The sequence below is a fragment of the Thamnophis elegans genome, chromosome Z (genome assembly GCF_009769535.1).
Source record: "Thamnophis elegans isolate rThaEle1 chromosome Z, rThaEle1.pri, whole genome shotgun sequence".
In the NCBI taxonomy this organism is placed as follows: Eukaryota; Metazoa; Chordata; class Lepidosauria; order Squamata; family Colubridae; genus Thamnophis; species Thamnophis elegans.
In genome coordinates, this window is record NC_045558.1 from 107,699,118 (window position 1) to 107,843,296 (window position 144,179).

The window sequence follows — 144,179 nt, forward strand, 5'->3', positions numbered from 1 at the left end:
AGAGGCTGGATTTCCCAGCAGCACCTGCTTGTTCAGGACAGGTCCCTCTACTCATGCTCATAGTAGAATTGAAAAGCACATAGATGCAGTTGTGGCCATGGGGTGGAGGAAAGGACAGAGTAAACTCCTACACAATGCCAGCAGGCAAATAATGGAGGAGACAGATAAGGAAATGAACAACTCAAAAAGTTCATCATTTAGAATCAACAGAAGAGAAAGTTGTTGTTTTTTTAAGCAAAGAGACTATATTTATTTTTCAAACAACCAGAAACGTTTAAAATAGAAGATGCTTTAAGATCTCCCAGGGCTCATTCAAAGAGCTCCTTTAATGTGTTTTCCTCCAATTGATGAATAGCAGAAAAATTCAATAATACAATTTGCTCTGCTTTGACAGTCAAACTCTAATCTGCCTCAATAACAAGGCAGTGAAACGGCTTTGATGTGGGACCCCTTCCAGCCGCAGTTGAAAGGAGATGTGGATGGGCCCTTGTGGATATTTCTGCTCAGTGAAGGGATCATAGGCTCCATCTCTGAGAGTTAACCAGCCAACCTCCGCTAACTATTTCTAAAGAAGGAAAAGCCACCGCTGAACAGAAATTTCTATTAAATTGCTGTTCCAAAGCAAGCTGACAAAGCGTTAAGATTATTGGCTACATGGATTTTGCTTCTACTGTGCAGATGGGGTATTATGAAAGTGGGGACATGCTGGTAGCACCCCAGTTATCATGCTGAGAATTGCTACCCCTTCTTCCCTCATAATATATTGACAGATGCTCTTCTCTACCTACCATATGCTGGATCCCCTTACAGTGCTGAAGCCTCTCTCTGCTTAAAAAAATAAAATAAAATAAAGTCTAATTGCCCCACAAGTTGTCATCAACAGCTGAAAAATGAATTCCAACTGTTCTGAAGCATGAAATGGTCACTATGCTCTGCATGAGGCTTTGTGCAACCATTTATATGCATGCATTGTGTAGAGAGAGGGGCAGTTTGGTACAGTGGTAAAGGCATCAGGTGAGAAAATGGGAGGCTATGAGGCTTAGGCATAAAGTCATCTGGGTGACCATGGGCCAGTCATTCTGTCAGCCCTAGGAAGGAGATAATGGCAAACCATTTTAAAAAATCCCTTCTCAAGAAAACCTTAGGGACTAGTTGAGGCAGTCATCAGCAGACAAAACAAAACAAAACATCTAATTTCTCCTCCCCAACTACCATAAATTTTCTGAATGATGCTAAATCCTATTGCAGGACATAAAGATTATTCTGACATTTTTCTCCCCTGCAGATAACATTGTGACCAGCTGTAAGCTGTAGGTGTATATCAGTCCAATATCTGATTGTTTTTTATATAAACAATGCTGCACTTCAGTAATTAGATGGACTAGATATTGATATTTGAACAAAGATCTTTTTAACATTCATATTTTATTGTGTTTTACTAATCTAGGTCAAATATATATATATATGGAATTCTCACGGGCGTTTCTTTCTCTTGTTTAATAAGATGGCAAAGAGTCTGTGTGTAAATGAATACTCTGTCTTTGTGCAGTCTTTCTCCAGCAGTCAGTTTCCAACATTTCAATTAAATCCCAAAGGAAGACATAGTGAGGGAACTCCTTTGTGGCATCTTCACTCAAATAAATGTTGACTGCCCCGGACTCTTCAGAATGATAGATGCATTTGAGAAAGCATCAGTGCTACCATCCACCATAACGTCCTATAAAAAAAGAAAACAAGTTTGAAAACACAACCATTAGCACAACGAAACAAAATACATCCTCAACTACCATGAGTAAATATAGAGTAGGGGTGAAGGAAAAGGGGAAAGCTCTGAGGCATGCAATACTATCAAATCATACAACACACATTTAAGAAAAAAAATCTTAATCAAACTAAGGGGATAGAAAAATACAGCAAGTTGGATCCAGCAACATGCTTTCAAATGATAGGAAAATAAAGTTGCAAGTTGTCATCTTGGCATATAAAATGTGGGTTTTAGTTTTACAAATAGTGCTGTCAGTAGGCAGGCTGTGTGAACAAGTGAAGGGGAAATTCGATCCTTCTTTTCCCCAATGTGATCTCTAGGGAGATTCCTTTGAAGCTGATTTTTATTAGAAAAGGAAAAGGAAAAAAGTGGATGCTGTTTATGTTTCAAAAGCCAGTAAATGCAGATATACTGTAGTTCTCAAATTATGCAGAATATCCATTGAGGTAAAAGAAAAATATTTGCTGCTTTTTTGAGTTTTTCTTTTGGCTTAGCCTTTGGTTCATCCTTCACCCAACCAGTATCATTCCCTACATTTAGCATAACTTTTTATTTATTTTCCTGATATTCCTTCAGACAGAAGCTTAATCCATCCACTTCCCAATCACCTCTCAAGTTCTGCTCCTATTGGGAAGCATAATTTTTTGGAAAGGTGCATTCAATTTATTGCTTGTTTATGACTTCACCAGTACAATTGTGCAAATTCAGCTTTTATTAAAGAAGAGGGAGATTGGGAAGAAGTAAGAATTACTCAAGCTTGCCATTGCAGAGAGAAAAAGGTTAGATGAAATGAAAACATGCCAAAATCTATTTAAAAATAGAGAGGAGCTATAATAAACTGGAATTAAAAGTGACAACATGACTTATTAGGATAGTTGCTTACCAAGTGACTGCAGAATGTTATGCTAAAAAGAAGATTCTAACTCCAAGAATAATTACATAAATCAGAAACAAAATATTTGTTACAGAATTTGCAGATATATTTCATACTATTGGAAGGATAAGAAAATATAAATTGGTAGTGATAATGGTGGTGGTAGTAGTGGTGATACTGAATTCAGAACAAATGATGTTAGATCCAGCTAGTTAATTACACTTTAATACCCCTTTCTAACCCTAAGATCCTCAACCTGATATGCATAGTGCCAATGTCCTCATGAACTTATCCTTGATTTCACCTTAATCCGCTCATCCCATTCTAACTTCTACAATTCTGAAAACTGGAACATAAGAAGGAAGCTACACTGTGGAAAATTTTTAAAAGTACCAGCATCCAGTACAATATTTTCCCTTAGACCCTTGAATCTTCATCACACATCCCAAAGATGCTACCCACAAATGCTCAATAAAAGTGGCCACATGCCACATAACCGGACTTTGATAATGGTGGGAAGAGAACGAAAAGCTTGCTAAAGAGGTTGGCTAGTAGCAGTCCTATCAATTTAACCTCTGGAAGCTTTGCAATTGCCCCCACATACATCTGGCCACCATTTATGGAAGGGGCAAGCCCTCCGTAGGACAGCCATTTTCATTGAGTGCCTACAACATGTTTTCAAAATGTCAGATGTGCCTACTGGCCCTCAAAGGTTGAAAAGCTCTAAGAAAATAATAGAATTTTATAGCATTAATAGAAAAAATCTGAACAAGGTGAACAGGTATGAACAGTCACAAGTAAATTATTGCCTTTTTTGAAACTGATTCTGTCATACCACAGTTTCATTGACCTGAGAAATTGAGGCTGCAACTGTAAACATGCTTACTAAGAAATAGGTTCTACTAAGCTTAATAGAATTTATCCCTGAGTAAACACATTTTAGGTGGATTCATAATTTTTTCACATGCATAGTTGATTATTTGGGGACCAGTGGATACTTTTGGAATTTTAAATATAGGTTGTGGACTATGGTGTTTTTCCATTCTTTAAAAAAGGGCATTCATGGACACAGGCATCTGGAGATGATGATGATGATGATGATGATGATGATGATGATGATGATGATGATGATGATGATATGATTGTGATATCATAATGCACACTCACTCATTCATTATTATTTTTTTGTTAATTTGTATTTTGCCTTATTATTTTTGCAAATAACTCAAGGTTACAAGTATATCTAATATACTCTCCTCCTCCTATTTTCCCCACAATAACAACCCTGTTGGGATAAGAGAGAATGGCTGACCCAAAGTCACCCAGCTAACTTTGATTGTTAAGTGTTAAGGACTTGAACTCATGGTCTCCCACTTTCTAGCTTGTTAACCACTAACCACACTTATGTCCTGACATTGGGCGCAACCACGTAAGACAGAGAGGTTGTGTTGTGATATCATGGCATGATTTATCAGTTGTTGCCTCCTGACCACACTCTGCAGATATCTATGACTTTTGGATAACCAGTTATAAAACACCAATTTATCAAAATATTACCTGCTAACCCTCTATCCTTATTCTTTTTCTGTATAGCTAGATCATATCCAAAGCACTGAGCTGTAAGTTGCCTATCATTTTTATTTTCTAAGAAAGCTTATGGGATCAACCTGAGGCTCAGAGGCATTCTTAGAATTAAAGATGATGTTGAAGAGTGCCCCATTTTAATTAAAAGAATGTTTTCACGATGTACAAAATTAGATGGGTCAGGAGATCTGACAGATACCGAGGGAAATACCTAGAAGCACATTGATATTTCTATGCAGTGGGCACATTACAAATTAAAACCTGATTTTCAATCAAGTGTGCGAATTACGTCCATTATAAAACCTTAGTTAATAGGAGTTAAGACTTTGATGCTCAGGAGGAACATGTGATGTGGATAGTTACAGTTAGAGTTGTTGGAATGAATGTGTGATATTGTGTCCATATTTCCAAGTCAGCCAAAGAGGTAGCTTTATTTCTGAGAAAATCTGCAAGCAACCATTTCCACAAGGGGTTACAGGCCAACCTGGGTTAATAATTAATGCCCTTCCAGAAATAATTAGCCAAAGGAACTCAGAAGCACTCCTCTCTCCCCCCCTCCGCCATTATCCTGTAGCTATCTGGACAATGCTTAAACCAGGTGAGTCACCTCAACATATAAGCTGGGGCTATTAAGCAGGAAGAGGAATAAAAGCTCTATTAAGATGGAGTATTTAACAAAGAAAATCTATGAGTAAGAGTCAAAATAATGTATTGCAGGATGAAATGTTCCCTTTCAGTTTTTAGGCCACTTCATTCCATTCTGTTCCATTTGAACAGACATCATTTCTTACAGACCAATATGTTCAGACTACATTAAATTATTTGGGGTATTCTTCCAGCTTCTAGTCCCAAAGATATTTTTTTCGGTTTCTTCAGACCTTGGGGCTTTCCCAAGCTTTCCTTTCATGCAGTCTGAGCATGGATTTAGAAGGAATAATAGATTTGATTAGAGCATATAGAAGCAGCACCTGGTGCCAGCATGCGTATATATGAATGAAGATGGAAATTGGAGACTCAGAGGATGAGTAGAGAATGGGAAACTGAGATATTTTCCCAGAACTTTCTTATCCATCATTTATTAATGGCAACATCAAGTGATGACTTGCATGTCTGAATGAGCAATAAGATTAGAAATTCTGACTCATCTCTGTTGCTTCACAGTGAATCCATTTGCACAAGCAGCCATGAATGACTGAGTAGCTAAACTAATAAGAAATATTTTTGAAGTGGCAAATGTGTACAGCCTCTCTTTATTTCTGAGTGCAGCTTTCTCACACCAGTGCCACTTAAGATACATTGCACTATTGTTTCCATCATACTCAGCCATTAACAGAGGGGCCTTGCAGATCATCTAGTCCAACGCCCTGCCCAAGCAGGAGTCCCTACATCTGCCTTTACCTAGGATCGAACTTACAACCTCCTAATTATGAGACAAGAGCTTTCCATGTTATATGCATGTTAAGATGTTTGCCTCATTTCACAGTTATAGAATTGCAAATACTTGTTTAATACCTGACACTCTCGTCCACAATCCGGTGGAGTCCTTAGTCGCTGCCTGGAATACAGCGGCAGCGGGGGCTCTAAACCGGATTGCGCCTTTGCGACCTCTCCGAGGCAGCAGATCCAGGAGGGCCCCTTGGTTCACTGAGGAACTCCGGGAGATGAAGCCCCAAAAGAGACGCCTAGAGCACCGCTGGAGGGCCAGTAAATCTAAGTCAGACCGAGCACTGATGAGAGCCTTTATCAGAGCCTATCTCGTGGCAATACGGGCGGCGAAATGTTCACATTTTGCCACCCTGATTGCATCCGCTGAATCGCGCCCAGCCGCCTTGTTTAGAATAACCCGCTCCCTCTTGAAAGGGAGGGGTGCGGATGACCCTTTACAAGGTAGAGCTGGGGAATTTGTTCAGTATTTAACGGATAAAGTCCCTCGGATTCAGACAGAGCTGGACTCCAATTGCACGGTACCAGCCGAGGTACCGGGGGAAGGTCTTGAGCATACTTTATGGATTGAGTTTCAACTTGTTTCTCCTGAGGAAGTGGACAAGGCCATAGGAGTGGTGAGTGCCTCCATTTGTATACTGGACCCGTGCCCCTCCTGGCTGGTCTCGACCAGCAGGGAGGTGACACGCGGCTGGATCCGGACGATAGTTAACATCTCTCTCCGGGAGGGAATTTTCCCGCTCCTCCTAAAGGATGTGGTGGTGAGACCCCTCCTGAAGAAACCATCTCTGGACCCAGCCATTTTGAGCAACTATCGTCCAGTCCCCAACCTGCCCTTTGTTGGGAAGGTTGTTGAGAAAGTGGTAGCCTCTCAACTCCGACGGTCCTTGGATGAAACCGATTATCTGGATTCCTTTCAGTCGGGTTTCAGGCCTGGTTACATCATGGAAACTGCTTTGGTCGTGCTGATCGATGATCTCTGGCGAGCCAGGGATAGGGGTCACCCCTCTATCCTTGTGCTCCTTGACCTCTCAGCGGCCTTCGATACCATCGACCATGGTATCCTTCTGCGACGGTTGCGAGAGGTGGGAGTGGGAGGCACCGTCCTTCGGTGGTTCTCCTCCTACCTCTCGGACAGGTCACAATCGGTGTTGGTCGGAGGGCAGAAGTCGACCCCAAGGCCCCTCAATTACGGGGTGCCACAGGGTTTGGTCCTGTCCCCCCTCCTATTTAACATCTACATGAAGCCGCTGGGTGAGATCATACACCGGCACGGGATTAAGTACCACCAATATGCGGACGATATGCAGTTGTACCTGTCCGCCCCGTGCCAACTCAGCGAAGCAGTAGAAGTGATGTGCCAGGCTGTTAGGGTCTGGATGGGAGTAAACAAGTTGGCACTCAATCCAGACAAGACCGAGTGGCTACTGATGTTCCCTCCCAAAGATTGGCCAAATATTCCATCTCTCAGGCTGGGGGTGAAATTATACGCCCCTCAGAGAGGGTTCGCATTTTGGGAGTCCTCCTGGATCCCCAGCTGACTTTAGAACACCATTTGTCAGCTGTGACCAGGGGGACCTTTGCCCAGGTTCGCCTGGTGCACCAATTGCGACCCTACCTGGATCGGGAGGCCCTTCAGACAGTCACTCATGCCCTTGTGACCTCAAGACTGGATTACTGTAACACGCTCTAGATGGGGCTGCCCTTGAAGAGTGTTCGAAGACTTCAGCTAGTCCAGAAGGCAGCCGCGCTAGCGATTGTGGGTGCACCCAGGTACACCCACGTCACACCTATCCTCCGCGAGCTGCACTGGCTACCCATTAGTCTCCGGACCCGCTTCAAGGTGGTATAAAGCCCTACATGGCATCGGACCTGGGTACCTGAGAGACCGCCTCCTGCCGATTACCTCCCATAGACCGATTACATCTCACAGGTTAGGTCTTCTCCGGATTCCATCTGCCAGCCAATGTCGGCTGGCGACTCCCGGAGGAGAGCCTTCTCTGTTGCAGCTCCAGCCCTTTGGAACGACCTCCCTGTGGAGATCCGGACCCTTACTACCCTCCCGGCCTTCCACAAAACCGTTAAGTCCTGGCTGCTCCAGCAGGCCGGGGGGCTTTCGAAATATCCAGCCCCACGGTAACTGTGAATGTTGTGTATTTTTAAAGTGTTGTTTTGTTTATTTATCCCCTTCCCTTGTTTATTGTAAGCTGCCTGGAGTCCTTCGGTAGTGGGCGGCATACAAGACCAATAAACATCAACATCAACATCAACACACATTGTATACGTTAACTGCAATATCTTTTCCTCTTTCCCAAGTGCAGAGAAGATGGTTTTACTAGATAGCCAAGCTTGCATATTAAAGTCAGAGCCTTGAACTAGAAAGATATCTAGGTTCAAATCCCCATTCAGCCATGAAAATCCCTGGATAGATTTGTGGCACTCCCTTGACTTATAACCTACTTTACAAGGGAAAACAATTGTATGCAGGAACACAGGTAGCCTGAGCTTCACAAGAAAAGGCTAGATAAACATGAAATACACTAAATATGGGATCCAGTGCAATATCTCAGTCTCTGCTCTATCTTTGTCAGGCAAACTATAACACTTTCTGTGACTATTTGTTTCACAGCAGGCCCAATGTTTGGAGACAAAAGGAAGAGGCGGGTTGGAATTGTGGGCTATGGACATCTAGGTAAGTAGCATTTCTTAATCATATTTGTCTTATCAGTCTCTCCATTCACTGAGTCTCCTAGTAGACAAGCAACGTGTAGTTTTTTTATGAGCACCTACTTACAGAAAGATTGGCCAATATTTGTGAAAACATGGGTGTCTTTTTACTTCAAAACAGATTTTAACAAATCAATGTGTTTTCTAAAACATTTGAATTGGGATTTGGGAAAGATACCTTGATTTTTACAAGCATTTTGAATGGAGCCTGGTTGGCCAATTTCTGCCAATCCTGTGCATACCATCTTTCCAGGAAAGGCAGCAGGCAACTGCCCTTAATAGGGGCAGAGGAGACATTGGGTGGATGATAGGGGAAGACAAGACTCCCTTAGGATGTGTCACATTTCTCACAGCTTGATAACCTACTGGCAGCAAGTGTCACTATCTGCCATTCCCCAGAGCACTGCTATAATTGGCCAAATGCTTTGGTTCTTCAGGGAAGAAAAGAGGGTGGGGGGACAACCTCCTGAGGACTTTGCAGAACCTTCATATATCTATGCTAACCCTTAAAAACTTGCAGTGGTCTGAGGGAGATTAAGGGGTATAATATGTGCCTTAAATCTCTGCAAACATTGGCCCCACCCTGTGTTATCACATCACCTGCCATATATAAAAACAGCTCAGCTTTTAGCTACTACAAAATTTCCCACTCCTGCACTAGAGGCGGTCAAATGGTTTTCTCCAAAGACTCATATTCTCATATTTTTCAAACCCAGGCTTTTTCTTAGGTCTTGATTTTGACCTGGAGCAAATGCCAAACTGTTCTTTCAGTTTTGATTAGTTTACTGTAACTGTCAGGATCTACTAACCCCTCCTCCCACCCGCTTCTGATTTTTTTCATTGATTTTTGCTTTGGGCTAATAAAACAAGCCTCTATCTTCTTGTACATGTGCTTTTTCCCCTAAGTACATAAGGTTTATTTTGCTGGATCAGAAAAAAGATTAATGTATTGCTCAGCATTCTGTTTCCAATGGTGGTCAAACAAATCTTTCCTGAAGCTCATAAAACACATCCATTGTACTAAGCTATAATGTGATTTGCTTGGTTTTGGCTTAGTACTATATAAACCATGATTTATGTTTGGGCATATTATAGTTTGCTCCATAAATCATGATTAGGCAAGTTATATCTTAACCTGACATGCATGAACTTAACCAGCGCATAAGAGCCCCCCAAATCATTGGAGATTCTAATCTAAACAAAGGAAATTATTAACACAGAGTCACTCCCCAATATGCCAGAATTTTATGAGTGTATTTTTCTCCCATATCTGGAGCATAACAGGTGCATGAGAGAGTTAAGTCCACAGTGGTGATAATTACTATTTCATTTTCAATCTTCAGGCCAGTATCTGACAGAACGAATTCAAGATGAAGGCTTCCAACATGGTTTGGAATTGGCTTTTGTTTGGAATCGGGATGCCAGTAAGATGGAGGGCACTGTACCAGTGGGGCTGAGGTTGGAGAAGTTGACAGATTTTTCACAATGGTGAGCAGACAAGCCCTTTCACAGTGAAGACAGAAAAAAAATTATTTATGATCTGTCAACATACTTCAGATCATTGCAACATCCCTATGGTCAAATGATTGCAATCTATCTGGGTGCTTGGAAAGTGGCTTACATTAATAATGGTTGCAAAAATTTAGGATCATGTGATCACCATTTTCAATCTTCCCAGCTGATTTTCAATATGCAAAGTTTGTAAGTTAAGGACTACTTATATTGAGTTGAGAGCCACATTCAACCTTTGAGTACTCTGCTTGGGCTACTGCAGTACAAAAATCAAATTCAGTACAAAAAATTAATGTAGTTAGTCGGAATGCTTCCCACCTGTTTAGCAGTCAGTAAAATACTGTTATTAAGATGTTAGGGCCAAATTCAAGTCGTCTCTCATGTCATTGAGTGATTTGGGAACAATCTTCATCTCTCAGCCTATCTCACAGGATTTTTGTTATTGAAAAAAATTGAGGAGGCAATTCTATGAATGGAGAAAAGGTGCCATATTATTTAATGAATTATAATCATCAGATACCAAACTATACACTGTATGATTATCTCTATAAAAACTGATTTTTTTTTAAATTAAACATGACTTCAATGGACGATTCACAATGTTGCCAGGGTTTATTCTCAAAATCATTACGTTTTTCTCATTGAGAAGACATGTTCTTTATTGGCATTCTTGCCAGGGGAAGTTGATGACCTTCTACTGGCATTCAAAGGTATTTTTATTCAAACAGATACTTGGTTTTGTAAATTGACTGTTAGAGCTACTGCAAACCTAGGCAGAATTGCCTCACATTTATTTGTTCTGACTGACTGGGTTGATGTTTGACCCACCTACCTTTAGGTTTTGATTGTTATATTTTGCTTTTTTTTCTACTTTTCTTAGTTGCCTTGAAAGATGAAATACAAATCTAATAAAGATGTATTCAGTAAAAAATCCCACATTCCAACATTAGCATTTCTACGCAGGGCCAGGGAGGATACTTGACAACAGCCCTGGAGTGCTACTGTTGATCAAAATAATTCAGCATTCCCCAGGGTGAGGAAGATTCTGTGATTAAACCAATCTTCTCTGACTAAATGTGATGCCCTCAAGATGTCTAGACTTCCGTTATCATCACCACTACCCTACTGGATGGGGAATAATGGGGAGTTGTAACTGAATACCTGTATTGTATTGTATTGTATTGTATTATTTGTATGCCGCCCTTCTCCGGGAGGACTCAGGGCGGCGAACAATTCAAGGGGGGGGAAAAGGGGAACATAAAAGACAAAATACAAATAATAAAAGTAGACAACAGTCGCACAACCATACATGTCGAGAGGGGAGGGAACTCATCACCCCCAGGCCTGCCGGCAAAGCCAGGTTTTGACGGCTTTTCAGAAGGCCTGGAGAGAGGTGAGGGTCCGAATCCCTGCGGGGAGTTCATTCCAGAGGGCCGGAGCTGCCACAGAGAAGGCCCTCCCCCGGGTAATAGCCAGGTGGCATTGGCTGGTAGATGGCACCCGGAGGAGGCCAACCCTGTGAGATCTAATGGGTCTGTAGGAGGTAATTGGCAGCAGGCGGTCTCTCAAGTACCCAGATCCAATACCATGAAGGGCTTTATAAGTTACGACTAGCACCTTGAAGCGTATCCAGAGACTGATCGGTAACCAGTGCAGCTCGCGGAGGATAGGTGTAACGTGGGTGTACCGAGGTGCACCCACAATCGCTCGCGCGGCTGCGTTCTGGACAAGTTGAAGTCTCCGAATACTCTTCAAGGGCTGCCCCATGTAGAGCGCATTGCAGTAGTCCTGTGGGTCAATCAAGCTGAGAAAGGCTGAACTTCAAGGCATGTAAGAATCTCATGGGATCTTATGGAAGAATGCCATTATTTTTTGAGATTTAGTGCAAGGGTTGGTCCATTAAAAATACTTTTCAGTGCTTAAAATAAAGGAGAAATGGATTGTTATCTAGGTACTGCACTGGTTTAATCAAGCTAGCCTTTAGTTGTTATGTTTGTTGCTTATTTCCAAAGCCATCCAGATGTCATTGTTGAAGTGGCACATCCCTGCATTGTCCAGGATTACGGGGACTTCTTCCTTAAAGCTGCAGATTTTATGGTAAGGACTACAGCTGCCTACAGATAGAGGCAGGCAGCATCAGCATTTTTTTTTTCCAAATATATTTAAAAGTGGACAGGCGAAATGCATCTTTTTGTTTGATTGAATGAAAAAATGTATCCATCTATACGATTGCTGTAAACATATCTGATGAAATATTATCTCTAGCCTTCGACCAGGATTCCTTGCCTGTCTGCCTTTTTAATCCTTTAGATTAGAATATCTTCCACCAATGAATGCACTCCAGATATATTGGTCTTGGAATTCCAGCCAGCCTAGCCAACAGTCTTCCCTATGTGTTGGGTTTATAGCCCCTATAATTTGAAACTAGCACAGAAGGTGCTGATTTGGATATTTGCAATTGCATCACATCTGGAGAGACCAGTTTAAGGGTTTCCTTAAAAACAATGGTATTGAATGGTGTCAAATTTCTTTCTGACTAGTCAAAGCTAAATCTTGCTGGAGACATTCTTCACTTCAGTGTATATTCCTCTAAGGCATTTTGAAGGAATCAATTTATTAAATGAATATTTAGCTAGCAGTGAAAAGACTATGTTCACACTTTAGCCTATCTTCACCCTGCCTCAACCAATGGAGCATCTTTCTCCAAATGTGATATGCAAAACACTCTAAAACATGGCTTCTAGCAGGAATAGGGAATCTTTGGGTGATCAGAGACCATTCAATGTTTTGGAAGGGATCAATGATCATAGAGAGTGAAACAATAATGCAAATTGTGCATGGCTATGTCATGTACATAGGCAGGGACAGGATTTGCTATTTGTTCTGGTGTTTTGGGAGAAAGTTTGATGTTTTATCTGTTCTTATTTTATGTTAAGTTTATTTTTAAAGACTTGTGGTAATGTTTTCTATGGTAGAAAATTATGCCATTAAATTTTGACAAATGTTTGAGACAACCCTTGGAGTCTCAGTAAGGGTGGATATTAATTTGGATTACAAAATGTGGTAAATCTAAATTAACATTTCCAAACATGGCGTTTTCTAGATACATAGTCTGACTCCCAGAATTCCTTGTAAGGATGGCCATTAATGAGAAATCTTGAAGTTAAAATATGCATATTTAGAATGTCAGCGTGTGAAAGGCTAGTCTAAATGAAATAAATCACATTATTACTTAGTATGCTATATGTACTCAGTCTCTGTATCCTTCTCCTTTGTATTACTAAATTAAATTATTCTGTACTCAATAATAATTGGAGAAAGCTAGTAAAAATATTGTCCTGAAGCACTCCTTTCCCAGACTCTGCACCATCAACAGTGCAAATGTCTCCATGTCCTCTAGGTCGGGTCACCAACAGCCCTAGCAGATGTGAACACTGATCTTAGATTACGTGAATTGGCGAAAAGGACGGGTCACACTCTCTACATCCCCAGTGGGGCTCTATGGGGTGGTCAAGACATTCAAAAGTTGGATGATGCAGGGATGCTCCAGGTAATGCCTATAGAAATGGAGTAAGGTAGCCTTCCTTAAGCTACTGATATCTATAAAAAGTGGGGCTGCATACTCCAGAATTGCCAATCTGGAAAGGAACTGCAGTTATTGCAACTGAAATCTTGGAGTTGTACTCTAGTCCAGATAGAAAACCTTAGCCTAAGAGAAAATGTTGATAAAAGAAAATTTGGACATAAATATTTGAAAAATTACTGACATCATCAAATCCAACTGTGGAAAACTCCAGTTTGAAATACTGGAAAACTTTCAGCCAAGAAATTGGGGGGGGGGGGGGTTAATACTCTGACTTAATGTAAGGCACATTCTTATTCAGAAGTGGAAATCTTTGCATTAGGGTTCTACTATTAAAAGGCTAAAGAAATGGATATTTAAGGATTTGTGATTTCTCCCAGACTCCATTTTGTCTTTTCTAGGCATTAACAGTCACCATGACTAAACACCCGGAGAGCTTCCGGTTGGGTGGGTCTCTTGGGGAGCTTGCAAAGGGAGCCCATGAGGAAAGAAAGGTGCTGTACAATGGCCCTGTGCGGAGTCTATGTCCTCTGGCCCCTAACAATGTCAACACAATGGCAGCAGCTTGCATTGCTGCTCCAAGTCTGGGCTTTGATGGTGTGAAAGGTTGCCTTGTAGCAGATCCCAAGTAAGTCTTGAGCTAAAGGGTAAGCAGCTTGGTACCCATGAATCCCTCTCTTAGTCTCTAATGCACATCTTGCACCCCTGGTTTTTATTTGGGTTTCTTTTGTTATAAAAAAGTTTATTTCAGCCTTTTAAAATTTAAATGAAAAGCCTACATGCCTTATCTTTATTTACAAAACTTCTCCTGTTCCCCAAATAGGGCCTGCAGGCATTCTCAGAAAAAAAGAAATGAATGGAGGGGAAAAGCCCAGAGATTTGTTTGGGAAAATACCAAGCAGAACTGGCAGCCCTATGTGTCAGAAAAGTCAAGATGATTTCCATGATAGTCATAAAAAGGAGTAGCTTTGCTCACCATGTAGAAATAACGACCGTGTCCTTTTTTAACCATACACTGTAGACACTCCTGGTATTATTATTATTTTTAAAGAAAACTCATATATCTAGGGAATATTCTGAGGACTACAATTGGTGTTATATTTTTGATAAATTGATATTTTGTAACTGGACACAAATATCATGGTATCCATTTTCTGAAAGTGCTCAAGACATGATCTCCAATGTGGTAGGTCTCTCCCGCCCAAAGATGTAAAAGATGTAATGTCTCTCAATCTTGGCAATTTTAAGATGAGTGGACCTTAATTTCCAAAATTCCCCAGGCACTATGTTGGTGCAGCAGTCACCAACTGGTGGTCCACGAGAAAATGTTGGTGGTCCGTAGAAAAATTATTTTGCATTTTTATATTGAACTAAATACTATTTATTATTTTAAAAAATTCATATTAGTGGTCTGCGGAATTTAAAATTATGAATTTAGTGGTCCCTGAGGTCTGAAAGTTTGGTGATCCCCTGGGCTACTGAATTCTGGAAGTTGACATCCACACATCTTTGTTGTCAAATTGAAGACACATTGGTATGAAGCATGTGCCAGCAAACTCATGGCTTTGTGTCATTTTTCTTCTAAATTTCTGGTCTAATTGAACACAATTTTATCTTGCAGCCTTCCCAACTATCATATGGTGATGATTGAAGCAACAGGCCCAGGGGGCTTTTCAGTCAGCACCAGTCGCAAGAACCCAGCTGCTTGTGGGGCTGTCACGGGGTCAGCCACCTTTGCTACTTTCTGGAGCAGCCTATTGGGTAAGGATTAAAACCTTCCCTTATCCAGAATCTATGAATCCATTATCTAGATTGTAGGTCAGTTTGTTCCAGTTCTGACTTTGATTAAAACAGTATCTGTAATTCTTGGTTGGAACTTAGCTTTCCCCAATCTTTCATGCCAACTGTGCTGGATAGTCATTTCCTAAATCTCACCTAGCATCACTCATCTCACTTCAGACGGGATTGGGTGAATCTAAGTCCAGTGCTTCTAAAAGGCAACAAGTTGGGGAAGTCCAGTTGAATATTACCCTGAACGTGTAACTTTGATAGATGTGCAGATGTGGCAATTTCAACATTAGATTTGCAATTACAAACTACTGTATATCATCAGCTAAATATGCTTTTCTACACAAATCCTTAAGGATACAACATCCCTATCTATGTTTATATCAGACTACCTTGCTAGGTACTCTAAACTAATTTTGTTACAGCAATGTGGTCACTGATGCAGTTGGAATAGATCACTTGAGATCTTGAATAAAATAGGGGTCTCCTTTTACGGAACTATTTATTTTACCAAGAAATAAACATCCTTGTATTTTTAGAAAAAATTATAAAGGGGTTATTGGAACACCATTGGCTGGTCCCTGATTTTAAATAATTCCTGATCACCATTAAGGATAGTTTTAAATGCTTTTAAAAATCAAGGTGAAAGAATAATGTAGAAAGTAAGTCTTGGCATTCCCATGCCAACTTAAGTTTTTATACCATATCTAAATTGTTTTGGTTTTCTTTCTTTCTTTCTTTCTTTCTTTCTTTCTTTCTTTCTTTCTTTCTTTCTCTTTCTGGAAAGAGCGATGTGATTCCTGGGCTTTTGACTTGGGCACCAAGGCATACAGTAATCCTATCTGCACCACTGGAGGAATTATATAATTATATAATAAAATAATTGCTATAAGGAAGCAATGAGAAAATTGTTCCTATTATGAATATTACTCTGAGTAGAATGCCACATCTCTTGGTTATGCCTTTATTTAAGTTGTATATTATTTGTTTCTTACTTTGCGTGATCTTTGAACCTTACTTAATAGTGATCAGGAGTCAGTTTAAGAAAACATAGATGGAGAGAAAGTGTGGTATAGTGGTTAAATTTATTTATCATATGGCATATCATACATGGACTAGCAATATTTATTAACATTTCACCTAGATTAATAAATCACCATAAAATATAAATGTTAAAAAGATCTATGTTCAAATATTAACATCTACAACATTTAACCATTGAAGCACAGCATTTATATATTTTTTAAATTAAATACTGGACTGGTTCATACCCTTAGTTTACAGCCAGACACAATATGAACTACAGTATGAATTGGGAACGTACATATATACTAAGGGGAGGATACTATGCCCCATTTATACACAGAGTCCTGGCAGATTCTATGTGAGGTATGAATCCTATTCAGGATTATCCACCGTTGACATGATAGTTCAAAGCTTGGCACTTTTTTTTGTATATCTATATATATCTTGGTTAAATTATTAGCTTTAAACTGGGGATTTCAGATATTATGAATGGAACATCATTGGATTCAATTCATCTACTTCAAGGTCATTGCGGTGGGGATAAATAAAGGGAGATTCTCATGTAATCCACTTTGAGACAGGATATTAATCTTAAAATAAAATAATAAAAACTGAAAAGTGTTGCAACCCTACTTGGGCAAAGGTCCTCCTGAATTCAGTCATCTTTCCTCAAATATTTGGGACAGAATCAAGCAGCAAGATTTAACCTCTGTGACAAAAGGATGGGAGCTTTAAAATCCCCGCCCCCAAAGCCATGATATTCTTCCCCAAATCTCAGTAGGTGAAATAGTTAGGTGCACCTAGTAGAAATGTCTCTATAAAACTGAGATTTGTGGCTAAGAAATAAGGCTTCCTTTGCAACCTGCTACATGGAGAGAGGAATCAGTTTTAAAAGAGATAAATAGAATCAAACTTTACTTTAAAAAAATAGAGACAATGGCAAAGGGGATTAAAGACACAAAGCTGTTTAAATACAGCATTTTAGGAAAATAAGCAAGAAAAGGTAAGGTTGTAAGTAGTTCACAAATTGCTTATTCTTAATATAGAAGCAACTCTACTGTGAAAAGGAGCCATTTGCATAAAACATACAAGGATTGAAACAATTGTAGAGAAGCAATAATCACCAGAGATAATAGACTTAACTTCCCACATTGTTAAAATAAAAATTAATCTTAAAGAATATTTCTACCTAAATGTTTTAGTTTTCACTATTCCTTAGGATAACTTGATCAGTGAAGTTAAAGAACTTGTTAGCTTCTGTGAAGTTCTTTTTAAAATCAGAAACCAAAAAATTCTTCCCTTTTTGCTGTTGAATTCTGGTCAACTAATGGAAGAGACACTCTGAGGTAACCTTAAAACAATACTTTATTGATTCAACAGCAACACAACACCTGTAGAACAACTTCAGCACCACACTCTGCTTGACAGCTACTTGTACTCGAGCTGTCAAGCAGAACAACCAATAGGTATGCAGTAAAAGTCCTGCTTCAGCCAGCGGCGTCTCAGCTAATGAGAGCTGTCCTTTTGTTACTGGGCTGACAGGTCATAGGTCGAGAACTTTCGGCTAGTCATAGGTTAAGGACTTTTGGCCTGTTGCAAGTCAAGGACTTTACACTTGCCATATAACTTTTTACTCAATTTCTCAAAAGTTCAGTTTTGTTTTTGAAAAGGGCCCAATTTAAATATTTTTAGAAAAGAGGAACTGGCTGAGGAAATTGATTTGTTTAGATACTGAACCAAACTTTTGCTTTAGACAATTATAAGGGATTTGGCTAAGAATCAGGTTTGGGAAATCCCGTAAAACCAGTAACCTTTTTCTTCCTATAGCATGCCAAGGGCATGGAGGCCGAGTCTACCTATGCTGAGTTTATGAGATTTCTTCCTAAGAGGATTTACAGAAGATATCTGGAAGTAATTACAATGGAATGGGAAGACCAAGAAAGGTAGCAGCATCTCATTAAAGGAAGCAGAAGAAATCTACTCATACATCTTGGATGGTTTCAGTTTGTCAGTCAAATAAATCAACTTTCTCCAGTCTGAACACCTTGCAAGTGTGCAGACCCCTTTAACCAGCAGAATGATTGCTGAGAATTTTGAGAGTAGAGGTCCACAGAACTGAAGCAGTGCTGAAAATGAGGGAAGTTGCGATGGTGGGATTTATTTACCTTCCCTACCGGTTTGCAAATGTGAGTGCACACGCCACCTTCTGCACATGTATAGAAGGTTGTGCATTATGTTGGGGCAGGTGGGCAGAGTCTCTCACAGCTGTGGCTACCGGTTCACCCGAAGCAGAGCAGACCAGTGAATACCACCTCTGAGAAGCTAATAAAATAACTCATAAGCTTTTGTCTTTTTCCTCAAAATCAGTATTTCCCAATATGGCATCTTCCAGATGTGTTGGGAGTACATCTCTTATCATTCCTGCTCAACATAGTAGCTGATTGGGTGCATTGTTGGGGACTGTAGTCCAATATCTCTAGTGAACTTGGATAAGTTCACTAGAGAATACTCTCCTAAATATGGCTTTTGCTTTCCAAGCTGACAATGGTTTTGATTCTATCATCCTTCTGGGTTCCTTACATTGTCTACAAAAATAAAGCCAGTTTGGTTGAGTGGGTAAGCCACTAGGCAAGAAACCGGAAGACCCTCAGTTCGAGAGAGGTTTTATGCATGACAGTGACTTTGGGTTAGTCACTTTCTCTCAGCCCAACCCACCTCACAGGTTTGTTGTTGCAGGGATAATAGGAGGAGAAAGTAGTATTGTGTGTGCCAGCTGCCTTGAGTGATTTATAAAAAATAATAAATGTGACATGGGGATAAACTGATTCAAATGAGACAAAGTTCAGTTGCTGGAATTCTTGCCATCCTATCTCATTCTTTGCAATAAATCTTGTTAAAGAGGCACGGTGACAATTGTGCTTAGGAATATCATTTTTGCTTTTAGCTGGATGCTTAAAGATCTGACAGTATGTTATTTGAGAGCAGGTTGCATTATTCTTATCAGAGGGATGTCTCAAGGGAGCTGCTCCTGAAATTCTGAGCGTTTTAGAACAGAGCAGAACTACAAGTCCTGAAATCCAAGGGCCCCCATGTGGCCTTACAAAGCTATGAATGCCTCCCAAAGTTGTTACCAAATTGTCATATTTAATATAATAGGTGGAAGAAATATAAAACTCACGAGTAACAGATAATCTAATCTATTATATTTGAGTTTAGTTTATAATAAAATTTTATTCATTACTATACTTCCAGGGTGAAAAGATCACCCAGTAACTCGCTGTTGCCTGAGGAGACACCCAGCAGGGAGCACTTTTCATGTCCCTTTAATGAGCTTTAATGGTACCTATTTATACTCATGTTTTTATGCTTTTGAACTGCTAGGTGGGTAGGAGCTGGAGCAAATGACGGGAGTTTATCCAGTCACACAATAGCACTTGGGTTTCAAATGTGAGTTGCAAATTTTCAACCCAGCATCGTAATCACATGAGACACCACTCTCCTTATTCATTAGTATAGAAAGTTAATTCAAATGTAATTCTTATCCTGATCCTATTCACTACTTCAAGATGCATACCAATGATAGGCCCAAATGCAGCTCTCAGATTTAGGAAAGGACATCCTGGTTAGAGAGGTGGGGAATGACACTTGGTGATACTTAACTGCAACACGAGAAGGTCAGCCAGTCTCATAGTGAATGCATGATGCCAGTTAAGAGAAGCACAAACAACAAAAATTACTTATTGGCTAAGGCTACAAAAACCAGGTTTAGGCCTGAAAGCTGGCTGAGTGACTTTGTACCAGTCCCTTTCTCTCAGCCCAACACACTTTACAGGGGGACAATAGGAGATTACTAGACATGTTCACCATCTTAAGTCATTTATAAAAATAATAATGGCGGAAAACTGTTTTTTTTAAATCTATTTTCCCAAATATTTATATCCTTACACAGAAAAACTCCTTTGTATTCTTTTCTTAACTTATACATTTAAATGGAATAGAGTCATTATTTATTAAATTCCATTTGATTCTATTTTTTTAATTTAACATAATTAGTATTTAACTTGAAGCTGTCATTCAGCTGAATAATTTTTATAAGGAAATCTGCCATTATGAGCTTCTTTGTTCCATCAATCCTAGGTGTGACTTGAAATATACAGGACATAATTAGTACCCAACTTAAGCAATTTCACAGTCTTTAGGGCAGCAACTTTATTAAGTCAACCTGAAGGTCCTAATAGCTAAAATTTGGAGAGCTTTAGATCTCCTAAATTAGCTATTACATAGTGATAATGGTCATTTAATGTTATTATAGGACTCAGAATAACACTGCTTGATGAAGAAATTAAAACACTTTGCTGTCTATTAAGTTATGAGACATCCCACTTATTTCAAACATCAAAGGAGAAAAATAGCTAGAGGATGTCTGAAAAGATTGTTCCGTGCTACCCAATATCCTTAAGAGAGTGTGTATATGTATGTGTCTGTCTGTCTGTGTGTCTGTCTGTCTGTCTGTCTGTCTATCTATTGCAACATTACTTCATGTTTCAAAGCAGGTCCCACCAATTTAGCATCCTTCATCTATGCTGTGGTTGCAAATTCCAAAATTCAAAATGTGAAAATTTAAGCAGGTGCTACTGCTCAGCTGACCTTGACTAAGCTCAGAAATTTTAGACTGGACTGAGATGCTGAAAAGCACCCTAGAAAGCAGTGGGAATAAAATACTACTACGGTGTTGCCAAAAATGCACTGGCCATATCCAGATCTTTCTCGGTTTCAAAAGGGATATTTATGTACAGAATTTGTGGAAACTGTTGTAAAGAATGAGTGCCTTTTCAGCATTTTAGCTTCAGAGGAGATTTTTTATCTATTTAACGAAACTTTTAAAGAATGAATGCCTTTTCAGCATTTTACAGCATTGTATGAAATTAAGACAAAGGTAGCAACTCTTTTGGATAGATAGGTGTAGTTAGAATTTTGTCAGCATGTCATAAATACAGACAAAATGGCTGATGGAAGCTCATTTATTCATAAAATGGCTGCCACAATGGCATAAAAGCTATTAGTAGTATTTGTAGAAACTTTATCTTGTTTAGCTGGATGTTCTCTGCCTCAATAGTAAGTAGACACATTTCCAAGCAAAGTGCTGGACTGAAATTATATCCACATTTTTTATTTTATGAGAATGTTTGCCGATGCCAGGGGCATTCTTGTAAATAAAGGTGATTGTAAAACCTGGCATTTAAAAGCATTTTCCTTTTCTATGTATTTGTTTTTCTTTTTTAAATTAAAAGATTAAATGATAAGATCAGGTTGAGCTAGAAGCTATGCAGACCTCGAGAAATGTGTCCTTGAACATATCTGTACTCATAGCACGCTGCTTATACGTAGATTAAGAGCTATTGCCTTTTTTTTTCTTACCAGAGCCTGTCATTTATAGACAGAAATCCAACAATGTAATATACCATTTAAAAAGTTACAATGGTGGGTTGCTATACATCTAGAACATCTCCCACACTTTTGGACTATTGTAACAAACTCTATATGAGTTGCCTTTGAAGATTAATCAGATGTTTCAAATGTCCAAAATGTTGCAGCTGAATGAAGCTAAATCGATGTTCCTATATAAATATCTCCAGGATCTACATTGGTTAAAAGTTAACTTCAAGATACAATTCAACATGCTGGTTGCCACCTTTAAAGCCTACACACTTTAGGACTTGTGTACTGCATTTACAAAACCATCTATTTTCATTGGTTTCTACCTGTCCAATAAAGATCTAGAAGAATGACAAAATTCTCATAGTTCCCCTTCTTTGGAATTATATTATCGCTAAAATTAAACCCCACTCCCCGAGTGTGTGTGTGTGTGTGTGTGTGTGTGTTGAAAGTTGAGCATATTCCTATTAATAATAATCGTGTTCTGTCCTTGGAGATACAACCAATGGCTGTCAAGAAATACTACACCCCAACGCCATCTCATTTTGTTCGCAGGCAATTGTTCAGCAAATGTACCCAAGCTGAGGGAGATACATTGCCTCACTGAGGGCTGCTGCCATCCATTGTGAATTTGGGGACCTGGATGAGGCACTGCTAGAACAATTCTTTTACGGCTTCAGAGATATGCGCCTGCAGTGAAGGCTTCTAGCTAGGTCTGAGCTCACGTTAAAAATTGCCATGGATGAGGCGCGAGCAACAGAGATGGTCAAAAAAATCTACATCTGAAATACATCATTATCAAATACATCATCATTTGAAATCTACATCTGAAATCCATCATCATTATCAAATGGCTGCTAATCTTCCCTCAATGGCTTCCTCCATCCACCACCAGGATGAAACTGAAGATGTTGATTCTGAGGTGGATCTCGACATCAGCCGCCTCAATCCACCTCTGATTAGAGGGGAGTTGGCAATAAAAAGGACTGGAAAGGGTGTTTAAGCTGCGGTGGTAAACACCTTAGGTCTAACTGTAGATTTAAATCTGCCATTTGCTGCCATTGTGGGAGAAACGGCCATATAGTGAGTGTATGCCATGCTGGGCCCCCTGATAACCAGGGTTTTGTTGTTTCTAACCGCCATGGTAATGTCAAAACTGGTGTCAGGAGTCAGAACTGTTTTGCTATTGGGAACCATGACGACGACCGCTCTAAATGGGCTATTGACTCTGCCTCTTCGGTGTTGGGTGGTCGCGGTAAGATTCACCTCAAGATTTCTTCAGAGGGCAAACCCTGTACCATGGAACTTGATACAGGATCGGCTAAATCTATAATATCCTGGGACACTTGCACCACTTTTTGCAAAGTCTACAGCGCCATCAATTGTTGTCTACCCAATGCCATTTGAGGGACTACCAGGGCAACTCTATTCCCATCATAGGCTGTGGCCAGTTCCTTGTGTAGTATGGCCATTTCCAAGGGCACCTGTCCCTCGTTATAGTAGCAAAGACTTTGGCTTTGTTACTTCGTCTTGATTGGTTCCAAACATTAGGGTTTTCCATTTCTGGCATTCATTCGACCCTACTGGGGAATGAATTTGACTCTTTGACTCAGGAGTTTGCCGATGTTTTTGATTCCTCCCTCAGGAAATATAAGGGCACTCCTATTTCCCTCAATCTTGATCCACAGATGGTGCCCATTTGCCTTAAAGCATGTAGAGTTCCACTAGCATTAAAGGAGAAAGTGGATGCAGAAATAGACAAACTATTAGTGCAGGGGTTTTTAGAACCTGCAGACCACGCAAAGTGGGAAACCCCTATTATAATTCCCCTAAAAGCCAAAGGCATGATAAGAATCTGCGCGGACTATAAATCAACTTTAAATAAGGCATTGCAGTAACATCCATACCCTGTTCCAGTGGTGCAGCAAATATTGCATTCACTGGGCCAAGGTAAGGTGTTCGCCAAACTGGATTTGGCACAAGCCTACCAACAATTGCCAATAGACGAGGAAGCTGCGGCTGCGCAGACAATGGTAACTCACCGCGGTACTTTTAAATGTCGCTGGCTTCAGTTTGGGGTTAGCATGTCCCCAGGTTTGTTTCTAAGCCTAATGGAGTGAGTGCTCCATAGCACTACCAGGGTCATTCCTTATTTTGACGATGTCCTGATTGCTGCGGATGGTCACTCAGGTGTCACCGAAAAGCTGCTGGTAGTTTTCAGCTGTTTCCATGAGCGGGACTCAGGCTGAAATATTCCAAGTGCAAGCTAGGGGTGCCTCTGTGGAGTTCCTTGGGTATTTGATAGACCAGCATGGGATTCACCCTACTCCAGCTAAAGTGGAGGCTATTATCTCAGCTCCTGTGCCATCCAACAGAACTAAATTGCAGGCTTTCTTGGGCCTCTTAAATTTTTACCCCAGCTTCATTCCTCACAAAGCATTGATGACAGAACCTCTCCATCAATTGCTGGACAGCTCCGCTGAGTGGGTCTGGACTAGCCGCGAAGCACATGCGCTCGCGGCTGTCAAAAAGCTGTTAACTTTGGCCCCTATGCTAGTACAATATAATGAACATTTCCCCCTGATTCTTGCTTGTTATGCCTCCCCTTTTGAAGTTGGGGCTGTTTTAAGCCATGTCTATCCTGACGGTACGGACGCTCCTACAGCCATTTACTCCCGCACTTTATCAAAGGCTGAATATAATTATAGTCAGCTTGATAAAGAGGCCCTAGCAGCCATTGAGGGAGTAAAACGTTTCCACCATTCCCTTTATGGCCGTCCATTCCATTTAGTGACTGACCATAAACCGCTTCTGGGAATCTTAGCAGGGGATCGGGCCATGCCGCTGGTCATCTCCCCATGCATTTCATGTTGGGCCAAATTTCTGGCCGTTTATTCTTATCAAAAAATTCATAGACCAGGAAAACATATGGGGCATGTGATGCTCTGAGGCGCTGCCCATTACTCGTTTTAGTAATAGGCCCGGCCCCTCAAATACTATCTTTTTAGTTGACGTTCTTAACATGCCCCTATCAGGTATCGATATTGCTCAATATTCATTGAGGGACACCGTCCTCTCCGAGTATTTGATTCGGTATGCAGAGGATGGCCACCATATTAAAGAGACCTTCAGTTCCTTCCATACTACCGATGTAGGGAGGAGTTGTCGGTAATGCAAGGGTGTTTGTTATGGGGCTCTTGCCTCCTGCTTCTGACAGTGTTGTGACAGCACATATTACTCCATCTCCATGAGGGTCATCCAGGTATAGTGCGGATGAAGTCTCTAGGCCACAGCTATATCTCTATGGCCGCAGCCCTCTATGGACAGCGACATCACGAGCTGTGTGCAACGTTGCCCCTCTTGCCAGCAAGTCCGCCTGGTACCTGGCACCGTTCCTGCCAGGGAATAGGACATGCCCATTGCACCATGGAGTCAACTCCACATTGATTTCATGGGTCCAATTGCTGGCTAAACAATTTTTGTCATAGTGGATGCCCTGTCAAAATGGGTGGAACTCTTTCCCATGCGCTGCACCACATCCGAAGCAACCATTGCAGTGATAGACAGGCTTTTTACAACACATGGTCTACCAGACACTTTAGTGTCTGATAATGGACCACAATTCACTTCAGTTAATTTCCAAATGTATTTAGCTGGATTGGGTATCTGGCATGCTTTGGTAGTACCTGGCAGGGAATGGGTTAGCTGAACGTGCTGTGCGCTCGGCTAAGGAGGCAATAAGCTGAATGGGAATAATACTCTGGTCCATCAGGATTGCAACGTACCTTATGACCCAACATATCACACATTGCCCTACTTCTGGTAAAAGTCCTGCTGAAATTCTCATGGGCCGCCAGCTACGTACCACACTAGACAGGCTCCACCCCTCTTACTCCCCTTATATCTCCTTTACATTAGACCTACCCAGAGCGTTTGCTGTGGGGGAGGGGGTATTTGCTCAGAATTTTGCGGGAGAACCAAATGGTTACCAGGCTGGATTACCCAGATAACCGGGCCCTGTTCCTACAGGGTCCAACTCACTGATGGGAGACATTGGTGGCGCCATGTGAACCAGCTGTACTGCCACAACACGGAGGAGGCCCCAAGTCTGCAGACCAGACTGGCCTCCGTCGACAACCCTGATGCCACCTGCTGCAAGATGTACCATTAATTGTTGAAGCCGAGAGAGCGGTTCCCACTGCGATCTCGGCGGATGACTCACCTGTTGACGCAGGCTTAGCATTGGGGGAACGGGCCTCCTGTCAATGTAGCTCTTCCTATCCACTCTCCTAATAGAGATCGCACTCCTCCTCCGTCACTGGACACACCCATATTAAGACGATCTCAGCCCATACGCCGGACACCTGCCTATCTGCAAGATTACGCATGTGCAGTCTGGGGGAAAGGAGTGTTGTGTCCTTGGAGATACAACAGGCGGCTGTCAAGAAATACAGAAAAGATCTTGATTGGCTGAGATGTGCCTGCTGGCTGGTGGGACAAGCACAACCTTCCTATTGGCTCCCCGTCTGACAGCTACCATATAAATAGCTGTCACACAGGAGTTGTTTATTGTTCTGTTACTGATTGTGTTCTGGTTAATAAATAGTTCTGTTGTAATCGTCACCTCCTCAGTCATTTAATACTCTACCAGGAGACATAAAAAAGTTATGATTGATAGATTAGTTTTAAGGAATTCAAGGAGGGGGGAGAACATTGTTTATGGCCTGGATCAGACCTGGGAATTTAAACAGTGCCCTGGCCACATCCAGGCCTTTGTCTGACCCTGCTCTGGTTAGAGTACAAAAAGATATTTGATTATTTGATTTTTTTTTGAATCAGCAGAAAAAATTGGCAATTTATGAAAACTTCAATGATGCTTTGACAAACAAAGCTGGTGGCTAATATGGAAGAGTTAGGAGAGGTTGAAATGAAACATGGAATTTTTCAAGTTGATTCATTATCATCTTTACTCTTTGTACTATCAATGGCTCCACTGACAATTTGGAACAAAACAAACTGTGGTTTATGACTTGGCCAAAGAATGAGTAAGCAGTTTGCATTTACTGTATTTGGATGCTTTAAATTTATTTGAAAAACCAAAGGTTGAACTAGATTCCTTATTAAAAAGCATAGAAGGGTTCAATAAAGATACTGGAATGTGATTTAGTATCAACAAGTGTGCAACTATAGCTATAAAGGCAGGCAAAATTGTTGAAGATAAGGGAATATACCGGTAGCTTAATAATGAAGATTTGATAAAAATGAGAGCACCAAAAAGATATAAATATTTCATAATTTTGGAAGAATTTATTCTTTTATTACAGAATCAAATCAAACAAAGTACTTCAACCAAATATATTGCATGAGTTTGTAAAATATTAAAATCAAAGCTAAATGATGGAAACATTATTAAAATAATATCTGGGCAAGTTCCTGTTATTCGCTATACAGCAATATAATTGATTGGACTGAGGTGGAACTTGATAACTTGATTCAGAACACTAAAACAACATCAACAACCAACCTTTATGACAATATAGCATGCTTTGCGCCAGGATGAAATTCAACAGGTTCTGACAGGTTCCGGAGAACTGGTAGTGGAAATTTTGAGTAGTTCAGATAACTGGCTAATATCACCTCTGGCTGGCCCCAGAGTGGGGTGGGAATGGAGATTTTGCAATATCCTTCCCCCAGGAATGTCTGATGTAAGTCTACTAGTTGAACATTTATTCAGAAATATGATTGGAGCTCTGTTCAGTGAGAAGTGTTTAAAATAGCTTCTGTATATCCCAGAATCATTTTAGGAAAGTGGAGAAGGATGGAGTTTGAAATATTGATTTAATTTAATTTAAATATTTTGTCTATATTCAGTCTTAGAATTCCATCTTTTCCTTAGGAAGAAGAATGGTGATTGTTGATTTTAGTTTCTGTGAAACAATCTTAACTGACAAGAGAGGTGGAGAGAAACTGTTTCATGGCCTTTTTTCATTTGAGAATCATGAGAGCTATAGACTCCCAAGTTCCATGTGGAATTGTGCTTGAAATGAATTATACATAAGCTTTATCTTAGGGAACCCCCATAAAGTACTCCTATTGCTGGAGCCAACTCTCCTTATGCCCTTCCAGGTCTCCTTGCTTATTTAATGCAAACTCTGCAGGTCTCCTGATAGTAGTGGGTGGATATTGAGCTTGTCAAATCTCCTTCAGTAATATAAAGTGGCTTCTCTCTTTTTTAAAAAAAAGAAAAAGAAAAAGCTATTTAGAAATACTAAAAAAGGCTCCATCTCTTTTTGCTTTTGTTTGCGTTTGCAAGTGCCTGAAAGGGACACTGCCTTCTTTTGTTTCTCTGGAAACTGACTAATTGTGCTCAGGGCAAAGCAGGTCTGATGGACAACGAAGATTTTACCCTGGTTAAATAAACTAGACTATTCCAGCATGTGTGGCTGGGGATTTTTTGTGTATTCATTTAAAACTATTGGTAATTATGACACATTGTTTAGTACAATTAAGATAATATCTTAGATTCAGCAATATTTCAGTGGAAGCAGGTGTAAGCTACAAGTGGGCCTCTTAAATACTGAATCTGCTGCAGTCTGGGTTGGTTGATTTATTGTTCATTTATACAATCTTATTCTGGGGCAAGTAGGAGTCTCTGAGGCTTCCCTAGAGTATCATAAGTCTCTGGAAAAGCCAAGGCACCAGCTGTATATAAAGAAGTGTACATCCTTTATTCTCAATATATTTCCAGGAGTAGCTCCCTGGAGTATAAGATTTTGCCAGCTTGAAATAAACAAAAAGTTAATACATGAAATGCATGCTTTAAAAACCCACACATCTTATTTTGGACAAGCTGGAGATAAGAAAAATAATAGCACAATACTGCCAATGGGCATGGCACATTATAACTTCAGGGGAAATAAGTCTTTCCCCTCAAGGAGGCTACAGTCTGACTGCTCAGGCAGGCAAGAAAAGAAGATGGAAGTGAAGCATAGTGGCCTGTCCTTTGTCTTATTTTTGGGGTCTCCAGTGTGTTGTTCATGGCAACTCAGGAACATTCCCTACTATTCCAAGTAATATGCTGTGTATCAGCTCCAGCATCAATTGTGTTTCCAAAATGGCTCTTGGAGTCTCATGTATGCATCTGATAAAATAAAGATGACAGGTCATTGCAATTCAGTACTTTTTTTTATAGAAAAGCCTGCCTCTTCAGAAAACAAAAAAGACTGAAGTAATTTAAGGAATGTAATAGGGATCACACTGGTAGCTTCCATGGGGTATAAAGAAAGATACTTCCTAAATAACTTTTTAGCAATTGGATCAGCCATGATTACAGTGCAACCATTTGTGAGAGTGTCTGTATCATACTCTTAAGTATTCCAAATGTGCCCCTGATACTTAGGGGAGGCCCTTCCTCTTTTTCCAAACCTTCTTTGGTGATATCTTTCCTCTTCCCCCCCACAGGCTGGCTCCTGATGCCAGGTGGAATCCACACCGTAGCTTTTTGGGGACAGGGAACTATGATCTCAATGTCATCATGGCAGCTCTTCAGAGTGTGGGGTTTGAAGCCATTTGGTGGGATAAACAAAGGTAAGGACTTCCTATCTGTTACGTCCTCCCATGCCAGCTGACGTGAGGGGCTGGAGAAGCTGGCAACCGATTGGCTGCAACGCACCCACCAGCTGGAGGGAGACGCGCCGGCCGCCTATTGGCTGGCCAACTGACAGCTCGAGTATATAAAGAGCTGTCAGTTGGTCAGGAGCTGTCCGCATTCTGAATCCTCCAAGTTACAAGACCTGTTGTTAAATAAACGGGAAAAACCGTTACTGTTGCAAAGACGACTCTCGCCTCATTATTTAAAACTGGCGACGAGGATGTCGGAAACGGACCCCGTCGTAGTGCCAGCTCTGGCACCATCTTCAGTATTTACTGCCTTCCGCCCAGAAGCAGAATCGTGGGATGCATTCCTGGAAAGGTTCGAAGTCTTCCTTATGGCCCATGACTTGTCTGAACTCCCCGAGGGGAGAAGACGCAGCACATTCTTGCATTACTGCGGGGCAGAAATGTTTGCCACAGCCCGTGCGTTAGCCGCCCCGGCACCTGTGCACTCATTACCCCTCGACATCCTGATGGAGTGCCTTAAACTGCACTACGAGCCAGGTCCATCGAAGTACACTCGCAGGCAAACCTTCCGGCGATGCATCCAGCGACAGGGCCAGTCAATCGCCCAATACGTCACAGAACTGCAGGCAACCGCTATAAACTGCGAGTTCCCCGACTTAGAGGATGCCTTGCTGGAGCAATTTATCTATGGACTCGCAGACATAAACCTACATAGGAAGATCCTAGAGAAGTCCGACCTCTCAATGAAAATTGCTGTTGACATGGCCCGAGCGTACGAAATGGCTGGCCATTCAACACCAGACACCCGTCGACTGCCCCCATCTGCACTGCAAGGGCTGCCCAACTCAGGCGTCCACAGCCAAATGCTGTCCAACGATCCCTGTGCCGATGCCACCGCTATAGTGGATCGCATGAGGGCACAGCCCCTGCACGACGGAGGCAGTTGTCTGAGTTGCGGCGGCCGCCACCCAAGGGCATCTTGCCATTTCCGCATGGCGGTTTGCCGCCATTGCGGTAAAAATGGCCACATCTCCAATGTGTGCAAATCATCCGCCGGAGAACCTCGGAACCTGAGACCTCCTTCTTCTTCTATGTCATCTACCCTGCCCATGACGAATCAACCTCCTGCTGGCCGCCGACAGACCCCAGGATCCTCCTCAGGCCGGATGACCTGCTACGCCGTGTCCACTCCGGAGCCGACAATGCCCGATTGGCAAACCGAACCGGCTGCTGCTTCATCGTATGGCGGCCAGGGTAAAATGCACCTCCACATATTACTCACAGGCCGCCCCTGCACGATGGAGCTTGATACAGGCTAAGCCCGCACAATAATTTCCTGGGACACCTTGAGGGCACTTATACCAACCCTCCGGCTTTCACAATTGAGTCCCGCAGACTGTTTCCTACGGGACTATCAGGGACATGCCATCCCTATTTGAGGATGCGGCACATTCCCCGTCTCCTTTCACAAATTCAACGGTCATTTACCGATTGTAGTTGTCAAACCCCCATTAGCCTCACTATTAGGCATGGATTGGTTTAGAGCCCTGGGGCTGGGAATCTCTGGCATTAATTCCCTAAGTTAGCCCTCTCCCTGGAGTCCTTGCTAGTGGAATACGATGACGTCTTCTCAGACGCCTTAGGGTGCTACAATGGCACCCCCATTACCCTCAACCTGGACCCCTTGGTGGCGCCCATCCGTTTGAAGGCCAGACGGGTTCAGTTAGCACTGAGGGCTCACGTGGACGCCAAGCTCGCCAAGCTCGTCGCGCAAGGCGTCCTAGAGCCCATTGACCACGCCCCCTGGAAGACACCCATCGTTCTACCCCTCAAAGCCGATGGCTCACTGAGGGTGTGCGCGGACTATAAGGCCATGCTCAACAAGGCCTTGCAAGCCCACCCTTACCCCGTGCCGGTAGTGCAGCATGTCCTTCACTCCTTGGGCCAGGGCCAGACTTTTGCAAAACTGGACCTGGCCCAAGCTTACCAACAGCTACCTGTGGACGAGGCGTTCGCCATGGCACAAACCATCATCACGCACAGAGGCGCGTTCAAATGCCGCCGCCTCCAGTTTGGGTTAGCGTCGCACCAGGAATTTTTCAGGGCCTTATGGAGTGAGTGCTCCACGGCATCCCTGGGGTCGTCCCTTATTTTGACGATGTCCTGATCGCCACTAAGGACCGATCAGGACTCGTCAAAACACTAAGGGACGTCCTCTCGAGGTTTCGCACAGCCGGACTGCATTTAAAACGATCTAAGTGCAAGTTCGGTGTGCCTTCAGTTGAATTTTTAGGATTTTTAGTGGATTCCAACGGAATTCATCCCACCTCCAAGGAGGAAGCTATCGCTTCCGCCCCTACTCCCACTACTAAACAAGAGCTCCAAGCTTTTCTGGGCCTTCTTAATTTCTACTCCCCATTCATCCCCCACAAAGCCACAGTTGCAGAACCTCTGCACCGCCTCCTTGACACATCTGCCCCCTGGGTCTGGACAGACCGTGAAGCGCAAGCGCTCGCGGCTGTCAAAGCACTGTTAACCAATGCCCCGGTGCTAGTACAATATGATGAGCACCTACCCCTGCTACTGGCCTGCGACGCATCCCCCTACGGGATTGGAGCGGTCCTTAGTCATTCCTACCCTGATGGAACTTTTTACTCCCGCACCTTGTCCAAACCAGAGTGTAATTATAGCCAGTTGGACAAGGAGGCCCTCGCGGCCGTAGCGGGAGTAAAAAGGTTCCATCATTACCTATACGGCCGCCATTTCACACTTGTAACTGACCACAAGCCGTTACTGGGCATAATCGTAGGGGACCGCTCCACCCCACCCATCTTGTCCCCTAGGATGGGCCGTTGGTCAGAGTTTCTCTCCGCATACTTCTACAGCCTTGTATACAGACCTGGCAAGCAGCTAGGGCATGCAGATGCCCTCAGCCGCTGCCCCCTACCCACACCAGTCACTGACCCAGCTCCATCTGCATCAGTATTTCCACTGACCGATGATGTCGCCTGCCCACTGTCGGCTATGGATACGCTCAGGCGAGTTTCTTCCGTTCTACCGCCGCTGAGACGAGCTATCAGCATCACAAGACTGCCTATTGTGGGGTACCAGACTCGTGATGCCAGCCACCCTCCGCTCGCAAGTGCTTACCAGCCTCCACGAAGGGCACCCAGGCATAGTGAGAATGAAGGCCCTCGGCCGTAGCTATGCCTGGTGGCCCTCCATGGACTCAGACATTGCGGCTTGGGTACAGCGGTGCCCTCCCTGTCAGGCAGTCTGACCAGCTCCTCACCCATGCAAACCTGGGAGAAACCCCCATCCCCCTGGAGCCGAATACACATTGATTTCTTCGGCCCAGTAGAAGGCCGCACCTTCTTGGTTATAGTGGATGCCCTGTCAAAATGGGTAGAAATTTTTCAAATGGCCTCAACCACAGCGGGCACCACCGTCCAAATTCTGCAGTCCCTATTCACTACGCATGGGTTGCCAGACGTCATCGTTTCCGATAACGGGCCCCAGTTCCAATCCTAATGTTCCTAGCTTCACTAGGCATTCGCCACGCACCTACGTCTCCTTACCATCCCGCAGCCAACGGGTTGGCTGAAAGAGCCATAAGGTCAGCCAAGGAAGCCCTAGCTAGGTTACACCATCTCCCATGGCCACAACGTCTCCGCACTTACTTATTGGCGCAACACTCCACACCATGCCAAACCACGGGAAAAAGCCCAGCAGAAGTTCTAATGGATCGCAGACTAAGAACCACACTTGACAGAATGCACCCTGCATTCTCACCTACATCACCGAACATAACAGACCCCCCCTAGGAACTTTCTGGTGGGTGAGGGGGGGTACGCACAAAATTACGCAGGGGAACCCAAATGGCTAGCTGGGGTTGTGACAGAGATAACAGGGCCCTGCTCTTACAGAGTCCTGCTGGCAGATGGACGAGTATGGAGGCGCCATGTGAATCAGCTGCGGTGCCGGGCACCGGCAGATCCGGCCGCGGCCACCGCCGGGCCCAACCAACGACAGCAGCAAGGGTCTGCATACCCCAGGGCCGCTACACCTATCCAGGCACTTCCAGCCGGCGCCTCTTCAGCTCCGCCCGAACGAGAAGTCCCGCGCACAACTCAGCCGGGGCCTGCATGCCCAAGGGTCGACCAGCCTGCCCAGCCACAACCATCCACAGCTCCGCCAACTAGGCCCGACAACACTGACGGGTGTCTCCGCCCCTTAAGCTACGCTGTCCTACCTCGGCCAATTCAGCTTGGCTCCGGGCCTGGTTCAGCCCCTCCGATACGTCACCGCAGCAGGACACATCCTCCTCTTTCGGTAGACACCCCAGCACTGAGGAGATCGCAGCGCGTGCACAGACAACCAGCGTATCTTTGGGACTACGCATGCGCTATCTGGGGGGAAGGGGTGTTACGTCCTCCCATGCCAGCTGACGGGAGGGGCTGGAGCAGCCAGCAACCGATTGGCTGCGACGCACCCGCCAGCTGGAGGGAGACATGCTGGCCGCCTATTGGCTGGCCAACTGACAGCTCAAGTATATAAAGAGCTGTCAGTTGGTCAGGAGCTGTCCGCATTCTGAATCCTCCAAGTTACAAGACCTGTTGTTAAATAAATGGGAAAAACTGTTACTGTTGCAAAGACGACTCTCGCCTCGTTATTTAAAACTATCCCTTTACTTTTTCTAGCTCTAAATTAATCATTCTATTTTTTTTCTTAAGAACAAGCTTCTGTCATTCTCTACTTTTGTGTTCTCCTTCTCTTCCTATCTTTACTGATTCCTCCCTCACCTTCATGCCTCATTGCTTAAGGCATCTTATAATTTAAAAATGACATTGTGCTATAGCATTTTGAGGCATGATTGCTAATCTTTTCTCTGTGGCTGTCTTTGGCGCTTCTTCACTGATAGATTGACTAAGCTGGGAGCTGCTTACTATGATGTGAGACCATCCTGTTCTCCTGGCCATTTCAGAATTGTTTTTTTTTCCACCTTCTTGCCAGCTTAATCTGCTTGCTCTGCCAAGCTCCTTTCTCCCTTTGTCTCATAGACCCATCGAGCAGTTGTCCCTGACAGGGCTGGGTTTTCTGTCTCTTCCTGTGAGGCGTCACCACTGGATTGCTGTGTCTCAGCTTGATGGCATCTATTATAATCTTGACTCCAAACTGACGGCACCGGCACCAACTGGTGGTGAAGCCGACCTTAGGTACCAATGGGGTGGTAGTCAATGATGTGATTGCCTCCTTCTTCTTGTTTTACTTCCATATTATGAATTCAAAGTGATTTGCCTAAAGTATAACATATGATACATAAGCAATACCAAATACTATGTAATGAAAACCCAAGTTAATATAAAAGTTAAAGTTGCTAAAAGGAGAAAAACTGACTGACTGCTCTAAGTAGCCACATCTCTGCCTACTTTTGAACAGCATTCCACAATGCATTTTAGGATGAAGCTTGGAGAAAGCTAAACACCTTGGAGAATAGTGCTGGGATGGTGAGAATGATGGTTAGAGGCTCACTCACAGGAGACCCTGCTGGATCCCTGATATTATGTTCTTTTTTTTTTTGTCCCCATAGGGTATTTCTTCAGGAGGTGCTTTCCCTTGTGAGTTGCTGTTGGTTGTGCCCCATGAGGCAGGCGAAGCCAGGCCTTGGCTGAACACTGTGAGGTGATCCCAGACCTCCCATAAAAAACTGCCTGGTCTAAAGATATTTTTTCTCCCTGCTGCACTCCCTTGCACCACCTGCTGCATGTGATGGGGGGAAGAAGGGAGCACTCCATTCCTGTTTATACTGCAACTCTGGGTGCCAATAATAGAATCCATCTTACCTTCTCTAAGAACTGATCCTGACTTCCCTCTGTTTCTGCTTGCTTTTTAAAAGCTTGGCTTCTTCTGATATTATGTGAAATAAAGGAAATAACGGAAATGGTGAAGAATAATATTTTGCTAGAATCATGATTTAGGAGAAGAGAGTAATACTTCTGTTACTATATTGTAGCCTCTAAGGTACTTCTGTGTCTTTTAATTTCTGGCTAACAGAAATTCAATAGGAAGATTTTCAACAAAATTGATGTCTTAAAATAGTGGCCTTCCTGAGCTTCTGTTTCCAGCATCCTTCCTCATTGGATGGTGCTGCTGGGAATTGTAGTTCAATGCTGTCAGGAAGGTACTAGGAGTACTTGTGCCTATTGAATTTTTGGATGCCACATAATGAGTAAAGGACAACAATCTGGCACAGTGGATAAAGAAGTGATGATCCTCGCCCAACAAGCGAAAATATTTGCTTCTTTTTCTTTATTTCTTTTATTTCTAAAGGGGAAAAAATCGTACTTGGCCAGAGAACAAAGAGTATATAGTGAAAAGTTCAAATACTACAATGGGATAAAACAGTGGTCAGGACATGGCAGACTAATGCACTACTCAGTTCATTATCCAGTTTTATGTGTTTTTATCCTTTTCTAGGCTGCATTGCCTATTTTGTGAAGTAGAATAGATATATGCTTTCCAAGTTTTATGGTTTTACCAAAACAAAAAAGCCAACAGCAACCCTAAAAGGGTAGAAACAAAATGGTGCAATACAAATAAATGTGTGTTTCAGGGTTGTTTTCTTCTTCTTCTTCTGGTAGAATGTGATTTGGGAATGGAGGAGAAGATTATATCCCATTTATGTAGAAAGTTGCACTAATCACTAGAAGGCCACTGTTGTCACTTTCTACAGAATGTTGACAATTAAGTGAGCTAAGTGAGCAAAAAGTCCAGTAAAATGCTTTGTTTCAGACATATCAAAATAATTGAGGGCAACTGGGTTGATTTGAAAGTTGGGGCAAAAGGATGGGAAACGTTTTCCTCATTCACCATTTCACAAATGAATGAAGTATGTATTTGCATAAATGTCCCATATGACCATCAAGAACTGCTGCTGAATAAACTGTCAATCACAATTTTCTCTTTTTTAAAAAAAAAAATCACACTGCAGTGCTTCATATTTGGAAAAGATTTATTAATAATTTCTGGGCATCCTTAATATTCAAAAATTATTTATTTATTAAATTTATATACCACTGATCTTACCTAAATAATGCTAGGTGATTTACCCAGCATAAGAAACCATATAAATACATGAATAAAAACATAAATTAAAAAGAATTAAAAACAAGTTAAAATTCCTAGTAAAAATAAAAATCAGTGTATAACATTCAAAAGGCTAGGAGGTTAACAAGACAGCAGGAGTGTCCTCAAGCCTCCACCACCAGGGCTGTACCGTACTTTGAGAAATGCCCCGACCCCCAATGCTAATTGACAAAGCCAGGTCCTAACACTTGGGAAACTAGAAGAATGGGGAGGGACCTCATCTCTGAGGATAAGATGTTCCATAGGTTGGGGAAGCAGCTGAGAAGGGCCTCCTAGAGCACACCAGTCAAAACTCTTTGATGGGAAATGTATCCTCCCTGCTTGACCGGGTGGGACAGGTTGATGTATTTGGGACAAGACAGTTCCTCATGTATCCTTATAGGTCTCAAACTAACTGTCACATATCCCCCTCCCCCCCTCCAAAAAAAGATGGTTTGGGATAAAGCTGCCAAGAATTCATTTGTTGCTACTGTTCTGTAATCAAACATCCTTGCTGTTTTGTTTTTGATCACCTTTGACTCATCGCAACTGAAGAAATAGGTGAAGTAATAAATATGTTGACAAGATGTGGCTTTCAACTTTCAGCAAGAACGTTGAATAAATATTTGTACAAATCTCTTCAAAGGCTGAAAGAAAAAAATCAGAAAAAATGATTTTTTTTTTCTTAAGGGAAGATTATTTTTCTGATTTTCTCCAGGAGTTGCACAGAGCCAGTCTGTCATATTTTCCATCCTGAGGGTTTGAACTACTAAATGACAAGAGCCACTTTACAGGGTAAAGCTAGTCGTCACTTATAAAGCCCTTCATGGTATTGGACCTGGGTACTTGAGAGACCGCCTGCTGCCAATTACCTCCAATAGACCGATTAGATCCCACAGATTAGGCCTCCTCCGAATTCCATCCACTGGCCAATGCCGATTGGCGACCACCTGGAGGAGGGCCTTCTCTGTGGCTGCACCGGCCCTCTGGAACGAGCTCCCCGTGGAAATTCGGACCCTCACCACCTTCCAGGCTTTCCACAAAGCCCTCAAGACCTGGCTGTTCCGACAGGCCTGGGGCTGATGAGTTCCTTTCCCCGCTCGAATGGTGTATCTGTTGAGTTGCTTTTAAATTGTGGTATTGTCGATCCATGTCTTTTTTGCCCTATTTGTATCCCCTACCTCCCCCCCCTGACTTGAGTTGTGAGCCGCCCTGAGTCCCCTCGGAGAAAAGGGCGGCATAGAAATATAATAAATTCAATTCAATTCAATTAAAGCCTGGCTTACAAGTTGGCAGTGATTTCTGAGAACAAAAGTACTTGCTCAGCGTTTAAGAAAGGAAAATAAATTAACCAGGGAACCCTAGTGGGGCAGGATAAGCAGGTAGCATGTGGATATACACTTTTTGTATTAAAGCTGCTGAATTTTTTGCTTTGTTATGTGAAGTTACAGCACCTTTTGCTTAAAGGAATAAACTTTTGAACTATTTTTGATTATTTTTGATTACTTACAAGAAACAGTATTTCTCAGCCTGTTTTTTCAAAACATGGAACCCACGAAATCTGTCCCTTCCCATGAAATTAGGAAAAAGAATGAGACAGTGGCACAGAAATGGAGTGGGAGAGATTATGAAAATTATTTTCATAATTTTATATTCAAATGCTATACTCAAATGCTAAATCCTAATAATGCCAGGGTGATTCCCACATCCAGTGCAGCTATAAGATAATCATGCCAGTTTCCTTATCGATTCTCAATATATTCCCAATCTTCTTTGAAAAATACCATTCTTCTTGCTCTAAATAATGTATTCCTAATTGCTTAGCTATGAGACCATAGCTAATTCAGCATTGGGACCCATGCTAGGTATGAAGATCTGGGTTTATCCTCTAGATTATGTGGTCTTAAATTAAGGAGCCCTCCTGTGCTGCTGCGAAATTTCAGAAAGCCTTAGGCCCTCAATCACTTGAGCTCTCCTTACCTAAGTATTGCTGACAATTCTTTTGCCAATGATTTGATTTCTAAAGCTTTATATTTTCCTTGTGCCACAAGGTGATTGCCAGCCTTATAAAATGAAATCTTTAGATCCTGCTGCGACTCACCGTACAAGGACCCTAGTAAAATAAAAACTCTTAAAGATATAATCTAATAACAGAAAAAAGTATAATGGTGAGTGTTGTATTTGCTAATTCTAATTCACATGCACTTGTGGTATATTAAAATTTGTATTCTGATCTTTTTGATTGGCTAATGATAACCCTGTTAGCTTGCTAGTTTATAATTAGGTATCAGCCATTGCAATTTTTCTGGGATATCCCTAATTTTACATGATTTGCAACTTAAATTCACAGAGCCTTTGGCTTAATTTTATGATCATAATAGAGCCTTTCTATAACAGCCATAACTCATGACAGTTATAAATTGGGTCACCCACATAATCAACCTGATTTTATGACTTTTTTTGTGGCAAATCAATGGTTCGCAGTAGGCCAGTTTTGCTGAAAACTGGACTTAAATGCCAATTTGGGGTGAACCATTATAAAACAGTTGTGTAACCATGGAGTGTTGCAAATGGCTATGAATGCAGACTGATTACTGAACACCCAAAGTGCAGTTACAAGACTTTAGGATACAGCCATCAGAACTTCGAATCTGGGTCATAAATGGCTCTAGGAAAGTCCATTGTACCTTTGATTGATCATTAAACAACCGTTCATAAGGAAAATAAGAAAACCACTAAAGAAAAAAGGGGGGGGCAGAGAAGCAGCTCCCAACCCAATGGCTAGGTCTCAGCCACTCTCCCAGTTCTGCCTATAATGTGGGTCTTACTTATGCTCAAGGTATTTGACCTTCAGAACAAAGGCTTCTCTTGCTGTTGCTGTTAACAATTACTTGGTAAAGTTTATCATACATAGGCACTTTTATTAAATTTAATCCAAAGGTCACATTTTTTTTTTCTTTTTACTTCTCTAAAATTCTTCTTTAGATGGATGAATTGAATGTTCACATATTTGCTTCAAAACAGTTTTGACCATATAAGGAATCTGCACCTCTAGCATGGAGCCATTTTTCATTGTTTCTACATTCATCTCCTAATTTTTTTTTAAAGATAATGCAAAATGTAAAGCTTCACTCCCCATTTATTTATTTCTTAGATTTGTATCTAAATTTTTTAATTTTATATTTCTTTTTCTTGTTTGCTTTTTCTTTGAAATGTGTAGTGCTTATATTAGACTTGAGGAGGGAGAAGGAAGCCTTTATTTATATCTTTCAACTAAATCAAATATACCAAGCATAGAAAATAGAAATGGTTAGACAGCCCCTTCATTAAAAAAAATAATGGAGGACAAAAATTTTCTGTGGTAGTGTTAGCCATTTTATAAAAAAACACAAAAACAAAATGGCTCAGTTTCTTTTCAACGAGCAGGTTTGCAATATGAGAGCCAGAAAAAAATAATCAATGAGACAAATAGTACCCAAACAATAATTTCAATGTTGAACCGAAAACCTGAATGCCAGCAGTAAGAAAGAACAAATTTCATCACTGAATCTTAAAGTGTGGAAAGATGTATATTTATTAAGGAATGGGCTTTAAATAATTTAAAAAGCAGGCAATAAGTTAGGCACATTCAGAAACCATACACATTAGGCAGGATGCTTTATATGGGAAATACATTTGACCTCTTTTTAAGTTGGGAAGTATAATCCATGTGTAAATTGAAATTCAGTTATCCTAGTGGGTTAATCAAATCTTTTAAAATACAGTTTTCCAATTAAACTAAATGGGCAAGAAATCATATATACGTATTTTTGTAGAATTAATATATAAACCTAACATTTCTTTTCAAATGCATGCATCTTAAGCATACAATTCAACATAATAGTATATGATATTACTAGGATGGTCTAAGTAAAATTAGGAACATCTTAAGCTGCAGTCTTAGAGACATTTATTTTGGACTCTGATCTTTTGAATTCAATGGCTTTTGCACCTGAGTAAATCTGCACAGGTTTATGGTGCAGGTCCCCCAGTTTCCAGTATACAGGGTTTCTGCTAAAAAAAATGGTAGAATTTCAATGTTCTGACTTTGGCTGAATCATAACATTATTTATCCTTGCTGAGATTCTATCATAGTGCAGATGCTTTTACCCAGCCTGTTTGCAACAGACGCTTCTGTTTTTGACAGCTGTTGGCGTCCTTCAATGGCACTGTCCCATCTGTCACTCAACACTCCCTCAGCTGGTGCCAAAGCTGCTTGAACAGAGGCACTTTTGACTCCTTTTGGGACTTAGAAGTAGGGCCCTTCCTTTATTATGTGCCATGTTGTCCCCTCCAGCTGTGGTTCTGCACCCCTACAGCCTGCCTGTCTATCCTCCGGCACCCCAATGCTACTCTGGGCTTGTTCAGGTATGATCATTTGTAATTATGTATACATTTATACATGTGTTTGTGTCTGTTTGTGTGAGATAGAAGAAATATTTCAGTGTCATTGACAAAGCCCAGCTGTGCCTGTCTTGGTGGTCTTGGGACAGCTGATAAAGCTTCCCCCATTGATAAATCTCTCCATTCCTGAGTTATTTTTACAGAATTGCTCAGACAGGGAAAGTCTTCTCCTTGTATGGAAAGGGATATTTACAGCTTCTTCAGGAACTAGGAGATTGATCCATTCTGTCCTTTGTCCTATGGATTTCCTTTAGTTTGTATACCAGATGGAACATGTCCACTGAAAGACCTTAAGAATATAATGGATGGAACCTCTGTTGTACATTTTTTTGCTCTCTGCCAGTCTTAAAGTTTAAAAAGCAAAATTGACTTTGGTGGACAGCATAATATATTTGATGAGAGGAAAAGGTTATATCTCTCAGATTCTACTCTATTAGGAGTTGGCTTTCTTCTAATTTTTCAGTGATGCCACATCATTTGTAATCTTTTAATCACCCAAAACTGTTAGTGGTTTTGAAATAAAATATAAACAAATACCACCCTATGCTTCAATACATGGAGGGCCATTCTTGATATTATAAGCATTTTATAATTAATAAGAGCACAAGCTGTCTTCAGTTATGTTACAAGTTTAAATTATGCTCAATGTAGAAGAAAAAATGGTAGAATGCATGAATAACATGGGTTAGCAAAATGAATGTTGGTGCCCTATACCTATTTACAGTATAAGTAAAGTATTCTAAAATTCCTTGCAAGTGTAAAATGATGAAGCTGGAAAATGTGCTCCTTTGATGGCATCCTGAGAAATATAGGCATCCAAGCAGTCTTGTTTACTTTTGGATCAACATTAAATACTTGCACAATGATTGAATTGACATAATTAGCTTTCAGATTGCCTAAGTATTTTCCTCCATTTATTCATTTTCTAGCTTGGGTTATGCAATAATCTGGACTAGGCTAGGCTAAAATTGGATTGGATCCAACATGTTTTAGGAGAGCCAGTTTGGTATAGTGGTTAAGCCACCAAGCTAGAAACTGGGAAACCAGTTAGACACAAAACCAGCTGGTGAGCTTGGATCAGTCATTCTGTTTCTAGGAAGGAGGCCAATTCTGAAATCTTACCAAGAAAGCAGCAGAGTCCAGAAAGTTGCCATGAGTCAACACTGATTTGAAGGCATTAAAAATGTTTAAGGAACTAGCCATTGTCATGGTGTTATATGAACCAAGCCATCACATAAAACTCATAATATGATTTATGTTTTTGGATGCAATATGTCTTGTAAACACAGCAATTGTATTTTGTTAATGTGGACTATATTATCTAAACTCAGATCCTGTGGATTCGTTTTTGTGAGCCAAGTATATACCAAAAGATGATAACCAAGAGCATATTGAGTGAGATGCTTTTGAAATAATTTACAATTCTGACGTTTTTTTGTCAAAAATGTGTATTTGACTATCCAGGTTTAATTATGCATTAAGGCAGCCTTAATTTTAAAGGGGGGGGGTTCTATGCATTTTGTTCTACCTTTATCATGTTTATCACAGGGGAAACAATTGTGTCTCACAGAATAAGAGGAATCTAAAACATTGCAAAGCCACTGATTAAAATGCAACAAAAAAACATAAGCAGCATAATAACCAAAGCAGAACAAACCATGCCCATAACAAACCAAGGTAGACCCCAGAGATAATAAAATGTTTTGTGACCTCAGGCAGAAATTTGAATCTAATAATATAATTGAAATCTATAAATGATTTGTTGCTTGAGAGGATTGCATTGTATAGTTCAATTGTGCCTGAACAATTGTGCAATGCAGAAATAGATAATCTTATGCTCTTCAGTATCCAATTGGCATCAACCAGCTTGTCAAATGGCAAGACACTGTGGATATTATAGTCCAGATATTTTTTAAGCATCAACTTGCTTATTCCTACTTTAAATGATTGTGAACTATCAACTTTGTTCTTTTATTCAAAAGAGAAGCACCACAGATATTTTATTTCTGCTTCTTTCATCACAGTATTATTAATAGTATTAAATTAATGAAAACATCTGACAAAGCAGAATATTTCTGAAATGACCTGCCCTACTTTAGACAGAATAAGACAGGTATTACCCATTATTCTCTTAAACTCCTAAATTTTCCTCTCTGTTGGAAGACACTTCTTTGTGCCATTGTTCTGCAATTTCTAAAAATGGTAGAGGTCTATCTTGTAATGCTATCCTAAAAGACACTCCCTCTGCTGAGACATTGCTAATTGTTACATTTAGCATTAGCAATAAGTAGCCCAGCTTATTCATTTGAAAATGTAGGCTCACTCCTGGGCAAGACTGTGTTCTTACAATTACATCTAATGAGCTAGCTATGACCATTCCTCAGTTAATTGAATTTGGCAGTTCTCCACACCTTAGAAATACCATAATTTAATTAATGCAATGTGCTATATATGGAGCCATACTTGAAAATTGTCCAGAAATCTCAAATGATGCAATATGAAGAAGCTGAAATGAGGACATTGGTTACTAATCAGTGCAATTAAACCTGAGTCATATAATGTCCATATTTAATTCCAGGCACAATTCAAGATAATCTTTCAGCCCTCAAAGGTTAGGGCCTGATTGTTTGAACAACTGTCTATCCTTTTATAATCTTACTTGAACATTAAGATCTGCAGAAGAATCCATTGCAGAGATGCTCTGTGCTTCTGAATCTTAGCAATCATGAAGAACAGCCTTCTTTCACATGGCTTCTAAACTATGGAATGCCTTCTCCTCTAGACTTTCTTGCTAATGCCATAAAAATGTCTACCCATTTTGAAGGATGTGGCCTCATGAGATTATCTTCATCTTACCCTTGATCTAGACCTACCTTAGTTTCAAGTTGTGTTCCTTTCTCTCCCAATACAAAGCTTCATGTACAGACAATTTATTACGTTTTGGGGATAAGCTGGGATATGATGGTCCCAGAATGGAATCTGTTCTAGAAACTTTCTCTCCTCATTTGATTGCTGGATACTGCTGGCCTTTGTGATTTTACTTTCTGTACAAGAAGATTGAATATGTCTTTTTTTTTACAAAGGAATATTAAATTGCCAGGAGATTAATAGGCTTGAAAGGACTCCATCTATTTGAGATATGTGTATGTATAAGCTGAGAGGTCATATAAGAAAGAAGTCTATGCATACGCACACAAATGTGGAATGGAAAAGGCTCTTTCCTTGACCAAAACATTTTGAGAGGGAAATTGGTTTCCTGAAGGAGAAAGAAAATCCAGAGGCACAATTGCATCGAGAGTTTTCTGGGTTGAGCTTCACATTTTTGTATTTTAAATCAATTCTTCCAATTACTCAGACAAACCTTGGAAGCGATGGGCTGTTTGACGTGGGTGTATTGATTTTCTGTTTTTCTGAGAAGACTATCAATCTCCTGAGAGAAGCAGCACACTATAAATAATTAAAAATAAAGCCAAATAATAAAAAAGAATGGTTGAACCCCCAAGTGTGTTTGGTGGTTGATTTTTCAATCTGTGGGTGACACTGGGTGCAAGGGGACTCTGTGAAAGGGCAACAAAACCATCCCTTCTTTTTGTTGGGATGCAAGAAAGTTTTTTTTGGGGGGGGGGGGACTCAATTTCAATTTATGTTGATATACTTTTCTCCTGAGTCAAGGATGAGAGAAAAACACATTTTTGCCTTCCTTGAGGACAGCAGTTTAAGATCCAACCTAAGCTTGAATAGAATGATTTTTAGGATAATTTATATAATATTCACATATTTTAATATGCATTAATCATCTTGCTTTTATATTTTGTTGTTGAATATTTGTTGTGATTCCTGGAGTTATTTTTATAACAACAACAAAATACCCCACAATGTTGTTAGCCTCCTTGAGCATTCTATTAATGAAAAAAGCAGGATGTGCAATAAATCAAAAAGCAAATCCACTTGAAATTTGACATAGACTTTGCTGTCAAGATGGACCTGTTGCTGCCACCATCCTGGTTAAAAACTTTAAAAAGTTATAAGTTTATTTCCAAAACCTCTCAAAAGAAAGATAGAGGCAAAGGTAGTTTAAGAGATTGTAAATAGTGTTTGTCCTTGAAACAATGGAAAATATGCAATGGATATATAGTAGATGCTGATCATGGCCTAAAACATGCTTCCCCTGTTTGGTGCCCTCCAAATGTATTGGACTTCATTATCACAGTCAGCTTGCTGGTCTACATCTTCTTGTGCTAATGTCTCAATCAAAGGAAACATAAAGCTTCTTGAAAAGATCTTCATCTTGAATAGATTCTTGCCAATAACTGGCCAGTTGCTTAGAATTGGCAACCATATCAAAATCATATATGAAAAGTCACAGATTTATCAACTGTGTGCCTGAAAGCTTGACTCTTAGTGTTCAAAACAAAGCAAACACTCTAAGCATTAACAATAAACTTATTTCTTTTTAACTTTTGCAAGTTATAGGAAAATATCTTCCTAAGGGGAAAAAATTAACTAAATTAGTCCCATATAAAGCATCCTGCTATGCAGGGAAAAGGTATCAAAACAGTATTTTCCCAGTCCATAATGGTGCAACAATCATTTTTATGATACACTATTATTCCAGTCATTAGAGCTTTGTGAAATACGATTGCATACTATTTATGACTGGTATTCCACAAAAGATTTCAAGAGAAGTCCACTTAACAACTCTTACTACAGTTTCCTGCCAAAGACCCCTCATCAATCCTTCCCCCAAACCTCCGGAAGATTCCTTGATATAGGTTCTATTTACAAATACGTTTGCCTTCCCAACCCCCCCCCCCTGCCCTTTTGAGCAATGAGTGACAAGAAAGTGCTGTAGTCAAATAGAGCTATTTATAAGTGCTGAAAGTGGAGCCAACTATGATAAGAAAGAGTGTTGGGGACTGGTTTTCAAACTACTTGGTGATACTGTTTGCAAGACAGATACTTTTTTTTGATGGGGTAAGAGAAAGTACATCAATCTCTGAGCAAGTGATGGCTGGCAAATGTCATCCATATCTATATTCTCCCTTTGTTTCCCCATGGGATGGAGAAAGACCTTTTTAGAAAACAGATGTCATAAAGTACCCCTCCTATTAGACTAAGCTTCTCTTCAGCTGCTGTTTGTGTGAGAGTTTCTTGATTATACATAAACACATACACATTTAAGCAGATCAATTGCTAACTCCAAAATGAAGGTGGATTTATACAGTGAAACTATTTTTGTGGGTCAGATACTTGGTAGGTGGGCAGTAGTCTTCTAAAATAGAATTCCTGCTCAAATAAGTACACAGCAATCAGTATGGCATGCTATCTGCTTTGTTTATAATATGGTGCAGTTTGTAACTCTGACAAAGAAGGAAACACTTGTTTTGACAACAGTTGGTAACTTCAGCTGCTAAGCATTTGCCTTTAATCCAATAGACTAAAAGTCTGTAGAGATTCTCAGTGATCCAGGTCATGGCTGTCCCAAAGGTGCTTTTTCAGAAGGCAACTGGACATTCTTGTTTTTTTCTCTGAAATTTCGCTTTTCATCCAAGAAGCTTCTTCAGCTTTGATAGGATAGGGGGGGATAGAAGGATTTATATTCCTTGCATTTATAAATACTTCCATTCCCCACTATCCTGTCAGAGCTGAAGAAGCTTCTTGGATGAGAAGTGAAATGTCTTCAAAGAAAAAAGAAGTCTCCTGAAAAAGCACCTTTGGGAGTTCAATAGACTGTCAGTCATTATGATTTCAAACCATCTTTTGTTTATTCCGGAGCAGACAAGATAATTTTTCTCTTTTAAGAATCAAGTCCTCTTTAATCACCATTTTTTAAAAGAAAGCAGAGATGTCTATGACCCTGCTGTCCCCACTTGACGTTTTGTCCACTCTGTAGTCAATTTCACAACTAGACCTTATAAAACCAGCTTATAAAACAAAGAATTCTCTCAAATCTTGAAGTCATTATTTTCTCTGCCAATTTAAGTAGAAGAATCTTCCCCTAGCAGTGATCCGCTTCTAATGCTGCACAATATGTAGAAGGCTTAATTACATAAAAATCCCATCGTGAAAGCAACTAGGGAATACAGTTTTGAGGGATAATAGCATGCAGACAGGTTGGGATGTGTACCGTGTGTTCAATGCTTGAAACAGTTGTCACACTGACAGAGTAAAACACTCAAGTAGATCACTCAACACAGCTGTTTCTAGAGTTTATGGACTGAGTTTCCATATGCTCATTCAGACACTAGAGAAATTCAAATTAAAAGTGCTTATCTTGGTTTTCCATTTTTTACCACAGTAAGACTAGGATTTAGTGAGTATTCTCTGGACATTTGCAATGTGTTGCTAATATTTAAAAATTTCCCTGGAGCAAATGAGATTGCAGCTTTAAAAAAAAAGCAAAGCAATAGTATGGTTTATCTTGTGCTGAACCTTACTTTCAGTTTCAAGTGTGCATCACCTGTAAATTAAGAATATTGATTATATTGAATATTAATCAGTTGCTTTCACAAAGTCTTTGTACATCCCTTGGCCAGTTTGAATTTTATGTCAGATTTTTTGTGTTTATAGTATTTATTACTTTCTAAAGACTTAAAATTATTATTACAGATTAAAAGAGAATAAAATGAAGCCATTTCTTTCTCAAGCAGGGACATCTTCAGTGAGGTTAAGAAAAGACAAGATGGCAGTTGGAACTATTCAAAGGAAGCCCCACCTCTTTTTGGGATGCACCCATCTTGATTTTGCTTACCCACCTACCACTGTGGACATCCCTTTTCACAAATTATGTACTTTATAAAACACTTGTATGCACTGGCTACATTCCTATTCTCCTTAGTATGATGTTAAGTTAATTAAATTGTAAAGTATTTGCCCAGGGTAGAAAATTTACAAACTTGTGCTTGCAAATTGATGTTTTCATATCATGCTTTTTTTCTTCTTTTTTTCTGAGGGGAGAAGAGTATTTAATTTAGTTTTTTTTTCTTGTGGGATAGAAAACTGGGAGAGAAAGTAAATTCTGGCTAACGTAGGTCAAAGGACAAACAAATCTGGAAACAAAGTCAACTCCTGTGCTTCTGCAGTTACAGAAATAGATGAAGACTGATGTGGAGATGGAAAGTGGGTACTTCTGAAGCGAGATGTTATGAAGTGGGCCTGATAAGCAGGCATGTGAGTCATTTACTAGAAACATACTGGTTTACTATTCTAAAACAACTTTCAGCTTATCTTGTTTCATTTGCAAGTATTTTTCTAAAAAAATAAGATAAAATCAGGGAAGGAGCAGGAATCAAAACAGGATGGCTGAATCAACTATGTATCCAAAGCCTCCCCATTTTGTATGTGCATATTTATATGCCATTTCTTTTTGTTTTGGTCCACTTTGAATACTGTGGAATAAAGCCTGGATATAACACTGGACTATTCTGTAGAATAATTGTTTGATCCTATGAAATTACTAGAAATGATGTGGCGGCTCAATGGCTAAGGACAGTGAGCTTGTCGATCAGAACGGTCAACAGTTCGGCGGTTCGAATCTCTAGCCACCGGGTAACGGAGTGATCTCCCATTACTTGTCCCAGCTTCTGTCAAACTAGCAGTTTGAAAGCATGGAAATAATGCAAATAGAAAAATAGGGACCACCTTAGGTGGGAAGGTAACAGCGTTCTGTGCACCTTGGCATTTAGTCATGCTGGCCATATAACCATGGAGACGGACAGCGCTGGCTCTTTGGCTTTGAAACGGAGATGAACACTGCCCCCTAGAGTTAGGAATAACTAGCACATATTTGCGACCTTACCTTTATGAAATTACTATGTCAAAAAATTAACAATGATACTTATTTATATGGTATTAGTACCAAAATAACAATGAATTTTCTTTCAGGCAATATCAATTAATGATTGAGCTCATACAATATTTAAATAAAAGTTTACCTATTATTTCACTTAAGTGACAGTTGGCTAATTTGCAGTGTCATACATGTGCTAAGTTATAAATCTTTACTTATAAATCTTAATATCTGGATTCACGCATCACAGTAAATTATATGACCCCATTACAAGTTTCCACTTGGAGGTCTCTGTCTTTGATTCTGGAGGCCAAGTTAATACATACCTAATTACCTATGAAAACTAGTGAAAATGGAACTTATTTGTAGAGGTTTTTGGGGGAGGATGATGAATGAGTATCATCTGAGCTACTGTTCCATTAGTCTAAGTTTTATCTACTGTTTTATTGTTGTATACTGTGTGTAATCTGTGCAGTTTACAGCGGTATATTCATTAAATGACTAAATAATTAAATATTCACACAAGTTGCTAAGACATCAGTTATGTTTTGCTGAACACAGTGACTGAACTCACATAATAACTCTTTTGCATCTGTTTAATAAAATCTGATTGGTCATACTTTTGTAAACTCGTATGTGCAACCATATGTGTTTGTACACATCGATGCAGTGTAGTTCTTCAGGGAACAAGTGAGATTTCACAAATAGAATAATCTTTGAAGGGGTAAGGAGACAAAGACCATTACCCATAAATCCTATTCTCACAATTCACCTAAGTAAATTAGGAAGTGGAGGTTATACTTGTAAATAAAAAAATAATACCATAAATCAACTTAGTCATTTAACCATGATATGTTTAAATTTACCCCTTGTAAAGACTAGGGCCAATTAAAAACTTTATTCCTGCCATCTATTTTTTTATAGGAACACATTTTCTTCTTAGCATTCAATATGTCAACCCAGGACACAGAAAACAACTAGACTTTTAATTTCTTCATATTCTTCTTGTATCTATCTATCCAATCTGTTTCTATTTTTGACAAAAAAATATGTAAGTAGACTGAAAATCAACTTCAATATGGTACAGGAAATTTTTAATTAATTACTTTTATTCTTACCAGTCTTCTTCAAGCATACATCTTTGTAAAATCTACTTGGTTGCCACAGCCTGAAATCAGGCTGTATGTGGCCACATGTATTAATTCCCAATATGAAGCTCTTGAAATTGTTGGAGCACTGAACAAGATATACCTCAGCATCAACACATAAAATCCTGGATGCTATATGAGATGACCATATAATACTGAAAAAAAATGGAATTTTAATAGTCAAAGTGCTATACAGTGTGCAGCCCTACTTAAAATAATTCATGTAACTATGCAATAAGTATAAATGCTAGTTCCCTGTACAGTAGTTCTCAACTTATGGCCAGATGATTAACAATCATTCAAAGTTATGATGGATTCCTGAAAAACTACTTATGACCCAGTTTCAAAGTTCTGACATTATCATCCTTCAATCACATGACATTTTTTTTTTGGGTGGTGCTCATAATTATGATTATTTGCAGCCACCCTATAGCGAACAATGGATTTGCTTAAAACCACAGTGTTTACTTAACAGCACCACCAAAACGATCCTAAAATTGGATATGGTCACAGGGTGACCCATTTTATGACTTATGACTAACTGCCAGGTCCAGTTATGGTGGGAACTGCTGAACAAAAAATCCAGCAGCCACTGGATTAACTTCTCTAGTCTTAAAAAGATGCCTTGGGCAAAACAATTTGGCCTGCTTTGTTTGAGACACCAATTCACCTCCTAAGAATCTCTCAGTTTTACATTTTTCCAACTCTTAGCTCCGATTAATCCCCACGCCTGCCTTTGGACAGGTGGGACAGGTGCTAAACAAGCGCAGGACAAATTGCAAATTCCAAGAAAAAATATGCAGCTGTCGGCGGCCGCCTTAATCTGATCTGAGTGGTTTTAAAAAAAATCTTTCCATTCCCCCTCCCTCCCACCGCTTTTTTTCAAACAGCTGAAAGACAAAGGAGTCGGAACAGCAGCTCCAAAGAAGAGCAGAGAAAGCGTGGGCGGGAGAGCTGATAGAGAGCAGCCAATCCGAGAAGCTGTGTGTGCTGAGGTTCATGCTCATTGGCTGCGGGGAAGACACAAGGAATGCCTTTATAGTCGTGGGGCATGGGCCGAGGAAGGGACGTCTGCATGGGTGGGTGTTCCTCCCCAAGCATCCTTCCGCGCCTAGCAGTGATTCGCAGCAGAGGTGGCAAGGGATGGGGCCTGTTGGTGTAGGTGGGTGAATACTAAAACTTTTCCGAATTTTCCCTCTGCCTAGGTTTTGGAAGCTGAGACCTTGGGTCTTCTCGTGAGGGAGGGAATAGAAGGGAAAGCAATTTATCGCAGGGGTTGCAAAACTAAGGGAAGGGGGGAATCTTGTGCATTAGGTAGGGATTTTTCTACTCTATTTCACAGGCGTCCTAGTTATACAACCAGATGCTTGTTATATCGTGAGAATTAGAATGCATTTAGGGCTTTTTTCATACTGAGGGTAAGGGCATTTTATTTCACTTGCCACTTATAGTCAAATCAGGATTTGAATGTGCATGTACAGTAGTTTGTGTGAATGTTTGGATATATTCTCTGGTTATACATACATTCAGATCTTGGAATTCTATACTGTACTTCACTTTATATTTGATGTATGGCTAATGTTACCCTTATCTCTTCAGCTCTCCAATTATTGTTTTGCTTACAAATCTAAAAAATAAAGTTGTAGGAGAGGACAGAGTTGATTTGAAGGAATTCAAGATTTTTAGGTAAACAACTATTGAGCAGTGGGAAGGAAGAGGGGTAAGAAAGAAAGTCAACTCTGCCTTAATTCTCTTTATATCAGTCATGGTTCAAGATTCTGCTATTATATCCTATAATAATAGTATTGGTGTCTTCTCAACTTGCCTTCTCTTGAAGGGCTAACAATAGGGTTTCCCAACTGGTTGCCTTTCCAATGCATCAGGAAATTCAGCTTCACACACAGAATATGTACACAAAATTAAAGTTTCCAGGATCCTTGAAAATAGAGGAAGATCCTTTGTCATAATATTCCTTAGAAAAAACTTGAAACCCTGGAGAGACAAAAAAATATATTTGAAAGAAGAGGGGTTTTTTAGGGTTCTCTGTTAATGTAGTTGATGTTTAGTGGATGTGGGGGATTTTATATTTTATTCTCAAGAATCTGCTTCAGAAAATTATTTCTTTGCGTCTCTTGATTCACAGGTTGGGCAGCAGTCACCTTTATTTTCTTCTGACTTTTACTTCCTGCAGGGTAGTCCAGATGCTACTGTACCACCTACTGATGCCATGACTCAGACGTTTCCAGCCCAGTATCCACCGCCCCAGGCCCGACTCCCCCCACAATACCATCTTCACACCACCCCATCTGAGTACCCATCTCCAACTGCCCTGGATCATAGCCTGCGGATCTTCCCTGAGCAGGGCACAACTGCATCGGATCCTCTACCATTGCCTCCACCTCCTGCCGTAAGTGGTTATCTAGCCCACATGAGGGAAATGCCAAGGCAGGGGTAATTTGGGGTAATTGTGGAAGTCGGCAATAGGACTTAGCCTGCATAATAACGGATAATTTCTTAGGTATTCCTCAAGAACATTATGCTGTTAGAACAGGTTCTGATATTCTCTCTGGCAGAGAAAACAAGACAAGCTATAAAGGGTGTTAGCTCATTTCCATCACACCCTCTTCCTGCATCTTTGTATTTGAACCCTGATGTGTTGTATTTTCCTGTTATCTGTTTGTTAACTATCCAGCTATAAAAATTCTCTGCTGCTTCGTGAAAGGGATAGCATCATTCACAGTGGCATGTTGATGGCTGGGTTTTCTGAAAGGTAAGGGTCATTTAAAGAGTGGATTAAAGTAGAGTTTCCCCATACCCAGATTTGGCATACAAGACTTTGCTTCCTGGAACGCTTGGGGCTTCCTTAGACGCCCCAGCTATTTGTATTTCCAAGTCTGAATGAAAGTGCCTGAAGCATTGGAAAAGAGCCACTGCTGACCATGACAAAAACTCAATCCCAAGCAACTACCCTCATTTCTAGGGTGGGGGGACGACTGGAGATGAACAGAAGTGTCAAAAGATACATCTTTAGAGCCAGAAAACACTTTTCTTACACTTTTTCATTTTGTAGAAATGTGGAATAACTATTACGTATCTGTGAGCTTTTGATGCATGTAAATGTTGCTAAGTCTTATTTCAGTAATTAGTTAATAGTAGTGGTCAGGCTGTCCTTTAGATTTAGGTACATTTTGGTCAATTCTATCACCAACCTCCTCTGGGATCATGCACATTTCCTTTTCCTTTCCTTCATATTTGCCAATTCCAGGGAATTGCTCTTTTCCCAAGGATTGATTTATTGGTTTTGTGCCCATCCTTTCATTCAGGAGCTCAAGGTGGCATGCATAATATTCCCTCCTACTTTTCACACCACAACAATCCTGGGGTGTGTGTGAGAGAGGACATACGCATGCGCACACAGATACACACACACACACACACTTCCCCAAAGTAATCCACCATACTATCCTAGTTGAGACTAGGCAAAATCTGGATCTCTGTTCCCTAATACCTTCATTGCCACACCCATTTGCTAGCTTGAGCATTTTCCTTGGACCCTGGCTGTCCATCAGCTTCCTCTGTTCCCCTTCCATTCAAGCAAACTTTATCTTCTCTTATCCTAATCCCAATACATCTAAACCTAATCTAAAACAGGATAAATTATTCAGGGCCTTGAATTTATCGTATATCAGGATTTTCAAAATTTCTCTTATTGAGCATCTGGATGTAAATGGTTATTTACTTTCTGTAGAATATCTAGTAATTCACTCTCCGTGCATGCTTGTGAAGTTTAAGAAGCAAAGTCACAAGACATAATACAATATATGGAACAAATTTACTGAGTTCTTAGATCATCAGTCCCTAATGTAGCTCAAACCTTCACTTTTTTCTTTTCATATTTCTTGTGTATGATTGTATTGACACTTTTTAAAAACACATACAAGCTAATATGATGTAAAGGAAAAAGGAAAAGGCCAAGAAAAGCAAAAAGTTGAAGAAAAGAAAAAGGTTGAAAATAGAAGTGGCTTCTAATATTTTCACCATAATTAGAAGTACCACTATATTTTAACCTTTGAAGTTATATCACAATATTCTTTCTATAATATATCCTGTCTAATCATCAAACCATGAGCCCCAAATTCATCCCCCCCCCCCCTATTTTACACCAAAGTCTATAAGAGGCTTCCAGTCAATTCTTAGTTCTTTTTCCTATTCTAATAAAGCTAGTCCCTTCCCTCCAAATCGCTTCTGGTGCTTTCTGTTCTATTTTTTTAAACTGTGAACCTGACTGTATTTACTGTTTCTCTACTCCCCTACTCTCAACATGCAAGGGCTTCACTCATTATATTTTCTTCTCATTCAGGGCTGCTTTGTAGTTAACAAATGGCAAACTACTTAGTAGTTGACAAAAACAAATTTATTTTTGCCGTGAGGCTGTTTTGTTTTAACACAGTTAAGTACCCCCCTTTAATATTCCCAAAAGAAACTGGAAGGGATTGCTAGTTTAAGGGCTGAAGTATAAGGTGATTTCTTTGGGACTGAGAAGGAGATATTATTTAAAATACTAGAGCAGATGAAGGCTAATACATCCCTTGATTTGTCAACTACTTTCTATCTACAGCCCACCATCCCACCCTATACCATTTCCTTTCTAATGTTCTATTATTTTTGGAATTATGGTCATAGGAACCTAAATACTTTAGATCGCTTATCACTTCCATTCCTCCTAAGCCATGGTTGAAGAGAGTCCGGAATTCCATAGTGCACCCAGTGTCTTCCAACCTTACATGTAGAATGTTTGGATGTTTCTCTGTACTCAAACAGGAACATTGATTCATTGCCCTCATACTTTGTGCATACCAGAGTTCTAGAAAGAAGAGAAAAAGTATCAAATTTGGTATATGGGGAGCTGCAGTGTGAATGCTCACAATGTATGTCTGCTTAATCCTGATTGTCTTGACAGTGTTTTTTTTCCCCATCAACTTTGCTGACAGCTACAGAATTTGCCTGAGACATTTTGCTATCTGTATCAATATTCTGTTTCCCCCTCTGGAATGGCTCAAGTAGTTAAATCCCAGCAGGAAGTTCCACAGTCACCATGAGTTGAGTCTGTTTGCTTTTTGACTGTGTTAGTAGAGGCATTACTTCCAGCAGTTTTCAGAATATATTTGTTCTCTGTAAATAAGCTGCAATACTCTTTTGTTCTCTAGAGAAGCATTATGCTTTGATGTTGATGCATGATAAAACTAGCCTGCAGGTTTTGCTGCACTCTCACATTTCTATGACATACCTACCACTTGGTTGCTGGCAATTTTCAGTGCTGAATCCCACGTCTTTTTTAAATATATTGAATACAGTACTGAAAATTTTGCAACCATAGGTGATCCCTTAAGGGCAAATTAGATAATTTGTTGTAATTAATAGACAGGACAAACCAATCAAGATATATTCCAAACTTCTGCTAGAGAGACAAGCTCAGTGAGGCAACCTAGTACTTTCCAGATATTTTAGCAGTGTGGATATTATAGTCTATCTGAAGAGTAACAGATTCCCTCCCTCCTCCCTCAATCTATCGGCCAGTTGGCAACCCAACTACTTAGAAATCGTCTAGTGTTTTGACTGGGGGTTACATCTTGAGTTTTGTGAGCACTACGTCTACTGAATGGTTTCCCCCCAGCAAGGCTTGGTCGTATGGCCTTTCACAAACCAAAACATTAGAGACATATGGAAACCCAAATCCCTGTCATTACAGTAAGTCACATAGTTGTTGAAAACTGTTGGGCCAACAGTGAGCAGTGAAGTTAAATATTGGTTTAAATAGTGGCTTTTTAAACAGGGTCAAAGCCTGTTTGCCAAAACTTTATGGTACTTAATACGTAATCTATTTGTGGATAATTTGTGATGACTAATAACACAGAGAACATACAAAACATACCTATACAAATGTATCTTTCTTTATAAAGTAATAAGGGTAATTATATTAATTTAAACAGAGCTTTGAAAACAGGTATCCTTTCCTGATTGTCTGATGTAGCCTTATTTATTGTTTGTGACCATAAAAATGTCCACTGATGGACAATTTGATATTTGGTCAATTTCAGGTTTTTCTTTAATACCAATACTATCCTGAGAGATAGTATTGGCAATGCATATAACACATGTATCAGAGGAATAAAATTGAGGGCTATGTACAGTGCTAGAAATTCTTGTGTGTGGCCTTACCAAATACATTCAAACTGAAAGTGGCAAAATCAGGGAATAATAACTTGAGAGTAAGTATATTGATTGCTTATTTAATTAAATATTAGAAAAGAAATATAGTAAACTCTTGGTCTTGTTACTTGAGGGGGGAGGGATTATTGACTGTTAAGGCCAAATACTATCTTAGGCCTGCAAAAAATGAACAGTATGAAGTATAACGATCTGGCAATTATCTTCCAAATGGGCAGAATGGAAAGGTTTCAAATTCTGAAGCCTTGGATGCTAACCTGCAAGTATCTTGGGATAGGAAAGTAGCTTAGAGTAGAGTAGGAAACTTGAAATTCTTGGTCCAAAGGATCCAAAAATTTCTTATTTGGGTGCATCCTGAAATCTCTCCTTAGTTTTCCATCTTACAAGCACAGAATCCTTCTCCTCCTCTCTAATCCAGCTATTGAGGCAGTGGCTTTGGTGGTGACCATATTGGGTAATAACGCCTTTCTCCGGCCAACAGCTGCACCCGGTATCAGATTCCCTGCTCTATCTCTTTCACCTCCTCCCCCCTGCCCCAAATCTTTCACCATCTTCACCAGCAGCTGTTTATCTCCACATGGACAAGTGGCACATAGCTGACAGCCTCATTTCAAGGACACCAAGTCCTCTGATGAATTGTAAGCAGAGATGGCTAGAGACTGTTTCATGCCCAAGACAAGAAGTCCAAACAACACTTGTTTTCCTCTCCCAGGTGACAAAATACTAATAAATAAATGAACATAATGGAGCTTTTTTCAAAATATCCCAGCATCTATCTCCTGAAGCAAGGCTAAGATAATACCTACTAGAGTCATCTTTTAGATAGATGGACAGCATAACATTTAGTAAATGAATACATTTAATAAATTAATTACCATTTTGCAAAATGTAGAGGTCTCAAGCATATTTGTGGTGTTTTACAATAGGATGGAAATTAAGCTGGCATTGTTTCTATTTTTGTCATTATTCGTGGCCAGGAGAGAGATTCAGTCCCAAATGCCAAATCACTTTTCAAATTTTAGGTGTTTTGCATCCTGACAACTAGGTAGAGAGAACCATTTTGCTCAGGACAGTTAAAAATCTTGACTGGTCCAGAAGCAAGTTGCCTTAGGGGGCAGGCCCAAAGCTCTTTGCTATGCAAGCCTCTTTCACATACTCTAATTTACTTTCTGCCCTTATAGCTTAACATCCAAACTAATTGGGTGCCAAACTGCCCAGAGGAAAAGAATGAGAGGGGGGATTCAAATCACTTCTCCTTTTCTTGTGCTTCTAATAGTAATACATAAGTTCTAGAATCAGCAGGACAATTTTTTTCATAGCCATATAATCACAAGCTAATTCCTATAATTCACATTATTTTTAAAGATAACTGCAGGGACTTTTTCAAAATTGGCAACCCTGCTTGCCAATTCAGCACCTGGCTCTTGTACATCCAGACAATTTCTGATTTTTGTTTTTCTTTCACTGAGTAAATGCCAAAATACCTCAAGGGAGAATGAGCTTGATCCTGCTGGGCCATATGCTTGCAACTCCCCTTTTACTTTCACCTCCTAGCTTCTACAAGATTATGTTCCTGGGATTAGACTCTGAGTAACCCCCAGCCTCACCCTAGATACTGCTGAATCATGCTGTGTTTTGGGTGATGTGCTTGGAAATTTAACACAGCAGCATTTAAAAACCCACGCTTGACTATCCCTTCTGTTAAAGGTGTACTTATTATAGATAAATATGACTCTCTGTCCATTTCCCCCCAACTATTTTGAATGTCAATTATGTCTAGAATGCTTAATGTATGTTGAATGTGTTAGCTGGACTAGCAGCAGTCCTGTCTGTTTTCCCCCCTATATATGAGTTTTACAGTCTTTTTTATTTTTGTTTTTAGGACATCATATGCTTTAAGTTACTGATACATCCTTTATGCACTTTTCTTGGTGGACCAAATAGAGGGTGTGTTGTAACTCACCTGTGTGTTTTCTTTTTTTCCTCATGGAACAGAGAGCTGCTCCTAGCTTGTAGCAACGCTGTCCTTGCAATGACTCCTTGTGTCTTTCCTGGACTAGGGCCTTTTCCGAGGTGCTAATGGCAACGTGTGCGGACCTCCTGCCGAGCTCAGGTTTTCTTCCAGGCATCTTGGACTCCATCACATTTCTTTGGCTCTAGTCTCATTAATACATGAATAGTTAACCTACTCACTGCGCAACTGCACCTGCCTGTCTTCTCAGCCTGACACTTGAAATCCCCTCCCCTATCCCACCACTCCCTCTGCATTTTATCCTCCCAACAAATGTTGGGCCCCATTGGAAAGAATTTATCCTTGTTGAACTTGTCTTTATAAGCAGGACTTTGTAGCTTTGGGGGATCCTTCTGGCTACCTGGAGGTGGTGTGATGATGGGAACTAGTGTGGTATATTGCCCTGGGATGAATAAAGGAATGAGGGCACAGGGGAAGATTTGGTGGGCTGAGGGGGATAGCTACTGCTTGGAGGGGTTGTCTGCATATGGAGTGGCTAGAGTTGTGTGTCCGTGTGCTTTAATAGTAACACTACAGGGGTTGTGTGCTAAGACGAGCAGAATCACTGTCCTGTTCCCAAGTCTGTAAGCATGTTCACAGAGGGTTTTGTACATTGGCTATCACTCTGGTTAGGGCTCAAAATAAAAGGGAGAACTATAGAAAAGGAATATTGATATGAGCCTGATTCCCTCCCAGTTCATAAGGGAAACTGAGTTCACCCAGTCTCTGGGCAAGGAAAAGTAGTTCAAGAGCCATGTTTCTGAATGGAAATTCAGGGGGAAAAAAGGTTGGAGAAGACTGACTTCATTGCTATGCTTCAGCTCAAAGCTACTACCTCCCACAGCAGCTTTTTCATCTTTAAAAGGTGGAAAACATTACTTTTGTGTGCTGTGCAATTCATAGTTTGGTACTGAATAAAACACAGGTTCCGATTCATATTGAGCCCTTCTGTTTTTGGAAAAATAAATTGCAGCCTTCAGAATTGAAAATTTAGAAAATGTCGGGAAGGGAGATGCTATATTTTTTCCAGCCTAAGGGCATAATCAAATGCAAATTAAAAATGCATAACACATATTAATTAGTTCAGCTGAATAATGTATGTTCCAGATAGTTGACTTAAAATATGACTTGGTTTGTATAGACAGCAGATGATAGAGCAGCAAAACTATTTCTGGCTTGTATCATTTTAGATGGCAGGAAGGGCTCATATAACTAAGCACTCAGCTTCTTATAAAATAGTTTCCTACACTTAGATATTACGGAAATGTTAATCCTACCTTTTGCTACATGCTAGTGTTCTCTATGGAAGGGTACGCCAAACACAGCTCTCTCAGTGTATTTGGCTGTTCAAAGAATTAAAGTACTTCACACTAGGGGCTAATTTAATTCACTACAAACTGGTAGATGGCATTGCAAGCATGTAGGTAAGCATTCAGATATCCTCCTGCTTTGAACTCTCAATGCACTTTCTATCATATACATACCATGCACAGTATCTCTCCATTCATAAACAGTTAGCCTTGTTTTGCAATTAATCTGTCATGCTGTAGCCATTGCTAGCTGATCATATGACTACTGCTTTAAATAAACTAGTCTGGTTTGTGCATTATGTTTTGCTCAAAGGGGAACTTGTTTGCTCCTTCAATGGTAGCCATCAGGACATTTGAAAAATAGTTTACTCCTTTAGCATGATGTGAATCCAACCAATTGTGTTTATTTAGATCTGTGTTTGAAGTTGTATGTACCCCACAAATCTTTTTGTACATGCCTGTTATTTTTCTGGTAGGTGCATCCATAGATGATCATGCATGCCCTTTATAGGCCATGCCCTCTCTCCTGGCTAATTTACGGCAGGAGTTTTGAAGACAAGTTCAACTTCCTCCCCACCCCTGGCCAGATTAATTGCTCTTCTGGCTCTTCTCTTCTTCCCCCAATCCTTCAGCACTTCGGACATTGCAACACATAGGCTGTGCACATTTGGTCTGCTCTCAGAATGCTGCATCGTGGAAGTTGCATTGTGGAATAAGAAGGGCCATCTGCATGGAGAAGAAAGAGATGTGGGTTTGGGGTGGTTCTCTGCCACTGGGCTCTCTGATCTTCTCCACAACATTCTCATGAATTACATCCTCTCAGTCAGTCATGCTTCTCTCAACTAACAGTTTTCTGTGTGCTGCCATGTGTCCGTCCTGTTCGCTAACCCAAGACAGAATGCTGGTGCATTGAAATATGTTCTTGGTGAATTCTTTTTTTGGATGCGTGGGTGGCAAAGGTTGGAAGGAAGTAAGCACCATTCCCTTTAAAGGGAAATAATGGCTTTTATATTGAACTGGGATTTGCAGCACACAAGGAACACTCTGGATTTCTCAGATCTCAAAAGACATTATTGTTTAGGTAAAACTAATATGCAGTCATATAAAGAGATGAGGAAACTCTTAGTATGACCCCATTCATGAAGTTAGCAAACTTTATGGATGGTTTTTAAAGGGCAAAATAGGCCTAGAACCAAAAGTGATGGGAGTGTTGTAATTCTTTGTTCCTTTAATACAGTTCTTCCCAACTAGCAAAAACAATTCATGTATTAATAATTATGGGAAGGATATCCCTCTACCTGGCTAGCATCACTTACCCTGTAGGAACTGAAAGCTTGATAAAATGCTCCCTCATGTTTGAAGATATCCATGCACCAGGCATGGATATTGGCCCATCTGATAAATTATTGGGCTCAAAATGTTGTCTCAGATGGACTATTTCATTGTTTAATTACTTGAGAGAATGGTCAAATCTAGAGCCTTCCACTTGGATTCTTAACTGATGTCCATTCTAGGAATTATTCTTTACAGTTATATGTATGTAATTATTTACATTTATCTGCAGCTTCTTAATGAATGCTGTGCCATTTGAAAATTAATGGAGATATAGGAAACAATAGAGACAACACGAAAAGGAATTAGGAGTCTGTTCTGATTTTTCTTCTGTTACATCATAAGCCAATGTGATCAGTAGTCTAGGAAACATAGAAAGGATTAAGCACTTTTTTGTCTTAGCTAGGTCCACTGAAGAATGCCTCATTGCATTGACAGAAGGGCTCATAGATTTGACTTTGCTCAAAGCAATCTTCTGTCCAATTGGTACCTTCAAGAGAATTGGAATATTAGATCCTGAATACTCAGACGTGTGACTGGGAAAATGTCAAGGATCCTTTTCTACAAACCCTGGAATGGTCATTCCATATGAGGAAGACAATTCTAGTTCAAAAAGTCCTTAACTTCAAAAACAGTTTTCAAGATTCAATATGAGGATGGTGTAGGATGATTATTACCAAGTTTTATAGAGGAGGAAAGGGGCTACTGCCATCATATGTAAGTAATCGTTATGGTTTCTCCTATATAATCAAGTGAGATGCGTGGCATAAATAAATAAATGCCAATACATTATCATGGAGATACTGCTGTATGTCTTCCTTTTGCCTCATGACAACTATGTTTCTTTCCATAGACTGCAGTCGTCACATTACAAAGTTCAGCATCTCCCTTGTGACTGCCTCAAACTTTAATTGAATTCATCCTCTTCTTAGACAAGTTCAGCCAACTTTTCTCACCCATGGCTGAATTACAATATTTGGAAGATCCCTTTCTTGGTGAATATGGTGAGAATTGACCCAATGATGTGTATGATCCTGCTTTCTTCCCCTCCTGCCCCTTTCCATAGCAAGCTGAAGAAGTCCCTGCACCTGAGCTATCTCCCTGAGACAGAGGATGCAGAAAGTGAGGAGAATAAAGCTCAGCCAAAGCGCTTCCATGTGTCCAACATTCCCTTCCGCTTCCGTGACCCTGACCTGCGGCAGATGTTGGAGTAAGTCAATTCTCCTCCATCCCTAAAGAGATTCACCTGACGTCAGTGCTAGGTTCTTTAATTTGTTCACTTATGTTGGTTTCTTCAGTAAAAAATGAAAAAAAAAATCAGATCTTGAAATCAGGAAGCACCAAACCCATCTAAAGAATATATATGGTTTTGGGATAGAGTAAAAAAAACAAGCATATATTTTTCAACAAATATTGACAAATAATTTGGGCCTCAATATATGGTTGTGAATTAGTCACTCTTAACTAAAGAACATTGGTTCTGGGGTGGAATAACAAACCAAATAAATAAGCATATTTTTTTAACAAACACTGATACATAATTTGGACCCTATACATGGCTGTGATTTAGTCTCTTGATAAGAACAGGGCTGCACAATGATTGCTTCTGACAATGATTGATTTTCTTCCTATTTCTAGCAATTTGGAAAAATCCTCGATGTGGAAATCATCTTTAATGAGCGTGGTTCAAAGTATTGCATGAGAAGGGTTTCCAATGCAGGGCTATGGATTGTCTATGTCCTATCAGCCAGAAAAGAAGTTCAGGATTTATTGATGGGAGAGTCAGTCAAGCTTGGCAAGCAATGCAACCTCTTCGCAAGGTTGCATTAGTTTTAGGAATCCTACTAATACAGCCAGAACGTTTGCTAGTTATTCAGAGTTGCCCTGAACAAATGGGGAAGCAAATAAATTGGATGGATGGATGGATGGATGGATGATGGATGGATGGATAAAATTGCCTTGACACATTTCATCCACCTTAATTTGGAGACAAGATGAATGCAGATTTTGTAAACGGCAAAAAATTTTAAAAAAATATCTGATATCAGATATATATCTTCCTATATGAATCTTTTTGTTATGATGGTTTGATCATATAGAGATGACAAAACAAAATATGGTGGAAAAATTTGTAGAATATAATCAATACATGCTCCATGAATCCTGAATTCAATAAAATCTCAGGACTGGCCTCCAGATTAATAGAGAGAATTACTAGGGTTGAAATGCTTGGATTTGAAACAAAATGATATTTCAAGAGAGATATTGCCAATCAATCAATCAATATTTATTTGATCATAGATTAACAGATAAGACACACCTAGGATAAAAAGGAAAACATAATTATTCTAAAATATTTGAAAGGGTTAGAGTAAATATGATGTACTGTGCAAACTATAAAACAATGTTTGGCTGTGGTCAAAGATATAAAATCAGATCAATCTGATAATAACAATTTAAGATAAAACAAATCAGAATATTTAGTAAAGAATGGAAATTATAATTTCTGGTGAGAACCTGTGTAGAGAGTGCATTACAGAATAATGTTTGAATTGAGTAGTGAAAACATTTCACTTATTCCTCCACCACATGGACACAGTATCTGTTCAAAGGAGAGATATCATGTCTGCAATTTTTTAAAACAGCCACATCTTTTTCCAGGGTCACATGGAAACTTTTATAATTTAATATGAATATTGCACAGCCTTCTGATTGCTTTTACAATGTAAGTCAATCTTTCCAATGCTGTGACACAAATCTTCTGTTCTCTTAGGGTTTTGGGTTTGTCACCTTTGAAAACAGCCAGGATGCTGACCGGGCACGAGAAAAGCTAAACAGCAGTATTGTTGAGGGAGGAAAATTGAGGTGAGAGTTTAATCTATGTATCATATAAGCATGTATCAGCATACCCATTTTTGTTCAACATGGTATTTACTACTTTGCTGAAGAAATCCCCTTCGAAAACTTAATATTACACTTAACAGTCAGGAAAGCAGGATATGCTGCATGCAAGGAACACGGAAGAGACTTATTTGTGAATTCACCCAAAGTGAATTCATAAGACAAATTATAATACTAGCCTGCCTTTCTTTTCAGAACTAACTACATCTTGCACATGTGATTTGACTTCCTGCTTGTTTCTCCCCTGCAGGTCAACAATGCCACTGCCCGTTTAGTCACCAAGAAACCCCCAGTGGCACCTCTAGTGAATGGTATGCAATATGTTTGTTTCCAAATGCCATCTTTAAAACGAATAGTCCAGAGTTCTCACACTAGAGTATGACAGCTTGGTCAAGGCACTCTTTCACTTTTTGACTTCATGACATCTTTGGGTGGCACCCCTAGCAGGACAAGTAAGTGCTTGGGGGCTAAGGCAAGGCACTCTGCGATTTGCCTGCGTCTTCCCCCAGACTCTAATTTCAATTTAAACTCTAAAGCTCTCAACTTTGGAATGGGTATGGCTTTTCTGCCTTTTTTTTTCATTTGGGATATTTAGGGGTTTTAAGGAATTAATTGATGTCATAAACTTTAGAAGCTTAACTTCAAAAACCATTCAGGTCCCCCACTCCCTCCAAAATCATAAATTCTGATTTTGAGGAAGTTAAGGCACCAAAAAGGATGCCTTAATCATTTGCCAGTCTTAACACACCCATTCACCATTACTGCCCAAAAACCTTGCAAAAATGTACTGAAAATTTTGGCCCTGTCCAACCAATGATGTCATTAACCATGATTCTCTGAGCATAGGAAGGATGATGATGATGATATACATATCTCTAATCACAAGAAAGCTGCCAGTTCTGACTGACACAGTGCTCTGTGTCTTTTTTATTTGTTCCTATGCATTATGGCTAAATATAGACAACATATTTACTGGGCTGGTATAGTAGACCTGTTCAGCTTGATTAGTTTTTTTGTGGCTTAATGTGTTATGCAAATGCAGCCAGTTTGGTTTTTTAACCATTCTTTGCTGGGTCCAGATGCTTCAAAAAGTCTCATTGTTCAAGAATAATGTGTAAATCCCAGAAAATGATCTACTTCAGTAATCAGGTTAAGAGTTGGAGAAACCTAGCTCATCTCTTCCAGTTAGTTTTGTTACAGTAGTGCTGCTAGACTGAGTTGGCCATTGGCCAGTTCTTCAGGAGAGCCTTGGCAAAGTATAAAAAAGCTTCCATGCAGACAGTAGGAATGGTTTCGCATGGAAAGCCTTAGGCTTCCAATTGTCTGGAACCTGCTGCAAAGTTCAAGGGGATAAATACATTTGATGTCACACTCAAGGTCTGAGATGGACCTTCATCTATTGAAAAGCTAGCACTATCCTGTTTTCTCCTACCCCAACGTTCCTGATAATTAGAAACTCTGATATTGGTGATAATTTATGCCAGGATATTGATATGTCTTCTCTACCTTTGACATCAACAAATATTGGGCTTGGTAGATCCAGAATTCCTATAATGACAATGCTATCCAGGAGATGAAATCTATGTATCTGGAAGATGCCCAGACTAAAAAAGGGTGATTTAGATCCTGAGCTCCTCTATGCCTCTATAACACTTTCAACTGTAAAGACTATATACCATCAGGAAATTGTATATAAAGTTAGCAGAATAAGTGAGTAAATAACAAGGTCAATTTGTAATGGAGTAGAAATATTTTAAGACCCCAAAGGCATCATTTCAGCCCTTGCATTCTGTTGCTGGCATGGATTTGCAATAGTTTTCAGGGTTGGAGTATCCCAACTACTGAGACAGAATTACTTCATCTAGCTATCCCTATCTTTCTAAAACATGTGCAAATAGTTGGCATGTCCAGTCAAGGTTGTGTAAGTTCTGGTGAATTGGGAGATTGGCCAGATGTGTAGGATGGTTGGCAAGGCAAGAAGAAATAAGATAGGAGGCATTTGTTCATTGATCTTCTCTTTGCTTGGATGTCCTACAGGATGGAAGATCAATCCTGTAGTTGGTGCTGTCTATGCTCCTGATCTGTATACAGGTTAGTGTGTTATGTGTCAAATTGTAAGAAACAACATTGGCATAAAAATTAATGCACATACACATACATACAGACTTGAATGCATACCAGTTAGGGATATATGTTGTGTGAATACATGCATATGGATAGCTCTCTGCAAATCTGGCTTCTCCCCACTGACTTTGCTTGTTTGAAGCTGGCTGGGAAGGTTGAAAATGATCCTGGGACATAGCAACCCATGGTAAATACATGCCAGTTAGCAAGCCCATGCGTCACAATCAGTTTGATCACAAGGACGCTGCAACAGTCATAAGTTATTTTTTTCAGCACCGGCAATAACTTTGAACGGTGGCTAAATGAATGGTGATAAATCAGAGCTGCAGTATATATATTTCAAACTTGTATGTAGGTATTGTATGTATGTATGTACCGTATATACTCGAGTATAGGCCGACCCGAATATAAGCCGAGGCACCTAATTTTACCACAAAAAAACTGGAAAAGTTATTGACAGCTAGTATAAGCTAGGGTTGGGAAATGCAGCAGCTACCGTAAATTTCAAAAATAAAAATAGATACCAATAATGTTTTTGAAATAGTTATTTCAAAAGAAAAACAGTAAACTAGCGGTGTATTCAATGAAATACTTCACTCACTCATGATGCTGATGTCCAGCTGTGATGATGATGTCCCATGCAGCCGCGGAGCGATGTCCCGCCTCCTATGACACACGGCACAGTGATTCCTATCATTGGATCACTGTACCAGAGGAGTGGGACATCGCTATGTGCGGCTTGCCATAACAAGGAGGAGGTGGGACATCGTTGCAGAGCAGGAGGGGGGAAGGAAGGGGAATCATAAGACAGCCCTGCATTACATTAGAACGTGAGGAGGGGGGATGGTGCGGTGCGCGCTGCGCGGCAAACTGACCAGAGGGAGGGGAAACTCACAGGGGCACTGGGCCATTCACGAGTGTCACCCAGCGGCATGGCCCCGCCCCTTTTTCCTCCTCCATTTCGGGCAAATTTTTCACTGACTCGAGTATAAGCCGAGGCGGCTTTTTTTAGCCCAAAAAGTGGGCTGAAAAACTAGGCCTTATACTCGAGTATATACAGTATGTATGTATGTATGTATGTATGTATGTACGTACTTACATCCACACAGAATACTTCTAAGGCTAAGAGAAAACTTATGTAACAATGTTAGCCCATATTTTTTTAAAGAGAGTTTATTTTTTAAAAAAGAAAAAAACTTCCATAATTTGATCAAATTCTAAACATTTTCTTTCGTTATCCCATTTTACAAAACAAAAAATGAAATGTTGACAGAAAACATACTGTCAACAATCTGTTGTTTCGAATCAGATGTTGACGTATCCTCCAGTGTGTTATAAGTGGAGGACCATCCCTCTCACATTTGGAATTATTAAGCTAGCATTGTTACCCCCAAGTTGAAACATTAAACACACTTAATTTTAGTTGCTTTCTTAGGATCATCCTTGTAAGTTGCCTCCCCCTTCCATTGGTACAATTTTTGGAGCAGAAAACAATCACTTTCTTGTCCTGCTTAGCTCTACTTCTCTTCCTCTCTCATGTAATGGAAGGTGCCTCTTCTCTCACTGTTTCTGTCTTTATTGCTTCTACAACTCAGTGGCAAGCATCCCTTACCCCATGATGGCACCCGCTGCTTGGCCCTACCGTGGGACTCTGCGAGGGCGTGGCCGAGCCACTATCTATAATCCCATTCGAGCAGCACCTGCTCCCACTCCAGTTCCAGCCTATGGCAGGTGAGCATTAGCAGAGAGGAACTCATGGTGGCTTATAGGAACAATAATGCCTACTTAAAGCATCTTCCCATCGCCCATTCACTCTATAAGTAAATTTGACAAATAAGTAAAAATCAAATAAATAAATAAATAAACCAGAGACCCTGTACATCCAGAACATTGGACAAAACAAACATCTCATCTGGAAAAATCAGAGTTGAAGAGGTTGCAATAAGACATCATAAAAGTATAGTTCAAGCAAAATAAATTAAAGTGAATAATGTTTTTTATTTTGGATTTGAGTTCCCTTTCCATGCTGCTTCAGCTCCTCTCTCAGAGCCATTAAAACGACCTTCAAGCAGCTGCATCTTTTTTCAGTCTCATACAGAAGCTTGAAAGATGTGCTTGCTTTACTGAATGGCAAATAAATAAATGTTACTTGAAGATCTTATAAATCATTTTTAAACCAGGCACAAACCTGGATGGGTGGGTGGGTAGGTAGAAAGCAAGCAAGCAAATAAACAATTTAGATGAGGAAGGAAAGAACATTGGAATAATATTTGCGAAGAAATATTAAAATATAGAATGGCAAATTTTGGACTGAGAGATTGGAAAGGTGATATTTGGACTTAAAAAATGATGAAGTGGAAGGAAAGAAATACTAGTAATCTAGCTACAAAGTTGTAATAATAAATTCCCAGAAGTTCCAAAATGAAGTGGTGACCAGTGGCTCAGATGATTTTTTTTAAAAAAAACACCACCTTTTTGCCACCACTTTTCCGCCATTGTTAGGTCTGGTGACTAAGGAATGTCTGGAAATTATAGTCCCATCATCTATGGTGGAGGTTGAGATTGGGGAAATTTTGTTCTCTAGTAAACTCAAGTCACTATGGAATAATGAAGTCTTCAGAAACAACTTCTCTGAGCTGGACTAGAAAATTTCCAAGGTCCTTTCCAGCGCTACAATTCTACTCTATGTCTCATTTATGAGGTGCAGTAAATAGATAAGACATCATATATTCTTGCTTCTTCATTTTTTCAATAACTATTTGGCTGCAAAACGTGATACCTGATTCAGCTATTCTTGAGACCTCAAAACTGGATTCAACTGCTATGAAAACTTGCTGTAGTTTTTCATGTCTGATACACATTTATTCTTTCTGGTTATTAAGTGGTCAGGGGAAGGGCACTGTGCACATGTGCAAGGTCATGTTTTGCTCCTCGTATGTTATATAACATAATTAAAAGCTTGTTTTTAAGACGAGTAATTGTATTTGAAAGGGGTGTCACTGAAGGGGGAAATATTTTCTGCTGCATACTGATATTCTTTTTTCACCAGCGTTGCTGTATCCAGATGGTCTATACAGTTCTGACCTCTAAGTAAGTCCTTCTATGGGTATTTCTGGAAATAATGATCCAAGGGTCCTGCATGGGTGCCCAGCACCAACAATCCCAAAGCAGAAAAGGAGCATATGGACTCATGAACCTTATGCAGGGATGAGACTCCTGATCTTTAGGGCACTGAGACCAAAAGGACTTGCATATGCCACCATCATGCATATTCTTCACTTTCTAATTTAGCTTCAATGAAAAAGGTTAAAATGAAGTTGTCCATCTTAGATAAGGCACGGCCTATTATGTTTCTTGCACTCATGATATTGAGTAGACATTGGAAGGAGTCCAGTTCTCTTTCTTCTCATCAGAGGGAAGAGACAGGATACTGTAAACAGAGGACACTCTCTGGGTTATTCATCCAACAGATTGCAAGACTAAGAAAGCAGCTAATCACTTTCGTGCTCTTTAGTGCTCTTTTCCTGCTAGTGGTTCTTTTTTACTCAATGTGTGTAACTAAAAGTCAGGAATCAATATGAAATGGACATATATACCAGAGCTCAACTAACTTCAACTAAAGCTTTCACCTTTTAAATGCATTTTGAAGCTAAATATTAAGAAGCTACAATGGCAGGAATGTTCATACCAGACTTTAAGAAACCAACCAAGCCAACATTCCAGTCACAGTCTTCACATTTATACAATCTTAGCAGCAATATGTATGTGATGCCCGTAGCTTTGCATTGTCTATTGCAAAATAGACAATGCAAAGCACAGGTAGCTTATCCGTCTAGCCACATTGCTTCTTTATTTCTTTTTTAGAACAACAATTTGCTATGTCTGCTTCACTACCACATTATTCAATCTTATCTAAACCAATAGCAACAACAACATGAATGATCCCTATCCCTCTACTGGAATTATTTTTTCCCCAAAACAATCCAGTCCCAAACCACAGAACAATTTTCCGGATGAGGTATTCAGAATTGTTGGAATGCTCAAGCAAATCTCTTCAACACAGCTAGTTTTTATTTCAAATTTGATCTAAAATTGAACAGAACTCTTGAAACACTGGGTTTTGTTTTGTGCTGTGGAACCCTTGTTTGAGAATAGAACTTTCTGTTTTGAAACATTAGCTATTCCTGCTGCATCATAAGAAACCCAGTCACATTTTAATTAATCTGTTGAATAAACCAATTCTAGATAGGTGGTTAGGCCAAACTACAGGTACTGGTAGTCCCTGATTTAAGATCACAATTGAGCTGGAATTATAGCTGTAAGTCATGCTATTTGTTAAGCAGGTCAACATGTCTTTAAAACCTTTTTTACGACTGATTTATATCTTTAAGTGAATCACTGTGGTCGTATGCGAATACTGCTGTTAACTGAACGCCACAGTTGTTAAGCAATCAATTCCCTACTAGGTTATAGTTGGGGAATTTTTTTTTGCCAGACACTAGAAGTAAACACAGTTTCCACCAAAACAGTCATAAATTGCAGTTACCATGACTGGAACACTGCAAATGGCCGTAAATGCAGGCCAGTTGCCGGAGTACTCAAATACCATTAGAGGGTGATAAGTTGGAAATATACAACAGGATGGCTGTTGGAACTATACAACTGAAAGTATAAGTAAAAATGGGAAAAACTTTGTGGAAAGGAAAATAGCTCTTCCAGGCGGAATCAGCTAGGCAGAATGACAGCTCAAGTTTCTCTTAAATTGAGCAGGAAAAGAGATGTGGATAAAGTCCCGCTTTCCCTCCCAAAAATGGAAGTGTGATGGGTGCTGGGAGTTGGGGTAGCAGGATGTTTTATAGACTGTTGAAATAATATTTATTTTAGCTGCTGTTTGAATTTTAGGGTTATCCTGCAGCATACAGAGTGGCTCAGGCACCAGCAGCTGCAGGCAGCCACAGCAGCAGCAGCGTACAGTGATGGGTATGTAGAGGCTTGGATTAACATTAACTGTGTATTTATTTAGGGGGGAAAAAACATATTGCAGGGTAAAGGATTTTTAAAGGGTACAGGAATTATCAACACTGTCCTTTCCACAAAATTACCAGGTTGCTAATTGATGAATAAAATCTTTCCCCTCGTTTTAATGTTCTTCTTTTCCTAGGAAAAGAAGTTGATTACCCCCAGTGAGGAAGCAATATCTGGTCCATGTGCCTAGGGTTTTGACTACTGATGTTTTCTCTGATGCAGGTATGGACGGGTTTACACTACTGCTGAGCCTTACCACCACGCAGTAACCCCTGCCTATGGAGTTGGTGCCATGGTGAGTCACTTAATGAATGGGCCAAGTATGCTACTTCTTGAAAAGATAGCTGGGCAGGATCAATTATCATGCTGTCCAATCATCTACTCTAAGCCAAGAACATCTGTACTGCTTATACCCTAGTGATAGAAATGCCAAGTAGATGAACAGCATGCCTCTGGTTGGAGAAGCAACATTTGCACATTGAGAGAGGGAGCTGTGCTTCCTAATCAATTATGTTTGCATAGCCAGATCTTAAATGGCAAATGAGAAGGACAACTAACAGTAAAGGGTTGTTTAGTTAAGGCACAGTCTTGTAATCATGTATTAGAATTCATTGATCTGAGAATACAGATTCATGTGAAAAGAGTAAAACTATAGTTATATAGTTTTTCCCCATGAAATATAATTGATGAAAGATTCTTATCCATCTCCCTCAGGCTTTTGAAAGCCACAACTCTTAGTGTGTTTGGGGTGTGAGAATTGGGGTCATTTTTGAAATTTTAAAATCTTAATATAGATGGTTCTTGGTTTACAACCATTCATTTAGAGACCATTTGAAATTATAGTGGTTCTGAAAAAAATATTTATGATCAGTTGTTGCACTTAATTGCCATCGCACCACCCCATATCAAAGTTCAGGAGTTTGGTAACTGCATGTATTTACAATGATTTCAACATGCTGGGGTTATGTGGTCATCATTTGCAACTTTCTGGCAAGTAAACTAGATGGGAAAACTGTATTTGCTTAACAATTACGCAGTTCACTTACCAACTGCAGTGACTCGCTTACTAATCATCCCAAAAAGTTCAAATCAGGTGAAACTCATAAACAACCACCTTGCTTAGCAATGAAAATTCTGATAATAGGAACCTCCACTTATCAAATGAGACATGATTGTATTACTGCAAAATGGGCAGCAGATGGCAGTGTTCACTTACTCATTTTATATATATATAATATATAAAAAATTTATTTTGTTACATAGTTCACTTACTCATTGAGAATGTTTCTGTTTCATCAAGTGCATGCTAGGCTAAATGTGCAGGTAATAGGATTCAAATTTTGGTTCTTGATTTCTCTGTTGAATTATCTTTAGTGGAAAAACTACTTTTCAATTCTTTTAGAACCAAAGCTCCCATCTCCCTTATAGGGAAATGCATCAGTGCAACTTAATCCTTGATAATCCTGTGATAACAATGTTAAATTGGGTCTGAAATTATGTGTTACATTGATGAAGGACATTAAAAGTGGGTATTAAGAGGGAGCAGGAAAATTGAGTTACAGGTGGAAAAGTATTTCCTTGGAAATTACATTGAAGCATTCCATGGCTTCCATTTCTTTGTGGTCTTTGTGTCGTATTTCAAAGCAGCTCTCACTTCTCCTGCTCATTTTCTCTCTTTATGGCAGGCCAGTTTATACCGAGGAGGATGCATCGCTTCACTCCGTACTGAAGGACAAGCACTGGGGCTGAACAACCAGGCAGATGTCCGTCAGTCGATAGTACAGATGATGGGATCCCTGTGTTGAGAACCTTGTCTCTCTGTGTGTGGGTGTGTATGAGTCTGTGCATGAAGGAGAGAATTAGACCATTGGTATGGGTATCTCCCACCCAGCAATACTAGAGACTCCTCAGGAATTTTCCCTGAACCCATAAGAATTTTTAACATTATTCATAATTCGGGCTTCTTCTGTGTCTTCTGGTTGGGTAGAGACTAGCAGGTGCGCAGCACACCAAATCAAAATGCAGATGAAACAGCAGACACACAATCATAGCTAAGTTATGGGTCTTGAGCTCCACAGGTATCCTATTTCAGTTAGACTTTGGTAAGGCACATTTGGGATTTGGGAACTCCATTTTATTTCTTGAACGCTATCAAAAAATTCTCTCAACCATAAGTAGAGAGGCTTCCAGGCTTTGTACTGGATCTGATGGCATTTTAAAAATCTGAACTGAGGCTCTTGTTAACGGCCTCAGATAAGGAACCTTGGGATGGGAGCACTACAGTTTCACCTGATCAAATATTCAAACACTGTAAAATAATTGATTTCCAAACAATCAAAACAATAGATTTATACCGTTTACACTAACACAGTTTCCACAGGAAACCTGGGAACTGTTATTGGAAGTGATTGAAAATAGCCAGTCCAAACCCTCTTATGTTATATTTCCCACAGCTCCTGAGGGAGAAGGCAAGTTAGTTTCCAGCTGATCTCCAGAGGTGACATGGAGCAAAAATGGAAAATATGGCACTCTTGAAGTTGTTGGATTCCAGCTCCCAAACATCTCTGGCCATCACCTGGGAATTATCTGGAAAAGCCCATCTGGTGGTCATATGGTCCCTGCTTCTGCCATGTCACTTAGATTCTTCTGCAATTCTCTGCTTTCTCCCCACACTACCTGTCCTTTCCTGCGCCTTGACTGCTCTTTTATATTTTTCTCCTTCATGCTAGTTCTCACTCAACCTCTCTTTTTTGTGTGTGTGTCCTTTCTTGTATTTCCAATCTGCTTGGGTATCAGCTCAGTAGCTGAAACAAGGTTCTTATTCTCTGTAAAAATGAAAATCAAGTTTTTGCTTACAAATGTTCGCTATTTTTATTCAATTATGAAAATACATCAACACATTTCAGATGTCCTTTCTCCCCGGGATGTCCAGGATGTAGAAGAAACAGTTCTGTTTGCAAGAGTGATGCAACTTTACTTGCCTCAAGAGAAAATATCTTTTCCAAGAGGCAACTACTAAACAAACTGGCAGTACTTTTTTCAATACCTCTCTGCAAAATGTTTGTGGTTTTTTTTTTTTGTCTGAGTTGAAGAGCAAACTACTCCCATCTCCCCATTTTCAACTGACTGGGCTTGGAGAAACATCTTTTAATATTGGCAATAAGATGCATCCTCCATTCATATTAAGGTCACAGACTTCCTTACTGGGATCAGGGCCAGCTATGGCTTTGCATTCAAACATTTTGTCATTGTTTCCGTATATCCGACATGCATCAGTTGGATCATATTTCGGCTTCAAGTTAGGCTGGCCCTGTTGCATCAGTTCAACCCATCTGTACAATATATGGGAAAGCATGCATATGTACAGTGTATGCATTATACATTGTATATCCACCACTGCATTTTAAGTTTTCAACATTTTTTGGAAATGATAACAATACAAACTTTTACACTGCAATCTGTGTACTTAAAAAGACATTTCTAAACTCTTGGTATGAACTGTGCCTCATACTTCTCTCTTAACCATTCTGATTTTAATCTACTAATTTTATTGGGGTTGATCTCCTAAATGAAGAACAAAGAATGGGGAAGAGTTGTATTTTTATATTAAAATGTGAATGATTTAGCTGGAATACAATAAATACTTTATTGTGGATATACAGGAAGGATCAACAAATTGGAAATACCGGAAACTTGAAAGTCACTGATTGGGAAGTTTGCATCTACTGATATATATGCTGATATAGAAATATACATACGCATGGGTGTTATTTTACGACAAGCCTAAGGACTTTGTCAAATGCATTTCTTTTTTTTAAAGGAATATATTTAATTATCATTTTCTCCTAAAGGCTGTTGATCCCAAAGCAGAATTTATTTCTGTTTCTGACAATTTTGCTTCACTGTATTTCTGTATTTATGTTGCAGTGCCTCTCAAGTTCACAATGCAATATCTCAGGGAAAAAACTTCTCTATAGATGCTTGTTCTCCTTTCTTCTGTTTCCACATTACTGTAATAAAATCCTGATTCTGGCTAACTTCTGTTACTCTGCCTCCTCTTCTTTCTTTTCCTCCATCTCTTTTTCTATTGCTGCATCCTTGCTCTTTCCCTTATTAAGAATGATGCTCTCTTCATTTCCACCAGGGAGATAGGAGGGAATGACAGCGTGGCAGGGGGCTTTCTGAAATGGGCAGGCTAAGATTATAAATAGGCATTAATGTGGGGAAATGTGGATGAAACAGAGAAAAGGTTAATTTTTTTTCATACAGCAAACAATTTAGTCAATGGTGATAGAACAAAGTAAATATCTAATCTGTGAGAAGCAGTGCAATTTTCAAAGTGTCTCCTAAAGGTTTTGTGCCTACCCCTGTTTAAAAAGATTTGGCTGCTAACACAAGCTTTTCCACTGCTCTTTGAAGACAGGAAATACAATGTTGTAATAAAATAGGGTGAATCTGTTGCCATTTTTAGAATACTCTCTCATGAAGCCATTATGTAATGCTGGATTTTTTTTTTTTTAATTTACTGTATCTGTATTGCCTTGAGCACCCGAGACTTTGAAAGTTGTCCCTTGATGAATCACATTTCTAGTATGAATTAGTTGGCAATTTTGGCTGAAATCTTAGTAAGCATAAATATAACAGGAAATGATGTAATTATTAATCAAATTCATATTCTGGCCAACTCCCAACAACTGTGTGTACCTCAAACAACTCAAATAAGCAAAATACAAAACACACACACACACACACACACATTAAAAGAATCAAAGTTGGGTTTTTTTCTATTTGACCCAATTCACTATCCCTAAAAGCAATGGTATGTTTGGGACTTTGATCTGAAATGCTATAAGTGTGATATGAAGTCCTGTTGTTTCTGATTCTACGATCTATTTTTCCTCCTAACATGCTGCTTTTCCTAAACTAATATTTTGCCCCATCCTGTTTAAGAAGGCCCTTTCTTGCTACAATTGCAGGCTGAACTAAGATCTCTTGTCTTCCTAGAATTTATTCTACCTCAATGCTGTTGAAAGGCTGATCTTTCTCTTAGAACCCGTGTTTCTAAAAAAACTAATTCTCTGGCATAGTCATCCCTATTAAAGAAACAGGGTTCCAGACAGTTTCCATCTTGAGTTAAATGACTGGGACAAGAATCTACTGCAGTTTAACTCACTGGTACAGCTATTAAAGATGCAGGAACCCTTTTTCTTTTGTACCCGGCTATCCTAGTGCAGACTAGGATACAGCTGCAGGACACTTCCCTGCATTCAAATAAAAATTAAATCCCTGCAAGGAAAACTAAACATCCATAGGAATGAGAAATATTTTGCGTTAGGTTTTCTCCTCCTGGGCTCATTTTGAATTCGGAGGGGATTCTTGGTACCTGGGGTCCTCCCATCGGCACACTGAAATGAGCACAGGACATAGTAGTCCGTCCTGTCTGTGGATCTGCTCTCCCATTGCTATACGTGCAGATCAGATTTGCAAATGAGATTTAGGATGTTTTAAAGGCATTACTGGGAACATAAACACCACACTCTGACATTTATTTCTGCATAAATGAGCATCAATGAGTGGATAATTTGGAAAAGGGAGGCATTTAGAAATACATTTTTGTTGTGACATGGCTGTCCAAGTGAACAAATGGTAGATTCTTTTTCCTTTTGCAATCTGGTTCTGCTCTAATATTATAGTTTGAACTCCTTTGCATGCCTTTGCTTTCCATTAAGCTTTGCTCACTCTGAGGCCACATTCGCTTTGTTCTTTGCCTTTTTTCTTCTCTTTTGCCTCTTACTGTTTTCCTATAGCTTTGTCTCTCTCCTTGCTTTCATGCTTTCTATTTGTGTACATAGATTACCACCACTTTTTTTTCCAACTGAGGTTTAAATTACACATAGTACAGGATAGACACGGGTGGTTGGCTATAAGGAGGAAAGCAAATGGCCTAACCTTTCCATCCTTTTTTTTGCTGCAAACTCAGGAGGATATTTTCTTTCCCCTGCAGAATGAAAGCCCTTCTTTAAAAGGACATATTTTTCACCAAGTCAGCTCCTGAATGGGAACAGCAGTTTGGTAGTTTTCTTCCTCAAACTCCTTCTTTTACTAATCTATTTGGCTCACAGCCTCCCCAGATAAAGTTTTTTAAAAAGGGGTGGAAAGATCTATGTGACTGGCTCCTTCCATCCCATTTTAGTATGGTCTAGTGTTTTGCCACCAATAGAGATAAAAAGAAAATCATATCGGTAGCAGCAGGTTTTTTTTCCTTCTCAGATTTTATCTATTGCTTATAATCCCCAGTCGTAGGACTCATACAGTTCCCGTGTTAACCCATCAAATTAAACCCTGGTTTGCTTAGCCATGGTTTTTTAACTAACTACAATTGGCTCAGTTGTACACATGGACAAACAAAACTTGGCTTACAATTTGTTTTGCACAATAACGAAGATTGGGCCAAACTCACTCTGCTGTGGTTCTGTGTTGCTTTCGGTTTGTTCCTCAGCTTCTTGAAGTTTAGTTGCACTCTTTCTTCTCTCTGTGTGTTCTTTGACTGCTTGCAGATTCTTTCTGGTTTGGCTCTCTGCTTTCTTCTTCTTTGCTTTTCTTTGCTTTTCTTTGCTTTTTTCTTCTCGTTCACATGTGCTTTCTTGCTTGCTAGCTGACTTTTCTCACTACAGCTTCATTTCTGCGTGCATTTTTGGGTGAATTCTTAGGTTTGGTATGTTACAATATACTTAATTATAACTATATTAACTACTGTATGAAAGAATGAGACCTGTTCATCTTGGGACCCTAAACCTGCAGCTCTCAACATTCATAATTTGTGATGCTGGTTGAATGGGATTGGGAGTTGTAATTCAAGAACAAACGGCTACACATTCTCCAATCCATTTTAGAGCTCATTTTGAAAACTTTTTTTCTTGCCAAAATGCTTCTGGACTTGTAGCAAGTTCTTCCTATACTCCTTAGGAATAATCAGTAACTAAAAATGAAGGCTAGAAGTCATTTTGCATTGCACCAAATTTAAATTACTCTGAAAATGTACTTGTGGCACGTTTTCTCTCTCTTTCTAGCTTTGCTATATGCTATCCAGCCTGTTTCTTCCTGAACTCTCACTGCCTCTTCTTTCTTGTTCAACCTCTCCTTGTTTGCTTTTTTTTCTTCTGCATTCTTGCCTTTTCTCTTTGTTTCCTCCCCTTTTTCTTGATCCCCTTTTTGCTTCTTTTGTTGCTCATATTTAGCAAAAACCCAGTGTAGAATGCTCTTTATATATTAGTCTCATTAATGTTTTGTTTGCATCTATTTAAGGTCTTTTGACGGTGGCATCCATGTATGCCCTCGGGGGGGGGGGGATTTTGCATGCGTTGGCCAGATTCTAGTATTTTTAAGCCCTGTCCCTACTTGCACCTAAACATACCCAATATGCCCTGGTAATACCGGTATTCCATTTCTGAAGCTTTTGATTAAAACAAGGCAGAACTAGCAAGCTGTTACTTATTATAAATTATTTTTTATATAAATACTCAAGCTATTGACTTGAGTATTTATAATCTAATGCTAGGAGTCCAGTGTGTCTATGTAAGAAATAGCAATCCTTACATGGTTTAAAATAGAAGACAAGTGGAGATGGCAAAACAGGACATTTCCTGTCTAAATGCTTATACTCTGGTATAATCATTTTAAACTTATACCTTAAGTTTATGGTATAAGTTTATGTAATCTTAAACTACATAAATTTAGGAGAACCTTAGGTGCTGCTATGCATGTCTCAGTGGAACTGCTCTACAGCAATTATGCTTGCAGAAGCTGTAACTTTGCCTTCATCTCTTCCCCTTGTTCATCACCATGAATGAGACAGGGATTCAAGTTCTGTTTCTCCCATTTTGGTGCTCCATCAAGTGCCACCTCAAATTGTGGGAAATCTGTCATGTTGTTATTTTTGGAGGGAAGCTAGATGGTTGGCATGAATAGGAAGAAAGACAACAGGCAGAATAGAGACAGGCAAGGGGAAGAACTCATTTTATGCCAAGATAGCTTTCTGCTGCTTCACAGGTTGAGGGATAGCATTACAACTCAACAATGGGGAAAGAACTACTCCCAGGACAGCTGAAAGCAGTTTAAGCCAGTCTCACTCATAGCCTGGGGACAAGATGGAGGCAGCGTCATGGAGATCTGATATACACAGAGGCAAAGATGTTACCAAGAGTTGTGTGGTAACTGATGCACTGATCTTTCTTCTTTTCTCACTCTTGCTTAGGCTGAATCATTATTTTACACCCTCCAGCCTCTTGGCTGGTCTGTTTCATTGAATGTTTGCTATCCTTTTGCAATTTTCTTCTTGCTGCTTCTTTTTGTCTTCTCCAAAAACCCAGCCTTTTTACATTATCTAAACATATACTCATCCATGTAATGTAAAGAAAGAGGGGGGAAGCATTTTTTATCAAGCAGAAAGAGCAAAAATAAATAAATAAAATAAATAATCCACTATCTTACCTTCATGTTCTTCTGCTGAACTTGTCCCTTGCCTCTGGTTCTGTTCCCGTATCAAAGTAAGCCAGCGGGGAGAAGTCTTGAAAGAGCGGAATGTGGGAAAGACAGCGAAGCAAAGTGAATTATCATACTTGCTTCTCTTTTACATTATGTTTAGTAGGAGGTAGAGACCACCATTCCTCACAAATGAGAGGGTGGATTGAGCAAAGAAATTTCCATCTTGTCTGGACTGTAGTTGCTGTGCTGGGCCAGCCTGCTTGCCTCACATTTTTTGCATGCTTTTGTTCTTCTCTTTCTCTGAGTTGTGCTTGTTCTCAGTTTTTCTTTTTCTCTTTGTGGTTTGAGGATCTATCAGACTTATCAAGAGCCGAGGTGGCGCAGTGGTTAAATGCAGCACTGCAGGCTACTTCAGCTGACTGCAGTTCTGCAGTTCGGCTGTTCAAATCTCACCGGCTCAAAGGTTGACTCAGCCTTCCATCCTTCCGAGGTGGGTAAAATGAGGACCCGGATTGTTGTTGGGGGCAATATGCTGACTCTGTAAACCGCTTAGAGAGGGCTGAAAGCCCTATGAAGCGGTATATAAGTCTAACTGCTATTGCTATTGCTATTGCTATTATCAGTAATCCAAGAAATATAATACATAGCCAAAAACACAATCAAGGATCCTTCCTTTTCTTTCTCTCTCTCTTTCCTTCTTTCTTTCTGTTTTGTTCTTTCTTCTTTCTTTTCTTTCTTTTGTCCTTCCTTTCTTCCTCCCTCCTTCCCTCCCTTTCTCTCTTCCCCTCCCTCTCCCTCTCTCCTTTACACTTTCATAGTAGGACTGAGAAGGGAGAACATTATTTCCTGATTGGACAGTACAAGACAAAAGATTGATCATCTTTATGAAATAGCAATAACAAATTTCAAGGAAACCAATATTGATTAATCATTAGGAGATCTCCAAGTCCCACTCTTCAAAGTTTTGCTGAATATCCACTTCCCCATCCTTGTTTTCTATTTCTATGTGCACTCTTGCATGTATCTTATGTTTCTCTCCCCCTTGAAGGATGCAATCCAGAAGCTAACACATGACAATGGGTCTGCTTTGCAATACAACTCACATTTCTAGACGCCATCCTCCCTTTGCTAACTGAGAACAACTGTAGCAATTGTAGTCCCAACTCATTTTAAATGTGTTACATTTTGTAGCCCAGTATCATTTGTCCTAATTTTGCCTTCTGCTTTTTCATTATCTTTTTTTCTATTCACATAATTTTGTCCCTCCTCTTCTACTTGTCTGCTGTAATATTTTAATTTGGTCTTGTAGTTGGTACTGGTATTTATCTTTGTTTTTACTGAGGCCATCACTTTTTTTCACTCTTCTGTTGTCTTTGCCTATCTCTTTTTAACTTAATTGCTTGCTGTCTTTATCTCTGCAACACTATGTATATACGTCCTTCTTTTGCACACTTGTCTTGCTTGCCATATGTCCTTCTTTCTTCTCTCTTTAAAGCCTTTCCACCATTTGCTTGTCATAATTTCTCTAAGAATGTTCTAATCAATTTTGTCACTTCATTGAGAAGCAGCTGCAAGTGGGTATTTCTGTTCTGCTCTGTTGCTATGCAGCTTTTGTGCTATTATCAAGCTACCATTGCTGAATCAGGACCTAAGTATTTTTGTTAATATGCAGAAAATTATTAGCATTTAGACTATTCCTATATATAGAATCTATATACAGCCCATGTGTTTTCTTCTCTTGCCTGCCTTCTCTCCATCCTCCCTGCACCCCGCACTAATTTAACTCTGCACTGATCCCTCCTCCACAAGACTTCTATGCATGATACTCCAGTCATCTGCTTTAAACCATCTCCTTAATAAAACTTTGTCTGGAATCTATATTTTCAAAAATCTTTTGATCATTTTCTCTCAGTAATTGCATTCGTACATTTATATTGAACAGCTGCGAAATGCTTTTTAATATTGTGTAATACTGTGCTTTTTCCTTTTTTACTCTAGCTTTATTTGCCCAACCATCTGCACTCTCTCTTTTCACTCTGTCCACTTATTTTCCATTCTTGTCAGGGGCTGTCCTCAACTTTTCCCTGCAATATAAGAACTACTTTTAGGATTCTTTTTCCCCTCTCTTTGGTTTCCTGTCCTTTATTTCCTTTTTCTTGTTCTCCTAGTCTATTACCATTTTTAAAATTATCTCCCTTATTAAGGCAACAATGGGGGGGGGGGGCAGTACTAGTGACAATGCTATTGATTTGAATTAAATTTTAATTAGGTGTGGAGATTAGAATAAGCATCAACTTAATAGTGAATCTGAATTTAATCAATAAAACCAACTTACTCTCTGTTCACGCTTCTGTTTTTATTTTCTGCTTCTCTTGAATGTATCCAAAGCCATTTCTCCTTCTCTAACCCAATACCTACTCTTTGCTTTTACTCACTTTCTTTTCCATTCTTCCTTTTCTCCTTTTTTTTTCATTTCTCTTCCTTTCTCTTTTCTTATCTTTCATCTTTCCTTTTTCTCCACACGTACTTGTGGACTTTCTAATTTATCCATTTTGCTTACTTCCAATTCCTGGCCTTTGCTATGACATTTCTGACTCTTGCTTATTCACTTTCTTCTGCTCTGTTCATGCATGCTTTCCTTTTCTTATTTCTCGTATTTCTTTTCCTTTGCACTGACTCTTCATGCTTACCTGTTTTTGTTTGTGGCTTCATAGATAGAGGCTGTGTTTTCCCCTCTCTCTACCCTCCTTCTCTTTGTCCTCTGTCTCTCTTCTCTGTTGATTCCATTCTATTTCTCAATTTTTCTACACCCATCTACTTTTTTGGTTTATTCATCCAGAGCTCTAGCTGTACTGCAATGAAAATCATTTTGGTTTCTGGGCTTTACAGATGTAGAGGCCATTATATGCATTATTTCAATTTCTGCAGCATATGAATGGTTAGCTACTCTGTGTTTGAATGTCTTCCAGGACACCTTATTCTACAGTCCTATCTTGGTGATACTGCTCCAATGGCCAAGGGCAATTATTCATAATAATCCTACTTGTGGATCTATGTCTAGTTGAGCTTTTGTATGATCATAGTATACTCAGGTATTTGGATACTAATGTTAATTTTCTGATACTCACCTATTTTTTTTAATTCTTCTCCCTGCTTCATGTCCTCTTTCATTCCTTCCCCTCAAGATATCTGTACTGCAGTATTGCCATGTCTTCTCCAATTTACACTGTTTCAATTTGATGATGTTAGACTTTTTTTTCTTTAGCAATCATGAATTAATAAATAACAGGGATTTGTGCAATAAGCTACTCTCTGACTATTCTTCCATACAATAAAACTCTGATCTACATGAGAGAAAATAGTCAGATGGGTCTGCTTTTGGTGCATTGATAATATTTGTCAATACAGGCTGGTATTAATGCAGGTGCCCATTTTGTTTTCTCTGTCCCCACCCTCAATTTAGTAAGGCGGGAACATCTGAGAAATAGTACACCTCCAGATTATAACATTTATGAATATTGTAGTGGTATTCTTATTGTTGTCTGCGCACATGTACTGCCTTCACTATTAGATAAATTACTTTTCAGCAAAAATTGGTTAAAATTGGACATTAAATGGCTAGCTGTTCTATCAGTCACAAAGTCTTCTTTCCAATTTTTAGAAACAAACAAAAATAAAATACCTAAGAATATAATCACACAAACCATATGTGTGTATATATGTATGTAAGAGCCAGAAAAAGTTAGGAAAAGCAAAGCTCCCTCATCCACATTTCCATTCATAGATCTGTTTATGTACAGGCAAAGACTATAATCACCCTCTGAAATTTATAAGTAGATAAAACATTTGCAAACATTTTTAAAAGGTTCTGTACATAGAAATTCAGATAGTTATTTGCCAAACAATTGAATCCCATGGTATGTATGAGAGAAAAGGTGGATATTTATTTATTTATTTATTTCAATAATTCTCTACATCAGATTTTGTGTTTCTACATCACTATGTTTCTGAGAGAAAAACATCTAAGGATTGGAAATCGTAAGAAATTCACAATACACACATCACAGTGTATTCAGTGTACATAGCAAGTCCCAGAGTGTGACTCACTGTTCCTCTTCTTATTTACAATGCTAATTATTGTTCAATATTTTCAAATAATGTGTGTCTTGTATTTTTAATAAAATGGATTTTCATTTCATTAATGTTTGCTTCCCCCCCCCCCATCTCAGAGTAATGTAATGCTTATTCTAATTCTCCAGGAAATAGAATTTCAGTTATTTCAGAGAGTTTGATTTCGTTGGAATGACGTGGCAGAAGAGGAGTATAATAATTGCATTTGTGAACAAGTAAACTAATTGTAAACATAAGATTCAACACCATTAATATTTCAAAGGAAACCTGTAAGAAATTTAATCTCCTCAAACAAACCAGGATTCCCAGTGCTCTTAGGCAACTCAGAATCAGCTTTTTGATATTGTACATTTTTGAATTCGTGTTTAAGGACTGATCCTACATTATTAAATGTTTACAGACGTTAAGATTATTTATGACTTGAGTCTGGCTTATTTGAAACTGTACAAAATAATGATTTTCCTTTTGATCACTGAAGTTTTGTGGACCCTATGGGTGGTTTGTTTTCTCCTTGATGGAAAGGTATGTTTTGCCTCACTTCCTAGGCTGAAACTGACCAATATTCTCTTCAACACTAGAGATTCATTATTTTATACCTGAAGTTTATTTCTTCCTGCATTGTTTGTAATTTTTCTTTCTTGATCCTCTTCCCATTCTGACTTCCAAATCTAAATGAAGTTATGATCATAGTTATTGAGGAAAATTCTTGTTTGCATTTCCATTGGGAGGGCGAAGAAATTCTCTTGGTCTGAACTTTTCTCCTCCAAAACATGATGACCCAAATGCCCCAAAGGGGAATTTCATAGTCAATTGTCCTCTCTGTTAAGATCATGGTAACTATTTTTATGGGTGGGCATAATTGTAGATTTCCAAATTACAATTCTTTCTTAATAGGCACAACAAAAACATAGTACATTTATTTGCTATATAGTTATAGTTATTTTAGTCATATGTTCTGTTTGCACCTATTATACAAGTTCAAATGATCCTTTCTTCAGACCTGCACATTTGTTCTAGTTAGTAGGAGGTGGAACCTGAAATTGCTGAATAAGTATAAAAACCAGGGAAAACAAGAAATTATTCAAAAATAATAATGGAGTTAGGAAGGTCTTGAGGAGTCATAAGGGGTCAAGGCTAGGCAAAAAGCTTATTTGTTGAAAAGCTTGGGTATGGGGGAGGGAGTAATAAATCTACCCATCTGTTTAAAACATTTGAAATATATGTGGACAATTCAAAGCCATATTGCCTTAACAGAATGAAAGCTGAGTTTTCTAATAATTGTAAAGGAAATGTAACCTGTGTCACTGCTATATGCTGTGTATTCATTACAGAATGAGATACATGCTAAAAGTTTTAATTTTATTCCAATCTGAAAAATTCTTACTAATTTCATTAAACTATGTGCCCTTCAAAATACACTCGACTATCTCTGTTGACCTTAACAGCAGCAAGAACTCTATATTTTTATTGAAAAATATTTAGGATTTTGTTTTTATGAAGAGTGACTTATTCTTTCATATTCATATTCTAAATCGTGGGAATATACCTGGTGTCTAGAATAATTTCACAAATCCAATATAGTATTTAATACAAATTGGAAAACATTCTTGGGCTATTCTCTTATTCATGGTATTGTACCACACTGAAAAATTTTAGAGTTCAAATCTTTAATGTATAATTTAAACTATTGCTATCAATAGATTTTTTGAATGGTTTGAGGTTTTAGTTTTAGTTTCAAACAGGGACAATGAATTTAATTTAATGGATATGAAATATATGAGCTTCTAGTGATACAGCAAAATATATGACAATTCATATTTGTTGCTTATCAAATGTATTTCTCTACATATACCTGTTTGTTATATTTGTGCCATCTATTTCTTATATTCTTTCAAAATCATGTAACAATAAAATTTGGGGGCTTGAGCTTCTGTGCAATAATTCTGGTGCCTTTCATTTTTTAAAAATAAATTATATTTTATTCAAACATACTGAAAATTCATTTTTCCATGAGATTTTTAGACATGAACTTCATTTTTTTTCCTTTTTAAGACACTATTCATTAACATAAGTATGATCTATATTTGCCACATGTCACTGCACAGTCAGCCTCAAACCTCTGGTAGGAAATTGTAAAATGGTTTAGAATAACTCTTCTAAATGTGGAATCCTAAATGATATTTGGCCAGATCTTTTAAAAAATCAGCTTGACAGTAATATCAAGATGCTAGAAGATGCTGAAAGGTCTTTAGCATATTGAGGCTATAAATTTTAGGTCATTTCCCAGGAAAATCTGCAGTAGGCATTGACCACATTTTGCACCGTTTTTCTTGCTGAGATCTCTCTTGCTTTTGACTCCTTTGAACATCAGCTCAGTATTATGAACAGAAACAGATTCTATGTCTCATTTAAAAAGCATCATCGCTTATGCATTTTAAAATCAAAAGAGTGGAAGGACAGGTGCTAATGAGAAAGAAGGATCAAAGGAAAAGGTGTTGATTCTCTCGGCTTGTGCTTCTTTGCTTTCTCTCTCTTTAATATTAGGCTTCTTTTATACCAGCCAACTGCATGAGGATGATGGAGGAGACTGCACTCTCAGCTGGTTGGCTCAACTGGCCAATTGTAGGCAAAAATGAGTCATTGTCAAGTGCCATAGGAGCGTAAAACTATATATGGCAATGAGGTTGGTGCCCTGTATCACCTACACATTCAAACATACTCTCCAGTATGGCTGATGAAACAACATTTTATCATGCTCAATAATTTATAAATTCAGACCATGTGCATTTTATTTGCTCTGCATTTGCTCTGATATGTAGTGAAAGCCTGCTCTTCTCAGCCCCATAAAATTCGTAGCTGAAGAATGGTGGATATTTATAATGAACATTTTCATTTTGCTGGATTGCAAAACCAGTTCTAGGTCTTCACTTCCTGCAATAATCAGTAGACACTCAGACTGGAATCCATTACTTATAACTGATTCTTCTATTTGTCATATCTATTTCTTATATTCTTTCAAAATAAATATATGTAACAATGCAATAGGGCCGTGATGGTGAACCTACAGCATGCGTGGCAGAGTTGGCACACAGAGCTCTCTCTCTGGGCCCGCGCACCATCACTAGCTGCTCTTCTGGGTTACCTGATGCACATGTGCACGGGCCAGTTGCTCTCTTCCAGGTTCTGGTGCTCTGGCATGCGCATGCATGGTCCACTTTCAGCACTTAGTTAACCATCACTGCAATAAGGAGCGGGGAGCTTTGGTGCAATATTCTTGGTTAAGTTCATTTTTTAAAAAAAACTAAAATTATATTTAATTCAGTCATGCTAACAAGTCATTTTTGCAAGAGATTTCTCAAGATGTAGGCATCCGCTCCCCCCCCCCTTTCCCTTTTTTTTGAACACCATTCATTAATACAAATAAGGTTTAGATTTGCTACAGCCATAAATCTCTGGCAAAATCACTTCAAAAAGCGGGAATGATGATAGGCCAGTTTGTGAGTTTTTCAAAGAACAGCTTGACAGCAAACATCAAGGACAGAATATCCTGAAAGCTCTTAAGCATAATGTTGCTGGGAATTTCAGACCATTTCCCAGGAAAATCTGCAGTATTAAGCATTAACCACACTTTGCACAATACTCTTGCTGCTAAGATCTCTATTGCTTTTGACTCCTTTGTGTATCCGCTCAATATCATGAACAGAGAAACATCTAATGTCTCATCTAAAAAGCATCCTGTGGTGGGACAATGGAAATTTCAGGATAGGCAAGGATATGCCATTGTCTATGATTGCATAGTTTATGCTATGGGTGCTGTAGTAGTGTTGGAAATGTTTCATTTATTGTTATGCCACATCCATCTCAGATTCTGCTATACAATGGGATTAAAAAGATCTGAACAGCATGGATATGATAGTCTCTCCATGTTCTTCTTGCTGGATACTATAGCTCCATCCTAATATTCTCTGAAAATTTAGGGTGGAGCTATAGTTCTCATTTATCACTGTTAGATCACCTTTTATGTCACTAGCTAAACCAACTGCATAAGGATGATGGAGGACACTGCACTCCTAACTATTCTGCTGGTAAACTATACTGTCAGAATGTAGGCAGAAGTGATGCACTGTTGGATGTCACTGGTGTACTAACAGTACACCGCAGTGAGATTAGTATGCTATAATACCTACAGATCCATACATACTCAACAGCTATAGCAGCTTCACAGGTCAAGCAATACAAGGTAGGATTTTCATGGGGAAAGCTTAGTATTGGGAATTAAAAGAACCAATGCAGTATATATTGCATTCTCAAGGATAGTCATACAATGACATCTGAACTTCTGAAATGAATTCAACCCCGAATCTTGGCAGAAGAAATCAGCACAAACTTCACCAGAATTCAGTGAAAATACTAACACTCAGTAATTTGTGGAGCCTATAATATAGTCCCTGTGAAAAATCCTGCTTTGGATATGAGACAGAGCTCACATTCACAAACCACAATTCATGGTCTGCACCTGGAGGCCATTGGGGGGGGGGAGGAGATCAGCATTTCCGCTTTATTAGTTGCTCCTTATTGTTTAGATTAGGTCTGAATAATATAATGTAACACTTGGAGCCAAAGATGGAGCCAAGTAAACCAGCACTGGAGGCCAAGATGGAGAAGATCTCCACAGCCACTGTGTATTTTCCTTTTGTGCTTAAATAGACGGGAACGAATGATACCCAAACACTACAAAACACCAACATGCTGAAGGTGATGAATTTGGCCTCATTAAAAGTGTCGGGCAGTTTCCTGGCTAAAAAGGCTACAACAAAGCTGATTGTAGCTAGAAAGCCCATGTAACCTAACACACAGTAAAACATGGTGGCTGATCCTTCATTACATTCAAGTATTATTTCTCCAAAAATGGAATGTGTATCTTGATTCGGGAAAGGTGGGGAGATTCCCAACCACAAAGCACAAAGGCCTATTTGGAATAGAGAACAATAAAACACAATGGAAATGGCCAGTCTCTTGCTCATCCATTTTCTCATTCTGGATCCTGGTTTGGTGGCCATGAAGGCAAGAACCACAGTGATGGTTTTGGCCAAGATGCAAGAAATGGTTATGGTGAAAATGGATCCAAAAGCCACTTGTCGGAGAAGACAGGTCACTTTTCTGGGTGGGCTGAGGAAAAGGAAGGTGCACAGAAAGCAGAGCAAGAGGGAGAAGAGGAGGCCGTAGGTGAGATCCCGGTTGTTGGCGTGGACAATTGGGGTGTCCTGATGCTTAATGAAGATGACCAGGACCTGGACTGTGAGCAGAGAAAACAAAACAGCAAAAATAGCTAAGCTTATCCCCAGAGGTTCTTTCAATGAGAGGTAGTTGATTGTCTTCGGAATACAATGAGATTTATTCTTGTTTGGATAATGATCTTCTGGACACATGGTACATACATCCATGTCTAGAATGAAGAGGTACAAAGCAAAATAGACTAAGCTGATTTACAATATATCTATGGATAATTCTGGAATTATATTATCCACACAATTATCTACACAATCAGGTTTTCCAGCAGAAAATTAGGCTACTATTGCTCAGAGGTAGGAATATGCAACACCATCCAACACCTCCTTCCACCCATTGGGAAAGGACCATTGGGGAAGGAACCCCCCCCCCAAAGACACACACCCTTTCTTGCTGCATATCAAAAGCAATGACTTCTAGCAAAAGCAAGTCTAGGCTTCATTTCAAGGGACATTTTGTTTCAAACCATCTACTCTTGAGCTCTGATATGTTTTCTTTCTAGTCACTGGTTACAATGCTGTATGGCTATTTGGACGAAGAGCTCTCTGGTCACTTCTGAAATGGTCTCTGCTGATGTGGTGGATTTTTCTTTTTTTATTTTAATTCAGCTGGTGAACCAATGAAGTGGTGAATCTTTCAGCCTCTCCCACTTCTCCTCCTGCTTCTATACCATATAGTTGTCTGCCTGTGGTGTGCTTGATTCCCCAGAGTTGAGTTGAGGTAAAAAAAAAGGACACCAAGGCCAAATAAAGATTTGCTCAGCTCAAATTCTGCATTAGTGAAAAGCTTTAATTTTATGAAGGAGGAATGTAATGACTGACATTTTTAACTAGATGAAAGATAAAATGGTAGTTCCCCTTCGTTCGTTCATTCGTTCTTTCATTCTCCTCCCCCCTCCTCCTCCTTTCCGTGCTTTCCATCAGAAGATGCAACCAACAAGAAAATGTCAAGTGCAAAAAATAATCAGTGTGTAACATATGGGTACTATACATTTAGTATAGGCTAGTTCTTCTGACTGCCAGTAGTTCAATTCTCACCAGCTCAAGGTTTATTCAGTCTTTCATCCTTCCAAGATCAGTAAAATGAGGCCCCAGATTGTGGGGGCAAAATTCTAACTCTGTAAACCACTTAGATAAGATGTAAAGCGCTGTGAAGTGGTATATAAATGCTATTGTTACTGCTTACTAGTCTTCCCATGAACCAAGGGACACGTTTATCATTTGGGTTATCTGATTCTGAGCACTGAATTCAAGTGAGCTATGGAAAATTGTCTTGATTCAGCAAATATTATAAAGTGGAGGGTAGTTTATGCAAAATGTCTAACCATGGACAGCAAATGTTGTTCAAAGAACAACTATAGAAAGGAATGTAATTGATACTTTCTTTCTTGGCCAGGAGAGGTTCACAATCAGAGCAATGCAGCAATTAAAATTAGTATTCTCTGGGAAGTACACCACTTGTTATCCTGGCCAAAGAACCAGCCTATACATAAGAGGATAGCAGTTTAAGGATGCATTGCAGACAAGCCTCTGTGGTGTCTCTTACCCTTCTCAGGTGAAACTTTGCCTGGAGGACATGGACAACAATCATAGCAGCAGAATTTTTCCCCTTCCTTTTTCTTTTTGATGGAACCAGGAAGGCAGCTTGGGTTACACACAGAAACAGGTGGTACCTGTCCATTGGAAGAAAAACATGGACGTAAATCATAAATAAATCACAAATGATATCACATTCCACACAATAAATACTCATGGTTCTAATGTTCCAATATCAAAGCTATTAGATCATCAACACTTTAATGAAACATGAAGAAATTTAGATTGAAAGAATTGTTTTCTTTCAAGACCCTAAGTAAATATCTGAGTGTGAACATAAAATTTCTTAAAACGCTTTTCCTTTAATACTGTCATTGTTCCTGAATTGTTTTAGATTGAGATACTTTCTTGGAGAAGAATATCAGAATACAATCATCAGCAGTACATATAGTCCTCAACAATATCATTTATTCAGTGATCATTTGAAGTTACAGACACAACATATAAATATGCTTACAAATGTTGCAACATCCTCATAGTCACCTGATCAAAATTCAGGGATTTAGCAATTGCCCCATTTAGGGGGCTAGATAGCTGTATATAAGAAATTACCCTCAAGTTACACGTTGTCTCAGATATTCACTTTTGCACTCACTTATTTACCACATACTACACTAGTTCTTTACTGCAATTCTTTGCAAAGAGTAATAAATGGCACTTCGATTCATCTTTCAGTTTTGGGTCCAATCTCCATCCACTCTGTATCTTACCTGGCAAAAGCTGTGGTGCCACACCACTTTGTTCTCATCAATGGTAACTCTCATGCCTGGGGAAGCCATCACATCAACTGTTCCAATCTTGACTCTCAGAAAGGAATTATTTGGAAAAATGACTAAGTTGGTGATATCAAATCCAGTATTTAACTCTTTGTGCTTCCCCAAAAACACTGTTTTTCCGGCACTGTTGTTAAATGCCACCCACTGAAGAAAAAGATGCAGCTACATTGGAAAAGACATAGAAACAAAGAAATAATTTAGTTAAGTTTTTCCATCCAAAGATTGAAGGATCTTTTTCTCAAATTCATGGATTTTTACCATAACCCATAGTCACTAACAGATGATTGTATGTTCAATGCGGCAATGCCAGTAACAGTTGTGATACTTGTGTTCTGGTGAAGGGACATGAAACTGTAAGCAAATCTGCTTGGTGGAAGGAAGATGGTGCACATTGCTCTCTGGAGCTTCATTTTGCAACTCTGGTAATCTCTAGGAAAAGGACTCACCTGCCAAGCATGCAGATCCTGAAACTTCAGTTTCTCTCTTTCTGTTACTGCTCTGTGTTTGGACTTGGATTGATACAAGGCATGTAAAGCATGTGCCACAACATAGACAGCATTGTAGACACTATAGCTGTGGCCAGTCATGCTCATTTCAAAGGCCAAGGAAGGAAGGTTCTCCAGTTTCTCTTGTCCACTGCAGGATTCACTGTTATGTTTCTCCATCTTAGAATCTGGAAATAAACATCTGAATGTTTGTGTCCAGAAGTGCTCCAGAAAACTGTCTTCATTTGCTTGAAAAATATTTCTTTGTTGGAGAAAGGATTTGAACCCTTGAACTTCACTCGAAGGAACTGTGAAACTTACGGAGCCATGGAAAACATGAATATCCTCCCTCATTTGATAAGATGTGGATGCAAAATCCAGCTGAGCAGTCATAATCCACACCTTGCCCATGGATGAATGAGTCATATTTTCCATTTCACCTAATCTGATTAATGTTTGTAAAGAAAACATGGAGAATATTTCTCCATAGACAACAACAGCATTGGCTTTGCTTTTGATTATAACTTGATGGATGTGAATCCACTTTTTCTGCATGTTGATATATTCCTCTATATATGTGACTTTTGGGATTCTCTCTGAGAAATCATAGCAGATGTGTCTTTGGGCAAACAGAAGCTGGAGTTTCTGCAAAAATATCTCTCCGCTTTCATTATCCACCGCAAGAAATCCAACCCATTTCCATCCAAAATGAAGAAGTAATTCAACAATGCCAGTATGTTGGTGAGCTTCATTTGAAACCATTCGGTAGAAAAAAGGTGCTTGAATTTGATCATCTGGAGCGAAAGAACCATAACTGAGCTACGAGGCAAAGAGTAATGATTTCTGGCAATTATGATAGATGAAATAGGATCTTTATTTAGCACACTGTTATATTAATGGAGAAATTATAGCTAATATAGAGATGTACTAAATTGGCTAAAATCCACAAAATTTCCATCTTAATTGAAAGATGAAGATATAACTGCAATAACCCACTTTCTGACATTGAACAAAGGAAATATGTAAACAGCAGGTGAAAAATCATTAAAGTTTCATTAAAGATCTCTGGAAAGCAATAGTAAAGATTAAAACATTTTTGAAGCAAGAAGTTTTAGGGAAATATTGGTGATTAAAAATTGGAAAATTTATAGAAGTAGAAAGCTTTAAGATTTAACTCTGGAAGGAATACAAGAAATTCAATAAAACTAATATGCTGCTGATATTATACTTAAAATTATCTAGTGAAAATATTGAGGTATGTATCTAAACATTATTGAAATATATGTAGTAACACTGGGGTATACTTGCTGGGATATTCCAAGGATCCAACAATTAGTCTGGAAATTAGTCTTTTGGAAGAGAATTAGAATTATCTCTTCTATCATTGTTGGATGGGGAAATAAAAATATAGAAATAAAAAATAGACCTCATCAGATTTAAAATTGGAGAAACAAAAGTATCTATCTCAGGAAATAGCATTCCAGCTTTATACATTTGGTACTCCAAATTATTAAAAATTATCCTAATGGAAAAACTTGCAATATTTAAAAAGTATAACATCCCTTTGAATCCAGTGTGGAAGTATTTTATTCAGGATGATAAACATTCAGAATTTTTAAAGAGGTATTTATCTTCAACAGTGCTGTGGATATATGGGGCAGAGGTGAATGTTAATTTAAAGACGGGAGTTGCAAATCAACAATGCATTGTTTATGATGGTATATTTTGGTTAAGATAAGCAACTATAGAAATTGAATAAATAAATACATAAATTTTGTATACCTTTCTTAGATATATTTGGGTAGTTTTAAGTATTTGTGTTATTACTGTGTAAATTTAAGATCTGTCTTTTAAGAAGAAGAAAAAAGTATTATTACTTTCTTATTTTAATATTTTATCCCCCCCCCCCAGTAGACTGTTGGTGGGTTATTCATCTGATTAGCCTACAGTAGATGTACATACAATAATTGCATTACACACCATTAGATATATGATTTATAACTAACTTATAACTAATTTTGCAGAAACCGGGTGGGACATAGTTTTCTCATTTTTTTTCTTAAGTGCATTGATTCCGAGTATAATGTTGTAGATCCAACATGAATGAAAAAAGGAGTAATGTCTGTAACTGTTGCCTAAGTTGACAACAGTTCCTTTAATGATACACAATACTTGATTAAAAAGAAGAAATAAATCACCAAGCTAATTTCATACTTGGGGCATGTTGTAGATCATCAAGATTGATGACATGTGCAGGGATGTGTCAAAATCTAGTCCTCCAATGATTGCCATTAGATTTTTCTGCATGTTGCATCTGTAGTTGGGTACAAATCTATCCCGAATAGAAAGAAGACCAAGAGTAGCCTGGTGGGTCATCCTTTCATTGAAGTAACTGTCACAGATTTGGAATCCCAAGGTGACATTTGGTAAAATACTGGGGTTCTCATTGATCTCCTTGACAGCATACACCAAGGCCAGAATGTGCTGATAATTCTTTGGTACAACTCTGGAATGAGAATAGCGCATCCAAGCAGTTATCATTTCTTTATTTAAACTGGGGGTATCTGATTCTAAAATGCCTGGAGGCTGATATGATATATTCTAAGAGGGAACACTCAATATAAAGGCAGTAAATTTAAGAGAATTTACATTTTAAAATAAATGAATAAATATCAAAAGTTGTGGTCAAACTGAATTTATTTATATTAAATAAATATAAACAGTATATACAGTATCCTTTGATAACTTGTACATGTTCATTTAGTAGTGAGACCTGTTGCACACGAAGTACATCCTCTGATTTCATTATATCATCCCAGGCAATTCAATAATCACACAGTAAACGTTTTATTTATGTCTATGCCCAAGGTAGACCAGAGCACTAGAAATTGATAAATTAAAAACTGCAAGGAATTATAGTAACAGATTGCCTAGCATACTGTGACTAATAGAAAAGATTTTTGAAGTAGCAATCAGCATTAACTTCTAGTAATGAAAACAGTAATCAACCTCCCTTCATCGCAGGAAAAATAGTAGAAATTAGAAATACTGCATATTGAATATACTTCATTTTAACATACAAATACATACTACAAAAATATTAGTAATTTCCTTGTTTGTTGAATTTGTGAACTGTTTACTTATACTGTTGAATTTGCAAACTGTTTATATGTAGTTAAAGTACATTTTTTTATTATTTTTAAATGACAGTATACAGAAGAGGAAGAAAATCCATGGGTTCAAAGAAAGTTTATAAACATTCAAAATGGAATTGTTGCAGAACTATTTTCTTCTATCAAGATATGCTATTCATTTGCATTCTCTTTTGACTGCAGTGGGTATTAGTAAAAAAACTAAAATTAATTGAAATATGTTTTCAATGTAAGATTTAAATTTCCATGGTTAATTATTCCATCACAATGTTTAGCCTAATAATAACAACAACAACAATGATAATAACAACAATAACAACAATAGCAACAACAACAATAACAGCAATAATTGTTTTTTTAAAATCTACCATGTGCAACTTTATATATTTATGTGGAGAGGAGCAATAATTTTAAAATGAAACAACAAATTTCAAATGGAATTATTCCATTTGGATCTAGTTCCTAGGGGGTTCCTGGAAAATATGCCAGCTTCCTAAACCTTTACAACATAAGAAATCAACAGCCAATCATTTTAGTTACACTGCAGTTATTCCTGTTTCTAGGATAGCTGGCAGTTTATTTCCTAAGAGAATTTTCATTTTGATCTAGAAGTAATTAGCATTCAAAACAATGAAATTTACATCAAATATACAGAGATGGGAATTAGTCAATTATACCAAGCAATGTTTTAAAAATATCTTACAGGAGGTTAAGAATTTGAGAGATGGGTAGATGCTCTGTGAAGACTTCACTATCTAGAGAAGATAGAAGATGAGAGGTCAGCCCACCAATGATTAAGTCACCTGGTTGATTATACTGGTGAGGGATGTGGAGCAGTTCATTGATGCTGCAGAAATTGACCTGTCTCACCACATGAGGCAGCACTAAGAACATCAGCACCATAAACCTTGCCATTCAGAAGACAAATAGTCTCCTACACAAGAGACATGGGCATGCTAGGTCGACTAGCCTTTTATGATGGCACTTAAATGTTGTATTGTACTAACTGAATCCTGGGATCTGAGTTACAACTGAAGATAATTTCTAAGATCAGCCTCAAGAGGTTTCTGCTAACTTTTCTGCTCTTTTTGCTGTTGGAAGCAACATGGAGGATTAATAGTCAATGGAGGCCTTATTGGAAGATTATAGAGAAGATAATAATAGGGCTCTTCAACAGCAGATGTCTTGGGGGGTGGAAAGAAAATATGTTTACCACCTTTTTCCTCAAATGAGTTTCTTAACTTTTTTGAGAAAGCAAAAAGAATAATGCAATGAGACAATGTTGAATGCTGGACTGAAAGAGCAAGAATAGGTCATATGATAGCAACGTAAGAAATATAAGCCAAATGAAGTGATTCCAGATATGTTAGATTGCAAATTTTATCATTCCTTTCCAACAAAGGGAAGAACACTGACCTAAGGTTTCTTTTTGTTTCCTTTTCTCCACCGAACCTCTCAGTTGACCAAGGCCACATTCACAGAGCTGCTTTGCTGGGCTACTTTCCTATGTTGAATGCTCACTCCCCCCCCTCAATTATTATGTCCTGAATTTTGGTACATCTTGTGACTTATGAATGAATTGGTTATTGATTTTGAATAGTCTATATAGATATATGTACACATGCACACATATATGGTGGGTTTCCAAATTTTTTGGAACCTCTTCTGTAGGTGTGGCCTGCTTTGTGGGAGTGGCTTGCTGGCCATGTGACCAGGTGGGAGTGGCTTGGCAGTCATGTGACTGGGTGGGAGTGGCTTGGCAGTCATGTGACTGGGTGGGAGTGGCTTGGCAGTCATATGACTGGGTGGGAGTGGCCAAGATGATGTCACTGAATTCTTTGCCCCAATGGATAATCTACAAAAAGATATAAAAAAGGAAATGTATTATTTTGTGAACTTACTACTAAAATAAGATTAAAATAAGTACACAAAACAATAAAAGAGCTACTTACAGAAGGAAGATGATTGTCCTTGCCAGTCTTCAATATCACTGACTCCAATGAATGGCCTGCACAAAGAAGAGGCACAGAAATGAACTCTTTCATTGCATGCACTGCATTAGGATGAAACCAGCACACAAAATAATAGAAAAGGAAGATTACTGTCCTTTTGTGTGTTGAAGTCACCCACTGACCACCTTGCTCAGTGGGTGAGATATGGAAAGGAAGACTTTAATTGCTTGCACTACTATAGTAAGGATGAAACAAGCACACAAAGCAATAAAACAGCTACTTACATAGGAAAGATGACTGTTCTAGTGGTCATACTCTGTTGCCTCTTCAACTAGTTAAATAATACGAATTGCAGAAGAAATAAAACATTATTGGACTCGATTGTGGTTGTAAGCTGTGGACTACACTATAGGTAACAGAAGGGACCTCTGTTTTCACCCAGCAATGTAGTCTTTTCAGGAAGGATGTTCCCCAACAAACAGGAAAGACATAATTTTTTATCTAAGAAGTTAGATCAAGAATGAATGTCATAGGTAGATTCACAGAGCAATACAGATTTCTGAAATTTATTCCTCAGTTCAAAAAACAGGAATATATGAATTAGATTCAGTACTTAGGACAGATCAAGTAGCTATTCAAGAGTTAGTGGTGTCATAGTTAGAAGCAATGGTAAAGCAAGATATATGGATTTAAAACCAGTAATATTTGGTTGGGCATTTCAAAGGGAATACAATACATATTTAATTTTACATATGTTAACAGCTGCTGGAATTGTGTTGGTACAACAGTGGAAAACAAAGATATGAAAATGAATAAATATTAGAATGTGTAGGAATGAATAAATTGACAATTAAAATCAAGAAGGCTTCAAATACTTCTTCACGTGATATTTGTTTTATCAATTGCTAACTAACAGAAACAGAAATGAGAAATCTAAAAGTATAAAAGAAAACACCAATTATGTAAGGAAAGGTCACTAAAATGTATAAGGAAATATTATTAGGGTTAAGGTTATACTTGATCATTATTAATGTGTAGATAACTGCAGGACAATACACATCCCCACACACAAACTATGACAGTGCAAGGAAAACACCAAAAAATAACAATTTCCCCCCAAAAGACTGCAGATGAAACCAGTTTTTTTCTCTAACCCTAAGGACAGGAAAGACAAAGCCACTGGAATAAAAATCATCAAGGCATTGTAGGAAGTTATAAAGGAGAGTGCCAGGAAGCTCACAGAACCAGGAACCACAATTACCTAAACTATCAGGTATCACACAGAAACATACAAAATCTGGCAAAGCTGCCTTGCACCAACCTGGCCTGCCCATAGAAAAGCAGCCACTTTGAGTAAGGTGACCAGATGTCCTGATTTTGGCGGGACAGTCACAATTTTGCACAATTTGTCCCGCATCCTGGGGCGTTCTTAAAAACTCCCGATTTTTGTGACCGGACCCGGAAGTAAGCCTGCCCCCCCCCCCCCGCCCTGTATACCCATCCCTGACGGCTGGTATTTTGTCCCCTTCTGTCTCCCCGTTGCTCAGAAAAGCAACTTCGGGAAGGTCCGTTGCTAGCAGGCAGGTTCTAGGATGCCTGCTGCCACCAAAGGACCTTCCCGGAGTTGCTTTTCTGAGCACAATCTCCTTTCATTCTCCCTCTGCCTCATTCATTCATTCAGGCAGCAGAGAACGAAAGAAAATTGCATAGCCGAGGACAAAGGAGCCTACAGCCTTTTTCATTCAAATGTTAGGGCAGCGGGGATGGGAGGGGCTTTTTTGCACGCCTTCTTTCTCTGAAGCCGATCCGGATTCAGCAAATCAGGCAGCGTGTGCCCTTGGGATTGTGCAACAGCCGAAGAACAGGAGGTCAGGAAGTCCACAGGCACGCCCTACCCTCTTCTCTCTGATAGCTGCCTGGTTAAAAAGGAGGAGGTGACTCTGCTGGTCCGGAGCCCATCCGGGAAGACGAGGAAAGCAAGGGGATCCCTCCCCCCACAGATGGGCTCTGGACCAGCGGAGCCTCCTCCTCCTTTTTAACCAGGCGGCTATCAGAGAGAAGAGGGCAGCGCGTGCCCATGGGCTTATGCAGCAGCTGAAGATCACCTGGTTAAAAAGATCGCCTGGTTAAAAAGGAGGAATAGCAATAGCAGTAGCAATAGCAGTTAGACTTATATACCGCTTCATAGGGCTTTCAGCCCTCTCTAAGCGGTTTACAGAGTCAGCATATCGCCCCCACAGTCTGGGTCCTCATTTCACCCACCTCGGAAGGATGGAAGGATGAGTCAACCTTGAGCCGGTGAGATTAGAACCGCTGAACAGAGAGAGAGAGATGAAGGGAGGAAGATAGAGGCAAAGAGCCACACAGAGAGTGACACACACACACACACACAGAGAGAGAGAGAGAGAGAGAGAGAGAGGGAGAGAGATAGAGAGATAGAGAGAGAGAGAGAGAGAGAGAGAGAGAGAGAGAGGGAGAGAGATAGGGAGGCTGAAGGAGTGTTTATGCACAGAAGGGGGATTTTAAAAACTTCAGAGTGAATCTAGGAAGGGGGAAGAGATGGAGGACTGGCTTTTCGCCCCGATTTCTGTTAGTGATGGAGGAGGAGGAGGACGAAGGAAGGGGTTGCATTTTGTCAGGCTGAGAGCTCATTCTGTGGCATTTAAAAAAAGTCCTGTTTTTTTTAAGCACAAAAGGAAAAATCTGCAAAAAGTCATAGGGAGCCCCTGGGATTGTTCCTTGCAAAGCATCATGGTCGCAGAGAATGCAAATGAAGGTGCTTATCTCCCTGCCCGGCTCCGTGTGCTTCTATTCAAATTGGAGTCACGCTGAGTCCCATTCAGAGGGCGGAGGGACGCTGTGCTTTTTTGTTTTGTTTTACCTATGTTCTCACAACCATGCAAAGGTGGGTTTTGTGCTACAAGGTTCTTTCTTTCTTTCTTTCCCTGTCTGCGGTTCCAATTGCAGTCATCCTTTACTTCGGATTAAAGCACCGTTTCTCATTCCTTGCAAAACTGGGGAAACGGCAGGGCTGCCTCAATCCCCCCTTTCCTTGCAGCACCCTCGGTTGCAAAATGTTCCCCTGATTTGGTTTATAAGTTTGCAGCAATGCGATCCAACAAATAGGAAAGTTTTAATAAGATCTTCTGACTTTATTTGGTCTCTGCTGCCCTCCCACCCCCAACCCCATTAGCCCTTGGGTTTTGTCCCCTCCCAAGGATAGAGTGGGAAGGAGAGGAAGGAAGGAGGGAGGGGGAAGGAAAAGAAGAAGGGAGGGGGGAGAAGATGGAAGGAGAAAAGATGGAAGGAAGGAGAAAGAATAGAAGGAGGAAGGAGGAAGGAGAAGAAGGAAGATGGAAGAAGGAAGGAAGAAAAGAGGGAAGAATGTAGGAAGAGAAGGGGAAGAGAGGGAAAAAGCAGAAAGACAAAGAGAATGAAGTTGATAGGCAAGAGGAAGGAGGAAGGAAGAAAGGAAGAAAAAAGGGAGGGAGAGGGGAAAGAAGAAAAGATGGAACTAGAGAAGAAAAAAGGGAGGGAGGGAGGGAAGGGAAAGACAGGGAAAGAGCAGAAAGACAGAGAAGGTGAAGGTAGATAGGCAGAAGGAAGGAAGAAATAGGAAGGAGGGAAGGTGAAAGGATGGAAGGGGGAAGGAACAGAAGCGAAGGGGAAGAGAGAGATGGAGAGAGCAAAAAGACAGAAAAGGTAGATAGGCAAAAGAAATGAAGCTGAAAGAATGGAAGGAGGAAGGAAGAGAAAAAAGGAGGAAGGGAGTGAGTGAGGAAAGAAGAGAGGATGGAAGGAGAAAGGAAGGAAGAGAGGGAAAGAGCAGAAGACAGATAAGGTGAAGGTAGATAAGCAAGAGGAATGAAAGAAGAAGTGAGGAGTCTCGAGGAGGGGGAAAACATTTAGTGACCAAAGTTACAATGGCATTGAAAAAAGTGACTGATGACCATTTTCACACTTAGCGACCGTTGTGACCATTTTTCACACTTAGCGACCATTGCAGCATCCTCATGGTCACGTGATCAAAATTTTGTTTGGCAACAGATTCGTATTTATGATGGTTTCAGTGTCCTGGGGTCATTAATCGCCTTTTGTGAGCTTTTGACAAAATATAAAATTTTTAATCAAGCCCCCCCCCCCCCCGGTCAATGGTGTCCCTCTTTACCAATCTGAAAATCTGGTCACCTTAACTTTGAGACACATAAACCATGCACCAACCTGTACACTTAAAAGCAACATATTGCATCACAAATAAAACATTTGCAAAAATGAATAACATTTCTTGTAATAAACATATTCTATAAACAATAAATAAATAAAAATTCCCTAAAACTATTTTTTAAAGATATTTTATAAATAATAATAAAAATTCTTAAAAACCATTTAAAAATATTCTATACACAATAAATTAAAATAAAACCATTTAAAAATATTCAATACAAAATAATTAAAATAAACCATTTAAAAATATTCTATCCATAATACCTTTAAATGTATTGTGGATAGAATATTTTAAATCATTTTATTTAAAAGTAGTGAGTATACAATATTTTTAAATGGTTTATTTTAATTTATTGTTGATAGAATTTTTTTTAAAATAATCTAAAACAATTTTAAAAAAGATTCTACCAAAAATAATTTAAAATAAAACCATTTTAAAGTATTCCACACACAATAATTTAAAATGAAATCATTTTAAAGTATTCCACAAACAATAATTTAAAATAAAACCATTTTAAAGTATTTCACACACAATAATTTAAAATGAAATCATTTTAAAGTATTCCACAAACAATAATTTAAAATAAAACCATTTTAAAGTATTCCACACACAATAATTTAAAATAAAACCATTTTAAAGTATTCCACACACAATAATTTAAAAGAAAACCATTTTAAAATATTCTACAAACAATAATTTAAAATAAAACAATTTAAAAAAATCTATACTCAATACTTTTAAATAAAACGATTTAAAAAAATTCTATACACAATAAATAAAATATTCTTTAAAAAACATTAAAAGCATAAAAGAAAAAAAAGTGGGTCACTTACCAGCAGGCAGAATCAGCAGTTCTCCAATGTGATGAATGCAACAGGGAGCAGGCAGGCAAAGAGGCAGCAGGTAAGCTGGAATGAAGGGACAAGGGACAACTGGGTCAGCTAGGCCCGCTGCCTGGCAGGCTTAGCCAATCAAGCGAGGCTCGGGACTGGGGAGGCAGGGGTAGCAGGAAACCCCTTTTGGGCCACGTGGCATACGCCAGCCCGTGGCTTTCACAAAAGCCATGAGCTGGTGTATGCTAACCACCCACCACTATTGCTGCCCCCCTTGCACTTAGTTGCTTAACTGAGGGAAGCAGCAAGCTACTGGAAGGTGAAGCGAAGGGAGGACCTGATCAGCAAACGCGATGCGGCAGCTGCTCAAGAACGAGAAAGACTCTTTTCAAAAGAGGAATGTTGGCCGTTGGTGCTGCACTTTTAAACGGGTGTTAAAGGTGGGCGGGTCAACTCTAGTCCACTCACTGATTGGCTGGACTCCAGCCAATCAGTGAGAGGTGGGCTGGGCTAGTTTAATACAGAAGGGCAAGGGAGCGAGCGAGCTGCGACAAAACGGGTGGGGCAAGCTAGCGACAGGGCCGGGGCAGGCGTTCTGGAATTTATTTCCGGATCTACCGGTGGAACCTCTTCTAACCGGTACAAAAATTTGATGAACCTCTTCTACAGAACCGGTTAGAACCGGCAGGAACCCACTCCTGACATACACACATAAATGTATGGGAAACTCTTTTACATGTGACTGTCAAATATTTTGTATGTGCTCCTTTAATCAATATAAGATAGCACTCATGGTTCATCATGCTTATTGTCCAACATATCCAGGTTACAGTGGTTGATCCAAGATCACCACATGATGCTTGAAAGTTTTTCAACTGTATTTTATGCATGCACATTTAATTGAAAAGACAAATGCCAAATTAAAAAGGAATACAATTAGTCTAATATGTTTCAAAAGCAGAAATTTCAGTATCTCCATGGACTTAATATAACCATTGCTTAATTGTTCAAAAAATGTCCAATTCAGAGAATCACATTCTGGAGTGCATTTAATGGTTCTTTAGGATGTCTTCAATAAAAGACTTGAAAGTCTATCTGGCTAGGAATTGTCTTTCCACAGCCAAATTCTGCTTGAGAATGGAACTCTTGAGATTTACCTTCCATCTTGACATAACTGTATGACGTCCCTGCTTCAACCCTTCTTTCATCCTTTCTGGGCATAATGCCAGCCCTGTTTATTTCACTATGTTTTAAAACTCTTATACTCTATACATGAAACCAAAAATTTATATATGCTAAAAAAGCTATTTCAAGAAAGGCATTATCTGCCAGTAACTTTTTTAGAAGATTCAGAATCATTCACTCCACAGCTGTTCCATGTCAAGATCTTGATAAGAACATTCCACATAAGAATACGCCATATAAAGAAAGGGTTATACCATAAACTTTATTTTAGAGACTGTAACTGTGGATAATAAGATGTATTCCAAAAGTTGATGAAGGCAAGAGGTCCAGTTCTCTTCCCCACCATACATGATTCATTCTGCATATCAGGATTTGGAAAATGACATATGAATGTTTATTCCAAAAACAGGTGAATATGTGATACAAAGATTTCTCAGCTGAATATATTTTTGGAATCCTTTTACCTCATTTGGTTGAATTCTAAAAATTATGGAACCATTGAATACATTCATCACCCAAATCATTTTTATATAAAACTAACTGATAACACGGCGTTGCCTGGGCATTTACTTATAGGGGGGAAATGTCAGAACCAAACATAATTTCTAATGTTGGATTTCCCCCCTTATCAGAGGGAGCCCTCTTGTGGAGTACTGTGAAGCAGTTACCATGGCAACTCCACTGCGCTGTACAGTAGAATCCATTTTACAGCAGTATAGTAGAATCCATTTTAAGGCACAGCAGGCTGTATCATACAGAACACACACTCTGAGGGGTGTTAGGGGTGTCTTACCCCCATAGAATTGGTTTCCAGAGAGTAAGTCAACTGTGTACCAAATTTGGTTAAAATTGCTCGAGGAGTTCCAGAATTATGCTGGATCGATCGATCTCTCTCTCTCTCTCTCTCTCTCTCTCTCTCTCTCTCTCTCTCTCTCTCTCTCTCTCTCTCACACACACACACACACACACACACACACACATGAATAGAAAATGTGGAATAGAAAATATTTTCTGCTAAAGAAAGTGGAATATGTGTGTGTGTATGTGTATGTGTATGTGTATGTGTATGTGTATGTGTATGTGTATATGTATATGTATATATATGATTTAAGTGATGGAGGTTAGAAAAAGAAAAAATAGAAAGAAGCTTCCAATTTCTTTAGCAGAAAATTTTTTCTATTCCACATTTTCTATTCAATTTTTTTTCTAATCATCAAAGCCACAAATCATAACTTTATTTTTTTTGTTTCATGAAAAAGTATAAAGGGGGTGTCAAGTTAATCATAAATGTAGATATTGTTTTTCTCTAATCAAAGAGAGGAGAACATGGTGATGCAGAGACTTAATGACACTGGAACTGCTGGCCAGAAATGGTCCTCATTCTGGTGGTTTGAGCTCCACTCCGTGAGATAGAGTGAACTCCCATCCAGTAGTTCAAAAGCATGTAATATTGCAAGTAGATAAATGAGTTTCCCACTTTAGTGGGGAGGAAAACCTAGCTACATTCGTGTGTGCAGAGACTGGAAGCCAGCACTGAACCTGGCTGGACATGAGGCATCATGACACAAGGTGAGGCAAGACTGGTAGAGGAATCCAGGAGAGCCAGCAAGCCAAGCACTGCTAGTTAACTGGTGCAAAGCTAGTTCACCATCTGTGAGAGAATAAGGCTAGAACCTTGAATTATTTGGGTAAATTAGTTGAGGTTATTTGAGGAACCTGATAGACTCCATCTTGAATGTCTGACCAGCAAGTAAGCTTTTCTGGAAAATCACAGGTTGGAGTATAATCAGAAAGTTATAGCTATATCAGAAATAGCATGTGAAGATTTCTCTGATATTATATGTCATACACTAATAAGAGGAAAAAATTCTCTGAATTTGAATTTCTTCAAATTCTATTACTGCCATCATCAACCTTGAACTTTTTGTTGGTAGTGTCTAGCCTTTCCACTTTTGAGATTATAATTTCACTGCAATTGTCATATAGAAACAAAGTTCCATGACTTTTTATAACATCTTGTCCAATAGTCCCAAAGGAAAGGTATTGGCTTTTAGTTTTACTTTAACTTTTAAAATCTTCTGAATTAATGCTTGTACTTGTATACAAAATGTTTTAATTTTTTTACATGCCCATCAAACATGATCAAATGACCTTCATATTGTTTCCATTTCCAGCAAAGGTTCAAAATACCTTTGTACAGCCTAGGTAATTTTTCTGATGACACTATACCAATGATACATTATTTTATAAACAAATGTTTTTAAAGCTAGTATGGTAAGAAATATCCATCTGGTTCAGTTCCAAACTGGGAGAAAACACTGGAAACATGTAGGCTGATTAGAAAGATGGTTTAATGATGAAGCAGAAACACATGGGTTTAGGGCAGCCGACCACATAGAGTTGAGAGTGAGGGGTTTTTATACTTTCTCTTGGGCTTTGAACTTGAGTTTCCCGTTCCTGTGCAAGAACATGTGTTCTATTGGCTGTTGTCAGACTTCCATGGTGTCATGTACAAATCCTAGGAGTTTGTCTGAGCTAGGTTTGGTTGAGGTTTGGGGCTAATGCCTTTTTAATGTTTCTCAAAACATTTCATTCTTCTAGGAGAGTGGTAGATGCTAACTTTCTACATTAGAACATAATATAAGTTTCAAATCTTTCAGCTACATATTTTCCCAATGGTAATGAACTCTTTCAAAGCACTTTCATTAAAAAAAAAATCACTTTTGATCCAGGAAGATAAAAGTCAGAAATCACCTTGTAGCTCTGCTTTCCAAAACTGTGGCAACCCTCTAAACTTTGAAAGGTTTTGGAGAACATCAGGATTCTATTCCTCACCAGAAGCAACTCCCATATTCCTGATCTTCTGATAGAACATTGATGTGAAATCTGAGTAGTCATAATAAACACTTTGCCTATTGAAATATTGTTCATATTTTGGAACTGACCTGAGTCTCTCCTAAACAGATGACACCTCAGCCCTTAGTTCCAATGGAGAACAATGGTGGAGAGCTGAAGATTCTTCCAGTTCCCTGCCAGATACTTCTCACATACAAATTGTTGAGGACTTTTAGTAGCAAGTGAATGGAATGCCTGGGAGCTGAGAAAATACAATATGTTCAAGTCTAAGATACAGCCTTTAGGGACAAACTATATTCCTAACCACTTTTAGATTATTATTATCCACAGCCAAAGATTGACTTCTGTTTTCTGAAGGTCTGCAGATCAACAATATAGATGTAATCATTTTGAAAGAAATTCTTATTTGGAATTCTATATAAAAGAAAAGATTACTCTTTCCTGACTGAAATATTAAAACGAAAACAAGTGGAAAAAGTTAAAAGGCATAGACTTTACTTTCCAACAAAAGAGATTTAGATTGTTTAAAACTTAGAACTATCCCAGAGGATATAGATGAAAGCATTCAGGAAAAGATTAGCCAAGCCCTGCCAGATTTCCTTAATTGGCAAGTAGATTTTCAAACAGAGTTTGACAATATATATAGAATCAAGTCTCATTACGCTATAATAAGAAAAGTTCCAAGAGATGTCTGGGTGTATTTTATGAGGAAAGTAAAAGAGAATAAACTCTTCAATGTCATTTCAAATCCAAACTGAAGATTGATAATGTAGATGTATTTTGAAAGAAATTCTGATTAAATCTTATGTAAAAGAATTTTTTCCCCTGACTGAAATATTAAACAAAAAATGGGAAAAGTTAAATCACCTTCCACAAAAGAGATTCAGATTAAATACTGTGCAAAAAGCCAAATAATTTATTAACAAATACAAAATTGTATTACAAGAGACCAGGAAAGAATTAGAAACAAAATACCCAAGCAAACTAAGAAACAAAAATAAGAAAAAATAATAATGAGCTGAAGGATACAGGCAAAACTATTTCTTTTTTAAAATGATGTTTTCATTGAACATATTTTATCATTTACATCACATTTTCAATCTTTATAGTATTCCAATATTGGCAACACTCATAATTACATAATGATTCATTATTTTTCTTATCCAATTCTATACATCACTATTCTATGTATTATCTAATTATATATTATATCCGTATTTACACAACTATTATACATCATATCATTCACACACACAAACACATACACACACACAATATCTTAACATCTTAATATAAGTCTTAAATAGTTTACCATAAGTTTGTATCTTTTATGAGCTCATGTGTTGTTGTGATTGAAGCTGAAGTATTCATTGAAGGTAGGACATTGTAGCAGATAATTTTATGCACTATGCTTACGTCAGATTGAACACCAAGTTATTTTCTCTTCATTGGTGGAAGTTCCCTTGTAAATAGGAGCCTCCAAGTCCACCCTTCCAGTTATTGAGGGAATTCATGAGGGGATTATTTTTTTTTGGGGGGGGGACTCCAATCAATTTGACATCATCAAATCTGAATTTTAATTCACTACCATCATCAAAAAACGCATTCTATCTCCAATGCTGTTGTTAAGTGAGATTCTCCAAGATGCTCTTAGGAAAAAATGTGCTATGAAATGTATGTGAAGAAAAGAAACAGGGGACTATTTAATACCTGAACATGTTTCTTCACCCAAAATTCTTTCCATTCAGGAGAAAGCCATCCTATAAATTGGAGAGGGGTGGTTGGTTTGAAGCTCCAAATGCTTCTAGTCTTTCCAAGTCCTATTATGTGGCTTCACCATAGTGTGGTCAGAATTTCTTGGGAGGAATAAAAATAACTTTGGGATTATATGCCAAGAATATATATTACTAGCTGGATCAACCATGAGTGATAATCATCTGAGCTCTCCGCTAAAGTAAACTACATGAGGCATGAACCTCTTTTTATCCATTAACCTTGTAATTTAGATGTCAGACTGGTAAGATTCTTAGCTTACTCTTTCTTAATCATGTTTGGGACAATAAACAGATTGTTTGCATTGTTTTTTATAACTGCATTTTCATTTTTGAGGTTACTGTTTGTTTTTCCCCAGATGACTTAACAGAAGACAAATACTGCAGCTTGAGTGAAATAATTACAGGGGAGATAATTATAAGCTTTGTAGCTCATCAAGTACATCAAATAAAGAGAACATGTTTGCTATAGTATTTGTTATATGTTTCAATCGAAATTCCCTCTGCTATTAGGACAAGAAACCTAGATGTTTAAAACTACACTAAAGGAATTAGAGTGGACTTTGGGATGTAGTTGACATTCTCTAGGATAAAATGATGGAATACAACACTCAAATCTTTCTATCTTATCACTCCTTCCTCTGTTGATTTATAACAGTCAAATTCAAGTCTCAGGGGCCAGATCCAGCCCACAGGGTGCTTAGATCTGGCCTGAAGTGCCACCCTGGAAAAAGCAAAGGACCAGCCCACGGTGACTCTTCCAGCAAAAACGGACCTTTTCCAGAGCTCCGCTTTCACTGGCAGAGAGTTGCAAGAGGCTGTTGCAGCCAAAAACAGAGCTTAAGAACCCATTTCTTCTGGCAGAGCACTTGGGCCACCATAGGCATCCCTGACATGAATGACATCGAGCTGGCCATGCCCCCCTAGCCATGCCTCTCCCCAATGGTCAAACACAACTCTGATGTGATCCTCAATGAAATTGAGTTTGACACCCCTGATATACAAGTAGAATTTACAAGTTTAAGATAGGAGCCCTATTTTATCCATGGAGCACTAAGTTTCTATGCTGGCTGGTAAAAATATCAGAGTATTACCATATTTTTTGGATGCACCCGAGTATAAGACACACCTTAATTTGAGGGAAGGAAAACAGGGGAGAAAATTCAGCCTCCATCAACCAGCATCCATTGGTATTCATCTGGCTAGAGAATCAGGCTCCGACTGAGGCAGCAAAAGCACAGGGGCTTGCCAGGAACTCCAGCAGTGTGTTTATGAGATGACTGGTCCAGAACTAAAGTGCTGTGTCTCTATCGGGCCGTGCTGCAAGAAAGTCAGGCTTTCAATGCACTTCTCCGGGCTGCTTCAGGAATCAGGCTCCAGCTGAGGCAGCAAAGGCACAGGGGCTTGCCAGGAAGCCCAGCATCATGTTTACGAGATGGCAGGTCCAGGTGGACTGAAGTGCTGTGTCTCTAAAGGGCGTTGCTGCGAGAAATCCAGGCTTTCAATGACAATGGCTACAGGTAGGAAAATGGATATGTCTCGGGAATGGAGCCTTCAGTGTCAAGTCCCTCTTCCTTCCCCATGAAAATCATTCCCCACCCCACTCTAGTTAAATGCACTTAGGGTGATAGGATTTGTTTTAAATGGATAAAAAGACATGTTGCTCATTATCAAAATCCGAGTGGAAGTGAAGATCCCCCCTGTCTGAAACCACCCAAAAATGTGATGTGTGGAATGGGTGGCAGGCCTACATTCGAAGTATATGACACACCAGTGACGTGCAGTCAGGTGAGGCAAGTGAGGCATAGCCTCACTGCTCTCATCATGAAAAGAAAAAAAAGGTAAAAGGTAAAAGGCGAGTGCTGAAGTGAGACTAGCTAGCCGCTGCTTCACCGTGAATGACTGCCTAACTGTTTAAAAAAGCCCCTAAAAAAGCACCCTCTACTATGAGGCAGGAGAACTGCATGCCTCATCTAGTCTGACTTTTCAGGCATTTTATGATCGCTCAAGCAGAGTTAAGCCTAAAAAGCCTAAAAAGTCCTGAGGTAGGTGAGGTACGCAGTTCTCCTGCCTCATAGTAGAGGGCCCTCATTCTTCCTGTGACTCAACAACATCACAGCTATCGCTCTTCCCTTTTCTTCCCTTCTCACTTGCAATACAGTGACAATAAAGGGGGAGCGCAGAGATGTACCTTCATCTCTTCATTGATTTCCCTTTTTACAAGATGAGCCAGCTTCCTGCTTCTTTTACTTTCTGAAGGTCTCACTTCTTTCTCCATTTCTGCCATTTTTTTATTTTATTTTTTGTTTGGGGTGCATGTGTGTGTGTGTGTGTGTGTGGTGTGAGCTGCAGTCCCCTTCATGTTGGCTCAGGAAGGATGGGAGTGTTGACCTGAGTCTAGCGCTGAGGAGTCTCCTGCACAGTGTGGCTCTTCTCTGCGGCGCAGCGGAAGGAGTTGCTGTCCCCACCACCGTGATCCTGGGGTATTTTGCTTGCACATGTAAGAAAGAGATGAAAGAGAAAAGGGAAGAAAGAGAGAGAGATAAAGAGAAATGAAAGACAGCTGGAAGGAGAGAATGGGAGAGAGGGAAAAGAGAGGGAAACAAATTAGAGAGAGAAGGGGGAGAGGGAGAGAGAAATGAAAGAGAGTAGGGAGAGAATGAGAGAGAAAGAAAAGAGAGGGAAACAAATCGGGGGAAAGAAAGGAAGAGGTAAGAAAGAAAGAAAGAAAGAAAGAAAGAAAGAAAGAAAGAAAGAAACTTTCTCAGACCTATGAGGAAAGCAATGGCAAGTTAGATCTCTTGCCAAGAAAACTGTAGTTTGCCAGAAGGCACAAATTGGAAGCAAGTCTGATTTTTTAAAAAGAAAATAACAGATGCAAAAAAATGCATCTGAAAATGAGATTATTTATAATTTTGGATAACGTATTATATTGTCAAACTCAAAAGGTTTTTGATACTTAATTGTCATCGTCGTCGTCATCATCATCATCATCATATCTCTCTCTCTCCTCCCCCCCCCCCTTGGAGGGACTGTTGTCCCTTGTGGAAAACACAACAAGGAACTCATCGGCTCTTTGCTCCTCCCCCAAATCTCATTTTTTGTTGTTGTTGGCCACTGGTGGTCACCACATATGGTCCTTGATGATACGCTCTTGCCTGCCACCCCTTCGAAACGCACAAGAACGGGACAAAATGGCACGGATCCTTTTATTAAAACCCCCTGTATTACAAAGGCATTTTAATAAAAAGATTGGGATGGCTTATCACCAGCCATAAACTTCACCGCACGTCACTGTGATGCACCCAGATTTTCACCCTCTTTTGGGAGGGGAAGTGTGTCTTATACTCCGAAAAATATGGTAATTCAGGAAATTTAAATGAAAAAATGTGTGCTTTTTGCTTAATTAATACTATTACTACCATTAACTTAGCACACGTATGTTAATCATATTCTGCAAATGTCAATATATTCTCCATTATTTTTTCATCCTGGTTTTTTAAACTGCAATTAACTCATTTGGATTAGAGATTTGGGTGAATTTATACAGGGACTTTTCTGTATATTTCTTGTATTGTCTATACAGGTTCGCTTGATCATATGCTTGGGGTTTTGCCCAGGAATTACTGCTAAGCCTAAATATCTTTATTGCTTGACCATCAATGCTTAATAAAAGTATTTGAAGACTTTTAAAATTTGCATTCCAAAGAGTAGAAAATCAAATATTGGGTGTGGGTGATCAAGGGGAAAAGGTAATAAGAAAACACAGGAATTTTCCTCCAATAAAGGCTAATCTTTTGTCCTGTTGAATATTTTTTTTAAAAAAAAAAAACTATTATATCCAGCTTAAACACATTATTCTCTCATGATGTATCATCCCAGGCTCAACTTGTGCCTCTGTGAAGAGATACAATGGTTCATATGACTTTCAGGCAGAGCATCAGGAAACACGTCTTGATGTTGACTCAACCAGAAGACCATTAAAATCACAGAGAGGTTCTGGATAGCTTTAAATAGTCCAAAATACCCTGCTGTGCAGCTGTCAAGCCAACATTTCTTCCTTCAAGGTTGGAGGGATGTGTAAACTGGTCATTGCAACTCTACCTGTTCCCAGGACAAAGATATTAATCCAAATTTTCATCTCAGATTGAAACTGGAGAGAAGAACATGGTGAATTAACACTCTACAATTGGGGATCCAATGGGTTTTCATACACCTGAGTCAATTTTTGTGAATAAGAGAGATATATTCAGATGTTGTCTGAGCACCCACTTCTAAATAAGATGGCAGTTGCAAATAACTGAGCAGCACAGATTTATGCAATTCACCGAGAAGGCATCAATTTAATTAATCAAACAATATCAGGATCACTTCAGTCTTACTCCTTGTTGGAAATTTTGCTATTTCCATTATATAATCTACTAATTTCAGCTCACTTTTGACTTTTGGGTTGGATTCCTTGAATATTTCCTACTGGTAGCTTTATATTTTGGGACTCTGCTGTATCTCTCTTTCGGCTGCTTCAGCAAGCTTATCCATCTTATAGGCAAGGATTCTTTGATTAACATCTCAGTACATTTAAGTCTTCTCCTGATTTTCAATACAACTACTATACTACCAAGTACCTCAGTCCTATTCATATATTTGCAATTCAGTTGGTTGTGGCCAATCCAGGACACATGAGCAGAGTGTGGACAGAGCATTATAGTCAGGTCCTTCTTGACTAAATCTAAAGTCTTGCAGTCTGCTTTAGAAATGCAGCTGACATAAGTGTCTTGAGAAAATTCGTCCAATGACATCCAAAACTAATTAAAACTTCCTCTGATATAAAATGAAATTTTACATGTTAAGCATTTATTATGGGTCATTATGGCAGAACTAAGATCTACAGATGAAATCCCTCAGCTTGCTGGAGCAAAAGATAAGGAGAAACCCTTGCCCCAGGCTTAGCTACGCACTAAACCCATCTATTATCTCAAAAGGCCAAAAACAAACTTCTGGATTTCAGGGGAGCCCAAGCAGAACCTAAATCTGAGTAAATATATTTTTAAAACCCTTCTCAAGTTGAAGGACTGCTCCAATAAGATTGAGTCAGCTCCTTTCTGAAGATTATACAAATGTAAAACGATTAATTCCCAAGAAAGCAAACAAAAATTTCCACAGCAAAATGTAATAACAAAAGCAGAGAAACAAGTTAATGTACTCAAAGAAACTGCCTGATGCTGTTCCAATTCTTCCAAAATCAATAAAGTCATTCACAGCCATCGATAGCTGGATTTGAACTAGCTAGAAGAGTTTTATCTGTTATTACAGCCCAAAATGCTGGTTGGAAACGTGTTTCATAATACTACAGGAGGAAAAAGAGACACCCAGTTTTCTTAGCAATATTCAAAAGTAGTTTGCCAGCAACGTCTTCCCAGGGCTAAAAGAAATAGACCCACTTTACCTGTTTTTTGAACCTAAGGAAGGAATAAGCATCTCCTTGTTCTACTCCAGCATTTTTAAAACCACTGCACAAACTGTCTCTCCAGAAGAACACTACTTCTCTCCTTTCCTTGGCCCCCATATTTATATTTTAGAACAAAGAGAAAAATGAAGATCTTCTGCTGGAAGATCAAAGCTGGAAATGAACATGTGAAGACAGGCTGCTAGAAGAGGAAGTTCCTTTTAATTTTTCAAAAGCACGGCAGAGGTCAGCTTCTGAAAAAGGTAGTCTACATTGTTAGGGCTCAACCAGTAGAGGTATAGGTATAATGATAAGCACACTTTGATGTTAGATATGCAGACTGAGGTGTTCCAGGCTCTCAGGTGTAAGTTTAGAATGTCTCTTTGATATTACCTGAGGATGTGAAGCAGGGTGGGCTGCTCCCAGCATTACTGCTGGTTTAGTGCATGGCAGTGGTGGGTTCTGGATCCCATTGCAACTGGTATGGTTACAACGGGGCCTGGTGTCCTCCACATAAACGTGCATGGTGTGCACACACATGTGCGCAGCACGCACGTGTCGTACCTTCCAGCGACCCCTCCATAAGCCTCCGCGATGCTCCAACTGCTCGGCGCAACCTCGTGCAGGCACTGTATGCACCAGGTCTGTGCGTGGAAGTGCCGAAGGCTTTAAAGGACAGGTAAGGAGCTCGGGCGGGTTGGTGGGCTCTCCAGAGCACTGTACTCAGGCATACTGCCTGCAATGCACCACAGAAGACAGAAGGAGATTTCCCAGGTGCTCCCAGCCCTCTTTTATTTTATAATAACAGCTCTTAAGAGCGAGCCTGACTGTACAGTTTAAATTAGTTAAGAAATTAATTACTGTTTCTTTAAGGGACTGCCTCTCGGGTAATACAGTCTTGCCTTCTGGGAAATGTAGTTTTATGTCACATAGTCACACCTGTGTTTCTGATTTGCCACTGGGAGCTTATTGCCTATGTACAGCTCAAAGCCCCGTCACTGTGAATTCCAGCCAATGTAGAACAACATGCTTTTCTCACCATGGGAGTAATTCTACCCTTTTTTCACGATATTACACAAATGGGACAGATTAAGATCAATTCATAAGAATTTCATGACTGTAAGTCACTGATTTGAGAATGCCTGATAGTAAATCTGATCTGCTTGAACCTCTGCATAAAGTTTATCTGTCTGAGAAGAACGATTATATGCTTGGACCAGAACAGTGAAAAAATGTTATTTCTACAACCAAACTTCGTTTGAGTAAGAAGAAAACTAAACTTATCCTTGCTAAAGAAAGACGGTGTTTGTGTGAGAAGTGTAAAGCCTCTCTTTGCAAAGAACAGATTCTTTCAGCGATAAAAGCATGCTTCCTCTCTCTCCCTGTTCGAAAACAAGAAAAGCTTTGTTTGCATTCAGTTGAGCTCCAGGGAAGGGGACCCAGAAATCGCATGATAAAGCAGCCCCCCACCCCCCTGCCCAACCTATCCAGTCCGATCTGCTGTTGAAAAGGCCGGAAGGCACATGGCTTGGAAACAGGAATCAGCTTTGCAAAGAAAGAAAAACCAGTTTCAGTAAATCAAAGCAAAGGATTCAATTTTCTATTTTTGCCCAAATAAGCGAAAGCCTTACTGCTTAACTGTAAAAGCCTCAAACCTCATGGCAAGGTTTCCATGGAAACATAATTTGCATGAAAAAAGCAGCTCCTCCAGCATAGCCTAAGCTCCTACAGGAAGCTTTTGCATCGGAATTCCTTACAGGCAACACCTTCAAATCTGAGTTAACAATCTAAAGCAGAGCCACCAGTCTAATGTTATCTTGATTTTCATTTGATAAACTGAAGCAGAATCCTTTGGAGATTTACAGAGCATCTACAGTCTTGAAATTGTTGAAATCCCATACAAGGGAATTCAGAATCTAACGGATGGCTTGCAACCCTGATCAAAGAAAAATGTCACTGCCAGTTACTCTAAACATTGGTCACAAACAGCTCCCTCTGGTGGCTCCTCTATAAACTACAATCCAGTATTTCAAGCCAAACATATGCAATGCATCCTAGTGGCCAAGAAGTGAATTGTGCTCACATCTTCCAAAGTTTGCAATGCACCCTAGGGGCCAAAAGGTGAATTGAAGTCAAAATTCATAATACGTTCAGGAAATTTCCTGTGCTAATCTAGTCATGGAATCTTCTCTAGCCATGGCAGATGGGTTAGTATTGCCAAACCCCCTGTCTAACCTTGATACAAGCTTGGAATCTGTCATCCAAAACTCAGAATAGGATGTACAACTCTCAGAAAAGACAGAAAAACCTCAGAAAGCCTATGACTTAAGGCAGCATAGAAAACCTACTCAGACTAAGCGGTTGAGTCTGTTGGAGGATTGGGAAAGGCTGTATGAATGGCATGAGAATTCCTGGAAGAAGTTGCAGCAACTCTGCAACAAACCGAAAGATTGATTACCCACAAAACACCTCTGTTCAATGGATGATGACATGGATCAGCTCCTCCTGCAATGGACAGTTTATGAAGGCCGCCTCAACAACATCCAGCCACAACTAAATGACAAAAAACTCCAGAAGGACATGCTGCACCTCCGGGCATTAACAAAGAGTATAATTAACAAAATACAATAATGAGACTTTTTACCTAATTCTACATATCATCACAGTGGCTAAAATAGCACATGCACAGAAATGGAAGAATAACACAATACCGAATGAGAATGAGATAATACGGAAGATCTTAGAATGCACAGAGGTGAATAAATTGACCAAGGAAATTCATTGAAAGGAGGAAACTGAGTACTATTTAATTTGGGTAAAATGATATAAATAGCTAGATGACAGAAACAGGAAATAAGAATTTGAAAACTATAGTTTGTACTTTAGAAGAAATAGGAATTAATAATAAGAAGGTAGGAAAAGTAGGATTTACAGAAGTAGAAAAAGTTATTCATTAGTAGAAGAGCAATAAAGACTGTCCGATACAAATAACCAAACATAGACTGATAAGCAAAAGAGTAAGAAATAATAGGATGATAAATGTAAAACTGTAGAGATGGATTGAGGGGGAAAAATGTTTGTAAAGATGCACCAATAGATATCTGCTGTAAGAAGGAATGGAAAGTTCCAATGTTATTTGTAAGTGTTGTGTACATTTTTGTCAATGTGTATAAGTGTTTACAATAAAAAATGTAAAAAAGCAAAGAGTGTAATAAGCAATTTTGAAGTAGCAAAGACCTTATCCAAGCTATTCTTAAGCGGGAGACTACACTGAACGAGAAGGCCAAATCTGAAGTGTACCATCATTCACATGCACCATCTCAGTGGTCGCATGTGGCTTCCTCTCATGCTTCAAAAAAAGCATCCTCATCTAGTCCCAAGGATACATTGGGAGAGAAGTCCACATCTGAAGTGTCTCAACATTCGCATGCACAATTCCAACGATCACATACAGCTTCCTCCCACTTCTCTAAGAAAGCCTTATCCAGCATCTCACAGCAATCTTCCCATCACAGTCAGACATCATGGGCATCTAGAGCAAAATATCTAGCTGCTCAAGCTGCAGAAGCACAAATCGAAGCTGAGATAGCTAAGGTAGATCTAGAGGTGTCAAAGGAAGAGCAACTGCTAAAGGAAAAGATGGCAGCTGCCGCAGCAGATAATACCCCAAGGGAAGTCAAAGTAAAGGAAGAATTAGCCAAATCTCAGGCCAATCTTGACTTTCTTCAGCACAAACAAGAAGCTATGGAAAAAATAGTATGAGCCAAAGCTCTGCAGGTGGAAGCTAACTACACCTCCCTCAACTTCGAACCTATAAAGTTGGAAGAAGAGAACTCGGACAAGCATGTCGAAGCCTATGTGGATTACCAGTGTTTGCTACAGAGGAGACAAGGAAGAGAATCACATCTGCCAGATATACAATTTAATCAGAAGGTTGACAGCATCAGACCCACATCACGAGACCCCCTCCTCGAATCTAAAGAATCTACCCCAATAAACTAAGACACAAAGAGCGATCTAGTCAGCCCATCAGCAGAAGCGAATGTTTCTCAGCAGGAAGGCACACAAAATTCCACAACCTTCAAGCTTGATGCAAAGGCCAGATAATTCTCACCAGGTCTTCAAGGCAAGTCAAACATGAATGACCAGAATAATGAACTCAACCAGCCTGCAGAGCAGGAATGAAAGCAACTGTCAGCGTTCCAAATATCATCTAGAATTAAATCAGAGTCCAAGGCATAGCTTTAATCAAAGTTCCAATTTAATAAGAGAGACATGTTACAATCTGTGGAAACCTGAATCTGAAAACTTCCGGGGTTTCCCACCCAGTTGAAAGTTCATGATTTTGCTCCCACACCCCAAGTCCATCACATGGTCTAATTTTCCACTGCCATGCTGGTATTTCCACCCATCTGTTTCCAGTCAGATGTAGAGGTGCGGAGGCAAAGAATGACCTTGGGCTTCTAGAAAGGAATGTTTTATTTTGACAGCACACATTCTACTCCTTACTATTCCCCCTCCAAATTCCCCACTAATGAAACAGTATAGTAAAGAAAGAGAGAATATGGCAGGCCAAAGATCCTAAAAGGAATATGACTGCAGGCCTAATAGCAACTTTTATCTGTGCCATGGCAAAATGAAATTGTAGAGAAGTTTTCTGTAGAAAAATACCAGCTATCCTCGGCAACCACCCCTACTCTTCCAGGCTGTACCTGCCGGAGCCAATGGGAAGCCACTGGTCCTGATCACACCAAATCCATGGGGTATACCTTACTATCTTCCCCTGCATATAACGCCAATGCAGAATGGCAACTTTGGCGGAGGAAGGTGGCCTTGGCACTTAGGGGGCACAGAAGTTCTCTGACAGGGCCAGGCAGAGAATATTTGGTATGGTAGCATATCTTCTCACATACCATCCATGCCGAAGGTTATAGCCTTCTGAGGAGATATGATAGCTTGGCTAGAACCGAATTCTGCACAAATAATAACACAAATCTACTTCTCTTATCTAGGTGATTCAGTCAGCATTCTTAAAGAAGCTTGGGAAGAATTCGATTAACGGTATGGCACATCTACATTGACGGAGGCCGCACTCTTGAATCAGGTCAATGATTTCCCTGACATCAGTCTACATGACCCTGACCAGTTATGGTCATTCTCTACCCTCCTTAAGCAACTATGGATAGCTCAACAGGATTCCACCCTGAAGGGACTGACGTATCTCGACCAGTACAGAGTGCAGAACCCTATCATTTAAAAGCTACCAGGACAGTTAATCGAAGAATGGCTCAAACTATCTGATGTTTACAGGGTGAACAATCTAGATAGAGACCCTCCCTTTGCTGCTCTCACAGAATTTGTTGCCTACCAAACAAAGCTATGCAAGGACTCTCAAAATCGAGGCTTTAGAGAAAAAAGGTTCCCAACTGCCAAAAAGACCATTCAAAACTCAATGAAAGCAATGAAAATGTATGTAGACTCACAAAGCAATCAATCGTTAGCCAGGTCATCATTCTTCAACCTCTTTGACTTCCAGATACACAATTCACAATATCACTGGGTCCCAGTGCATGTGGGGAGGTCCCAGTGCATGTGGGGAGGAAAGTTCATGGACTCTGCATAGAATCATTGGATGGGAGTGCACAGTTCCTACTACTGCCAGTGCTGGATGGGATACCCTACCAGATGTTCACAGTCAGATTTTGACACCAGAGTTAGCAAGAATCATACCTCACATGAGGCACATGGCTAATCATTTTACTGCTCTAGATCTTAAAGCTGAAATCGACACTCTTGCTGGGAGCAAATGCCTCCAAAACTTTCATCTCCCAGGGAGTGGTCAAAGGCCTAATGGGCTCCCCATTCTCCCTCAAGACAGGACTCGGTGTGTGTCAATCAGTTGCAGGCTCCAATGCAGGCGAATCACAACTTCCACTCTCCGCAATGGGAGAGCATCCCACTTGAAATCATGCCAAGAACACTTCACAACTTCATCTTCAACTTCCGTTTTAGGAACAAAGACTTGGCCTTGTTGAGAGAGCACAAAGAATTTCTGAGGCTGATGGTAAGGAACTTCAACAAGATGCTACCAGGAGTTAGGTAGCTCCACTACTCTTTCACATACCCAGGCAGCACCTGCCAAACAACCATGAGCAAGCGTTCTCTCACCTCATCAGTCTCAGACAAATCATGAACAGGAAGCCCAAAATGAATGCAAGTGCATGTCTTTGGAAATGGCTTTTCCCTGGCAATCGCCAACTATGACCTGCAACACACCATTCTTGTGTGGGCGAAGCCAAATACAGTGCAGATGCAAAATGATTCATGGAATGGGACTTCTACGTTGATGATGGCCCAAAATCCATACTCACCCTGGCAGAGGCCATAGACCTATTAAAAAGGACACACCAGATGCTAGAGGCAGCCAACCTTAAGCTGCATAAATCCAACAGTGAGGAAGTGCTAGAAGCCTTTAATCCTGAAGACCACGCTAAGGGACTGCAAGAACTCGACTGACACAGATACGCCTTTCATCCAATGCAGTCTTGATCTTTGTTGGGACTTGAAGAACGTCTTCACCGTCAGAGCCCCAGTCCAGAAGACCACTTTTTCAAAGAGATGAGTTCTGTCAATGGTGAACAGCCTGTTCAACCCCCTAGGTTTTGCTGCACCTGTAACGATCCAGGGGAGGCTCCTTCTGCGCATGCTCTCCAAAACACCAAAGATTGGGACAAGCCACTTCCACCAGAGCAGAAGGAAGAATGGGAGATGTGGTGAACTCCCTGAGTTGTCTTCAAATTGTTCATGTGCAGTGCACATACATTCCCATCTCACCCATTGCCACACTGAAGAAAGAACTGTATATCTTTCTCAGTTGCATCAATGAAGGCAATATCAGCTATAGGATACATCAGGATCTATGGCAGGGAGATTGACACTCGCGTTGGTTTCATAATTGGAAAGGGGACACTAGCACCAGAACAAGGTCACACTGTGCCACAGTTGGAGCTCTGCAGTGCCATAGAGTTCCTGACTCACACAGATACCCTGATGTCACAGGGATCAGAAAAATATGAGCTGCAAGACCCAGATCATGATGCCGACGTACGACAGGGCAAAAAGGCAACCATCCAGGCCACATGCTTGTCATCAGTGGTCAAGGAGACAGGAAAACTGCTACTGTCCCCTTGAACTAGGTCACTTCAAACGCTTCTCCAGATGGAGATCTCTCATATTGTGGTGGCAGTGATCGAGGTGGCGCAGTGGTTAAATGCAGCACTGCAGGCTACTTCAGCTGACTGCAGTTCTGCAGTTCTGCAGTTCAAATCTCACTGGCTCAGAGTTGACTCAACCTTCCATCCTTCCGAGGTGGGTAAAATGAGGGCCCGGATTGTTGTTGGGGGCAATATGCTGACTCTGTAAACTGCTTAGAGAGGGCTGAAAGCCCTATGAAGCGGTATATAAGTCTAACTGCTATTGCTATTGCTATTGCTGTCGTCTGTTTCCTGCATCACAAGATGGGCTCCCCAGACAGCTATACCCAAGTAGAGAGAGCCATTCTGCAGAGTGTGCAACAAGATGTGTACCTGGTAGAATTTGAGTGCCTAAAGGCTAAGAAGCCTCACCTGAAATTCAGCTTGTTATGTCCATGCAGGCACAAGCAGAGGCTTTTCCTATGCCATGCAAGTGTGGGATGTATTTTAAAGTTATTGGTTAATTGGCTGAGAGCTTCCCTTAAAAAGAGCTGTCGGCTGGAAACTGGAAGTTGGTTTATTGTTTGCTCTTATCTTGAATAAACAGCATTGTTGGAATGTGGCTCCTCATCTGTTCCCCACACAATACATTGCATTGGCGACGAAAGAGGGATTCCTGGGCTCAGAGCCAACACTGAGAACTGCTAATTGAGAGGCCACAGAGATTAAGAGGCACGCGTGAGTGGCTCTTTTGTTTTGGTAAAGATAATGGCTAACCCACCACAGTTTGCACTATTTCATCCTGAAACACAGACGTGGGATTCTTACTTAATCCTTTTTGACTGTATATTAGAAGCTAATGACTATACAAATATCACAGATAATATCACAGACAAGCATATTTTTTTTAGCATTTGTGGAAAAGAAGTATTTGAGATGGCAAGGGCCCTCATTGCACCCCAACCCCTTCTGGCAGTTCCTTGGGATATATTATTTGATAAACTGCAGGAACATTATGCTCCCCCCGACCATCTTGCATTGATAGAACGCATGCTTTTTTACTATAGGGACAGGTGGAGGGTGAGTCTATAAATTGTTACATGGTGGCCCTCTGGAAGGCAGCTATCTACTGTAAATTCAGCAACTTAGACGAAGCCCTTTGAGACAGATTGGTCTGTGGGGTTCGGGATGTTTGGTTACAGAGACGATTACTGGCAAAACTGACATTAACACTACAAACAGCAGTAGAGGAGGCGCAAGCTGCTGAATCATCAAATAGATTGACTGAAGAGATACAGAAGTCAGGCAACCCCCAGACAGCCAGAAGGGGGGCAACTGTCCATTAGGGAGAATTGCAGGGGGACACTGAAGATGAGGAAGATAATCATACTGACATCCATCGGTTGAGGGCAACCAACAAGGATTGCAGAGTGACTGAGGATCAGCAGCTGTCCCCTTCGTGCATAGGTTGTGGCGGAAACCATCTGAGAGCTACGTGTCGCCATAAAAGTATCATTTGCAGATGGTGTGGGAAGAAGGGTCATCTAGTACAAGTTTTCCGTGCCGCATTGCTTGCCACCCCAAGTCATAATGTTGGGGAAAAGTGGGGCCCACCAAGACTGAGAACCCCAGAGGATGAGTGTTTTACTATTAATATAGACACCCATTGTTTAGAGAGGGTGAGCAATCGAACCTTTCAACTTTTAACTTTAATAAGATTTGTATGCCGCCCACTCCCTAGGGACTCTGGGCGGCTCACAACAAAGGCAAAAGCAAAAAACGGGATTCTGGGAAGTAGTAAAATTTACATTACCGTCTGTATTGCAGGATCACCCTACCAGATGGAAGTGGATACTGGGTCAGCAACAATTGTATCCTGGCAGACCCTACAAAGATTGTTGCCACACAGATCCAAGCGGAAGCTTACACGAAGCCGTATCCATTTGAGAGATTATAGGGAAATGACATCCCCATCAAAGGAAATGGAACATTCCATGTAGAATATAAAGATTTCTCCAGGCCACTTAAACTGGTTGTCGTAGAAGGCTCACTGCCTAACCTCCTGAGACTGGATTGGTTTGCAGCCTTGGGGTTAGGCATTACTGGGGTTCACAAAATCCTTGGCGAGACCATCAGAGAATTGTGTAAAAAGTTTGTTGACGTGTTTGATGGGAAGTTGGGAGAATATAGGTGTACCCCAATATCCTTCAGTTTGGACCTTAAAGTGGTACCAATAAGAATGAAACCAAGAAGGGTAACATTTGCATTAAAGCCTTTGTCTGCTACCAAATCTAGTGGACGATCCAGCTCCAGCAACATCGGTATTGCTGATAGAGACTATGCTGCCCAAACTGATTACAACTGCGAAAGTGGCAAACCAGTCAAGAAAAGATTAATGGATCATGCAAGTGTTAAATTGGGTGTGGAGGGAATAGCCGAAAAAGGCAGGAAGTGTAGAGTTTAAGCGATTCCGTGCAAGGCAGTACAAGCTTTCTGTGCAAAAGGGTTGCCTGTTGTGGGAGAACCGGCTAGTGATAACCTCAAGGCTAAGGAAATCACTGCTAGAGACTCTACATGAAGGCCATTCCGGGATCGTAAGGATGGGGAGTGTACTGTTTAAGTTAGTTTAGGAATTAATTACTGTTTCTTTAAGGGTCTGCATCTCAGGTAATAGTTTTGCCTCTGGGAAATGTAGTTTTATGTCACATAGTCACACCTGTGTTTCTTATTGGCCATTGGGAGCTTACTGCATATGTGTAGTTCAAAGCCCAGTCATTATGAATTCTAGCCAATGTAGAACAGCGTGCTTTTCTCCCCATAGGAGCAATTCTACCATTTTTTTCATATTACATAAATGGCACAGATTAAGGTCAATTCGGAAGAATCTCTTCATGACTGTAAGTTACTGATTTGAGAATGCCTGATAATAAATCTGATCTGCTTGAACCTCTGCGTAAAGTTTGTCTGAGAAGAGCGATCGTACACTTGGACCAGAACCCTGACACCTGGTGACCATGTGACACACCTGGTACGTTTTCCTGGCAGTGGAAACAATGAGGGCAGCCACTGCCCTGATCATTACCATTTTGTTCCTTACAGCCCCACGTGAGTCTTAGTTTCATAGACATGTTCATAGACCTCTTGCAGATGCCTTGTCACTTCTCTGCTGTTGCTCTCGTGATATACCTGAAACACGCAGTCAAGGCATTTCTTTCCATTGGTGATAAATGATTTTATTCTTTGCCCTTGCAGACTCCTATTCCCATATGAAACTGAAAGTTGGTAGGATTAGTCAGTTAAAATTGCAGCATCATATGATACCTCACCATCATAAAATCAAGCTTTGTAGGATCAGTGATTTTAAAGAACGTAAGAACATACACTGTGCCCTGCTGGATCAGAACCCAGGCCCACCAGCTATACAAGAAAACCACTAGTCTCCCACTGGACGGCCTTCAGATGTAGCTACACTGCCATTAAGGCTATTTTACTTGAGTTTGGAGAAAAGATATGCATAATCTTGCATTTGACCTCTTGTCTCCAGTGTGTTAATCACTTAATATCTCCTCTCAGAGATTGCCAAAGGACAATCCATAGCAAACTTCATGGTTGGAGAATTGGCAGTGAACAGGCGTGAGTGGACGGGGTCTCTGGGACCCTGCCTCTAAATATGTTTACTTTTGCTCCAACCACTTTGAGAAGAATTGCTTTGATCTAGTGGGCACCCAGTAGGCAATTAAAATACTTGAAAAACATGAAAGAGCATGCAGAATTAAAGTAGAGTTTGCAGTAGGATAGTAATGTACATCAATATAGACCAGTGGTTCCCAAACTTGGCAACTTTAAGACTTGTGGACTTCAACTCCCAGAATTCTCCAGCCAGCAGAGCTGCCAAGTTTGGGAACCACTGATATAGACAATATCCTTTCTATGGAGAGGAATAGTCCTTCCAGAATATCTGTTCCATCTGATTTCATGCATTTTTAAAATACTATGAATATGAGAAACAACTCATTCACAAACCTTTTTTAAAAAAAATAAAAGACTGGAGGGCGTAGCCGTCCCCAGGGCTTTCCCTTACTGCCCGAAGAAAAGACAGAGTGGGAGATTCACTGAGTATTATAACCTCATCAACTTTCTGAAAACAGGTACAGCATGATATGACCATTCTAAAGATGTCCACACACCCAAATGATTACCTTGAGATGCATTTTAAAGTTGAGAAGTTAACAGTCTCATTCAAGTCAACTTCAGCCTTTGGTGATTTTTGTAGGCACCTCAGTGTAATTTTCTTGGAAGCGGTTTAAAATTGGTTTACTATTGTCCTTTGTAGGGTTTGCTTTTATTTCTCCCACCTAATCTACAATGCTGGTGTTGTTCCATAATTCCCTATCCTAAGCGCTTATGATCTCTTGCTCACACATTCACAGCCCTACACGCCAAGTGAATTTAAAGTGACAGCAAATATTATTTTTATTCCACCTTTATTATTTTTATAAATAATTCAAGGTAGAAAACATACCTATACCTTCCTGCTCCGATTTTCTTCACAATAGCAGAGTGAGATGGGTTGGGCTGAGTGACTGATCCAAATCACTGAGCCGGCTTTCGCACCAAAAACAGAACTAGAATTCACTTCTTTCTTTCTTGCACACACTCACATTCTCATTCACTTACCCATGTCCTTAACTGTGATCTGCCAGGCACTAGCTAAAGGGGCAGAAGTTGCCAAGTCTGCTTCCAAAGGTGACTCAAAAGAGATAGTGGGATTCAGGGCCTAAAAGTCCTTGCTTTATTGACTCACCAGATTGGCAGCAATTCTTGTCTTTCACATCTGGTTGCTGTTAATAGGATTTCAGAAACTTCCCATGCTGTCAGGCCCCAAGTTATGTTTTGTTTAGGTGACATGTTTTTCTTTATTTCATTAAGGACTTGGCTTTTTCTTATCTATCTTCCAAATGAATTTTTTAAAACAAGATCCCTGCCTTTTTGTCTGTTTGCTTCTATGCCTGCTTTATCTTTAGGTATGACAGCTAGTGTCACTAACCAGACTTGCTCCTGCTGAGCTCCCAGACCCAGAAAGGGTGAGATGCATGTTTCTACCTGCTAAGATAGCAGAGAGTAAGGCTAAGGAAGGGAAGTCAAAGTGACTCGAAAGGTATTTTAAAAAATCACTAGTGCTGAAAGCCCAGAAACCAGTTGGTTTATAAAGATGACCAGATTTCAGTTTAATATATTTTTCCAGAGATGAAAAGATTAGCACATCAATCTCAGTTAAATTCTGAAAATTTAGAATCCGATTTCCTGACAGAAATCAAGAGGATTTTTCTTTCTCAACATGTCAGATTCTTAGGGTGAAAAGCTACACACTTGTATATAACACTAAAATTGAACTCTTCTCTTGCCCTCCCCACCCAAAACAACAACAACAAAACCCTGGTAAATCAATTTGAAAAAGTGTGAGTGAAATCTTAAAAGGATCTTGGCTAGTTATACTAGATAATATTGCCAAAACAGATCATATGTTTAACTTGATCTTAACTTGACATTATTTCAGTACAGGATTTCTGGGGAATAGGTACCAAACAGAATTAGGAAAGGAAAGGACCAAATATATGTGGCCAAAATTAATTACTTTATTTAACACGTCTGTACATAGAAAAAGCTGGACAAATAATACTCAAAATAGAATATAACTAGCTAATTCTAAAGCTATCAGAAGATCTGCCTTCTCCTCCAGCAATCCACAAAACAAATACTGGGGTTTCTGAGCCGGTAAAAACTTTGATATGTGGGGGGTTGTTTCTTCTGTAGCGGCTATCATCCTCCCAAGGAAGGTGCTGTTCCTATATTCGAGCCTCATGCAAAGCCACTGGAAATCTAAAGTAAACACTTCCAAACTTGCAAAGTATCAACAGAAGCAGAGATGAGTCCCACTCTTCTGACCTCATTTCTCTGTAATCCTGTGCATATTTATTTAGAAGTAGGCCACAGTACATTTAGGGATGCTTACTTCTTGATAAAGAGTAAAAAGAATAATCTATTCATCCATTAATAGATTAATATATTAGTAAATTTAAAATGAATTTTGGTATAACACAGAATAGAATTGTGGAATCTGAGATTGGAAATAAAGGGGAAAATATGAATTAAGTTAAGAATATTAAAAATGTGAAAAACATCAGTCCTGGAATATAATTTAGTGGCTTAATTGAATCCTCCTTTTCTTCTTTTTGCTATCCAGTAGTATGTTATCAGAGGCTGCCTAGAAAATGTTGTTTGCCATGCCGAAACTTCACTCCATATTGGCTCCTTATAGCCTATGGGAAGAAAATGTTCTGTATGGGCATCCTGTAACTGCAATCATGTTTTTCTATGTTGGTTACTCTGTGTTGCAGCTTATGTAGGTAGCTGTTACCTCTCACCAGAATCTCATTGATTCTATTTCTTTTTCACAGCTGTGGCTGCTGCTCCGCAGAGGAGACAACTCTATTGTGTATGGATGTCTTTTAATTCCCCATGCAAGAGCTGCCACTTACTGGTGAGCTTCGAAGCCAGCCCAATCTCCCAGGGTTCGAACCAGAGAATTTGGCCACTCTGTCAGACAATTGTTCTCTGTCAGAACAATTACCAGCTGCCACTGGCCAAGAAGTGTCCCCTCAATCTCCAGCTCTTCAGTTTGGCCGGATCAGCATTGTAGTTCTCCAAGGGCTGCCAGGATGAGGAGGAAGATGGGATAGATGCCTCCTGTGGCGTGCTGCCAGACAAAACAAACTACAGGGGGAACACGCACCCCTCTGCACCGTTTTGGCTGCTAGAGGCACCGCGGGTCGGTCCTTTACTGTTTCCAGATTTAAGCACCTTGCGGGCCGGGTTTGGACCGCGGTTCTTGAATTTGACACACCTGCTTTAGGAAAAGCACAGCGACAGCTTCAAGTTTCCTGGCGGCATGAAGAGAGACTCCATCTGCACATCTGTGAATCGCAGTGTGAACGGTGGCCACATAGCACCGATGCACATCAACAGTTTAAGGAACACCAACAGGTCTTTAAATTACAGCTACTGAATGACATTGAATGACTTGAATCAGCCCAAACTTATCTTGCTTTGTGAGGCAAATTTGCAAACTTGGGTTGTAGCATTTCTCATCTCCAAGGTATCTTGTAGCAAAACTTTGGGCTCTACAAACTTGGAAGCCACTTCATGCAACCCTGTTTACCCTTCACCATTCATGTTTATATCTGTAAATGAATATATTTTTTAAATAAATGGATGCCCCAGCTCAGTTGAGAGTTACCTGATTGCCTGAGTCAGGAAAGACAGCTATTTTGTGGATTTCATTATGGTGCTGCCCTAGAGGATCATAGTAATTCTTTTTAAAAAGCTGCTTGACATATTGAATTTAAAGCTTGTCATGGTTGCCCAATAGAAGAAATTTTTTGATGTCTTTCTTTAAGTTATAAGAATGTATGATGTGAATCTTACAAAGTATTATATTATCACAAAAACCTTCTTTTTCCTAGCATATTCCCACAGGTGCAGGGTCTGCTTATTATCACACACACAAAAAAACTCCCCACCAACAAAAAGTCAACAAAATCAATACATTTGCATGTATCATATTTCCAGACAAATATGGTAATGATTTAAATCTGAATTACATAAAGACAAAAATTGGCTCTTCATTCTTGATCCTCTGAGGGATAATTTTGTACAAGACATTTAGCTGTTTTAGTATGTAAGCTGCTAGGCCACGAATTTAGACATAGCTTGAAGCAAAACTAATTTGCTGGAGCTGAGATAAGCCTAATCTAAATGTGAAATTTCAGGAGAATGCTTTAATAATGAAGAGAAACTTTTGGTTCACAAATTATGTCAATCCTGGAGAAACTGAAAGTATCACTGTGAGACTTGCTGGAAAATAGCAGGCTCCGATGAGCACAGTGAAAAGCAGCCAGACAAACCGCTATCTTCGGACCGGACCCATCTTAGAGGGATGGTGAAGAAGGAGAAGTGTCTCGGACGATCAAGAGCAACCGGCAAGTTCCTTGGCAGGTCGGAGAAAAGGTCTCCGAACTGACAGCAGGGATGACGGCCATATTCAATGACCGTTCTAAAGCTGTGGCACCGGTCCAGCTTTTGTGAGCAGGAGCGGTGTTAGAACGGAGTGTTAGAACTGGGTGAGTGATTGGCTAACTCACAGCTGAAAAGAAACTCTAAATTTGGATTTAAAAAGATTCCCAGAGCTGAATTAGCGGCTTATTGGCAATTTGGGAAATTTTACGGAGGGAAAAGATAAAGCAGATGTTAAAGCATGAAAGCCTCAGAAGATTTGTATTTTTATATTCGGATTTGAGGATATTAAAAACAATAAACATAAAGGACCTGGACTACTTTTCCTTTTTTGTGGATTGTAAGTGGTTTTTGACAGTTGTTGATAATAACTAGCGGGTCGGAGTGTATTGCAGAGAGAGGCATCTGCTGGCAAGAACAGAATATTACAATACTACAATACTTAAGAGATGGGCGAAAGGGAAAGGTCAGCTGGAGAATTTGATCTTACTACTGCAATGCGCTCTACATGGGGCAGCCCTTGAAGAGCATTCGGAGACTTCAGCTCGTCCAGAATGCAGCCGCGCAAGGGATTGTGGGTGCACCTCGGTACACCCACGTTACACCTATCCTCCGCGAGCTGCACTGGTTACCGATTGGTCTCCGGATACGCTTCAAGGTGCTAGTCATCACTTATAAAGCCCTTCATGGTATTGGACCTGGGTACTTGAGAGACCACCTGCTGCCAATTACCTCCCAAAGACCCATTAGATCACACAGATTAGGCCTCCTCCGGGTTCCGTCTACTGGCCAATGTTTTCTGGCTACTACCCGGGGGAGGGCCTTCTCTGTGGCGGCTCCGGACCTTTGGAACGAGCTCCCTGCAGAGATTCGGACCCTCACCTCTCTCCAGGCCTTCCGAAAAGCCGTTAAAACCTGGCTGTGTTGGCAGGCCTGGGGTTGATGAGTTCCCTTCCCCTCTCGAATCGTGTGGCTGTTGGTTGTTTTAAATTCCCTTGTACTTTTTTGTTGTAGTTCTTTGTGTTTCCCTTCCCCTCCCTTGGGTTTGTGCGCCATTCTGAGTCCCTCCGGGAATAGGGCGGCATATAAATAAAATGAACCTTGAACCTTGAACCTTGGTGACAGAAAAGATACTGTGGAGTAGTGAGAACTTTTAAGGAGTGCTTGTTTTCACAACAGTGATTGGTTCGACTGTCTATGGCCACAGAAGAAAATACTAGACCGGATTAAAATTAAAATTGGACTTTGGAATTTGGAAACTAAAAGGAAAAAGAAAATATGGACTTTAAATTTTTAACTGTGTAATATAATCTGAAAACTTCAAAAATTGTTAAATTTTTAAAGTAGTTAAATTGACACTATGGAACTCTGGATGTATGAAGAATTATTTGAGATGCTAAAAAAATTGTATGAAACTGTAAATGGTAAGAAAAAACCAGAAACGCAGATGGAACATGTAGACGAAGGCACAAGGTTGCAAATAGGAGAGCAGAGGGTAAAAGAAGGCTCAAACGAAGAACAAGAGGAGATCATGGAAGAAAAGGGGATTCAAAATAAAAAAACCAGCTAGATGATTTCACTGGGATTTACAGTGGCACCAAAACAACAATAACAACCCACAAATAAGAAAGAATACCCCCCAGAGAATAATAGAGCTGAAATTGGAACAGAAGTATGATGTAAAATGGATTATATATATGGGAAGATGTGAAAGGAATAAACACTGGACAACTTTGTTCATAACAAAAAAAATAAAAAAAGCTTGATAAAATTATGTCAATCCTTTATGTTTTAAGTAAGAGCTTTTCTATATGTGCTCCTCAGATGTTTTGGATTCACATTCTGTTTTATAATTAGAAAGGTACTTGCATACAAGAATCTCTTTCTGGATCAAGGGAGTGATCTCCAGCTCTAAGTAAAATTATTTTAATATAATTTTATTAAGGACTTTGATTACAATAGTAATAAGTAAAATCATTTCTGTGGCTTAACGTACAGGTAGTCCTCAAGTTTCAACCACAATTGCTAAGGTAAACATTTGTTAAATGAGTTTGTCTCATTTTATGACTTTTCTTTTATAGCCACAGTACAGCCATGCAGTGTAATCATTAAGTGGGTTACACCTGATTTTATTACCTTTTAGCATTAGTTGTTAAGTGAATCTAATTTCTCCCTTGATTTTTCTTGTTAGTCATGTGACTCTGGAACACTGCAAAAATCATTAAAAAATGTGCCAGTTTTCAAATACCTAAATTTTAATTGTGTGAATATTACAGTTGTGTGAAAACCAGTCATATATCACTTTTTTCATCATGTCATAACCTTGAATGAGCTTTTAAAAAATGGTCATAAGTTGAAGACATAATTTCCAGTGATTCTGTAAAGTTCTGTCCCTTTGGATGATAAACTAGATAATGTAACATTTTGACTGTCATTTATATTTTCATTTATATAAACATCAAGATATATTTCTGTTAGCTGAATTTAGGTGTGTGTGTGTGTGTGTGTGTGATTGCTCTGATAAGGATATAAAGATTAATTGGAAGTGTAATGGTTGCAAACTAAACTGTAAATTACCCATTCTAATTTTCCAATATGCACAACACACTTAAATGAGTTACTGTATTTTTGCACAATTCATTAAATGCAGAATAACAAATAGGTACAATTCACATAACATACCAAGACAAACAAAATTAAGATGTCTTCAAATGTGGCTACTAGATATCATTATGTACTAAGGACAAGTGACAAAACGTGTCTCATTATGTCAGAATACAAGATAAATGCTAATTGGTTACCTGAATCATGCACCAGGTGTGTAATCCTGAATTTGCATCATGACACTGCTTTATACATGACTCAACTTTCCAATAACCGGACTAACTGGATGCAGATGAAGTGACCTGGTTCCATGTGTTATGGGAAAACACAAATGTTCAAATTAAAATTGTTCGAATTAATATTGCTTTTAAAAATGGCAATTCTTGAGAGTATTAAAGTCTTTCAAACTACTTGTGTGGGGTGAGGCGGTGGGAGGAACATGGACATTTTTAAAAAAATGAAAGAATGATTTTGGGGGGGGGGGGAATGATAGCGAGTGAAAACAGACCACAAGAGGGTAGCAGAGCCCAAGATATGGGCGCCTGGATTGAGCAATGTGATGGAAGTCCTTTCAGCAAAGTAAGAGCTCATAGATTGATTAACTTATCCGGGCGACTCCATTTCAGGAACTTTTAAAGGAAAAGCTTTTTAAAATACATCTGGTCCGGTCTATTTCTTTTTTAACGGGCTCCAGTACTTCAATTACATCTAGTACAAGTTTGGAAACATTTTCCATAACTCGCTTAACCTGAAAGCCAGGGGTAACAATTCTCCGACCTTGCATAATGTCATAAAGCTAGGACATTTCTTTCCTAAGAAAATGGCGAGGTTGTGTCGACGAAATCGTGCTCGATTTAAAGGTTTATTTTGCACAGGGAGTTGGAAAGGATGACTTCCAATAGGTCCCACACACACACACACACACACACAAGCTCCTACTGTATCTTGAGCCTAGAGTCTGGAGAGTTTAACTATTCCTGCCAGCTCATCTGCAAATTTCATAAGTCCCCCTTCTATCCCCTCGTGTAAATATGGATGAAGACATTGAAGAGCACTGCGCCTAAGACAGCCTTTTCGGTTGCGTAAGTCGGACGGACAGACCAACACCCATAACCACAGCTAGCTGTATTTTCACTTTTACTTTCCCTCTCCGCACTGGGGTAGTTAGAAGCAGCGGCGCCCGATCGACAAGTTCCTCCTCGGGTCCCCATTCCTTTGCTCCGAATTCTCCAGGCAAGCGGAGGACAGCGGTAAGCAAGGGAATGAACGGGGAAGCGAGGGAGCTGCCTTTCTTTTCCCTTCCTGGATCCGGTTCCCCCGGGTTTAAAGGTATCTTGACTGTTGCAAACCCGTTGGGCAAGAGCGATGCTCTGCTGCCACTCTCCAATCGTCGGCGTCTTGGCTTGCAGAAAGCGCTGCGCCCTCGTTCACTGGATCACTATGCTTACCTGCGCTTGCACGCGCGCGTACACACACACACACACACACCGCCACACATACACACAAACACCACCCCCCTTCCATCCTAGACAAAGAAGGCAGAGCACGGAAAGCACAGCCAGAGAGGGCGGGGGTGGAGGTGGGGGAGGGGCAAAAGTCTCAGTCGTAGCTTTTCAGGTTCCAAAGTCCTCCTCGGGGTGACATCATGGCCACAGTTAGTCTACAACAGGCCGGAAAAGGAGGGACTGAGGAGGAGGAGGAGGAGGAGAAAGAAGCTGAGAGAGAGAAGCAGGGTTGGGTGGTCTTTCTCTTTTCCTCTGCTACCCTCTTAGAGAGAGATGAAGGCTGATGGACATGGTTCCTTGGGAGTTCTAAGGCCCCAGTTTCTACAGTACCGCTGTATTGATCATTTCTCCCATGCTATTCTGAAGGATTTTATGATGTATTCCCCAATTACTCTAGATGTTTTATTAGTCAATATTAGAAGTTAATTAGTCTAACTTCTTCAATATGAAAAATGGTCTGTTTTGCATTATAAAAAAACGGGCCTCAAAAAATGAAGGTTTGGCGTCCTGTCACAGGAAAAGCTTTTTTTTTTCTTATGGAGTACAGAAAAAAAGAAATAAAAGCTCTTGTCTCATCTTGTTGGAAGGAATGTCCTTCTGGGTTCAGTCCCAAGTGGGGAAAAAGACACTGGAAACATGGAGGCTGCTTAGAAAGATGGTTTAATGATGAACAGGATCACATGGCTTGAACTCCTGGACAGAAAAGGGATCACATGCTTCCAGATGTTGGGTGAAGAAGAAATAAGACAGATGTAGAAAATTCCTGGTTTTATGTCCACTCTGGCCTATGATCTTGATTTTGTATTTTGATTGGTTGTCAGACTCCCATGGGGCCAAGCAGGATCAGCTCTTTAGGCTATGCTTTAATTCCAAGTTTAGTTGCCTTGCTGACTAATGTAATTTTCCAGGTGCCTTGTAGTGAGTTTCTGTGGAAGGCTAATCCTACCTTTGTTATGTAGACTAGCCTAGCTCAGGCTTTTTAATGAGCCGTTGACAAAGGTAGGGGTTATTAAGAGTGAGTATATTTCCTGCCTAAAAAGATTTTTCTCCATTTCTTATCCGGGGAAATATAATATTCTGCCTTTTCAATATTTCCCAGGATATTTCATTTTTCTAGGAGAGGAGTGGGTTTTAATTTCCTACAATCTTTTTCCATTGTGTTAGCAGATGTGTGAATAACAGATATTGTGTTATTCTTCAGCTAAAAGGATCCCAACCTCTTCCATTCATTCGTCTCCACTTCTGAGATATTGCTTGGAAAAATTTATGTAAGATTTTTGGGCAAAGTTTTTCAGAAGTGGTTCGCCATTGCTTCCTTCCTAGAGCTGAGATAAAGTGACCGGCCAAGGTTATTCATAGGTTCCCAGTTTCTAACGTCAATCCTTAATACACCAAACTGGCTCTGAAAAGAGATTTTAGACATTTATAAAATCAGTTATCATCCTTCCCCATAGAAATAAATTAGGAAGCTGATTACACACACACACACACACACACACACACACACACACACACACACACATTGAGAAGCACTGAATTACAAGAGAAAATGGTCTTTCTGACTAAGAAAGAGAAAGAGGTTTTCTGAGATTGTTCAGAGGATAGGTTTCTTCTTGTTTAGCTGTCCTTCCTGGGAAGTAACATCTTAATGACCATCTTCTACCCTGGTTAAAGAGGATGTTTTTGTAGTATTCATTGCAGCTGTATATTCTTTATCATTTGAAAATTACCCTTGTGCATTTTTGAACACTTAAAGTCACCTTAATTAATGGACCACATGAACTTTTATCCTTTAATCTCATTTGTATAGAGTCTTTTTATTGCAGCCTTTACATTTTCTTTCTCCCAGGTACATCTGACTGAGGGGCACAATGTCACACACTCCCCGCTGCAAGCTGGTTGAATATTTTGAAGAATTGTGTGAAGACGAATTTGAGAAATTTAAGTTGCACCTGGAGGACTACCCAGTAGATAAGGGCTACAAGCCCATCCGTCGTTGCAAGACTGAGAAAGCTGCTCACATTGAAATAGCCCGATACATGATTGAGGCATTTGATGATGCCAAGGCCCTGAAGATGACCGTCAGCATTCTGGATAGAATAAACAAAAAGAATCTTGCTACAAGAATCCGAAAGGAGATGCCAGAATGTATGTAAACAAAGCCCAATTGTGTACTGGTAGCTCAAGGGTGATTCTAATTCCCTATAGGGAATCTATAGATAGAATCAGATTTGCTCCTTACTCTAAAGATAAGAAGGCTTTCTGGTGACACTCTTTTTTAGAGTCTTTACCCAGGAGGTTTCAAAGTATAGGAAATAGGTAAATGAATAGGGAGAAAGATGTAAAATTAGGACACATCTTTTCTATTTAGGAATAAAAGAGCTCCATATTTTCAGATGACCCAGATAACAATGAGGGCCTGGGAGAAAAAATAATCCTAGGAAAAACAAGAAACTGCAGGAATGAAACACTGGAGAAAATGAGCACATTTGGGGAGAAATGCAAATAATTGGGGAAAAAAACATTCTGGGAAAGTAATGTTCCCTGTTTTTTCAAGCAATTATCATGATTGGTTTTTTTTTTTAAAAGCCCTGAATTTTACATCCCAGTAAATTGCTGTAGATGTGCTTTAGACTCTTGTCTACTCTTGTCCATGTTCTTAATGGGCCCATTTTTACTGAAAACAGCTGACTGGGGTTTAGCAAACATCAGAAGCTGTCTACATAGCAGCTTTCTTTGCAAAATGGCCAGGTTGGTAAACCTTGAAAGTCCCTGCTGCCTATGTAGTGTGATGAGTTAGTATAGTTCTTCTGTGTGGAAAATTGCTCAGCAGTGCACCCCAACTTGCTGTCCTTCTATTGTGTTGACTGGGAATGATGAGAACTGTGATCCAATATATCCAAAGGGCAACTGGTTGGGAAAACTGGTCACTCCATATTTTAGCTAAATATGGTTCAGTTCTAGCTGAAAAACAACCTGATCTTAATTGAATCAATTTAATGTTTTTGCTCTTGTGAAGATTGTTCACGTGATTATGACCGAAGGAAAAAATGGGACAGCCAATTAGCTAATTCATGATTCTTTTTAAAAATAAGAACTGACTTCTTTCCAACAGATTTTCTTCAGTCTGCAGAATCAGACGAGATGCTTTCGGAACCTCAAAATAAAGGTTAGTTGTCCGCAGATGCATTAAGTATTTTCCAAACACAAGACTTCAATCAAAATGGCCCGTTTTTCACTCATTTCTACCCTTCCCAGCCCCCAGGAGCACTCTGAAAGCCTCCTAAAGGCTATGCACCACCATTTTTGTGAAGGGGGAGGGGTTTAGGAGGCAAAAAAAAAAATGCTGTATTCAGGGTATAAGATGCACCCAGATTTTCAGCCTCTTTTTTGAGGGAAAACGGTGCCTCTTATACTCTGAAAAAATGGTAATACTCTTTTCATTTCAACCTTTTCTTCATCTCTTCTCTTTAGTGGAGGTAATGCTGGATCCCAAGACAGCTTTTCCCACCCTCATCCTTTCAGAAGATCGGAAAAGCGTATACCTGGGTGAACGAGCCCAGGACTTTCCTGACAATCTGGAACGCTTTAATTTTTTCCCTTGCGTCCTAGGAACAGAAGGCATCAATTCTGGGACTTCACAGTGGGTGGTTGAAGTGGGCAGGGCCAAACAATGGGCCATTGGTGCGGTGCGTGAATCCATAAAAAGAAAAGGATATTTACATATAAGTGCTTCTGAAGGGTTTTGGGTATTGCAGCTGATCGATGGAGAATATGAGGTCACCACCGCACCTAAAACCATTCTTCCGGTGTGGAAGACAGTACAACGGATTCTCGTTACCTTAGAATTCAGTTTAGGCAAATTATCCTTCTATGACGTAGACTCTATGGAGATTATCTTTACTTTCAACTATCCATTTTCTGAGAAAATGTTCCCCTTCTTCCTGACTTGGGACAAAAAGAATCCATTAAAAATTAGTACAGATTACACCATCAAATAATCTGAGAAAGAACAAGAAGAAACAATTCTGGGAAATTACCCAACCTGAGGAATTTTCTGTTCAGACCTTGAAGTGATTGCCGTTAGATTCAGGGAATCTTACTTTTGAATAAATACAATAGAATGGTGGTGTTAATTTCTGGTTTTTGTTCCCTTTATTCTCTTCATGAGAACCTTTATGTATGAAAAAAAAAATTAGGGGAATAAAGTTTGAGAAACATTTACCCAATATTCCAGAGGCTTCCACAGACAATAATATATGTTCACACCAGTTTGTTTTTAAAAGACTTTAAAAGTAAGGAATGGGTTCAAATGATCCTGGCCGGCAGATAAGATATGGGTCAACGTGGGGAGGAATAAAATTAGGACTTCTGCGCTGTTTTGGTAGGTCTGGAAAAAAAGAAAAGAAACCCCCTCCTCAAATTTTCAATGAACAACATTTCTTGAGAAGATGAGTTTAGGTAAAATGACGCTGCGTGCCACCTCTGGTATGTGTGCAATAGCTTGGCTATCACTGCTCTAGGCTACTTTCATTTACCAGATCCATATTTAGCTTGTTTACAGGTTGGTCTTCGCACCATCATCATGCCTTGTCCCAGTGGTTTCTCTTTCCTTATACTAGTTAAGCAATTTGTAATAAAGACTACAGAATAATAAGTCACTTATCTAGAATTTAATTTAGGTTGATAGTGCGATTTGGTTGATGGACCCAAATTCAATCATAAAGAGTATTAGTTTACTTTGGCTTAGTCAGATAACATCTCAAACTGCCTTGTCTTATCCCAATCATGTTTTGTGGGTAGAAACAGACACATCTCCCTTTACTGACCTTCTGTTGCAAATTTGATTTTCCTCTGCGTTTTTCTGCTGCAGTGTGAAAGTACATAAACTTTTCCTCTCAGGTTGCCTCAAATGCCCTGATTGGTTTTGCCTTGAGCACTTTATTTTCTGACAAGCTCTGAGCTATATCAGCTATTTCACAGGAGATGGAATGCAGCTTCAACTATGCCAGTACTGATGACTGATTCTAATACCTTTTAAATCCCAATAACTTTTAAATACAAGACAAGGAATAAAATGAAGGCACTAAGTCAAAGATTGCTGATTCAAAATCTGCCAGAACTATTTTTAACTACTACTATTATTATTTAATTAATCCTTAAATTATTTTTAAAAATTCCCTCTGAGTGTCCTACATCTTCCTGTGCTTGTTTACTTATTTGATTGATTCAGACAGTGATTCCCAAAGTGGGCAGTACCGCCCCCTGGGATGACTTAGGGGGGCACTAAGAGGCAAAGGGGGCAGCAAGGGGGTGCTAAGAAGCAAGGGAGGTGGCAGAGGAGTGCTGAAGGTGGCCCCCTTGCGGGGCACAATTCTGCCTGGGGCTCTGTTGGCTGCCAGTCAGCTGAGAACTTCCAGCAGTGGTGAATTATGGGCAGTTTGGAGAACCAGTAAAATCAATGACATGCAGTGAGCTTCATGGCCGGTGAGAGAAGCGCGAAAGCACCGCTGAAGCCCTAGCGCAGCATCCGCCATAGAGCGGGACCAGGACCCGCTCTATGGCGGACAGTGCCAGGACTTTAAAGTCCTGCCACCGGGGCCCTGCCGCCACTTTAAAGCCATGCCCCTGGGCACCAACTGCTCCAGCGAGGCTTCCAGCTTCATCCCGGCGGGCGGACAGGGCGAGGGAGGACTGGAGGCAATGGGCGGGCGGGCAGCGAAGAGAGGCTGCTCGGGCGGCTGAGGCTTGGCCGCCCCTCGTCCCTCAGGCTGGCTCTGCCGGTGCAGCGATGCTGCTTAACTGTTTAAAAAAGCCTCTAAACAAAGTGTCCTCTGCAGGAGGAGGCGAGAGAATCACGTGCATAATGAATTTTTCGCCTTTTAACCCTTGGTTAACTCTGAGCAACGGTTAAAAGGCGAAAAATTCCTTATGCAAAGGAGGCCCATAGTTCTCTCACCTTCCCCTACAGTTAGCACTAAGCAGTCTCAGAGTCACTGTGACTTGGAGTCTGGCAGCAACTACCTTGGCCTTTTTAATTATTTTAAAAATTCTTTTCTTTTCCCCATGAGACTGGTGAGGCCCCGCCTCCCCTGCCTTCCCTGACTGCACGTCCCTGAGTAAAATGCACCACTAACTGGCTCTGCCCTCAGCTCCCGCCCCTCCCACTCCTTTTCTACCTCACCTGCCTAGAGGCACAGGTGCTGCTGTTCCCTGGTCCCTCGCTTATCTCAACCACACAGCCCAACAGATCTCTGCCTGGTGAGTCTTCCTTTGCTTCTATTCTAGCTACCTCCCCTACGCCCCAGCCAAGGTATCTATTCTTTTCCCAAGCTGTTTCCCTCCATCTGGGCTCTCCCTTGCAGAGCTGAGCCTAGCATTCAGTTTAAAATCCAGGGCGGGGGAGGGGGGCAACAGCAGCCAAGAGGAGGGAAAAAATATGGGCCCATATTTCTTTTTTCACAAGGAGAGGAGGAGAGAGGGAGGGAGGGAGGGAGGCAGAGAGGGAGGGAGAGAAAGAGAAGGAGAGAGGAAGGGAGGAAGTCAGAGAGAGGAAGAAAAGGAGGATGGAATTGAGAGGGAAAGAGGAAGTGAGAGAGAGAAGGAGGGAGAAAGCAAGTGAGAGGGAGAAAGATGGAGAAAGTGGAGAGTAAGAAGGAGAGTGGGAAGGAGATAGGGAGAGAAAGGGGGAGGAGGGAGGAAGAGGAAGAGAGGAAAGGAAAGGAGAAAGAGGGAGAGAGAAGGAAGAGATGGAGGAAGAGAGGTGAGAGAGACAACTGAACTTTACTTATGAAAAGGTGTTAATTATGTCAATGGAAGAGATAGGAAACTGCATTAGTGATATATATAGATAGATAGATATATATATCTCCCTTTATTTATCAGCATAAATATAACATATATATATGTCAACGCATTGATTTGTAGCTAGAAGAGAAAGGTGGGATACAAGATGATCTTCAAGTTTTTTGTGACCATTTGGACATGCTGCATAAAGATATGTCTGAGCGATATCAGGATCGTCTTTTGATGGAAATTCCAGATTGGATGATAAATCCATTTTCAGATATTGAGGAAGATGGGATAGTGGAGGAACAACTCACAGAGCTGCAAAATGATATTGAACGGAAGCCAAAGTGGTTAAGAAACTCATTGCATTTTCAACATCGTATTTGGTGGAACATGGCTTCAGTGTGGTAATCCAATTTCTCTCCAAGAAAAGAAATCAACTCCAGATTACTGGACATGGTGATTTAAGACTCCTGCTAAGTGACTTAAAACCAGACATTGGGACATTGGGATCCTTTCACCAAGCCCATCCATCACATTAAGAATTTACTGAACAGTGAAATAGTTACTAAATTATACTGAGTTTACTAAGTTACTAGCCACTAAGGTTTTTAATAAATGACTATCAGACTTTGAAAACCTGGTATCACTGGATCATGTTCAACAATTTTGTTGAATTAACATTAACTAAAAAGGTTTTTAAATTGGATTTTGAATAAATGTGCAATTAATTGTTACAGTTTTGAATTTTACTGTTACTATCTTCCATCCATCATGCAAACCACCCAGTCACATGACCCCCCCAGCCACACCCACCAAGCCACGCCTACAGCACCCGGTTGTAAAAAAAATTAAATTCTACCACTGGGTGGGGGAGCACTGAGGATCAGTTGGTAGCACCAAGGGGGCAGTGGACAGAAAAAGTTTGGGAACCACTGATTCAGAGTAATTCTGTCACTTCACCTGAGAGAAAAAATAACTCCCAATTTTAAAACAATCCAAATTTCAATAAGACGATGAGCTAACTCAAAGCAGTTCTCATTTCTGACCACAACTGAGACTGGAATTTCCAGAATTGCTAAGCAAGGTGATTGTTTAGTGAGTTGTGCTCAATTTTATGACTTTTTTTGGCCACAATTGTTTAATGAATTATTGCATTTTTAAGGCTTCCCCTGTTGACTTTGCTTGCTGAAAGGCGACGGGGAAGATTGCCAATCCCATGACTCCAAGTGCTGCAAGTATTGTAAACAACATGTCCTGCCATTTCCCACTGCATGAATTTGATCCTGTGATTGTGGGAATCCTAGGATGGTTGCAAATACAAGGACTGGTTATAAGACGTTTCCTTCAGTGCCAGTAACTTTGAATGGGCACTAAACGGATGGTTTTGAAACAAGGACTACTTGTAACAGGCAAAAGGCTTTAGGCAGAATTAGAAGACTTATCTAAAAGTGAAAATATTATCTATAATTCAAATGAAAATTACAAACAGTGAAAGCAAGGGCTATTTACAAAAGTGGAAATTGTTCAGATTTCCAAATGTGAAAATATATTTTTGTTCTTTAAATAAAACATTCCTTGGTAAGATCATCACGTTGAAATAACTGGTGTCCACATGTTGTTAGATTTAACACAGCTCTGCATCCATGAAGATCGTTAGGTTCATAATACCTTTAAAAAAACACAAAATGTTATAATAATAAATTTAGATTTCTGTTAATCTTGGAAAATTAAGCTAGTCCAAACCTTAGATACATTTGTTCTTTAAAGTAGCTATAGTTTACCTATAAGAATTTTAACCAGTCTTACTGTTCTTGAATTTGGAAACCCTTTACGCTGAAGGGCCTCTCTTTGCTTTGCTTTTGATAGCTGTCAAAAACTGATTTGTACTTAAACTTTTATGTGGTCTAATTACTTAATGAAGATTTAGTATAATTAGGTGCAATTTATAAATTTAGTAAACACACCTCAGGAAGAAGTCTTGGAGAAATTGAGGTTTGAACAAGAATTATCTACCACTTATTTTGAGGATTCTTACAAGGTTTATTTCCATAAATAAGGTTAGTATTTGTTTGTTATGGTAGAAAATAGTATCTTACATTCCAATTTCTGTCAGGTATAATATTCTTGCTGTGTTGTCTTGTAGCAGCAGATTGAGGTTTTGTTTAGCAATCTACTTACGAAAGACCAGGACTCGAGACCACGAAGGTGCAAGAGAAACAGCTTTAATGATGCATCGAGTTCAGCGTGTTCACACACCAAAATCTGAACTGCCTGTCCTCTGCCCAGGATGCTACTTTTATGCCGTGTTCCACACGGTGCATTCTCAAGGCGTTTCCATACATGAGACAAACATGACATTTCGAAAAGGAGAAGTTCACTTTGGAATGTTACAAACAGAGAAGTACATAGGAAAAATACGAAAAGAGAAGTTCTTATAATGTCTTAAGCTATCAGGTGTTTCACTTCTGTTCTATCTTACACCCGCGCTTGGCTTCCTGTGCCCCTCCATAGCGTCTTGTCACACTGTTCCAGCAATATTTTTAATACTTATGAGGAAGTTAGAAGTCAGAAGTCAAGTGCACTAATGCACTAATATAAATTTATAAGGTCCATTCTATTAAAATCACCTAACCTGGCCAGCCACTGGTGGGTTCACCTGTGCACCCCCTCCTGCCTCAGTCTGGCAGTGAACATCAGAGGCAATGATTAAAAAATAGGAAAAAGAAAAAGGCCAGATATATGTAACTGGTGCTATAAAGTTTTTTTAAATATCAACAATTACACTAGAAGCAGATGTATATAGTCAACCTCATATACCAGTGATGCCTAACCTTTTTTCCATCGCGTGCCAAAAGCAAGGGGGAGTGCGGGGGGGGGGTCGTGCACAGACGTGCCCATACCCATAATTCTTTGTGCGCGACCACTGGGGCACATACATGCATGACTCCCGCCCTCCACCCTGCTTTTGGCATGTGATGGACCCATTTTTCACCCACCTCAGTTTCCAGAGGCTTTCTAGGAGCCTAGGAAGAGTGAAAACAGCATTCTCTGCCCTTCAGGAGGCTTCCCTGAAGCCTCTGGAGAGCCCAAAATGGCCCTATGGGCAAGCCCGAAGTTCAGGAACAGAAAACGGTCCAACGTGGAAACCAGAAGTCTGTTCCCAATGTTCCAGTTTGCACGTTGCATTATTTTTTGCCCTCCGGAGGCTTCAGGGAAACCTCCAGAGGGCAAAAAATGTTCAAAAATGAAGGCCGAAGTCAGCTGGCAAGGGCACACATGTGCGCTGGAGTTGACAGGGCAATGCCGCGCGTGCCCTAACAAATGGCTTTGTGTGCCATCTATGGCATGCATGCCATAGGTTCGCTATTATGATCACATACCGTACATCTGCAACATATAAACCTATCTGCACATTTTTAACCAAAATACTATGAAAATGCTGCTCTGTATGATATTTTGATTAAATATTTGAGAGTCTGCTTATCCGCAGATGGGCTTATCTGCAAGCATATAGAGGAAGTATGAGTACTTAAAAAATATTACTATATACCGTATTTTTCAGAGTATAAGACACACCTTTTTTCCTCAAAAAAGAGGCTGAAAATCTGGTTCCATCTTATACACCGAATACAGCATTTTTTGCCTCCCCAAACCCTGCCTCTTCACCAAATGGTCGTGCATAACCTTATGGAGGCTTTCAGCGTGCTCCTGAGGGCTGGGGAGGGAAGAAATGAGCAAAAAATGCACCATTTTTGCCCCCCAGCCCCCAGCAGTACTCTATAAATATCCATGCAAATTTTTTGACAAAAAACGGGCCTGTTTTCATGGAAAATGGGCCATTTTTTGCTTGTTTTTGGCCCCCCACCTCCAGAAGCACTCTGTAAGCTCCCACCAAGATTACTCATGCCCATTGTTTGAAAAAAATGGCCCCATTCACATGAAAAAGGGCCATTTTTTGGGGGGGGGGGTTTGCAGAGTGCAAAAACTGTTTCCCCTTTTGGAAAGCTCCTTAACTGATTGATGAGGATTACATTGATCAAGTCCTGTGCCAGCAGAAACACCTACCTATCTACTGTATTTCTCTCTCTCTCTATTTCTCTCTCTCTATCCCTCTACCATGCCAGATGCTAGAGGCTGGTACAGAGGAGCACGTTAATTAAAAGGAAAGCTTTACATATTACTAAAAGGAATGTTTTGCACATCTCCTGATTCTGTGTTTCTCCATCTCGTGTCTGTGTCTTCAGGCAACTAAAGCTGCCCTATACACATCCTGGTAATGGATCCCAACAGTTCATCATACACCCAGAGCTCCATAATTTCAATTTAACTAATTTAACATTTTAAAAAGATTTTTTAAAAAATTGTATCACATTTAATTAAAGTCCATGCAATAGTTTTCCCTCCTTTAATGTCCAAATTCCAAAATCCAATTTTAATGTTAGTCCAGTCCAAACTGGGGATTAATTTTCTTCCACAGCTCTAAGCAGTCAAAGCCAAAACTGTTGTGAAAACAAAACTTCTTAAAAATTCTCACCGCTAAAATGTATCTTTCTCTGCAGCCAAGGTCAAATTATCCAGCTGTACTTTCTCTTTCATCTGTCCCTAAGTATTGTAATTGTGTCTTCTTACCAGCAGATGGCCTCTCTCCATTGTGCACTCTGATGAATTGTCAATAAATGTCAAAAAGCACTTTTATTCCAAAAAAGAATTTTAAAAAAGGAACTTTACCCCTGAATTCTTTCTTTTTGTCAATTTTAGTATTTTCAGATCTAAATACAATATAGGTCTTCCAAGGCTTTTAGTGGTTTAGACTCCACTTCAACTTTTTTCCTCCATGAAATTTCCCAAGTGCCAAATAGCCACTAATTCCACATCGGGATCCTTATTAAATGCAAATTTAAAAATTCTTTTACCTTTGAGTTAACAATCAGTTACCCGCTTCCAATACTTTATTCAAACACCACTCCAGGTAAAAAAAACTTAGTCCAGTTACCCCAGCTTGAAAGCAGTCATTGGGTATGGCCGCTAACCCCACTG

At 39.8% G+C, this 144,179-nt stretch overlaps 5 protein-coding genes and 1 pseudogene across 5 annotated transcripts; 5 read left to right on the top strand and 1 right to left on the bottom strand.

Annotated features, from left to right (window-relative positions):
- The first annotated feature begins 4,776 nt into the window (after positions 1-4,776).
- Positions 4,777-22,091, top strand: ASPDH (aspartate dehydrogenase domain containing). The gene is made up of 8 exons (XM_032237713.1): positions 4,777-4,821; positions 8,296-8,358; positions 9,737-9,881; positions 11,918-12,002; positions 13,306-13,455; positions 13,890-14,116; positions 15,110-15,249; positions 18,130-22,091. The coding sequence occupies exons 1-8, from the start codon at positions 4,809-4,811 to the stop codon at positions 18,165-18,167; spliced, it is 861 nt and encodes a 286-aa protein (XP_032093604.1). The 5' UTR covers positions 4,777-4,808; the 3' UTR covers positions 18,168-22,091.
- Positions 22,092-22,933: 842 nt separating this feature from the next.
- Positions 22,934-36,484, top strand: JOSD2 (Josephin domain containing 2). The gene is given in 7 exon segments (XM_032235952.1): positions 22,934-22,993; positions 23,427-23,542; positions 24,774-24,831; positions 29,138-29,325; positions 34,419-34,574; positions 34,949-34,968; positions 34,971-36,484. Coding segments are annotated over 7 exon segments (672 nt in total). The 3' UTR covers positions 35,045-36,484.
- Positions 36,485-40,484: 4,000 nt separating this feature from the next.
- Positions 40,485-78,983, top strand: LOC116520969 (RNA binding protein fox-1 homolog 3-like). Its single transcript, XM_032235506.1, is given in 14 exon segments — positions 40,485-40,890; positions 52,055-52,270; positions 61,811-61,843; positions 61,845-61,958; positions 62,383-62,451; positions 63,518-63,604; positions 63,890-63,956; positions 65,683-65,736; positions 67,365-67,497; positions 68,817-68,859; positions 70,672-70,715; positions 70,717-70,749; positions 71,017-71,089; positions 72,480-78,983. Coding segments are annotated over 14 exon segments (1,173 nt in total). The 5' UTR covers positions 40,485-40,803; the 3' UTR covers positions 72,600-78,983.
- Positions 78,984-87,953: 8,970 nt separating this feature from the next.
- LOC116521266 (vomeronasal type-2 receptor 26-like) lies at positions 87,954-92,316 on the bottom strand. The gene is made up of 4 exons (XM_032235953.1): positions 91,516-92,316; positions 91,004-91,231; positions 90,244-90,370; positions 87,954-88,855 (listed from the first exon to the last, which is right to left on the bottom strand). The coding sequence occupies exons 1-4, from the start codon at positions 92,314-92,316 to the stop codon at positions 87,954-87,956; spliced, it is 2,058 nt and encodes a 685-aa protein (XP_032091844.1).
- Positions 92,317-120,492: 28,176 nt separating this feature from the next.
- LOC116521267 lies at positions 120,493-127,234 on the top strand (annotated as a pseudogene).
- Positions 127,235-131,314: 4,080 nt separating this feature from the next.
- LOC116522995 (E3 ubiquitin-protein ligase TRIM39-like) lies at positions 131,315-136,486 on the top strand. Its single transcript, XM_032238136.1, has 4 exons — positions 131,315-132,095; positions 134,200-134,498; positions 135,466-135,519; positions 135,825-136,486. The coding sequence occupies exons 2-4, from the start codon at positions 134,222-134,224 to the stop codon at positions 136,349-136,351; spliced, it is 858 nt and encodes a 285-aa protein (XP_032094027.1). The 5' UTR covers positions 131,315-132,095; positions 134,200-134,221; the 3' UTR covers positions 136,352-136,486.
- Positions 136,487-144,179: the final 7,693 nt, after the last annotated feature.

Excerpts from the sequence above, each read along its gene's own strand:
- ASPDH (XM_032237713.1), top strand. Across the intron at positions 8,359-9,736 it reads TGTGGGCTATGGACATCTAG|GCCAGTATCTGACAGAACGA; the intron begins GTAAGTAGCATT and ends TTCAATCTTCAG. Across the intron at positions 12,003-13,305 it reads TTAAAGCTGCAGATTTTATG|GTCGGGTCACCAACAGCCCT; the intron begins GTAAGGACTACA and ends CATGTCCTCTAG.
- LOC116521266 (XM_032235953.1), bottom strand. The coding sequence starts at position 92,316 with ATGGTTTCAAATGAAGCTCACCAACATACTGGCATTGTTGAATTACTT. Across the intron at positions 91,232-91,515 it reads AGGATCTGCATGCTTGGCAG|CTGCATCTTTTTCTTCAGTG; the intron begins GTGAGTCCTTTT and ends TTTCCAATGTAG. Across the intron at positions 90,371-91,003 it reads GGCACCACAGCTTTTGCCAG|GTACCACCTGTTTCTGTGTG; the intron begins GTAAGATACAGA and ends TCCAATGGACAG.
- LOC116522995 (XM_032238136.1), top strand. The coding sequence starts at position 134,222 with ATGTCACACACTCCCCGCTGCAAGCTGGTTGAATATTTTGAAGAATTG. Across the intron at positions 134,499-135,465 it reads CCGAAAGGAGATGCCAGAAT|ATTTTCTTCAGTCTGCAGAA; the intron begins GTATGTAAACAA and ends TCTTTCCAACAG. Across the intron at positions 135,520-135,824 it reads TTCGGAACCTCAAAATAAAG|TGGAGGTAATGCTGGATCCC; the intron begins GTTAGTTGTCCG and ends TCTTCTCTTTAG.